Genomic DNA, 144,179 nt, shown 5'->3' with positions numbered 1-144,179 from the left:
GAATTTATATCAGTTGGTTTGCTGCTCACACAGCAGCAAATAGGTATCTCAAGTTTCTAGTTACTTGAAGACATTTACTCACAGGGGCTTCTAATTGACATAAGCCCTTCATCATTTTCTCAGAAAAATTGCCTACAGCATTAGCGGCAGCAATGATAAATATAATAATGATAATTCCACAAAACCTCAATGTGTGCTAAAGGATCCAATGACAATCTGAACAGCAGGAGAGAAAGTTTCTTCCTACCAATTAATGGGAAGCCAAGTCTAATTTGCCACCTGCACCACACTTTTGAACCTGTCAGGGAAAAAGGAAACCAGTGAACCTTCATCTTGTCACTAGTCTTCTTAGGGACTGCTCTCTAAAGCAAATGAAAATAGTGTTCATTAGAGTAAAAAATACAAAGCCTGTGTCAGCCCCCTATGTTCTCTTCTTGGCTAGAAGCGAAGTCCATCACTGTCAATGAGGAGGTGGCTCTGAAAGCCCACTGGACTTCTGGGCTCATCTGATGTTGGAGAATGAATATTCCCTTAAACACTTTAGAAAAGTTGAAAGTGTGAAGTCATTAGTTCTCCTGTGACTTAGGAGTCAAGGGACATTAGAATCATAAAAAGAGTTTCACTGTTTCAGAGTCCTAAATCTGAGAAAATGTTCCGAAGGCCAGGATAAATGCCAAGGAAAGAAGACAGAACTTCTGAGATGGGGTTTCTCTGGCTCTCTTGAATCACCCAGAGTAAAAATACAAACATTTAGACACTCTATGGTTAGCAGTTTCCTTGTTAAAACAAACAAACACAAAACAAACAAACCCACAAACCCCTTCTCAGTAGTATTTACTAATACTTCAAAGTTGTTAAATGTCTTTTCATTCGGCACTTTGCTTACAAATAAGGATGCAGCCATTAGATGGAAGTGTGTAATAGAAGACCATGAAGTTAAAAATATGGATTGTAGCTTATTCATTCAGGAACTCATTAATTCAACATATAACTGTAGACATACTATGTGCCAGGAACATAGTTGCAAGGCAAAACAACTTACATCCTGGCCATTTTTCCTTGGAAGAAAAGAAACATATATTTATTGCAACTTTTATATAGAAATTTTATACTACCAACTTGTAATTTATTGATGATGCACCTAATCAGAAAGAACAAGCTCTTATAGAATATTTCTTACAAATTATGGTAATCTAATTCTCATCTTATCCTCATACCTTGATTAAAATTACCTTCTTCCTTTGTTACGAACTCCACATCCCGTCGTGGTGCTGCTTTTCTACACTGCCACATTACTCTGGAGACTTTGCTACACCAGCCCCTCTGAAGGGCCCTCCTCAGCTGCCAGAGACCCGGGGACTTTTTTTTTTTTTCCTTTGCCCGCATTATTATTGATCTATTCACACTGTTTGGGGTTTAGAGCTAGGCACTAGGCTCAGGAACAACGCAGTCCTCTCTCTACCTCTTCTACCCTGACTCACTGCCATCTCCTAGTGAAGACAGGATGATATAAATGGACCACAGTCAAAGAGATTTACTGAGCCAATGTCAGAGACATTCTCTTTATCTCTTTGGAGATGATATTTCTTCTGAGGTCTTCCTTTTCATAGCACACCTCTTAGAATCTCGCGCCGCTCTTAGAAGGCCCAGAGCATGTGGTTATACCGGTTCTAGGTTAGACACTAGGGTACTTAGAATCTCACTCCTTGGGAGTTTCACAGAGCAGAGTGGGTGAAAAAGGGCAAACTGCTGAGTCCTGGTTGTGTCTCTTGCTATTTATTACCAGCTACCCAGCTTCTTTTGAATTAGAGGGACAGATTGCACTTGTCCTTTAAATTTCTGGGTCTTGGCTCTATTCTTTCTGACACCCCTGTGTTTTCTCTCTTACAGGCTAGGCTGACACAGAAAGAGTGAGAAAAGCCACGTAACAGAGCCTTAAGACCGCTTCCCCCATGATTACAATAATTCGCTCTCACACACGCACACACATTTTTTTTTTCTTGAGGATTCCTTCAAGTTTCTGTCTTTCTGATCAATACTTTATTCACAATCAGGGACTCAGGTTGCCTCTAGCAACAGCTTTGGCTTAAGCATATCATCAGACATACTTTCTCCTTTCAAGATTTGTTTTCCATACTCATGTATTTCTCACCATTGAACATTTTCCAACAACACTTATAGCCAGGAGACAATGAGTCCTAATGGGAACAAAGCATTTTTTTTTCAGGTCGAGCTGTCATGATAGGGATATTTTATTGGACCTAGACAATTATTATATGATTCTCTCTCTCTCTCTGTTTCTCTCTCTATATATACACACACACACACACACAAAGATATGTACATGTATATATGCTTATGTACACATATATAATAATATATAATACAATATAATATAAATATTGCTTTTGCCTATCTATAATATTGGACGTAATAGAAATATGCTCTGTTCACAAGATATTAGGATGAAGACATTAAAAATTAAGGTAAAAGGCGGAAAAAAGATAATTGATTGTATTTATCTTGCTATAGGTTTTTCCAAGTGTAGAGCATGAATGCAGCCAGAAATTCAGGACTTTCTTGTGCTGCCTAGGCATCAACAGATGTACCATATGGACCTCTTTGTGTATTAAATAGAATACTCTTTCTATACAAGCACCTACTTAAGCCTCTGGATTTCCCAGGTCCAAGGAGGATCAGGGTAAGAAGAATAAGAATTTCCTGAAATCCAGAAAAGTCTACTGTGAAAGCAGTCTGTCCCCAGACCACTCTTCTTAGGAAGGAAAGATCAAAGAAAACACCCAAATTAAGTATATTCTAATTTGGAACATTGCTTGCAATTGGATATATAATTTTCTATTTTCAAAGGCCATTTACAGCTCTGCCTTAAATAGGTTTCATATATATTATGATATATATATTTCATATATATATTCATGAGTATATTCATATATATATATATATATATATATATATATATATATGGCTCTGATTCATAGGCAGAAGGCTTTTAAGACAATGAGTCATAATGGATAAAACCTCTATAAACTTTGTATCTCACAATTCTGGAAAAGTCTAAGAATAACTTTGAAGTACCAAAGGACCTTACAGGTCCAGTGTAGTTGGGCCAAACTCAAATCTCATGAGCACCAAACCTCCTATGATTTGCTCTGTCCTGTGTCCTTGTCCTGGCAGGACCATCTAAGACAGATGGTCTCAGAGATTTCTGGCTCCAGAGGGAGTCCTTTGACCTCATTAGTACCTTCCAACTCCAGAGTTTCACTCAGTCCTTCAAGAGATAGCATAGAATCTTCCCGGAGCTGTGGTTAAAAATTCCAGAGAAGCCATCTAGACTGTGGATGAAGATTATTCCTGTTAAAATATGGGTATAATATTTTCATGATTTTTTAAAAACCATTGAAGATATACAGATATTCATTTTTAAATGCAAGGGCTATGAATTGATGAAGGAGAAAGTCCAAGGGAAAAAAGTTCTCCTCAGATTGAAGAAGGAGTTGAGAGGCAGCAGTACTGATTCCCTTTGGTCAAAGAGACAGAGTAGACAAAGGAAGAAAGGAGTGAAATGGGAAAAAAACAAACAAACATAGGTTTGAATGGAATGGCATGGCAAATAATCACTAAAACTGAGGCTGGATTGTGTAGAAGCGAAGTACAGTCTGCATGAGGACTCATGTCACAGGTAGCTAAGTCAGAGCATGTCCCTGGCAAGAACCAGGGACACATGCTAGGTTGGGAAGCCCCAGTGCTATCAGCTTACCATCAACCAGAGGCTGGCTGGTGAACTAATGAAACAGGAAATGGGGGCGCCTGGATGGCTCAGTTGGTTAAGCGACTGCCTTCGGCTCAGGTCATCATCCTGGAGTCCCAGGATCGAGTCCCACATCAGGCTCCCTGCTCAGTGGGCAGTCTGCTTCTCCCTCTGACCCTCTCCCCTCTCATGCTCTCTCTCACTCTCTCTCTCTCAAATAAATAAATAAAATCTTTAAAAAAAAAAAAAAGGAAACAGGAAATGGGATCCCCAAAGGAGTATTACTTGTTGAACTATTTACCAATGCTAGCGACAGAGCTATTCCATGTTTTAACACCTCAACAGAAGAAAACATTAACTTCTTTTCTAGAAAACACTAACTTCATTAATTGACCCAACAAATATTTATTAAGGACTTGTTATGTGCAAGGCATTATGGTAGCTGCTGGAGATACAATTTAGAACAAAATAAAGCCCTTGTTCCATGGAGGTTTTCATCATATAGGGAATATATAATACAATAAATCCACAAATATCTAAGAATAGATGTTGTGATTAGTGCCATAAGGACAACAAGCGGGGAGCCATGACTGAGAAAAATGAGCAGAGAGAAGCCTACTATAGTTAGAGTGATCTAGGAAGACCTCACTGAGAGAACTGAAAAGTAAGGCATCATTCAGAAAAAGAATTGCCAAAAGGGAGAAGCAAAGGAGACAGCAGGCCCAGAGGCCCTGAGGCCCAGAGGCTGGAACAGCTTGGTATGTTCTAGGAACCAAGAGCAGACAGCTTGGTGGGAGACGTGTGATGTTACTGAGGTAGGAGGGGGCAACAGGCAGTCAGAGATCAAAATGGCAGCTTGATTGCAGAGAAGAGCTAGATCAGAGAGTGTGTCTTAGGTCTGTGGATAGATGTCTTGTTAATGCACCTCAGAATTAAACCTGCCTGCCCAGGCCTAGAAGATACCAGCCTTCCTAGTTTACCCCATGGAGAAACAGAGAATGTGAGTCTTCCCAGTGAGCAGGCTGCCACCTAGAAAGAGAGAAAGGAGGGTCTCAATTCCTTCTCCCAAACCCATCAATAAGAAGTTGTCTTTCTTCCCAGAGGAGCAGATACCAGAAAGCTTTACTCAAATGGTAGCCCTCCTTTTGGAAGCTTGAAGCCAGAGAGAGTTTCCTCCACAACAGCCACTTAGGTCTGTGGTTAGACTAGAGAAGGCAGAAAGGAAGGAAGAAGATATCCACAGCGGACTGCAAAGGACTGTGTCTTTTGATGGGAAAGATACCCCACAATCCTCACCATTTTTTTTTTCCTTTGGTTGGTGCCAGCCAACAGCACCCATCAGAGATTGGGGCAGAGACAGGTAAAGGGGAGTTCTGTTTTGGTTTTGATTACAGTTATGGCTAAGCTGGATTTACATGAGGAAATTCCGTCCAACAGGATTGAAGTCAGGTTCATGTCTTAGCTGATCCTTCGTTCTTTTAACCGACGCTGTCATGGTTGTACGCAGGCAGGTATGTGCCCGGACCACGTGCATTTCCTGTCCCTTCCATTAGTATGTACACCTCTTATCTGTCCACATGCCTGGTTGTCATTACAGAAGTTCAAGTTTTGCCGTTTGGCTTACTGATGAGTGAGGTTAAGAACAGAGCTATTCAACATTTCTTCCGGCCAGTGAGAAAAGTTACCTCTTTCCTATTTCATCTAAAACCTCCATCCTCTTTCCCTAAACATTGCTCTCTCCCCAGACCTGCACAGAAGGGAAAAAAATCCTAGTTAGAGTGGAAAGAGCCCTTGATCCTTTGGGAAAGCAGAGTGGGCCCGGTCTGATTCACACTCAGCGAAATCCCGGTTATCCCAGTGTTTCCTGTTGTGTCCCCTAGGATCCATTAGCAGTGGATTTCTTGGCATTTGTGGCTGGCAGAAACAAGAGCATCCAGGCCCAACCAGCTCCAGCCCAGGGAGGGTTGTATTTCAGCACCGGCAGGCTGAGTGCCCTTCTCAGTACCTGGTGAGGAGCAGCTATCCCATGAAGGATCTGTGGGAATGCACACTGAAATGGCCCTCTCGTGTCCACTGGATATTGCCTTCAGTAAGGCAGTGATAGCTCTTTTCTTAAAAAAAATAGTTTTGACAAGATGTATATAGTTCAAAAGCTCAAATGGTTCTGAGAGGTTTACAAGAGAACCCTCTGTCCCCACCCCAGATGCTGACTCCCCAGAGGCAAGCACTTTCAATCATTTCATCCTTTGGTAGTTACCGCAATAATTTTAGATAACATGCTTATACTGCTAGTTTTTCAATTTTAGTCATAATCTATTGATTTTCCTACTATGAAAAAATAAAATTTGGCTCTCTGATGCATGCATATACATGTGCACATGTACACACACACACACACACACCCCACACACTTCTCTTCCCCTCCTTCTCCCACTATAGTTCTAGCATGATTTTTCATTGGATCAAAATGCATTGTTTACATTCCTGTGAAGTTATCACTAAGAGGTTTACACTGCTGAGTCACATGGAGCACTATGATTTTTTTTGTCTTGTACAATTTTGTCCCTGAAATGAATAATTTGCCTAAATTTTTCACTCAGTTATACATACAACTATCTTTAATTCATCCCCGAATCAGATCTCCTCTCAAGGGCTTCCAAACACATGGAGTAATCTATGGGTGTCACTCCTTTTCTTGGAAACATCCCTCCTGGAGCCTTCATCCCCTCCTGCCATGTGACGATTGCTATGGTCTACTTCCAGGTGCCCTCCTGTCTTCTTTAGCATCCAGGACACTCAGAAGTTGCACTCTCTTCCATGTTGGGGTCCCTGATTACCTAGATCCCATTCTGCCCTCTTTCTTGATTTACTCTTAGCTCTTCTAGTAGCTTTCCAAAAGGGTGCATGAATTGGAGATACATTTTAGATAACTTTGATATCTGAAAAAACCTTTATTCTTTCTGATAGATGGAGCATAGAAAGGCTTTCCCTCCAAATGTTGAGGGTATCTACCTGTTGTCTTCTCATTTTCCATATGCCAGCCAACAGCACCCATCAGAGATTGGGGCAGAGACAGGTAAAGGGGAGTTCTGTTTTGGTTTTGATTGCAGTTATGGCTAAGCTGGATTTACATGAGGAAATTTTAATGTTTAGTCTATTTTCTTCTCTATGAAACATTCAGGATTTTATAATTTTCCCAGCATCCTAAAATGTCATAATGCAGTGCCTCTGTATATCCTTTTTCATTTTGGCAGGTGCTTTCATTCTAGAAACTTGGGTCTTTCAGTTCTGGGAAATTTTCTTGAATTACTTCTCTAATAATTTCCTCCCCCTCACATTCTCTTTTCTTTTCTGGATTTTTTTTTTTTTTTTTTGTGGACCCACTGGATTGATCCATAGATTTTTGTGCAGGGAAGTATGAGGGGTGGGGATTGTTTGTTTTTACATATTCTTTCCTATTCTCTTTCTTTCTCTCTCTGTGTTTTGCTTTCTGAAATATTTCCTCAACTTTATTTTTCAGTAATCAATGTTATATTTCTGCAGTTGTGGCTTCAGTTCCAGGGAACTCTTTTTTGTTCCCTGAATGTGCCTTTTGGTGGCCTCTTGCTCGATTTAGAGCAGCATAGCATGTACGGCAGTGGAACTTACAAACAGAGGAGGTGGATCGGGTACAAACTGTAACTCAGCAGCTCAACCAGCTGTATGACGTTGGACAATAGACTTAAATCCTCCACAGCTCAGTTTCCTCAACTGTAAAGTGGGGATAATAACAACACAGGCTTTCTGTAGGGTTATTGTGAGGACTCAGTGAGTTACTAACAAAGCACTTGGAGCAGGTGCCTAGCACATAGTAAGTCAACTCTTACTCTTCTGTCTGTGATATTATTTCCTCATCTTTCTGGAGTGATTACCTACAGGGGTTTTTCTTGAAAATCTTTTTTTGCTTCCTCATTTGTCTCTGCATTTTTTTTCCATTTGCTTTGGTCTCTTTCTTTCATGAGGCTTTCCTTTCCTCAAACATTTCACGCTATACTAACAGTGAGGAATTTAAATGCTGATTGGGTGCTCTGTGTGTTTGCATCTGGCTTACACACTGGTGGGCTTCACTGTAGGGAATCTGCTGGACATTTCTTTGCAGAGCCTCCAAGGAGTATAGGTCTTGGGCTGCTTAATCTCTCTAAACCTGGCAGCCCCGGTTCTTGGCACTGAGCCGGGTAAGGGGCCCAGTCCTCCAGGGCACTATGCCAACTTCCCCATCAACCCGCTGTTTTCTGCACACGCAGCTGCCTCTGCTGGGTCTCATGTCCCTGAGCCTGAAACCCCTCTTCAGAAACTCCACCTCTGGCCCTCCACTGGGGTTGGGTCTGATAGCCACCTAGTTTTGCAGAATAATAGAGGGGATCCGGGAATCTATCTGCTTCTCACGTAGACATTTAACAAATACTTTGTTGTCAGCCCTGCCTGCACTCCCACTTCCAGAAATTTCATTGCTCACAGTTCCTGGGCTTTGCTGGGCTTCCAGGGTCCAGACCTGCTTGCTTTCCTCACCGCAGGCTTTGGGGTCCGCCTTCTCTAACATGCCAGGTCTACTCAGCTCGTCTCTAGGACTAACATTTTGTAGCCATTTTCCCCATTTCCTTTTTTCTTGACCCTGATGACTCCATGCAGCCTTGAAAACATCCTTTCATTGTCCCATTGGTGAAGTTTCAGGAGAAGGCAGATATACAGGCGTGTTTATCTGCCACTCTTTACAATTATACTTTTTCTCCGTGCATTTCTCGTGATCCTGGGTTCTGCACGATGAACCACAGATAATGAGGGCCACAATCCAGATAATTAATAAATAGATTTTTTTAGTCTGTGGAGATGCTGCTGCAAGTCATCAGTAAGGGATTTAAGCTTTGGGTCTTGAGGGGGGTTTCCGGGCTCTGCCAACAGGCTCTCTTTGTGATCAGCAAGTCTTACTCGTGGACCAGGCATCGAGGCTCAGGTGAGCAGTGTGTTTTTCCCATGCCTGCCGTTCACTGGCTATACAACCTTGGCCAATCAAACCTCTGATTTCAGTCCCTTCCCTTGTGAAGAAAACATATCTCTGCTTCTAAGTTTTGGGTCCGGCTTGGAAATTACAAACTGGAAAATTCTGTACAAATAATGGAAAACATAAAATTTTAGTTGCTCCCACTTCTGGGCTCCCGAACATATTGGTCTGTGCCCACTTGTTTTACAGGACAAACTACACTAGGGTTAAATTTATATATTCTGGGTTTCCTCCCATTTTATACTGAGTGGTTTCTAGGCAGGTATCTTAGCCATGATTTACTCAGCTTGCTACCATCAAGTCGTAACACCAGGCATGGTACATGATAGGTATTCACTAAAATGGTGGCTGAATAAAGAGGAAGCCAAGCTACCTGGCACCAGGATTAAGCCCATGATCTTGATCTCTTCAGTTATAACTTCTAACTGACTACATATACCATGAAGAGAACCCACTTCTGTGACTGAGGAAGACCCATTCTTTTTAGGCTGTGAGCAGCCATAGGCTGGTTGACACTGCTGGCCTTGAGTACCTGGGGGCAGACCTGAAAGATGATAGTCCTGCTATGCTTGACTCCATGTCCCATTAACCATCCCTTGAGCCATATGCTTAGCAACTTATACTTAATAAATACAACAGCAGAATCTGATTATAGCGAGCCCAGAGATAGTTAAACTTGATTGCCAGGGAAATAGAGTTAGAATCCTGAATTGTTTTTATGTTTTGCAATGGGCAATTGGAATGCCTGTTCCATATGGCGCTGACTCTGTCTGTGGATTGCACAGCCCATTCCCCGTCAGATGGTCCCATTTTGGGTCAGTGATGATGGCAGGAAACAATGTGTAGAGACAGGTGATCCCCAAGGGGGTCCATTAGATTTCAGTTGTTTCCCGTTGACCGCTGTCCCATGGCAGACCAATGGACTTTGGCACAGTTGGGCTTGCATCCTTACATTTTTAATTGGCGCATTGGTATTTATGATACTGGCTCTGTCCAGGGCTTCAGAAAGGCAGAGACAATGATGGAAGAGAGCAAATGCCTCATAAAAAGGTTAGCAGAGATTGTTTTCCTGCTTCCAGAGGTAGGGATGGGTTCTTTTATCTGTACCAATTCACCTGTTTCTAGCTGTCACAGTTCTGAGGAGTATCCACAAAGCTGCTGAGTGCTCAGCCAGAGGGGAGGGTGTTGCCTGCTGCTCAGCCTTCAGAATGGCATTTCCCTTCTCTGACCGCCCTGCCAACCCCCGAAATGCATTCTCCTTCCTTCTGGAGGCTGCCAGGGGAGGGTTTGCCATTCTTTGCCTTGGCAGAAGGAAGTGGCTTCCTCTTCCATCATTGAAGGAGAATTAAACATACTTCCTTAAAGATGTTCCCCTCTGGCTCACCTGTTTAGCTTATTAATAAAGCAATTCTGCAGCTTCCAGAACAGCAGGGGTTGGGGGGATAACCTGGTATGAACCTGAGGTCACTCTTTGAAAAAAGAATTCCATTCAGATCCCAAGAAGAGACAAACACCTCTTTCTATGCCTCTTGCTAGGGCTTTTGTGAATGTTTTTAGCCTATTACAGGAGGCTGGCTTTGGCACATTATGAATATCAATAGAGTTCACATCACCATTCTCCCTACATAAAGGAGCATTCATATACTATTCACCAGCATGGTAGAGACAATAAGTCTGCTTCCCTCCCCAGCCCCTTTCCCTTCCTTGTCAAGAGGAATCAGCTCAGTGAGAAGCATGCAGCCTAGCTTTAAGTAATTGCTCTGAAACCTGGCCTCTTGAGCCAGCAGCCACTTTTTTTTCTGTCTGTCACATGTCCTTTGTGGGTTCTGTCTTTTCTAAACGTTCTTTCCATCTTGCAGCTATCTTTCTTTCTTGCTCTCTTTCTGTGTTGTTTTTTTTTCCCCTAAGAATTTATAGCAAGGCTAACTCATACAGGAGCTCTTGAAATGTCATGGTGACCCCCTTGCTCAGCGACCAGTACACCAAGTCTTTTGCCTTCCACAAAAAGGTTGAATACCTTCCAGCTGGAGTTTATAAATGTCTTGAAGTCATAGAATCTTCTTATTTAAAAATAAAATTAAGCCTCCTTGCTTGAGCGGTAAAGTCTTAATGGCCTACATAAGGCAAATGGCAATAAAGCAAAACAAGTGCTGCTTTATAGCCAACCATTCATGTGAAAGAGGTATGTAAAATAATGATAATAGTCATAACAACAAGTAGATATTAGGGAAGGAAGGCTGGAAATGAGGGCTGTAATAAAATGTATCTTCCCCATTATTGTGATTCTTTATGTCACTCCTACAAAACCAGAGTCTCATGCATTTCCTTCCTGGGTCGGGGTACTTGCACTGACCCTGTGCTTCCTTTTCTGACTTGGTTCTTGAACATTCAGAGCCACATGGTGAGGGTTAGGCTATCATCTGGAACCAGGGGAGAGGATGAAGTGGGTCTCCTTGCCTTCTCCCATGTTTATGTGATGCCAACGCTCCCTACTGTAGTCAGACGCCATGACTCTTCTGAGGCCCATAGGCCATGGTCCAAGTCTTGCTCATTGCAGAAAAGCCATCTTAGACGACACCTTGCACAGGGGGCCTTGCTTTCTAGAGGGAAGTCTAGAGGCATTTCAGTATGCTCTAGGGTGTGGGGTTTATGGATATTTTTGGCCATATGGCAGCAGTTAGGAGCTAGGCAAGACCATATCCTTACAGTGGACCCCAATGGACCCACCCCAAACAGTCCTTTGGCAGCAGGATCATCCAGTTTTACATTCATATCCCATTGGCTTTCTTCTTTTGTTATCTCTAGCCTTTAGGATAGCCTCATTTAAGTATTCCCCTTGGTCTTAGCTATACTACAGAGTTGGCAGGACAGGATCCTGGCTCGTGTTTGGTCAGAACATTAACTGGGAGCAGCTCTGTCCCCAGATGAGCAGTGGTAGCCCTAGTAATTAACAGAAGATTTCCCTCGGGCAGCATTTTCCAAAGTGGGTTGCATATAGTATGAGTTCTGTTTGGATATTAATAAAACTTATGAGGGAAAAGATACCATGTTCAACCAAGTTTGGAGAATGTTGGGTTAAACATCTATAAAGGGGTTGATTCTTAGCAAGACTCCTCAAGGCGTTTTTACTAATTTCCTGTGGCTGCCATAACAAATTGCCACAAACTTGGTGGCTTGCCTCCTCTCACAGTTCTGAAGCCTGGAAATCTGAAGTCTGTATCACTGGGCAGAAAGCAAGGTGTTGGCAGGGCTGTGTTCTCTCCATAAGCTCTAGGGGAGAATTGGTTCCTTTCCTCTCCCAGCATCGGGTGGCTGTCCACATTTCTTCACTTGTGTCCGTCACCCCAAACTTCAAAGGCAGCATCTTCAAATCTCTCCCTGCTCCACCTTCATGTCATCTCCTCCCTCGCACGCGTGTGCACACGTACGTGTGTGTGTGTGTGTGTTGTGTATGTGTGTGTGTGTGTGTGTGAGAAACCTCCCTCTGCTTCTTTCTTATAAGGACACATGTGATTGCATTTAGAGCCCACCTAGTTAATCCAGGATAATCTCCTCTTGAGATCCTCAATTGAATCACATCTTTTGCCATATTAGGTAATATTCACAGGCTCCAAGGATTAGAAAGTGAATATATCTTTTTTTGGGGTCGCCATTTAACCACTCTAGCCTTTAATACATTATGAGCATTGTGCATCTCTAGGATGAGTAAGAATTGTGAAGTGTTTCTCAAACCTCAATGACAAAGCAACCCTCATTTCAGGAAACTTCTGTAGGATTGGTGTTCTGAGGAACACACCTTGGGAAATTTCACCAAGGGAAAATGAATCTTGGGGAAAGAAAACAAAGTCAAACCGTCCAGCTGCCCTTCTCCCTATAGATCTGGGTTTTATATTACTAAGGAAGGTGGCACTTTCCTTGCCTCAGGAGATAATATTATTACACAGATAGAATATGAAAAAATATCAGCAATCTCACAGGGACATTTAAGCCACATTCCACAGATGATGTATCTCTAGGGAATAGTTAAAATAGCATTGTATTCAGAGTTTCAAAACCTAGCTGGCTTCCTGGCCCTCCTCCATACAAGCTAAATGATGCTGGGGAAGTAATTAAACTTTTCTAAGCCTTGGTTTTCTCATTTGTGAAATGGGGATAACCATATTTACCGTGTTGTATCATGTGAATGCCAGGTGTAAGAGCACTTTACTGGATGTAAAACAACACAATCTAAGGAATTACTTTTATTCTGGGAAACCCAAAATTTGAAGAAAAAAAAAATCCTGTCTTATAGGATGATGGTAATGGTGGGGGTCGATTTCTACTGGTCTTCTCCAGGGGTCAAGTTCTCTTTGCTCAGTGAGAGACCATAGCCACATGACTCTCCTTTCTTATTGACTATTATATTGCCAATAGTTGGCATCCAGTCCGTGCTTAATACATGTGGGATGAATGAATTCTCCTTGTCTAGATCACTTCTCCCCAGTGTCCATTGCCCAGAATCATAGGATTCTTGGGCTGGAAGGGCCCTTGAGATACCATCTACAACAGTAGTTCCCAAATGCAGATCTGAGGACTAGCAAAGGCTGACTACCTGAGAATCAGCTAGGAGCTCATTAAATACAGTTGCCATGCAACACCCTGGAGACTCTGATTCAGTAGATCTGAGGTGGCACCTGGGAATCTGTATTTTTAACAAGTTCCAAGGAGATGTGATATAGCTGATGTAACTGTGATACACTGATCTAGCCTTTCCCACTATCTTTGTGCAGAACCACCCCTAAAGCATTGCACTAAATAATCTAGTTCTTTTTAAAGACTTCCATGGAATTTTTGCAACTTCCTTCACTAGAGATGCTCTTTGTACCAAGTGGTCACATGAGACAGCCACAACTCAGTGCATCTTAATTTACTAATTCTTTCATTCATCTGTCTAGTCAAACATTTATTGTGCACCTACTATGTACCTGACACTGTGTTAATTTATTCCACTGTACTCCTTCTCAGGAGATCCCTTGTCATTGCAAACCCCATGATGTAGAGCCTCTTATTTCTCCTTTTTGGCCTTGAATAAGTAGAGACATAGAAAGACTCGCCTTTCTGCTTTACTATTTGCTTTTCTCTTTTCTAGGGATTATCTCTAAAGTAAGAAGGAAGCTTTTCTTTCCTTAAATGATGAGTCCTTGAATGCTTCAGAATCATGGATCATATAGTTGGGAGGGGCCCCAAGAAACCCAGTCCTCAAAAATTTAAGGTTGCATCATCCCCATTTCCTCATTTACAAATAAACTACATAAAAGTCGGGAACATTGACTTTCCCAGCATCAGAATCAGGAAACGTAGGGCTTAGATCTCCTATCTCTCCCCTTTTCTTTCTTAAATAATGTTTATTCAGACTCTTATTCTAAAATAATGTATGTGAGACCAATATTCTCCCATTTAAAAAATACTACCTTTCAAAAATTCATCTGGCTGGTTTGAGGAATGGGCCCTTTCTTCTTCTGCCAGGCTCATAATTACTTATTGACATCTTCTGATATTCACTAGTGCATGCTTATAAATAAATATCACATGCCCCCAAACTGATCCAGCCAACATCTATTAAATGGTAGATGAGTGAAATGTTGTTAGCTGCACTTTATTCTCCTAGGCTGCAGTGGGGTCTTGGAGGTTTTTTTTCAGAGTTTCTCTAGCCCTGGAGAGTGAAAATGTCCCACCCAAGGATGCGCTATTCATTCATCACCATCACTCTCTAATGTCGATAGGGAGGCAGGTCTCCAGGCAGTTCCGAAAGCTGTCATGAGATCTGCTGGGCTAGGGGTGCAACAACTGAGAGCCCTTCCTTCCCTTTTCTTCCTGTACTTGCCTCAAACTTCACAGGGTCCAGGATGGTGTTGCCCTTCTGTGGCAAGTCACCTCCTATGGGGGGGCGGGGAGGATAAGGCCGGGTGGACCCCCGTTTCTGACCTATGTGGCAGGGGATCAGGCTAATCACAGAATTTATATTCTTCATTTTAAACAAAGTCCTACCATATCTTATCTAGTTCTTCTTTTTAAGGATTCTGAGATTGAGGTGCTGCCTTCGTTTACTCACATCTATCCAGAAGTCAATGGAAGGAATGGGTAGGCACCAGAGGAAAGCCTTAGGGCCAACAGCTGGGGACTCAAGTCCTGGGATCGATCATGGGAAGAGGATTGTGATGGTCTCCATAGGGCAATGGGAAGATTGAGATTTGCTGGATTTGCTGGGCCAAACAAAATTAGATGCCTGGTGGTTTCAAGGAAAGAGCAAGACACTCTTTTTTGTTTGTTTGTTTTGTTTGTTTGTTTGTTCTAGCGTGCAGAGGAGACTCTCGATTTGCTGAGGCTGGTGGTCTTTTCTTTCTTTTAAACACTTTTATATATAATTAATATCATGCATTTTCAGTCCACTTACTGGGAATGTGATCATTCAAAATAGCCCCTTACGCTGTTAGCAGTGAAATAGGAAGTTAAGAGGACCTAAAGAAATTAACGGTTTGAAAGTCAACAAACAGTACTAATTCTGAAATTTATGAAATTGCTACTTTTTTCTCTCCTCCCACTCTCTCGCTTTATGGAGTTGGTCCAAATCACTTGAAAATTAAGAAAATTCTTTTGTGTACAAATATGCAATGTCTTCCCCTTCTCCCTTACCCCAACCCACTGCCATCCCCAGCCACCTCCTTTATCCCCCAGAGAGACTCAGTTGGCTCTATTTGCAGAACTGTGCATTCGGGGACAGCCTGGTAGCAGAGTTGACCATTGATGTTTGTCCCCTGAGTGTTCAAAGGGATATTTGCATATTTCCTGGGGAGGTGAGTAGGAAGCCCCAGTGTCAGCAGCCAGTGTCACCCTTCTGGGATAACTGGAGTGGAAGGACATGCCTCATTGTGTCTCAGCTTCAGATTTATTTTGATGCTGGGAAATGGGGGGTGGAAGGGGAAAGTGTAGGGCAAAAGGAAGACAGATGAATGGTTAATGGAGGCTGAAGTGGCAGATTGAGAGAGAACACAAACACAATGGGCAGACCGGTGGATTGATAGATTGGACCCTGAGATGTAAATAGGAGAGTTCATCTAAGCTGCTTAGAGTCTCTCCTTCCTATCTATCGTCTGTTTATCTATCTGCCATAAGCAGGGACTGATAGGGAAACGGACAGAGTCCTGAGTAGGATGGATTAGCTGCAGACATCCCAGACTTGAGGAGAAGGCAGGGCTTTGGGACCTGGGGAAAGATTACAGGTGCTTCCCTGGAGGGCTTCCTGCCCCTTCTGTGCCCCAAATACAAACATGATCAATGCCCAGGCCGAGAGGGTGGCTCAAGCCTCTGAGTGCCCACTCGCCTGCCCACCTGCTTCCGACCCCTCCTCGGACCATTTGCAGGGGTCCCTGAGAGTGGACAGCTTCCAATCGGAGAAGGAAGCTGAGGGAGCAGGGCTTGGTGCTAGCATACATTTTTATCCCAGAGCCTTGCTTTAAATTCCAGTCAGGCTTCCAGTCTTGCAACAACAGGGGAAAGGAAGAGGAGGAAAAAAAAAAACCATGAAGGAAAGCTAACCGTGCTCCTGCTGTTCTGGAAAGCTCTCAGCTGTCAGGTCTGCTTAACTGACAGCCTGGTCTCCAGAGCCCTGGGAGCCCAGCCCCAGGAGAGGTGAGGGCTGGCCTGGGGTGGGGTGGTCGGGTTTGTTGCAGGCTGTCATGCCACCTAGCCCAACCTTGCCTAGGCCTGTCAGGAGCACAGCCCTGGGCTAGTCCGCAAGCCTGGGGGGAGGGGCGCAGGGAGCGGGGATGCGTGTTCTCAGTTCTACGGACCATCCCGGGGAAGAAGAGGAATGGGATAAAAGGGCAGCTGTCCTGTAGAGCGGTCAGGCTGTCTCAGGACCTCCCGTCTTTGTTGGGATAGGAGAGGTTCCCTGGGGCTAGGAAGGGGTGCAAGGGGGGGGAGGATTTACAAGAATACCAGAACTCACTTCAGGCCCACAGGTGTAGGGGAACCTACCTTTGCCCCTGTGACACAGGGATTGAGTCCTCCCCTCTTCTCTACATGAGCTGGCTTTCAGGATCCTCTTCCTTTCTCCTCCTCCCTTTCTTTCAGCTGGGTCCATATCCCCAGATATGAAATTCCTATGACTCTCAAGATCACCTTTGCAGGGCAAACTCTTGTGTCAAGTGGAAAGGCATTGCTGGGCTCCATTCCAATCCCCACTACTTACTCTGTGACCTCGATTCCTGTTCTCACTACCTACTTTAGCCATGTGACCTTGATTCCATTCCCCACTGCTTTCTCACTGTGACCTTGAGCCTAGTCCCCAGTACCTACTTATGTGTGATTTGGAGCAAATAAGCCTTATTTCTAAAAGGGAGATAATCTTTAATCCACTGATCAAACAAAATTGCACATATGGAGACATTTCATAAACTATAGGAGTCTATAACACATTATTCTTTCCTGATTTATCTTTGTTTCCTTGACAGCCCCTAACACAAAGACTTACACAGAGTAGACACTCAATAATAGTCAAATGAAAACTAAACAAATGGGTGAAGGGATGTAGTAGAAGACTGTTTCTCTAAATTTGAGTGCAGAACAGCTGGGCCCCATAGCAGATCTAGAGAATCAGAAACTCTGGGATGGGCCCCAGGAATCTACTTCAGCTGGCTGAGCAGGTAGTCACTATTTCGAAACTGGGAAGTTTCTGTTTGAAGTAGGAAAGCGGAGGGTGTATCACAAGGTTTTGTGATGATTTTTAAGGTCAGACTATGTCGTTGTTGAGTCCCCAACACATAACACAGTGCCTGACAAACAGCGATACCTCTAGGGACAACGTTTTATTTCTTGAGTGTCACAATCAACATTTTGGCAGAAAACAGGCTGCTAGGGTTTCGCCAGTGAATAAAAGCATAATCCCTACCCTCAAAAAAATCATATGCAAGATAATTATATAATAAGCCACAGGAACCATAGGGACATTACATGAAGGGGCACCTGAGACACCAAATTTAAGGAGGTGCTACTTTTGGGTCTGGGGAAGCACCTGCTTAAATTTTGTACCATAGGGACCCTGCTCGTCTTACCCTAGTCCTGGCCCTGGGATGGAATGGGTGGAGAAGGCTTCTGGAAGGAGCCATCAAGTCTGAAAAGACCAACAGGAGGGAGTTTTCCAGGGGACTCTTAGGGAGAAAGGCATTCCAGACAGAGGGAAGAGCAAAAGCAGAGGTGCTAGAAACATTGGGGTATGAGTGAGGAGATTAAATATGGGGACTCAGAAGACATGGGGAGGTGGGGGACATAACATGGAGGGACTTGTCAGCCATATTCATGACCTTGGGATTTATTCTGTTGGCTATGGGAAGCAGGAGGTGTCATGGTCAGTTTGTGCTTCTAACAGAACATTCTGGTCAGTCTCTAGACACTGCACTGAGTCACAGATATTGTGAACTATAAAGGCAAGCCCCGGGTGTAGCTTTAAATTTTCTAGTAGCCACATTAAGAAAAGAAAAGGAAAAGAAAAACTGATTTAGATAATATATTTTACTTGACTTATAGCCAAATATAAGCATCATGATCATTTCAACATGTAATCAACATTAAACAATATTAATAAGCTGTTTTATATTCTTTATTATTGTACTAAGTCTTCAAAATCTGGTGTAATTTGCACTTATAGTACATCTCGATTCAGTCTAGGTACATTTCAAGTGCCCAGTAGCACGTGTGGCTGATGACTGTAATATTGAACAGCACATGTCTAGAGAAAGGAATCTAGATGCTAAAAAACAGAGGCTAGTGTTTACAAGGTCAGGAGAAGATGATACATTTCTTTCTTTCTTTTTTTTTTTTTTTAAGATGATACATTTCTAATCCCGGGTGTTGGCAATGAGAACAGAGAAAAAGGTGGTGATAGACTGCCAGGTGACTTAGCTTCTTCTAACGTCTTTGTGAAATCGAGATACAGTATTTACCTTCCTGGGTGATGTAAAGATTCTCTGAGATCATACATGTAAAGCACCAGTTCAGGCTAGCAGGGAATGTAGGTTCAGCAGGCATTCTCCCCACTACCCAAGCGGTTTGCTATCTCCAGGACAAGAATTGACATCCCACTTGCATAAGGTGGTGTTCAAAGCACTGGAATGGTATAATACCAGGTGGAGACTGCAGACACCAGATGAAATCACCGCTCAGCTGTTTGTTACAGCAGTTGGCTTACTCTGACTAATACAGGGATAGCAAATTCTTGTGAGTCAGAGGGAACCCAAGGGAACCTGAGTTGTGCTTTTCAGCAGCTCCAGGCACTAATGACTTGGTTACTTTTTTTTTTTTTTTAGATTCTCAGCACCCATCTAGTGACTTCAGCTAAGCAAAATAATCATTTTTAAAATAAATAAACATTCATTTGAATGTCACCTTGGTGGAAATAAGGTGACATACTTGGTGGTACTCACCAGTGCACCTTCCCAGGTGTCTCTCTTGATATCACCCAGGTGAAGGGAAATGAGTAGCTGACTGCCATGGGATGGCTGGAAGGAAGGGTCTAGTAAAGCCAGTCCAGGAGAGGCAGAAAAGCAGAATTGCTGACATTCCGGGCAGCAACCACTCTATCAGCAGCCAGCAGTCGGCAGCAGCTCCGGATGATTGAGAACTGAACAGCTTAATTGGAGGAGTGTGAACATTGTGGAGTGCCAGGCTGGCATGGTTACGTGCAAAAATGTTTCCCCAGAGCCCACATTTCTTGCCTTAGGTTGATGTGCCCATGCTGTCTTGGGGAATGCCCCTAGCCAAACCCCTGTGCACAGATCAACAGCTTCTATGTTCCTTGGTAGAGAAAGAAACTGCATTTCTGAATAGATGCAGGATACAGCCCTCTAGACAGAGTAGCTCATGCTGCGGAGAGAAACTGGGGGTAGGGTGGAGAAAAGATAGGTCATTCTCTACCTAATGAGAACTCCATGCAGAGTGTCCAAAGAGTAACAGATGCCATGCAGCTTAGCTGCATTAAGACCCTTCTGATCATAGGGAATGTCTGACTCTTATTTCCACCAAGGTGACATTCAAATGAATGTTTATTTATTTTAAAAATGATTATTTTGCTTAGCTGAAGTCACTAGATGGGTGCTGAGAATCTAAAAAAAAAAAAAAGTAACCAAGTCATTAGTGCCTGGAGCTGCTGAAAAGCACAACTCAGGTTCCCTTGGGTTCCCTCTGACTCACAAGAATTTGCTATCCCTGTATTAGTCAGAGTAAGCCAACTGCTGTAACAAACAGCCCCCAAATCCCACGGGGATAACAAATGATTATTTGTATAACAATCTGATTTGGAAGAACAGCTTCGCTGGACAGCTTTCTTCCAAGCAGACATCCAAGAATGCTTGTACTTTACACTTTAAGCCTCCAAGAAAGCTCATACTTTACACTTTAAGCCTCCAATGTTCACTGCTCAAACCCTCTCCTGTCTTTTCCCAGGAGAGGAAAGAAGGGGGAGAATTGCATGTGGGAGTATCCACAGGCCAGGTCTGGGAGCAGGAACGTGATCTCTGTCTACTTCCTTTGTCCAGAGTTCAGGCACATGGCTGCACTTAACTTCAAGGGGCCAGCAAATACAGACTGTGTGTCAAGGAGAAATAGGGAAAAGTCTTGTTGAACATCTAGTCAGTTCTTGCTACACTCTCTCTCTCTTTCTCTCTCTCTCAACTAAGATAGACTGTTTGGGGCTCTGACCTGACCCTGGAGGCTTGAGAGTCAGGAGACTGCAGGAAAGGGGCAACATTAATTAGAGGGTGATGCCCTGGAGTTTCAAGGTGATTATTAATCAGGACAATGTCATGGTCAAGAAGTTGTAATGCCAAACTAAATTTTTCTCTCTTGTATTCCAGACCTATTTTGTCAGTCTGTGAGACAAAGAAAGGGAAGGTTCTGCAGTCAGAGTGCCAATAGAGCAGAGGGCTAGGCTAGGCTTCCCAGTGCTAACTGGCACCCGGGTGTCACCCATGGCCCCCATTTGCCAGCCAAGTTTAGTGGATCATGTGCGGTGGTACTCTAGCAATAGAGTATTTTCTTTTTGCTTTTAAAAGCAACCCTGAGTCCAGAATAAGCAACATTGTCTGCAAAGGTGTAGAAATTCCAGTCTGGTAAGACACTGGAAAAGACAGGCAGTGGTCCTAGGGGGTGATCATAGAGATGGTTAGTTATTATGACGGATGTTGTGGCTTGCAACAGCACCCCCTCTTCGGGACTGATACGCAAATGCTCTAGCTTCTTGGAATATCTACTGCTGACTGCTCAGAGTTCACAGTGATACCTGTCCATAGGAACTGCCTTGCCCAAAGTTAGAGCTTCCCCCTTGCATAACTCCCAGGTAGCTCATGGCCAGTGACTGCCTGCTTGGAGATTTAAAAGCCTAACCCTCTTGCCTCAATTTGGGACAACTCTAAAGAGCCATTCAGGCTCCAGAACTCCCCATAGAATCTGCTTAGGTTTCAGTTACAACCTCATTATAAGTCAGCTTCTCCTTCTGCCCAAATTTGCCTTCTTCACTGCCTTACATATGTCTACCTCAAAAACTCACCCCAGTAAACCTTCTGCATGCCAATTGTCACCTAAGAATTAGTTGATACAAAAACGGGATTTTAGGAAGTTGAGTTTCAAAATGGGATTTTGGAGATGGGTCAGTCATTGGCTCTCTGGCAGTGCAAACCCCATCACTGGTCATTGGTGGAGGAGAACTAGCCCCTGAGATATTGGAGTAGTGTAGTTATTGAAAGCAGGGAAATTTCTGTGCAACTGTTAAAACTTTCATGAGTGGTAGACTGATATGGGATATCCATAAAAGGGGATACATGGCCTAGTGCAGTGTTTTTTGTGATTGAGAGCGACAAGGGAGATGATAATTATAAGGACCATGGAATTGGGTGACTGTGGCTGAGCACAATTGATTTTTGAAAGATAAATAATGACAAGCTCAGATGATTAATCACCATTTCAGTGCAAAATATGAAAGCTAGAGGACCTTCTTAGCAGCATTTAGGGAAACCCTAATCTCCTGTGCAGCTGGAGTACCAGGAGAAGAGAAAACTAGGCTCAGGACTTAAACATTAAACTAGTAGAGCTTCAGATAGGATTGAATTCTCAGACTCAGTAAGTCTCCTATAACAAGTACAGGTCCCTAATGGGGAAGGAATAGGGTGCTGAGGCTTGGAATATGGCAGTTTAAGTAAATGCAGCTAAGTACCTTGACTTGCTGGGCCTTCAGAAGTCCCTTCCTCCCCTCTGCTTTGTTAGATCATCGCCCTCCCCTTCCTTGAAGATGATGCAGAGACCTCAAATAAGGCATTCACTTTACAAGACAATGCTTGCCTCTTCAGGATCTATCCCCTACCCCTGCCCCCAGGAGCAATCCAGTAAGGAAGATCAAATTCCTGTACAACAAGACTAGAGACAAGACTGAACCTTTTATGGAAAGAGAATATACACTAAAGTTGCTGCAAGGCATGGATAACATGTCTTTGTAGTAGCTGGTAGCATATGCATGGGGCTGAATCCTGGAGTACTTGATCAAGAGGAACAGAACGTGAGGTTGGTTAATCAAGAGTTTATCTGTATGGGAATATCTCCTTTTTATATGATTTAATGCCTTTACAAGGGCACTGGAGATAATTGTTGCTAGAAGGGCTGTTAGGATCTGGAAAAAGCAAAGGCCCACACTATGTGAAGTAGAAATGCCAGAACTGCCATGGTGGATGGTGAAGGAAGAGATCAAACAGCTCAAAGAAGTTGGAACACTAGAGTACATATACAATATCAGGCCAGAACCCCACCAGTTGAGTATGTTTCATGGGAAGGCCTAAAGGACACTCCAGGTGTCAAACCAATAAGGAATACCTGGTGAACGTGGGATCAGCTCAGTGATGGCTGTTCTCTATAGGCTAAGGCTGATGATAGGACAGGCTAATACAGAACTGGGTTTTCTAGTAGCCTGATTAGCTCCCCAAACAATAAAGTTTGATGTGGTGGAACTTTCCCTCAGAAAACAGGGTGATTGTAATTATTGGAAAAAATTTGCAAAATTCAAGTGGCATTTGGGTTTGGCTAGAGGGAGAATCTAACCTTCAAAGGGCTATGAGATATTAATAGAACTTATGTTTCCAGAAGCATGTTAGATGAGCAAAGAGGATATTTCTTAGTTTACACAAGCAAAAGATATCAAGGATGGATGATAAGAAGGCTGAGAGAAACCTCTGAAATTAAAATTCATGTGACTTTGTCAAGTTTCCAAACTTGAATCAGTCCTCAGACCCAGAACACTGGAGGCAGAAAGAGATGCTGGATCCCTATGAAAAGAATCCTGCAACTCCATAGCAATTGTATTCAGTTGAAAATTTTCTAGTCCTTTTCCCAATGGACTATAGCCATTTACTCAAGTGACAGTCCATTTGGGAAAAGGGAATACCCAAACTCTTCAATGATTGTTGGACACAGAGTCAGAATTGACATTGATATCCAATATGGGACTCAATATGCCATAATAGTCCTCCTGTTAAAGTTAATCTTGAAGACCAATTTGGGGAAATAATGCCAGTGGGGCTGTATGCGGCCAGGAAACTGATGGAATCCTGGAATCCTAGGTCTGGCTCACAGTGGGTTCACTGGTTTCACAGACCCACCTGATTATCATTCACTGGTATAATTGGAATAGACATATTTGGAGTTTGGCAGAAACCCTTACAGTTGGTATTGGTTCCTTAACATGTACCATAGGAAATTTAGTAGGGAAAGCCAAATGAAAGCCTCTGCAACTATGCCTCCACCCCAAGCCAACATAGTAAATAAAAAGGTAACATTGCAACCTGGTGAGAATGGTAGGCATTAGTGCTACCTTCAAAGATATAAAGAATACCAGGTGATGGTCTATAACAAATCCCCATTTAATTCACCAGAATAGTCCCTATAAAAATGGAATGAATCATGAATGATTCACTACTGTAAATTTAATCAAGCGGTGTCCCCAGTTGTAGCTGCAGAGCCAGATGTGATTTTACTAAAGCAGATAAATATAGCCTCAATGCATATTAAATGGCCACTGATCTGGTGAGTGCTTTCTTTTCCATCCCTATAAGAAAAGAGGATCCAAAACAGTTCATATTCATGTGAGATGGAAAAGACTATATAATTATGGTCTTGTCTTAGGTTATGTTAATGATTTGTCCCTCTGTCGTAATATGGCTAAAAAGGAGATGGAGTGTCTGACATTCCACAGAATATCACATTGGTCCATTATATTGACAATGCCATGCTAATAAAACCAGATGAATAAGTGGCTGGTATGTTGGAAGCCTTGGCAAAATACATATGCCTCAGAGGGTGGAGATTAAAGCTTCAGGACCCTCACACATTAGTAAACTTTTTAGGGATCTAGAATTCTGGAGAATACCAGAATATCCCTTCCAAATAAAACAACAAAGAATTGTATTTTACACCTCCTACTCCTAAGAAAGTAGCATAAATATTAATAGCTCTTCAAGTTCTGGAGGCAGCATATTCAGTGCCTGGGAATACTCTCAGCCATTTCTGGGTAACATTTAAAGCTGTGAACTTTGAGTAATATCCAGAGAAGGAAAGAGCTCAGCTGAAGGACCAGGTTGTGAGAAAATGGTCTGACACTTGAGCCATATGACCCAGGAGATCCTATGGTACTAAGTGCACCTATGGTGAGAGAAAAGAGTGTGCAGAGTTGATAGAAAGTCCCATAGACAAATCACAATGTAGACTTCTGGGGCTCTGGAGAAAGTCCCTGCCATCTAAAACGGGATAATCACCATCAAAAAAAGCAGTTACCAATGTGCTGCTTGCCCCTGGTAAACACAGAGCTTCTGCTCACGAGATAAAAGGGATCCCTCCATCATGAACTGGGTGGGGCCAGTTCTGTGGCAATGCATTCTAAAATGGATATGGTACATCCAAGGTTGGGAACAAGAGCTGGAGAGCACAAGTAAGCTAATCAAGCAGGTAGCCCAGAGCCCTGTGCCATCAATCAGTTTACACTAGGGTATCTCCCATAGCTCACATCTGTGGCTTAATGGAAGGGCCTTTGTGATGAGATAGCAGAGAAGTAGAAAGTCCAAACTTAATTTATAGGGTACCTGTGATGGATGGTGATGAGGGGAAATCGTCCCAGTGGGCAGAGCTTTGATGTTAAGTGCAATTAGTCATCAATTTTGTGTAGAGGGAGAACTGACCTGAGGTAAAAATATAGATGAACCCATGGGGGCAATGGTGAATGGTCAAGGGCCTGGAAGGAGAAAGATTGGAAGATCAGAGACAAGGAGGTCTATGAAAAAGATGAGTGGGTGGATCTATGGAAGTGGACAGGACACATGAAGTTAATAACCAGCATAGAACATCTACTATGGGGGAGGGATTAAACAACTAGACAGAATGACTTGATCACCTGCTAAAAACAAATTTCTGTCATTGGCAATCCTAGTGAAGGCATGATGGTTTCATGACCTGAATAGCTATGGGTGCAAGTATGGAGGCTATACACGGGTTGCCATTCATTAAAGCTGATTCAATTACTGCTACTGTTGAATGGAGGGAGCCCAGTAACTTTGGGAATGGCTAAGAACTTTGAACAAACACCATGGATTATTGATTATTCTTACCTTTTCATCATGTTAGCTTTTGAATGCCTTTGTGTGCCCACAGATAGTGCTGAGAATGATATATTTTTCTGTAGGCCAATCTGTCTCCACAATAAATTTCTCAGATGCTTCCAGTAAGAGCATAAAGAAGAAGTACTCCCATTCCCACAGGAGGCAGCAAGAACAAAAATGCATTGGTTGAAGAAGGGCCATTAAGAAAAAAAAAAAAGAATAAAGGGTATAGTAAAACTACATTGGAAGATGATATGCTCTTGTATATAGAAAATTCTAAGGAAGCCACACACACACAAAACTATTAGAACTAATAGGCAAGTTCAGCAATGTGGCAGGATATAAGATCAATATATGAAAATCAATTGTAGTTCTATACACAAACAATGAACAACCCAAAAATGAAATTGAGAAGACAATACCATTTATAATGGCATCAAAAGGAATAAAATACTTAGGAATAAATTAGCAAAAGAAGTGTGACACTGTTAAGACCAAAACCCACAAAATATCATCAAAAAAAGCTAAAGATTTAAATAGAAAGATGTTCCATGTTTATGGATCAGAACACTTAATATTGTTAAGATGATGATACTTCCCAAATTGATCCACATATTTAACACAATTCCTATCAAATCCCAGCTACCTTTTTTTTTTCCAGAAAATGACAAGCTGAACCTCAAAACTCATATGGAAATGAAAGAGACTGAGAATAGCCATAACATCTTGACAAAGAAAAACAAAGTTGAAGGATACACATTTCTTAATTTCAAAATTTACTACTAAACTACAATAATAAATACATTGTGGTACTCACATGAAGTTAAACATATAGATCAATTGAATAGCATTAAGAGTCCAGATCACACCATACATTTATGGTCAATCAATTTTTGACACATGTGTCAATACAATTCCATGGGGGAAGAAAAGTCTTTCAGTAAATGGTGCCAGGATGACTGGATATTCATATGCGGAAGAGTGAAGTTGGACCCCTGTGTCACATCATATACATAAATTAACTCAAAATGGATCAGAGGCCTAAACGTAAGAGCTAAAACTGTTAAGATTCTTAGAAGAAAACATAGGCATAAATGTATATGACCTTAGATTAGGAGTTTTAGATAGGACATCCAAAGCATAAGCACCAAAGAAACAACAGATAAATTGGACCTCATCAAAATTTTAAACCTTTGTACTTCAAAGGACACTATCAAGAAAATGAAAAGAAAATCCACATAATGGGAGAAAATATTGGTATTTGTAAACTATATGATGTTTATGTGTCATACATATTGTATGATTTCATTTGTACAAAATTTTGTGGAATAGGTAAATCCATAGAGATGGAAAATCGATGAGCAGTTGCCAAGGGCTGGGGTTAGGGAGGAGTGGAGAATGACTGCTAATAGGTACAGGATTCTTTCTTGGGTGATGTAAATATTCTGGAATTAGATAGTGGTGATCGGTGTACAACTTTTTAAATAAAAACTAGTGAATTGTGCCCTTTGAGGGGTGAATCTCATGGTATATGAATTATATCTCAATAGAGCTATTATTTTTAAAAGAAAAGAACGAAGGGCATCAGACCATGAGGCTGGATGTGGAACACAAACATTAGGCTGACTCATCATCATGTCTATGACCATGTGCCTAGACACATGCTGCCCCCACTTCTTAGAACATTTTCCCTACGTTTATTTCTGCCAATCTACGTCTTATACTTCTCACATAACTGGAATATAAACTCTGCCTTCCTCATGTCAGTATCTAAAAACCTTATGGCCGTACTACACCCTGGTTCCCCATCAAAGAATTCAACTAGGAATTAAATGCAATCCGTACCTGCTAAAAGTGCACTTATGATGTACTGTTTGAAAAAGACAGTCTAATGAGTGTGTTAACTAGCCATACTCTTAGATACTCCCAAGCTCTATCACTGTCATGAGTTATATCATTAGAAACAAGGTACCTGGGCCATGTGACCCAGCCAGGCACAGGCATACTAGTGATATGAGTGATGCTATAATATTATATGCTCTGCTTTTATAGAGGGTCTATATAAGAAATACCCATTTGAATGGCTTATCTATGTCTGCCACAAAACTGTAATTGAAGACTTTTCCATTATATTACCCAATGACCCTTATGTAAGGGCCCAGATAATAAATTTCTTCGTTTCCAGGAAAAAGTTTGCTTCCGCAGGTGAGTAACATGGATGTTTCTTTTTCCTCTCCTTTGCCTTCCTTTGCTTTTCTTCCCTTTCCTTAAACATAGAACTATCTAATGCAGTAAAAACAACCCTCACTTAATGAGCCTGCTCCTGCCCTTTATATGCTTTCCCTTCCTGGACCAGCACAACCTCCTAAGATATATACACTGTTATTGACTCTCTTTTACAGATGTGCAGACTGATGCTAAAAGAAATTAAATGACATATCCCACCCCTCACCACTGGGAAGGGGCAGAGATGGGATTTGAACCAAGGCAGCCTGACTCCAGGGAGCAGGCTAAGGCCAGCTTCTGCTTTCACTTAGGTGTATGGCCTCCCCACAAGGTTTATTTCCTAAGTCATCTGAAAAATGTTTGAATTAAGAGAGTGTACGTACTAAATACATGTTTGCTTTATTCCCCACATCCCCTAGCTGAAAATGCTCAATAAATAACATTGATTGATTTATTTCTCCAAGTGCTGAGATCCTTGGAGGAATGACCCCACATAAATTCTGGTGGCTGTGTTTATTAATGATGCAAGGGTAGTGATCGCACAGGCTGGAGGAGAGGAGGCCAGGACTGAAAACGGAAATAATTCATTTTCTTTCTTAGATGAAATGCCTGGAAGTTTCATGGCACCTTAGCAGTCTAAAGTCTGGGCCTCTGGGTGCTTGCACACTGCTGGTGGGGATTTAATCATCTTATCTGATGTATGTTTCCACGGAGTGACAGGTACTCTTTGTCCCACTTCTGAACAGATTTACTCTGTCTTATAGGTTTGGGGGAAAGACCTTTACTCGGCCAACATGATTCAGCTGGTCTGAGGGGCTGCTTATCTGTAAACAAATTCATAAGCAAGCTAGCTGTCAGCTTGCAGAATTTTGATTTAGTTAAGTTTCCTTTCTTCCCTCTCTCCTCCCTCTTCTTACCTTACTGGTATCTCTAGGCCTCACACCTGGCCCCTATGTGGTTGAGAAATTAGCACCAAGATTTTCATAAGTGAGGACCTCACCTCCTAACCAGACATTACTGACCTTCTTGGTTTCTTAACCCCCATAGTTTCTGGCAGATTCTCATTTTAGAGTCCTGAGTGCTGCAGGAAAATGACAGGAATACTCTCTAAGAACTTGCCCCTCAAAATGCGGTCTCTGGACCAGCTGCAGCAGCATCACCTGGGAGCTAGATAGATGTGCAGAATCTGGGGCCTCACTCAGGCCCGCTGAGTCCGAATCTGCAGGTGAGTCATATGCACAGTAAGGCTGGCGAAGCACTGCAAGGAGGGGAGACAGCTGCTCTACCGAACAGACCCGCGCCGGCCGTCCCTTGAGTGTGCCTTAGATGGAATAATAAGGTGCTGGCGTGGTGCTCAGGAGTCATAAAGAAGGGCACCGACCAGATATGTGCCTTCAGGGGAGCTCTGCTGCTGCCCTTGCTCCTTTCGGCTCTCCGAGAAGGGGCACACACATTGTACATGAGGTCTTTCCCTCCACTGACGTGTAAAACATCTAGAGACCCGGGGTATTGCTTCCATAGTTATTAGAAGTTTCACAACAAATGTCATTAGTGCCTCCCAGGGAGTAATTTTCTCCCTTTCTGTATACCACCAGTGCTTTGTACATCTCTACTGGAGAATGCACCCCTCTGACTTGTTTATGCATCCCCATCCCCCACAGTATATTGTACAGTTCTTCATGGCCCAGAAACACATCGAGTCTTGACTATTCTGCACCTACCCTAGGGCCTAGCACTTACCAAAAGAAGGGAGTGGGGGAAGGATGGAGTGACAGAAGGAGGGAGGGAAGGAAGGGAAGGAAGAAGGAGGGAGGGAGGAGGAAAAGAAAGAAATGGGATTGAGTTTTAAGGAATTGAAAGCATATATATATTCTGGAAGTTGGGAAGGATTGGGCAAAATTATACAGAGAGGCTGAGTGTTCAGAAAGAGAAAGGAAAGAAAATCTTAGGGAAATCTTAGGGGATGAAGCTTTTGGGTTACAGATAAGGGGATAAATCAAGAATTAAGATCACTTAAATGCAAGTGCAGAGCCAACATGCAAATTCAGGTCTGTCTGACTTAATGGCCTCTGCTGTCTCTGTGCCACACTGCTTTGAACGTCATAAAAGGAGAGCAGTGGAAAGACCCCTAATATCTGCGTAAGAAATCCAGTCCCCTTTTCCACAGGGGAGCACCCTGGGGCCCAGAGAAGTGGATTGACCTCCTCACAGTTACAGAGCTGGCTGGTGGCAGATGCAGAATAAGAAACCAATAAAAGGGGGTGTGCCTATAGCCAGTCACATAACCTGAATTTTTCAACCTATCCCTTCCAGACCAGGGACAAGTTGTGTGTCTCAGTGGTCCCTTTGGTCTGTATTCTCGCTCTACTGCTGGACGGAGCAAGCACTCTGAGTGCGCAGCAGAGTATTGCCTTGTTACTATTCTCTGCCAGGGCCCTAGCTCTAGGTCATACATTTGCCATAGGGACAGCACAGCCTATAGCCTTTGCATGTTGTTAGTACCCAGACATCTCTAGCCCTCACAACAAAGATGGTTTGCAGAAGTTACCAGATTTGTATCGGTATTCAAACTAATTGGTGGTAGAGAAAACAGCAAGCAATTGGAGGCAGGATATTGTAATTAAAAGCCATTGAGCTGATAGAGTTATCAGGAAATCAGCAAATTGATCCCTCTATCCACAGCCTAGATGGAAACATGTCTACTCCGTGCTTAAAGCTTCTCAGGGGAGAGACTTCAGCCTTTGCCTTTCAGTTGTTACAACAGCTGATTACTTTTGCTAGATCCACTCCCAGGAAAAGATGGGAGGATACGCCTACCTCTTGGAAGTCCTCTACTCCTTCCCAGAAACGTGTCTTCCCTTCCCCACCCTCATGCTCCTGAGCCCTGAAACTGGGTCTCTGTAATCTCCCAGGTCCCAGCTGTCATTCTCTGGCAGAGAGGCGTAGGGAAGGAAGACTGCTCTTCCTCCCCTGCTGATAGATACAACCTCAGGCAAGTTCTCTAACCTCTTCTCCCTTGTGTCAGAAACTGGTAGACTAGATGGCCTCTAAAAACCTTATAGCTCCAAAAATCTAATCCTCGATTTTGCCAGTGGGTTGACTTCTAAGACTTATTTCTTCCAAAGGGCATTTTAATTTTCACACAAAATATAAGGGGAAAAAAAAAAAGATCTTTCCTATATGCAAGAGAACAGACCCGCACAATGAAATCACAGGCTTTGGAGGTGATATTTTGGGGCAGGACATTATGGAGGCAATATATTCCATCTATTCATAAGGCAGCTCTGCCCATCACGATGACTATTTTCATATTTGTGAAAAGAAGCCAAGAATTGGATATGAACTTTTTGTGATTCCCTGTATCTGAAGAGCTCTTCATTTATTTTTTTGACTGTGGATGCATGAATATGCTTACAGAGCATAGCATTATATTATTAGCATGGGGTATTAAATGTGTTATTTAGTATTAGAGGTATTAGTCTCGAGCATTAGGGCAGATTAGCATTTGATGTATTAGTTCTTTGGGGTTACAATTAAGGCTTGGATTCCTGACTGTTATATCCAATAACTGAACTGTGATTTGGCTCTTAATTCTACATTGAGTTCACCAACATTGACAGCCCAGTACTAATTAATTAATGACAATTCTTTATTTTCAACTGTGTATAAGTATAGGTTGTTCACATCTTCTGATTTATTATAGACTTTCAAGGTGACAGTTTTGACTAGGGACAGCCTTTTCACATTGTGGCATTTCTTAGCCCAGCTTTCTGAGAAACTCTATGCTGAATCCATGGTTTCAAGCCTTTAAAAACCTCTTAAGGAATCTTGCCTGCCCATCCTTTACCCCGTCCACACCCCCTCTCTTCTCTCACCTGCTTTCCAGAAGCAAAATCTTTGGTCTGTTACTTTGACCCAAGCTCTGCTATACCAGACACCCCATCACTGTCTCAGAACAGAAGAGTCAGCATCCATCACAAATAACAGATGAGTAGGTCAAATATAAACATTTCTTCTACTGTGATTAATTAATAATGTCTTTTAGGCCTTCTATCAATATGGTACTTGCCTCTGGGCTCACAAGGGCACTCCTAAATATTTACTAATATGTAATAGTGCTTTTAAATGGACTTGATACACTCAGCTTTGTGGTTTAAGCCTTTGAACAGGCAAGAAGTGAAAATCTTTGTAACTGGGTGCATGTATTTCTAAAGCCTTAATACATCACACCATCATCTTCCCAGAGCCTTCCTAAGACAAGGAGTCTGTGATAAGAAGACACAACACCCTTCTTAAGATAAGAAGCACAACTCTATAATAGGCATGCTTTTCCCCCCAGTCTGGTCTGAGTCAGAGACTTTGACAACTGAGGTTTCCCACCCCTCCACTGTGGCACCGACCCAGGTAAGACGTGAGCCCTCACATACTGACTCAGTTCTCGCCAGGGCAATTATCTTTATGCCACTGAAGGTGTACTCTGCTGACTTTGTGCACAGCACCTTCTCAATTGCTTTCCTCCTCACTCTGAATGTTGTTGTGCATGGTGTGCCTTTAATTCATGGGTGAGAGTCTGTGCCCACCCAATCCTACAGCATGTAGACATGCAGAGTCAGTGCTAAATTCAGACTCCGATATCTATCTTACACCTCTCAAACCCCATCACTGGAAAGTAGCAACGCCTTCCTACCCCTTGCAACCCCCTTCCCCACAATAGCACACTCCTCTGGCACGTCAATATCCCACTGATGAAGATGATGTCTGCTGGTTCCATCTTCCACAGATGAGTGACTTGGTATAAATTCCCCAAAGCAAGCAGTGGCTGAGTAGAAATAGACAGCCACCACCTGCGTCCACCCCTAGATCCTCCCATCACTCTGGATTTCTACCCTAGAAGGCTTCAGGGGAATTGTGAAGAAAGAAATGCTGGAGGCTGCTTATCTACCAAGGATTTCAGGTCCTTGTGGGTTGAAATATGGTGCCATGATTAAATAGGATGCTGAATTCTTCTCTAGGCAACAATAAACATAGAAGGCTCTTGGGCATGTAGACATGACCATCCTTTCCGTCTCCCAGTTCATTTTGTACCGGCTGAGATATAGCCCAGGTTGGGAATGGAGTACTTAGTATGTATGTGGTGACTTCTGCCTGAAGAAAATGGGGGTCATCATGCCTCTGCATTGTACTTGGAGCCTGTGGAGAATAGACAGGGAAGTGGTTCTCCAAGAGATTTGCCGTGAAATGCTCCTCAGACCACCCGAGGGAGGCACTATGGTGAGAATGATGCCTTATTCTGTGTGGTGTATGTTCCACCTGCTTTTTAGGCTGCAAAAGTGGTAATCAGAGCGTATGGGAAACTCTCCTGATGTCTGCAGCAGTGTCGGCAAAAAGGAGCCCCCAGTTAGCAGGCATTTGCCCAGCACAAAGCCTGCAGTTCCCCTTGTGAGCAGGGACTTTGACGCCACTCTCCTGATAGTGGGAAACCCTGGTTGTAGGACCTGTGTTAGTTCTCATGCCTGGGGAAAGGGGCGGGGGTGGGGCGGGTAGCCAGGTAGCTCTGGGAGAGTTCTGCCTCACTCCATTCCTCATTGAACAACTCCCACATACACACAGGCACACACACACACACACACACACCCAGTCTAGCCAGACATCATTCACTTGTGAAAGCATACACTAATCAACCAGCCTCCCCCACAGCAATATCCACTATCCATGAATGCCCATGTATCACACACAGAGCAATTAAAAAAAAAAAAAAAATCCAGGCAGCCCAGGGAGCTATACTCTTTTTTTTTCCTCTTTTTCTCTCTCATTTTTCCCCTAAAAAAGGCCTTTTAAGAAAATATATTAAACCAGGTAAACTTTTACTCATATGTTCATGTGGCTGGAGCAGATTGACAAAGAAAACAATCACAAAATAAATATTTTTGTTTTGTTTTGTTTTTAAAAAAACATTTCCCTATACATCGTCTCTTTCTAACTTGACAGAGCTGCTTTCCTGGACAGTGTGGGCGCTGTTGCAAGAGGAGCCCCGGCTGGACCACGAGGGGAACATGGAGCAAAGTGGGGAGGCTGAGGAAGCAAGGGGGCCGGGGGGAGGGAGGGGTGGGGCGCAGAGCAAGCCTGCCTGCCTGCCCTTATGGTCCTCTGTCGGTGTCACCTTGAGTTTCTCGGGGGAGCCGGCTTGCGAAGCAGTCAGTGTCTGGGAGGGCGCAGCCGAGGCAGCATACAAAAAGTAAGAACCAACGTGGGGTATCACGAAACAACGCCATTTTAAGAAATCGGGTTAAAAAGAATACAAAAGTGACTCCATGGAGGGGGAGGAAGAGCTGCTTCTGTTCCTACAGAAGCCCCCTCTTGCTTTCTTGAATAAGAATCACTTTTCAGGATTTATTTTCTCATGGTTTGGCTGGTTCTTTTGCTTAATCTCTCCCTTAGCTCCTCTCCTTCGACTGCATTCATTTGAAAGCACCGACTTTACAGATTTGAGGCTGCTGAGTTGTAGCCTCCCTGTGTGAGTGACAGCGTGTGCGTGTGTGCGCATGTGCGTGCACGCGCACGCACACGGTGAGTGTGTGCACGTGGGCAGTGGCGGTTTCTTTCTGTCCTGCCTGCTTCAGTCCAACCCCTGAAGTCCCGTCTGCGGGGTGCTGCAAGTCTCAGGGGAGAACCCTGTTGGCACTAAGGTGAGGGCTCGGATGATCTCTGCACCCTGGATTCACGGGTCACCCTGGACCACCTCCCTGCCCAGCACTGGAGTGGGGCCCCCATTAGCTACAGAGTTTGCCTGTCTCATACTCCACGGGGTTTGGCAGCTTGGAATTGAAAGCCCTCAGGGAGGACTGGATCCTGCCCACCTCGTTGTTGGCCAACTTGAGCCGATGCCGGAGCAAGCAGGAGAAAAGGTCAAGCCGGACTTTGCCGGGTGGAGAAAGCTGGTTTACCCGGTCCCTAAGCTCTATGAGCTGCAAGAGGGCAGAGTCCTGGGAACCTTGAGTGTATGGGTAGTCTAACTGGAGAATTAAGTCCCGGATGGCATCCGGGTCAAAGGGGAGGCTGTAGCCAAAGACCTGCAAGGTGTTGATTTTCATGTATCCTAAGTTCTTGGAGGGATCGGTCATCTCTAGGGGCTCGTAGTAGATTGTCTCATTGGAGCTGTCATCCAGGGACTTGATTCGGCTCCGGAGGTAAACATGGACTGTCTCAAAGAAGGTCTTCCACCTGTTTCCCAAGGTGATAGTCCAGTTTTGGCACTGGGCGGCCGCGTCCACGTTAGTCCTCTCCCAGTCAGGGAAGCTGCCCTCACTCACGGGCATGAACCAGCTCTCAGAGTGGCTGCCCCCAAACGGGTTGACGTAGATGGCCATGACAGGCTCCAGGGTGCTGTTCTTGGTGAGGCAGATCTGCAGGGACAGGGCCAGCATCACATGCACCAGCCCCGGCTTGTACTTGTTGCTCTTGAGGGTGAGCAGCATGCGCTTCCTCCAGGAAGGGTCGAACCAGCTGCCCAGGCGCATGTCATTGCTGATGAAGATGGAGTGCACCTCGATGCGGCTGTCTCGCTTCTGCAGCAAGTACTTCAGCTCCAGGTCCTGCAGGTCTGTCTCCAGCCCCAGAAAGTTCTCCAGGGACTCGGCCACCTCTGGCCGGCACAACCCCTGGGCCAGCACATAGCCTGGGTTACAGCCCCCGCAGCGCGTGCTGTTGTCGGGGGCACAGTGGGCGCAGGCAGGCCCTTCCCCCAAGGCACACGGGATGGGGCCCTGGCAGGAGGACTGGTCATAGGGGCAGGTGCAGCCGTGGCTCTGTTCCAGGAAGGTGCCAGGGAAGGTGCTTTCTCCGCAGTAGAGGAGGGACTGGACTCGGTTCCACCAGTAGGACAAGGACCTTCGGGAAGGGAGGTAGAAATGAATAACGAGTCGAAGGAAACACATTGCCGTCCCCCCTGAGGGTAGGAGGAGATTGACTAATAGGCAGGGAAGGTAATGAGAAAGATAAAAGCCTCAAGTTCTCTGAATGACGGAAACCCCTACTGCACCACTTTGGAATGACTGAGTCAGGCCCGGAGCTCAGCGTCCGATGGATCAACACCAGAAACACTTGACATCAAACTTGCACTGGAAGCAGCCAGCCTCATCCCTCCCCAGTACCACCTCCTTTGCTTATTCCACAGCCTACAGAAGATTTCCCATAGCCTCTGTATCAAAACCCCTCCTGTAGTTTTCAGCCTTCTAGATAAGCTTGTCGGACAAGTGGAACTCCCCCCTTCCTAGCATCCCATCAGTTTCTTTCCCACTTCTCCGTCCCTGTCCTTTCTATTCCCTCTGCTTCTGTCACTCTGCCACCAAGAACAGGAATTTCCTATGGATGGCTCCCTCTTCAGATTTACATCTCAGCCCCTCGGATACCTCCTCAAAGAGGTCTTCCGTGACACCCTTCTCAAAAGAACCACCTGGTCACTCTCTGTCACATCGCTCTGTTTTTCTGTAATCCACGGCAAGGATCAGGATGGGACATTATTGGTTATGGGTTACGTGGCTTCTCGGCAAGTGCCACGAAAGCAGGGACGCTGTGTGATTTGCCAGCATATTCTCAGAAACCAGGTAAGCACTTCAGAGTGATTTGTCGAAAAAAACAAAAAGGAACCCCTCTCAAGAGCCCCTGCTGGTCTGAGCTCTCCACTCAGGCTTCCCTTCTTGCCGGTGCTCAGTGAGAGCCGCATCCCTGGGTTGCGAGGCCGCTCCCCTGCCCTGCGAGGCTCCGTGCCTCGGTGCACCACTTCCATCTCTCGCACACAGTCTGGCCAAGACTTCCTTCTCCAAGGTGGCTTTTCTCTCTGGCTCTTGCTTTTTACTAGACCATGCCTCTGATTTATGTTCCATGAACGTGAATTTAAGTGGCTGCCACATAGTTAAAATTTTACAGTTTTTATGTTTCTGGATATTTATTAGATCTTCTCAATGAACAAATTACCCCCCCCCCCCACACACACACACTGCTTAAAATTAGGATATGCAGTGTGCACTTGTTGAATCAGTGGGCACCGGAGGGGATGGATGAGGGAGTGTCTCCGACCGGACAGCCCCGCTCTGCTCTCGAGGCAGCGGGGCCTCGCCTTCCTTCCCTTCCGTGACCGAGAGCAGTCACTTGTCTGAGGCAACCCACTGCATGCATTCTCACCGTATGCAGTTGGAGTGTGAGCTTCAACTCCACCCCTTTCTTTCCTAAAAAAACGCCTTAAAATAGAAATGGGTGAGAATTGGAGTATTATTAGAACAACATTGGAATCCACCATAATTTATATAGAAGTAAAATTAGCCTCTCTCTGTTTCCTCTCTTTCACTTCAGACACAAGTCGTAATTGAGCAGGACACACAAGGGGGTGCAGACAGCAGGGGAATCTCAAAGGCCTCACATGGGTCCCCGCGACCGGATCCGCCTCGCTGGACAGAGGGCCCCCCCAGCCTCAGCAGCTGTGGTGGAAGGTGCCGAGCCCGGGTCCCCGGGGGCAGGGGAGCTCACCTCTCCTTGGGCAGGCGGAAGCGAGGCTGCCGGTGGCAACGCTTGCAGAGGTTGAAGAGCCGGCGGACAATCCGATGGGTCTTCTTGAACAGCAGTTTCAGGCTGGTTCCCAGCTGCTGGTAGCGGTGCTGAAGGCTGGTGTCCATGGCCCAGAACTGGGAGACGGCCGTGGAGTTGAGGAACCGGTCATCGGGCAGCCTTTTCAGCAGGGCCTGGAATTCCTCTGTGGGCAAGGACACAGAGCTGAGCTCAGGGGGCGTCATGCAGACCCTGGGGCAGGGGGCAGGAGGGCACCCCCCAGACCCAGCCGGCCCTGGCGAGTCCCTGCCCGAGGAAGGAGGCTTCCCATCCCCTCTCCCAGGCCCTTTTACATATTTCTTTTTCAACAGCTTTATTTGGAAAATAATTAACATACCATAAACTATAGCTTTAGGATTCTTTTCTCTCTTTCCTGTCCCTAATAGGCTTCTGAATTTCAAGCCCGATTTCTGTCACTGCCCAAGCAGGCCAGAGGGGCTGCTTTTGCCGAGGACCTTGGGATGCACCACTTCCTCCCTTTGTGACTCCTTCTACATCATTCGCAACTTTTCAGTCCTCTTCAGTCACACCACAGACACCCTGGGGAAGGTGTAGGGCAGCCACCAAGGAAACAGTGCCCAGCGGGTACTGTGGATACAGGGAGACTGAGCGCCCAGCTCAGAAAGCTTCTTAGAAAACTACCAGTCCCTGAGCCCAGCCTCTCCCGTCCACATCCTTCTCTCGGACTCTGGAACACCCTTCGTCTCTTTCAAGCTTCAACTCTTGGCAGATTCCCATTCTTTCCTATGGCTAATCCAGAAGCAAGATGCTCCCTGGTTCTTGGTGCCTACTGCACGTCTGAGTTCTCGGAGCTTCCTGGGCACAGCATGTTTGCTGAATTCATGCTCAGACCTGCTTTTACTTGGGACCTGTGGCCACCGTCTCCTGGCGGGGGGGCCAGGTAGCCCTCATTTACTCATTAGGAGTAAATAACTCATGGTGGTGAGAGCCCGACGTCATGTCCCACAGGAAGCAGCACTGAACATGTCCTACCATCACAACTCCAGCGCAGCTGGGGTTGTAGGGACTGCAATTTCTTCACAACTAACTGCTATGTCTAGGACTTGAAATGACAATGCCTAGGGCCTCAGCTCATTCTCATTTCTCAAGCACCTGGTATTCATTCCTCTCTTCCCCTTCCCCAGTGGTCAGAAAATCATACCTAGTGATGACATTAACAACTAGCATGTACATAGTCCTTTTTATTTTATTTTATTTTTTAAGAGACAGAGAGAGGCAGAGAGAGAATCCCAAGCAGGCTCCAGGCCCAATGCAGAGAGCCCGACATGGGGCTCGATCTCACCATCCTGAGATCATGACCTGAGCCGAAATCAAGAGTCAGACGCTTAACTGACTGAGCCACCCAGGTCGCCCCTCATACTTCTTTTCCTAAAACATTCAAGCTCACAAAAGAGCACAGGGAATAACAGGATAAACTTCCATGTGCCCACCACCTAGATTTGGCCATTTTGCCATATTGGCTTCAGTCTTTTGTTCTGTTTCGTTTTGTTTTTTGAGAAATAAGGCAAAGAAAATATATAATCGAAGGCCCTAAACTTCCCACCTCTCTCCATATCAATGTAACCACTCTCTTGGATGTTTTATCGTTATCATATATTTTTTCACATTTTCTGCAAACGTATTTATCTGTAAAAATATTAAGTATTGGCTAGTATGTTTTTAAGCATCAAAAAATAGTGCTACATACGTCTTATATTTAATACATATTATAGTATTATATTGATATAATGTGTATAATATATAAGCTTTTTCATTTTGCTTTGTTTTACCCAACACTCATTTAGTGTTGAAATGTATGAATGTACCAGAGTTATTTATACATTAATTTTATCTACACTATCCCACATGAGCCTTCCATCCACCCATTATGATCACTTTCCCTCTTTTACAGATGAGGAAATGGGGGTATTGTGAAGCTGCATGCTTAACACGAGGTCATAAAACCGGTCAGTAACAGTGTGTCTTAGTCTTTGGAGGTTGCTCTCAGAAAATGCCACACACTGGGTGGCTGATAAACAGCAATTTATTTCTCACAGTTCAAGAAGCTGGGAGTCCAAGATCAGGACGCCAGCACGATCAGGTTCTGGTGAAGGCCCTCTTCCCAGTCACGTAGGGCTAACTCTTGGCTATGTCTTCATGTGGCAGAAGCAGAGAGGGATCTTTCTGGGGCCTCTTTTGTAAGAGCACCAATCCCTTATCACCTCCCAGAGGCCCCACCTCCCTGGGCATTATATTTTCCATGTGAATTTTGGGGGACACAGACGTTCAAAGCATACCCAGAGCAAGGACTCAAAACCAAGTCCTGAATCTAGATCTCAAGGTAACATTGATATTCGTTATACCCACAACAAGCCATAATCAGCATGTACTAGGTGCCTCCTAGAACCATTCTATGTACTTCATTCATTCAACAAATATTCCTTGTGCACCTTATGTGCAGGCACTGTGCACAGGCAAGTCCTATGCCCTTAAATATATTCACCTGAACTTCCTAGTCCTTAAACGCATCTCTTTGGTAGCGGTTATGTCCATTTGCCTCGACAACAAAAGATAACCACTCAAGAGTTGAGGTGGTGATATAACATGCTAGGGGTCACGGAGACAGGAAGTGGATGAGCCACGGTCCACGCTGAGTTCCCACATTCTAGTCCTGCACCTCCCGGCTATTCCCCAATGCTAGGGAGGAAATGTAGGCCAGCCGACTGCTCACCTGATTCCTCAAACTGCCGGTTGTGGGTCACCCAAGAGTCCTGGATCTGCAGCAGGCTGTCCTCCATGGCCTGGATGTCAGCGTCGGGACAGTTGCATTCTGGGAAGGTGAGGCTGCACTTGCACCAGCAGTCATTCCCCCTGCAGACAAGCTCACCCTCGGAGCTGCATGTGATGTAGCTGAGCGCCGCAGCCACAAAGCGCTCACGCAGGTACTCAGGCAGCAGCACCTGCAGGCCTAGGGGAAGGACGTGTCAGGGAACTGTGGGGTAGGACCAGTGGGGACTCGGTTTCTCACACTCAAGGCTGTAGGATCCCCAGCTGGGGTTCTGCAAACTTGTGCATTCTGGGCCCAAGAATGGTTGGTCACCCCAGGGCCTGACCCTGTGGAGCTGGTTGGGTAAAAAGGGTTACACTGCCCCCGTGACAGGTGGGAGAGCATCTGAAAATGCAGATGAGGAGCATCAAAGCCCAAGGCTTAGTCGAACCCCTCACATCCGCCAAATTGAGAGCACGCGTATCAGACGCATGGCCTTATGGCTATGCATCAGCATTTCTAGGATAGAAACGGGAAGGTGTTTCAGATAAAAGAAGAGCTTACAGCCCTCATGGGGGAGGAATCAAGGCTCAGTGGGCTTTTCGCTCTGCTTCTGATTGCCATCCTGGTTGTGGCTTCACTGAGCTGAGCAGCAGACATCCGAAGATGTTATGCTGACCCCCCTCCCGGGCCTCCCACCCCAGCCCTGATGACCAAGGAGGCTGCTCTGGTTAGGAAGTGGGACAGGTGTTGCTGGTACGCAGCGGCCAGGCACCGCACCTAGTACTTTGCAAATATGATCACAGGTAACATCCTGGGCATACTGAGGCTCCTCTAGGTGAGGAAATCTGAGCCCAGTGGCCACAGTGACCTGCCCAAGTCACAGTGCTAGTGAGGTTGGCTTGGTGTCAGACCCTGTCCCTGGTACCATCAGGTCATACTGCGTCACTGGGACTAGCTGCCTGTCTCAATACGCTTTAACTCTTAAGGAGATTTGAAAGTTAGATGTTGGTAGGCATCCTAAGTTCAGTCAGACCTGGGCAGGTATGAATGGCTCTCAGCTCTCTTTTCTAATTAGCTGCCTCTGATCTTGGATATAATCCACTAAATTGCTCCAAGCTTCAGTTTTCCTACCCATCTGTGGTGGATATTAGTTTACCAGTAGCAGAATATACTCCCGATTCAGCTTCAAGCCACACAGGGTGGCTGTTGGAAGCATATCAAGAGATGAAGGACAGGCATGCCTTTGGAGGCAGCCTGGGCCAGGTTCGAGGTCAGACCTGCAAGAGGCTCCCCCAGTAGGGACATTGTGAGAGACTGTGCCAGGAGGGTGAGGGACAGGAGAACTTCTGGATATGATGAGCTCCCCTCTCCTCAAATATCTGCCAGCTCTTTATTGTCACACCCTTGACCTTGTCCTTGGCGGGAAATCAGAGAGCACAAAGTATGTATCCTAGTCTCAGCAGACCTCAGAACCTAACTCAGAACTACAGCAGCAGTGGATGTTCGTTGTTCTTGTTCGAGAGCCGCCTCCTATTCTGAACGGCTCTTAAATTCTCCTTTCTTGATGTTGTGCCCACAGTTGGCACTTGAGCAGCCCACCCCACACACCCTGTCCACACGCTTGCTTTCGACACATACCCTTCCAAGTCCTTTCTCTTCACCTCCCCCACTCCCTCCCTCCTCCTCACCGTAACATTTCCCATTGCTATAAAATAAGTGCCCCGAGCAATGTCTGCATGAGTGATGGGCTATAAAATTAAATGGCATAAACTATTCCAAATGAACCACCAGACATTCCGAACCACCAGACATCGCTAATTTCCAGACACAAACCCGGCCCATTGAGGGACACAGGAGAAGAGGGATGCTAACTGCATAAGGGGGCTCTAAAGAAAGGAGTCTTTTACTCCTTTTTATTATATATTCCTTAGATTCTGAAAGCGCTGATGGGTTGCATCTGGCTCAGGTTGCCTGGAATTTGTAATCGTAGATCCTGGGTGAGGGCTATTGATTTTATAATACCAAGACAATAATATGTTAAACAGAGTCCAATTCAGTTAGGTCTTAAGAAAAATGAACTTTTCCCATTGCCAAACAGCTCTGTCTGAATCAGTTCGCATAGCCCTGCCCCAGGATGCTTGGGGGACAGGCAGTAGGAGCTGAGCGCCTCCCCTGAACCTCCCATCCTCTGGGCCTCGTGCCACCCCCGTCTTTTTGCTTTCCTGTTTGCAAGCCTGTTCTGTTCAGTTCTGTCTCCAGTCGGGGCTCCCGTTCCTCTCAAACTGTTCTCCTGGCTTTGATCTCCCATGGGAGATGACAGACTAATCACAGAAAGTAGGGACCACTCTCAGGGTAACCAGTGACCCCACAGTTTGTAAAGCTCTCAGCTGAGCTAGAGGTGGTGGCCCCATAACCACTCTGCAAAGGCTAGCTGTTCCCCAATGTGTCCGTAGGACAAAGCAGAGGGTTCTTTGGGCAACAAAGGAGATCATCAAACTAGGCCAAGGTATGGATGTGGTATTGCTGTAGGATAGTGACAGAGGTCTTGGGGAGGACTACCATGTGGGAGGGTGTGGGTGTCGAGTGGTATAAACAATGGTCTTGGGGGCAGGATAAACCATGTCAGAAAATTTCCCAAAAGAATGAGGGAAAGCTGTTCCATACAGGTCCCAGAACTCCTGGTGGTTCTGGTCTTCCGAAGGGTTTGCCAAATGAGGCACCTAGGACTTTTTCCTTCTCCTCGGTGATCCAAGCTTCTCAGCAGGTGGGAAAGGTATTGCCAACCCATCCCATCACAGGACGGCTTACCGAGCAACTGCACTTTGTTCTCTGGACTCTGTACCAGGACGGAGCTGACCGAGTCCAGGTTGTCGTAGTTGCTGCAGCCCAGAGGGCCGGTCCTGGTCTCCGTGACCTGGAGAAGGAGGGCACGGTGTGGATTTAGCTACCAAGTGGAGACCATCCCTAGGCACTTCCCTCTCCAGCCCTCTGATCTCAGGCCCCGTGTCCTGTCCTTGACCAGCCCAAGAGTGCATGTGTCTCCCTTCCCCAGGGGCATGAAGCCCCCTTCCTTCCTTGTTCTAACACAGTGAATGGTCGGTGGTGGAGGGTGACTAATGGCAGGTTGTACACAGTGCGAGGCTGTCCGAGGGAGCCGGAGGGAATTCGCCTCTGGGAAGAGAAACTTCAACGTAGGCAGAGGAAGCTGGACCTCTAAGCCTGAGTGCCCCCCTTCTCCTCCCACAGAGGGAGACAGGAGGCCAGATGTGGGCGTTGTCAGCCGGCTGGCGAGCCCAGCTGCATCACTCGACGTGGTGCTCTCAGGCTTTAGGGATCCCGAAGATGAAAAGCACTAGAGAAATATGAGTTATGAGTATTATTATTAGTATTAAACATTTAAGTCCCATCTCGGCACTGAGACGTCCTTAGAGAAAATCAGCCATGGGCTTACTGCATATTTTAATATGTATATTAAATATACATAAACTCTTATAGCCATGTAATATTCCAAAACACCAGAGAATCATTTTAAAATATTATAAAGTTGGCCTATCCGTTTTTCCCTGATGTTTTTAAAGTATAAGATGAAAAATGGGGAGCTTTAAATGCACTAAAATAATTCCCCAATAAGAATGATGGGGACCCGCGGCCCTTTCTTCTCAGGATCTCCGAAAGCTTTGCCAACAATCAATCAACCAATCAACGAGTATTTATTGAGCAGCCACTGTTCAATTCCGTACAATTCATCACACATTCATAGAGCACCTTTCCTGGAGTTCTTCAAGGAGTTGGCCCTGATACCTCTGACCTTCTCTCCTGGTTCCAGGCACCTCTGCTCTGCAGCAGGCATAAAAGTTGCAGTTTTCCATTCTTTTCCATAAAGATGTGGTTCAATTCTAGGTCCTCCACACACTAAAGGCTCCACGGGGCTAGGCTCATATTTATTTTGTTCACCATGTTGTCAACAACAATGAATGCAGTGCCTGGCACATAGTAGATACTCAATAACTTAGAGCATGTGTAATATGTGCCTGGCGTTGTGGGGTGGAGAGGTGAGCGGAGAGATGCGCAAGTTACGTGCTGTGTCCTCCAGGAAATTGCACCCTGTGGGGAAGGCAGGTGCATATGCAACTGGTGGAGAGGTATCCAAGCCGAGCAGAAGCCAGGTGTCAAAGCGCACTGAGGCAAACAGAGCCCTAAACAAAGGGAACACAGGGGAAGCAGCAGCAGAGGAGGCTCAACTGAGCTGGTCCTTCAAGGTAAGTAGACGTCTTATTGAATCACTATATTGTACACCTGGAAGTAATATAACACTGCATGTTAAGTATACTGGAATTAAAATAAAATAAAATAAAAAGTAAAATGAAATAGATAAATAATAAAGAGAAGTAGAAGCGGCCAGGAAGAGAAGGGAAGGAAGGTACTCTGAGAACAAGGACAAGGGGCAGTGTGAGCTACAACACACAGGCTTGAGCATGTGGAGTGAGAAGGCCCAGCACCCTGCAGGTTACCAGCAGGAAGTCACCAGGTGAAGAGCAAAGTAGAAATGACATTTTTAAAGAGAATTTAGGATTTTTAGTCTTAAAAAATACTCATGGAACAGAGTAATTAAATGAAGTATGGTTTGACACTGACTAGAAATACAGCAGGGAGACGGGAGAGATCCTCGTGACTTAAGGTAGTCTGAGAAGGCTTCATGGAGTTGAGCCATGAAGGATGAATAGGAATGGAGGGGAAGGAGGAGAGAATTAGGAGAAAAAGAGGTGATTACAAAGACCAAGGGGCAGCTTTGGCAGATGACAAAAAGGGCCCGTAGAGGTAATGGAAGGTGCACACATTCAAAGAGCATCTCACATAAGCTTTCAGAAAGGGAAAATAATTGTGCGCTAATTGGTTTGTTGACAGTACACGAAGCAGCCAAACCCAGCCCGAATAAAGAATGGGACCAAGAGCATGACAGGGGCAGGAACGACCTCTCTACAGTTGCAAGTTCATCCTCCAATGTCATCCCATTTAACCTTCACAGAAGCTCTGAGACAAGTCTCACTACTATCACTCTCCGAAGAAGGAAACCAAGGTTCAGAGAGTTACGGTGCCCGAGGCCACAGAGCTGTGAGTAGCTAAAACAGGATTTTAGTGTTTGAATCCTCAGTCTCATCAGTGTTCCTCCTGTCTCCTGTGAGGGCACGTCAAAGGACTACAGAAAATAAAGTGACTCAAACCCCTCTGGATGACATCACTTCTAAAAACAAGTATAAACAGAGCAGTTCATCCAAAATAGTTCAGTGATCTGCCCTCTCTTCAGAATGTGAACACTGGGCAAAACAAACTGTATAGACCTGAGACCACAATATCCTAATATTACAGATGAGGAGACCTTGGCCAGACAGGTGAAATGATTTATTCAAGGTCACACATCTAGTTACTTGCAGGGCTAGGATTCATTCATCTCATGCACACCTTCTTTCACTCTCTCGTTTATTCATTTAACTATGCAAGGAGCAGCCAGAACTCACCATGAGTAAGGCACAGTCATTGCCATCAGAAGTTTAGAGACAAGTAGAAACATGTTTCTATAATCCCAGCGTTTGGGCTGTTACATGTGGGCCTGCCTCCCTGCACAGGTGGGCACTGGTTGCTGAACAATGACTCTGTATTGAGTGAGTGGGTGATGGGCTCGCAGTCACCCTGCAGTGGGAAGGCAGGGCCAGGCTTCCTTCAAGGGAAAATGTCTGTGAGAGGAGCCATGGCCGAGGACTGGCCCAGCTCTTCTGGAGTGGGCTGGACTGAAGGGCACGGTGGAATGGTGGGTGAGATAGTGGGTGGGGTGGTATTTAGGCCCCTGGCCTTTCCCCGCCTCCAGGTAAGCTGGCCACAACACAGTCACGGAGCTCTGCACTGGCTTTGCCATCCTCCCACCCAGGCCTGAGTTGGTTGCTCACCAGCAGCGGGTCCAGGCAGGGAGGGAGCTACATGCCGTATGGAGGAGTAGGATGACCCGCCAAGGAGGAGAACAGCGAACAGCCACTCTCCTCTCCTTTATCCCCCCACAATCCCTACCTGCATACCACCAATCCTGCTGCTTTCCCACCACCAGCACCATCTTATGCAGCATTCCGGGCTGGCCCTGATGCTGTTTTCTGACCTTGACTTTGCTGTTCCCAAAGGTCAGTTCCACCAGAGGACAATCAATTAGGTAAGTCATGGAGAGGCTGTGGGTAGCTTCCCTTTGTCAATTGTGGCACGAGGACAGGAATGAGGAAGAGACAAAGACTATGATCCCCATGCCCATTTCTGTAGAGGGAAGGAGCTGAGCCAGATCTCCGGGAATGACGAAGGCTCACTCAGATGACACTAGATCCCAAAGTCACGGCTCTCTCCACTGCCATTCTGCTTTGAGCCACCTCTGTCCTTCTTAGAGAGATGAGGAGATGGGAAGGAAAACAGGACCTGGAGAGGGTCCTCTTATAGATATTGCCTGGGCACTGGTTTGATAAGCCGGATGCCTGAAGAACCCTTCCCCCAAGCGATGAGAGTCCCAGAGTCTCTGGAGGGGGAGTCCAGAGAACTCTGTGCTTTCCCTGCTGCAGAAGCAGCAGCTTTAGCAAATGACAAAAAGGGCCCATAGAGGTAATGGAAGGCGCGGTTCACTCAGGCGCACATGTTCAAAGAGCATCTCGGATAAGCTTTCAGAAAGGGAAAATAATTGTGCGCTAATTGGTCTGTTGACAGAGACTGTCCGGCCTTCAGAAAGCCCTGATGGATCTCAGGTTCATTAGCACATCCAATTTTCCATAAATACCAGATCGTGCAAACCCTCCTTCCAGCGAGCCTGCTCTCCTCCCCCGGCCCTTCGCTCCCCCACTGCTCTTGTCCTACCTAGAGAGACACCTGCAAAGCTAAGAGCGACTAAAATGGCCTTCTCGCTGTGAGTGATAGGGCTGGGCAGGGGGAGCACAGCTGATGGTGTGTGTGTGCTTAAAAGAGCTGCAAATTGAATCCCAGGTTGCTGCGCTGAGGAATTCAGACAAGCCTTTTTAAGGATGCTTTTTGAGAACCGCTCCTTTTTGCTATCCTGGGACCCACCTCAAGTTTTGTGTGGGCTCTTTTCAGTAAGCTCTGGAACATATCAAACCAAGTCCTTCCCCCACCTTCGATTAAGTAGAGGATAAGCTGCCACTGAGGAACAGGCTCCTCTGCGAACGGCTCTGGTCCCTTCCCAAGGGTCGTGGACAGCAGGTATGGTAGATGTAACCAGCCCTTTACAGTTTGCAAAGTATTTTCATGTGAACTATGTCATTGGGTGTCACTCCAACCCTATGGCAGAGACACGGGTGGATTCACAGTATTTATCAGCAGGTAAGACCGGAGTGTGCGGACTAATCAGAACAGGTACCAGCGGTGGTACCAAAGCAGCATTCTGGAGGCCTCCTGAGGTCCATTCGCCCTTTGGTTACCATGAAGGGGAGCTCTGGGGGCTCCAGGGGAAGGATAAAGGCAGTTAAGGTGGCACCCAGGGGGTTGGGTGAGGACTGTTTACCAGCTGTCACGAGAGTGGTTTAATAGTCTAATAATTGGCATAGCCATAGCAGCTGAATGTAAGCCCTGGCCACAGGGGAGTCAAATCATTGGTAACTCCATGTCCTGGAGTTCACAGACTTCTCGAGGTCATAAAAATGATGAGCACCAAGGCCAAAACTCAATCCCAAGTCTTCTAACTTGAGGTTTGTTTCCCACTAAGCCGGGCAGCCTGCTTTCACCTTTCAAGCATTTTATTTTCTCAGCACGTGCCAGCCACCGCGGAGGGACCTGGAACTGCATGCAGGCTGCAGAGTACCTACTGCTCTAAGCCCTCCCGCCATACCTGTGGGCACGGGGAGGTGGCAGTGGGGATGTCAACAGCTGCAATGTAACGTGACAAATCCTGTAATGGAGCTGTGTACTGATCAGGGTCAACCTTGCAACCGAGTGGGATGTTCAGTGGGGTCTCAGAGGAATGTGTCAGATAAACAAAAGGGGCCAGCATGCCTCTCTCTCCATGTTGGTGAAAAAAGTGGCTAACAAGGGGTAGAAAGTAAGAGTGCTCCTGCTTTGAGAAATAAGAAACAGGCAGATGTGCCGGAGGATTTTTCCTTCACCAAGGCTGAGCAGGTGAGCAGAACCCCTCATGCCACCCACCTCGATCCAGAATCATGACAATGCTGGAAGCCAGCTCTACTATTGCAAAGGCTTGTTCAGTAGAAGCAAGTGGGTGGCAGGTGCCGCAGTGCCAACGAAGGAGTGTTAGCTGGCAGGGATGCATCCAGCCTACTGGCTCTTGCTCTATGGATCTGGAAAAGTACGTTAGAGCAAAGAAATGGCTTTGGTGGAACACTTTACAGCCAGGACAGAATGGACAGGTCAACCCTATCAAGTGAGCAGAGTGGTGGGATAGGGCGCTGAGACCTCCCTTGGCTCCTGGTTTAGCATGTGTTCTTGGACAGGTACATGGTTCTCTAGACCTCACTAAGCTACGTGAGAATAAGGACCTAGAGGAATGGAAGTAGGAGAAAACACTAAATGATCCTTATTTTCTCATGATTCTCTGAGTTGCATCCCACGGGGAGAGCACATTGCACTCCTCAACAGAGAAAACTCCAGGCTAATCAATCCCGTGGAACAACACTCCATGTGTGATTGGAGGAATTCTTTTTTTTTTTTTTTAAGATTTTTATTTATTTATTTGAGAGAGAGAGAATGAGAGAGAGTGAGTACATGAGAGGGGGGAGGGTCAGAGGGAGAAGCAGACTCCCTGCTGAGCAGGGAGCCCGATGCGGGACTCGATCCAGGGACTCCAGGATCATGACCTGAGCCAAAGGCAGTCGCTTAACCAACTGAGCCACCCAGGCGCCCGATTGGAGGAATTCTAAAGAGAGCCTTCCAAGGATGGTGGCCACTCCACTTTTGTGGAGATGGGCAGTGGCTCCGGTTCTGGAAAGTGCATCTGCAGGCCCTATAATAGATGTGGCTTTGGGTGCCTTCCCATCTCTCACTCTACCACCTGCAGGCTTTGCCAAAGAGATGAGTCCAGTAAGCCATATTTGAGACTATGTATTAGACTCTTTGTATTGGACTAAAGTGGACCTTGAACCAGATTTTTTCCTACAGGGAATTTAGAACTGATACTGAGAGAAAAAGTTTAAAGGGCGGTGGTGGACATCCTTAAAATTCAGAATAATAACTATCAAGCCATTATTATGTGCCAGGAATGGAGACTACAACAATGAACGTGAGTGGTTCCTGCCCTGATGGCACTGGCTGAGAGAGCAAACAGACAGACAGTGTTCAGTGTGGGCCTAAGTCAGCTGCAGAGCAAGGCAGAGCTAAATGTAACCTGGAGTCATTGGTGTACAGAAAAGTCTAGAACAAACAAAGGAAAGAACTTGGACAGGAGAAGCCGGAAGATGAAGCAGATGAAGAAAACAGATGGCATGTGTTCCAACAAGAAACAGAGACTGTAACCTGGGCATCTCACTGCCCTTTTACAAGACCCATGTGTCTGGAAGGTATTTAGTGTCTTGTCCTTGGAGATCTGTGATAGTCTTCACCACTGTCCTCTTGATAAACCACCTTTATGCTCAAGTGACCTTGAGTAGCTTTGTTTCTTTCAACTAAACATGCTTCTGGGCGCCTGGGTGGCTCAGTTGGTTAAGCGACTGCCTTCGGCTCAGGTCATGATCCTGGAGTCCCGGGATCGAGTCCCGCATCGGGCTCCCTCCTCGGCAGGGAGTCTGCTTCTCCCTCTGACCCTCCTCCCTCTCATGCTCTCTGTCTCTCATTCTCTCTCTCAAATAAATAAATAAAATCTTTAAAAAAATAAAAAATAAAAAAAAAAATAAATAAACATGCTTCTGTGCCCTTGTATACACACTAAACCTAACCTATGTGGAAAACAGAGTCAGTGACTCATTCAGTCAGTCAACAAACCTTTACTCATTACCCATACTGTGGCAAGCTCTGTACTCTCACTGGGAACCAAAGATGAATAAGACCCAGTCCCTCCCACAAGGACCTCATAGTCTCAGAGGTCACCATGTTAGCTAGCAATTATAGTTCAAATGATGAGCCCTATAAAAGAGGCACATGCTTGAGACACTGAAGAAAAGCATTTAACTACTCTGGGAGTCAGAAAAGGCTTTGCAAAGAAGTAATCTTTTTGACTTGAGCAAAGAAGGGTGAGGGAAAGACACTTAGGTAAACAGACAAGCAAAACCAACAGCAGGTGCCAGGGATGTGAGTATATTTGAATAAAAGACAACTCATTAAATAGGACTGGGTTACATGATAGAAATGGTAAGTGAAGGGCTGAGGCGGGAAATGGGTTAAAAAGAGACAAGAGAACAGTACAGATAGATCTTCAATGGCTTTATGGTTTTGTTATGAAGAGGAATTATTATTTTTCCAGCTTCAATTGTGCTGTGGCTCATGCATTCTATATATTTTCTTATTTGATCCTCACAGAAATCCATCGAGGTAAAAAATATTCTAATTATTCAACAGTTTTAAGGATGAGAAAACCAAGGCTCAGAGTAGTTTGGTAACTTGCTCCTAGCCCGCCATGAGCAAAGACTCTTGGGTGCGATCCGATGTTCTTTCCATTGCATCACACTGCCCCCGTGACTGGGGTGTGGTGGTTTAAGCAGGGAGATGGTACATGATGATTTGCATTTATGCAAGCAGCAGAGAGGGTGAATCAGGGAGAAGAGCTGAGAATGGAGACAGGAAGACTAGTTAGAAAGATAGGCAAGAAAATCAGGCAAGCATTGATCAGCTCCTGAATTAAGGGGATGGCAGGCGCATGAGGAGGCAGCAAAGGGTGTATTGTAAACACATCCAATGCAGTGATTAGAATGATGGACCATGGAGTCTAAGTTAGGCAAACAGGCAAATGAGGCCATGATAGAAAGTGAAAAGTTGGTCAAGTCAAAGGATAGGAAGAAACATTAATGGGACCTTTGAGTTGTTGATCCAGACCTACCTTTCATTTCTAGACAAGATCAATTCTTCTCCACCTTCCACACAGCCCACTCACGACAGGACTGAAGGGGAAAAGGGGCTTCCCCAGAGTTCTATCTTCTTGGTCAAACCCAGTCTATGCTACTAATAGTCTTCTTTCACCATTTTAAGCTGCCTAAGAGACCAGCCTCCCAAGTGTACCCTAAATCCTTGTTAACTTCAGCCATTGTCCGGTCTCAGACTCTCACTGCAGACACAGTACATCCCCTGATCCGACCTCTTCTCTTCCGGTAACATCCATCTTGCTCTCTCAGTCTCATGATCGGTCTTCAGCCAGATCCTCTAGAGCCTTGATCTCTTCTCAAGAGTCAGCTTCATCTTTTTGCATTAGCCACAGCCCAGCAGATGCTGAAGACAGGGGTTCCCTCGCAGTCTTCTCTAGTGGTGGCCACTGCTTTTGCAGACCTCACACTGCTGGGCAAGGCAGTGAGGGGGGTCAGCCACTGTGCTATCCTGGACACTGTTCCTCCTTCCTCTCGAGCCATCTCTGGCTCCTTTGAAGCCAGAACCATCAGGACTCTATCACCCACGATCCCTCCTTGTTGTTGTCTATTTTTCTTATTAGTCCCCTTGATGTGTTCGGGATTTCCGGTATTAAGCTTGCTTACCACTGTCTCAAATCCCCTGCTTCTTTTTTCTTTCATCTTACACACACACACACACACACACACACACACACACACACACACACACTTTGTTCAATCCAGTTCTCCACCTACTCCATGCCTGCCTGTACTTGAAGTGCCAAATGTAGCTGGTAAAACTCACAGCTATGCTGACTGGTCCCATGTTATAATTATGACCATGGATCTCAAATGGGCCCTCAGGGCTGCCCAATAATCCACAACATTTATCTAGTAGTTGAAACACCTAACCCCTACTGTTCTGAAACCATTTCCTACCTTCTTTTCTCAACAATTCCTTCTCCTTCCTTTTAGCCAAGGACTCCAAGTCTTGTGTCATCGAGGAATTGGATCCATCAGACAAGGACATCCATATCCTCCCACCACATCTACATCCTACTGTGTGGTGTCCTGTGCACCTGAATGCTTCCTGCCACAAAGGATGGAATGTTTATGCTCCTATGTAAGACCTACCCCTCCACGAAATATCAGCCTCTCCTGCCTACCCATTTGCTCTTGCAATTGCCTTCTGTCCTTCCTGCATCATCATTTTCTCCCTCTCTCCTGAATCATTTCAATCAACGTGACAAGATTCAAATATCTCCCATCTTAAAAACAAAATCTCCACCTCTCTTGACCTTCCACTACTCTCCACCTATCACCCATTTTTTTCTGTTTGCCTTTACAGCAAAACCCTTAAAGAACTGTCTCTACTCCTCTGATTCCTCACTTTGCTTTCTCTCTTGAACCTTCTATACTCAGCCTTTTGTACCTGTCATGTCACTGAAACCACTCTTACCTAGGCTGCTCGTTACCTCCATGTTGCCAGATTGACGGTCCATTCTCTCACTGCTTCACAGCATCTAACACAGTTGGCTGCTCCTTCTTTTGTGAAACACTTGCTTCACACAGTCTTGTGGCAGGACTTTGGTTATCTCCATACCTTTCTGCCTGGTCTCAGCCTCCTGTGTTGGATCCTCCTCCTCTTCCCCATTTCTGAATATTGCTATGCTGCACAACTCAGCCCTCGAGCTGCTTTACTGGCTACATTCACTCCTCAAGTGATCTCATCTCATCCTTTCCCATAGTATTAAATACCAACTACACATGTGTATATAGTTGTATGCCAAATCTATATCTCCAGTCATGATCTTTCTCTTGAAATCCTAGTGTTTCTATCCAACTGCCTGTTAGATATCTCTACTTGGATGTCTAATAGGAATGTCAAACTCAATGTGTCTAAAACCAAGCTCTTGATTTGCTTCTTTCAGATTGGCACCTCCCCCAGCATTGCCCTTCTCAGTAAATGGAATCACTGTTCATCTGGTTGCTCATGCCAAAAATCTTGTAGTTAATCTTGATTCCTTTCTTCTAATTTATTAGCTAATCCTGGAGGCTCTACCATCAAACTATATCCTGTATCTGCCAGCTTCTCACTACCTCTAGAGAGCAGCTTTGTCTGAGCAGGCCACCACTGTTTCTTCCCTTGACCACTGCATCAGTCTCCACGATCCCTCTTTCTCTTCTCTTCCCTAATCAATAATAGCCTCATGATCATAACATCCTTTATTGATCTCTGTCTCAGACAATCTACCACCAGGGCGGCGAGAGATAAAATTTTCTCTGTAGGCTCATCTTCCACTTCACCCCTCTTTTGACTGCACTCCAGCTACATGACACAGTGTTTCTGGACCATAACAAGCACACTCCCACTTTGGGGCAATTGCACCTGCTCTCACTCAAGATACCCATGTGCCCCCTCCCTCCCTTCATTCAGATCTCTGCTTAAATGGCATTTCTTCAAACAGGTCCATCACTCTCTTTCCTCTTCCCTGGCTCCATCTCTTCATTTCATTAATCCCACCTGACATTATATATTTAATTCATGATGTCTCCATCACTAGAATTTAAACGTCATGAGGGCAGGGACTTCATATGTTTTGTTCACTCAGGGATTCTCTGTAGCCAGAGCAGTGCATGACACATAACAAGTGTTCAATAAATACCTACTGAATGAATAAATAAACGAACAAAACTTCTTTCAAATTTTGGGTGTGATAAAAGCAGCATATAATACAAGACTGACCACCACTTGCCACCTTAACTTTATATTTTGAATAAAATAATCCAGCATTCTCAAGTATTGTCATTGGTCTTCCCTTCCTTAAAACAATATGAACTTACCTAGAAATCTCCTAGATATAGGTAGAGAAGATGGGATGGAGGTTATGATTATTAATGTTATAGTAACTATTGATCATTTTCCAACATGCATGGGATTATATCACTCCTCTGCTTAGAACTCCCTGGTTGTTTTTCACTGCACTTTGACATATTAAAATTCCATATCATGGCCATGTAATCTGGTTCCAGTCTACTTCTGAACCCCATCTAGTACCAGTATCTTCCTGTTCACCTTACTACAGTCACAGCAGTCTCTTCTGTGTTCTAAGGCACCAATCTGGTTCCTGCCCCAGGGCCTTAGCATTTACTGTTCTTGCTGTCTGAATACTCTTCCTTCAGATCATTCGGATGTCAGCCTGACATCTGTCTAAAGTCTAAACCCAAAGTGACCTCCCTGGACCAACCTGGCTAATATTAGCCGCTCCCTTCTCTCACCCCAGGAAATCTGTACCTTATGACTCTGTCTTTTCTTTGTATCTTTATCTAAAATTACTTTGCTTTTATACTTGTTTAATATCCTCATCCCTCACCGGAATGTAACCTCTGCAGAATAAGGACCTTGTCTACCCTTCACAACAGTCCATTGGCTAGAGACTGCCTCAGAGTAGAAGCCTACATGTCTATTTGCTGTACAGTGAAGACCTGGGCCACATTTTAGGGCTGGTTGTGCCTGTGTCAGAAAGCTTCTTTTCCATGTCCATCAGTCAGGCCTGGCTGACTTGGAGCTGGCTAAGATGCTAGCTTCCCCTTTGGTTTCTCTCTGCCTGTCTGCCCTCCCTCTCCGAGTCTTTGCAGGCTGTTACCTTGATGGCCCCTGTGGCTATCTGGATATGGTGCAGCCGCCTCAGTGTGCTCTCTCTGTCGATGAAGTAGGAGGCTGCCAGCTGGTGCAGGGTCTCCAGGGACACGGCAGAGCTGTTTCCACTGGCCCCAACTACAGGAGCACTTCCTGCTGTCTCTGTCTTGCGGCTCAGTTTTCGCTTGTCCACAAAAATGGTCAGGGACTCTTCTCCTATCACAAACAACATGGGTTCATTGGTGAGGCCTTCTGCTCCCTAATCCCCTACCAATTCAAACATGAAACCCTTGGCCAGAATAGTCGGAGCTCACAAGGAGTCTGTTGCCCCTGCCGATGACCTCTTCCCCATCACGGTCTCTAGAACAGTCTCATCAGACAGTGCACAAGGTAACGGGCGTCACTGCCCGAGAGGTCCTCCTCCCTTTCCTTCATTCTTTAACTATCCCATAGCTCATCCCCTCCCCTCCAGCTTATGCATTTAACATCCTTTATTGATCTCAGTCTCAGGCAATCTACCTCCATGAGGGAGATAAAATTTTCTCTCTCAAGTTGTTTATGAGAAGTCACCATGGATATTTCTGCTCCCTCAGAAAGGGCAAAAGCCTTGAAGTTCAACCTCCCTCCTCCCCATCAAACACTCAACACCTACCACATGCCGGCAGCTGGCCTGAACCCTTGGAGAGATTCTTTTTGTCCATCAGACAGTGAGCTAAATGTTATAATAAATCCTGCTTTCTTCTTCCCAGGGCAGAGAGAACTCTGCCTCCTCAGAGGTTTTGATTTGGCCAGAGGCTGTACCATCCCCACTCCCAACCTCATCCCCAACCAGCCCAGAACCACTGGAATTTGTTTGGCCAGTTACCAATTTTTAGAGAGGTCAGCAGGGGTCAGGGACTCAATGGACATTTACTTCTTTGCCTATGGGTCTGACAACTATAGCCACAGCAAATATTAGGACGTGGAAAAGCCTCTGGGTTAGAAGGTTCTGTCAAAAGAAAACTGGGAGCGCCCCCTGCTGGCAAGTGCCTAGTAGGAGTCTGTCAGTCCCCCCACCTCCTTACCCAGCACCCCCTCCTCAAGGAGGATGCTTATAAGCAAATAGCAATGTTCTGGATGTCGTGAGTTGGATGTCAAGAGATTATATTGTTCTCAAAGGCACCAGAAAGGAAATATTTCTCAGGCAATAACAGGCCAGGAAGAACAAAGACCCAGGAAGACTCAAGCTATACTCAAAGGGTCTTTAAGCTATATTCAATGATCTGACAGCCAGTTAGTGTAGGATCACGATGTTGCTTACCTCCAAGCGTGGCAGAAAGTAAGAAATGAGTGCCGTACTTTTTAATCAGGTTTTCGGTAACCTGTTGTAGGTTGGGTCTCCTTCCGAGGAGGCGAATGTTCCGGATAAACTCTGGGGCAAGAGGCAATGGCAAACTGAAGAAGTCCTTCCTTTCCAGAGCCAAGTTGTTTACTTTCCAACGGGCAAACTCCCTGGAGGAAAAGTCAAGGGATAAAGAAAAGCTCAATGTATTTAAGAAGAAGAAGCATAAAAGCTGAAGTAGGAAATGTTCTTTCTCCACTTGCACCAGCCTCCCCTCCCCTTAGCACACATCTCTCCACCCAGAGGCACCTGGTGCCTGAAAGAGGCTGCTGGCCTCCACCCAGCCTCCCGTTCCCAGGCTGTGAGAAAGACCTACCTTGGCTGACCTCCATCGGAACCTACTCCCATCTGGCTTTCTTACCGGAGAGTAGCTAATCGATTTATTCGTATGAAGGTAGTCATGTAGTATAGTGTAGTATGGGGAAAAATATGCCAACAATGAAAACACGAGAACAGTGGTCTGCAGAGATATGATCTAGTTACAGTTGTCCCTCAGTGGATGAATCACATCAGCTATCATGGCCTCAGGTACCCATTTGTAAAGTCAGGAGTTTGGTCTACAACAACAGTTCTCAAACTTTTTGGTCTCAGGACCCCTTCACACTCAAAAAATGACTGTACCCCCATATTTATGTGGCTTATAGCTATTGATGATTACCACTTTAAAAAATAAAACTGAGAAAATTTAAATATATTATTTTATTTAAAGATCACAGCAGTAAATCTATTACATATAATATAAATAGCATATTTTTATTACAAAAACCATATGTCCTGAAACAAAACCAATTTAGCAAGAAGAGTGGTATTACTTTGCATTTTTGCAAGTCTCTTTAATATTTGGCTTAGCAGAAGAGAGCTGCATTCTCATATTTGCTTCTGCATTCAATCTGTTGTGAAAATTGTGGATATTCTTCTTTGTGGATATTTGTTGTTCACTCAACAAATGTCATTCCTTAAAGGTTTGTTACAGCCTGGAATCTGAAACCATATCAATGCACTTTTTATAACTCTGTCACATCAAAATCCAGCTTTCTATACTGTACTTTGAATGTATCCTTTTACCCTTCATGATTTTGGAACATCATGCATTGGTCATCTAAAAAATATGGGATCACTGAATTATTCAGATCTTCCACATTGTGACACTTTTCATCATATAATATAAAAAGGCCATATTTGTTAATATCACCACAAATCTCATGAGTAAAGTTGTTAAATATTGGAACTGCTACCAATCTCATAATGACAAATATGAGTTTTCCAAAGCTCTAATTTTCATTTGAAAGCTTAAATTTTATCATTGGCAACAAATACTGTTAGTTGTTTTCCTTGAAGAGGTAGGTTTACTTTATTCCCTATTTTTTTTTTTTTGAGAAAATGTTTACCAGACATTAAAGTCTAAATAACAATAGTTTGTCTGTTGGTTCTTCTTTCAAGAAAAATTCAGTTCCAATGAAAAAGCAGCTAGTTCAGTTCACAATTCAATCACAAAAGCATTTTTCCTTGAGACAATCATCATTCTTCAGTACCCTCAGATGTGCTTTAGGTGTATTTTCCATTTCATCATACAAAATATTAAAAAGACATGTATTCAAGGGTCAAGATCCAATAAAATTAGTAAACTTGACTGCTTCAAGGATATTCTTATATGAATCTAGCATGCATGCATACGTGTGTGTGTGTGTGTGTGTGTGTGTTTAGGTGCAAGTATATAATGATAAAGAGTACGTGACTACTGGTGTCATTCAGTGAGACTGCCTTTATTCAAATTAAGATAATTTGTTTTCACACCATTAATGCAGATGTCAACATGGACATCCTGAAAAGACCTAAGAGGACCCACCTTTTGAGAAGCCCTATAATACAAGATGGCAAAATTCCTTTCCACTCTCATCTACACTTTGAATCTTCGTGCTTTGCTCCTCACTGAAATGTCTGTATTTTAAAGGGGACACTAAGGGGATTCTAAGAGGAATCTGTCCTGGGATGAAATTTAAAGGATCACATCCATTAGTAAGAAAGGACTCTTCCATGGCCTTTCATATTATACTCGTAAGGACCAGCTCCACTGCCTTAGGGAACAACAAAATTCAAAGTCTTATCAACCTTCTCACCCATCCCAACTCTGCTCTTCATGACAGTGCTAAAGCTTGGTCTTTCTCCCCAAATCCATGGACTACAAATTATAGGGCTGTAGAAAAATAAAAGAATTCCAAAATAAGTGAATAAAAGTCCATGCCCAATTTAAAGCTATAAAATTCTCCCATCTAACTCTAGGGACTGACAGAGAGGAGGGGCATGTGCCAAATATTACCAGGGAAACAAAAGAAAAGAGACGACTGATAATTCAAGGTTCCAACAAAGTCTTTTAAGATTCCCGTTGTGTGGCTTTATTTATCTAAGCAGGCAAGTTCATAATAACATATTATCATTTATTTCCTTTGTACAGGAAATGTTAAACTTTAATTAAAGTATAGGGTATTTGTCAAACTGTTTTCTACCCCAAATCCCACTGCAGCATGAAAAACAATTGCTTGATCTCACGTCTAATTGGCCAAATGGCCAATCAAAAGACACAGGGTGGTTTAATAGATTTTTTTTTAAAGACCCAACTATATGCTGCCTACAAGAGACTCACTTCAGCATTAAGGACACCTATACTGAAAATGAAGGGATGGAAAAAGATATTCCATGCAAATGGAAACCCAAAGAAATCTGGGGTAGCTATATTTATATCAGTTAAAGTAGACTTTAAGCCAGACTGTAACAAGAGACAGAGAAGGGCATTATAAATGACAAAGGGATCAATTCATCAAGAAGATACAACATTTGTAAATATGCACCCAACGTAAGAGCACCTAAACATATCAAGCACATATTAACAGATCTGAAAGGAGAAATAGACAGCAGTTCAACAATAGGAGGAGACTTCAATACCTCACTTAAAACAAGGGCGAGACCATCCAGACAGAAAATCAACAAGGGAACACTGGCCTTAAACTACATATTAGACCAGATGGACATAACAGATATTTGCAGAACATTCCATTCAACAGCAGCAGAAAACACATTCTTCTCCAGCACACATGGAACATTCTTCAGGGTAGATCACATGTTAGGTCACAAAACAAATTTTAGTAAATTTAAGAAGACTGAAATCATATCATGCATCCTTTTCAGCCACAATTGTATGAAACTAGAAATTACGAGAAGTGGAAAATTCACAAATACATGAAGATTAAACAACATGCTCCTGAACAACCAATAGGTCAAAGGAGAAATCAAAAAGTATCTTGAGACAAATGGAAATGGAAATACAAATACCAAAACTTATGGGACGCAGCAAAAGTAGTCCTAAGTGGGATGTTTGTAGCGATAAATGCCTACACGAAGAAAAAATAAAGATCTTAAATAACAACCTAATTCATACCTCAAGGAACTAAGGAATTAAGCCCAAAGTTAGTAGAAAGAAGAAAACAGCAAAGATCAGAGTGGAAATGAATAGCATAGAGACTAAAATGACAATAGAAGAGATCAATGAAAATAAAAGCTGGTTTTTGGAAAAGATTTTTAAAATAGACAAATCATTAGCTAGACTAACCAACATAAAAGGAAAGAAGACTCAAATAAATAAAACTGGCAATGAAAGAGGAGACATTACAACTGATATCACCCAAATACAAAGGATCACAAGAGACTACAATGAACAATTATACCCAATAAATTGGACAAACTATGAGAAATGGATAAATTCCTAGAAACAAAACCTACCAAGACTGAATCATGAATAAATAGAAAATCTGAACAGACCAATTACTAGAAAGAAGATTGAATCAGTAATAAAAAACCTCCTAACAAACAAAAGTCCAGGATCAGATGGCTTTCACTGGTGAATTCTACCAGACATTTAAAGAATTCTTACCAATGTTTTCCAAACTCTTCCAAAAAAACAGAAGAGGAGGAAAAACTTCCAAGGCCAACATTACCCTGATACCAAAACCAGACCAAAACCATGCTGCAGTGGGGTTTAGGATAGAATTTGCATAAAGACATATGCAAAAATCCCCAACAAAATATTAGCGAACTGAATTTAACAGTACAGAAAAAGAATTATACACCATAATCAAGTTGGATTTATTCCAGGAATGAAAGGATGGTTCAACATTTGCAAATCAATCAATATGATACACCACACTAATAAAACTAAGAATAAAAATCATATGATCATCTCAATAGATGCAGGAAAAGCATTTGACAAAATTCAACATCCATTTGTGATAAAACCTCTCAATAAAAAATATAGAGAGGGTACATACCTCAACATAATACATATCCTATATGACAAGCCCACAGCTAACATTATACTCAATGGTGAAAAGCTGAAAGCTTTTTCTCTAAGACTGGATCAAGACAAGGTTGCCCACTCCTGCCAATTTTATTCAACATAGTACTGGCAGTCCTAGCCAGAGTGATTAGTCAAGAAAAAGAATTAATAAGCATCCAACTCAGAAAGAAAGAAGTAAAACTGTCAATTTGCAGATGACATGGTATTATATATAGAAAACCCTAAAGACTCCACCAAAAAAAACCTGTTAGAATAAACAAATCCAGCAAAGTTGCAAGACACAAAATCAATATACAAAAATCAATTGCATTTCTATAAACTAATTAAAAAACCAGAAAGAGAAATTAAGGAAATGGTGACTAACATAACATAATTTAAAAAAGGAAATAATCCCATTTAAAATAGCAACAAAAGGAATTAAATACCAAGAAATAAATTTAACCAAGAGTGTGAAAGGTCTGTACACTGAAAACTATATGATACATTGATGAAAGAAATTGAAGAAAACACAAAACAAGTGGAAAGATAGTCTATGATCATTGATTGGAAGAATCAATATTGTTAAAATGTCCATGCTATTCAAAGCAATCCACAGATTCATTGCAATCCCTATTAAATTTCCAATGGCATTTTCCATAAAATAGAAAAAACAATCCAAAAATGTGTATGGAACCAAAAAGACCCCAAATAGCCAAAGCAATCTTGAGAAAAAAGAACAAGGCTGGAGTCATCACACTTCCTAATTTCAAACTGCATTACAAAGCTATAGTAGCCAAAACAGTATGGTGTTGGAATTAAAAACACATTGACATCTATGCTAAGCGAAATAAGTCAGAGCAAATACCATATGATTTCACTCATGTGTGGAATTTAAGAAACAAAAACAGATGAACATAGGGGAAGGGAAGGAAAAATAAAATAAGATGAAAACAGAGAGGGAGACAAATCATAAGAGACTCTTTATAGGAAACAAACTGAGGGTTGCTGGAGGGGAGGTGGGTAGGGGTGATAGGCAATAAGGAGGGTACTGGATGTAATGAGCACTGGGTATTATATGCAACTGATAAATCACTAAATTCTACCTCTGAAACTAAAAACAAAAACAAAACAAAAGCAAAAACAAAATCAGACACATTGATAGTGGAACAGAACAGAGAACCCAGAAACAAACTCACACATATATGGTCAATTCATTTGTGACAAATGGGCCAAAAATATACAATGGGGAAAGGACAGTCTCTTCAATAAATGGTAATGGGAAAACTGAAGAACCACATGCAAAAGAATTAAACTGGACCCCTACCTTCCACCATACACAAAGATCAACTCAAAACAAATTAAGACTTAAACTTAAGACCTGAAACCATAAGACTTCGAAGAAAGCATAGGCAGTAAGCTCCTTGACATGGGTCTTGGTGATGGTGTTTTGAATCTGACACCAAACCCAGCCTCCCTGCTTTGCGGTAGGCCACACACAGACTTCATCAACTAATAAAGAATTTCTTTCCTATCATTTAGATTGGTAGGAGAAATAAAAGCAGGCATTCTTCCATTTTTCATAATTTCTGACAATGGTCAAAACCCCTCATCGAAAGGAAAGATCACTTTACCATAGAGGTGACTCCCAACATAATTAAATTTAATAAATGAAAAATTATGTACTCAGTCCCTTCATTCAGGACTGCCAAACAGTACCTCCTACAAGCTTTCCTTGACCATTCCATCCAAAAGGGCACCCTCTCTCTCACTCTCTGTCCCCATGCTCTGCTTTAGCTATCTTTTTTAGCACTTACCACTACTCAACATAATACTTTTTTAAATTATCTTTCTCTCCTAGTAAAATATAAACTCTTTGAGGGCAAGATTGATTCTTTTGGTCTTATTCAACAGCAACAGAACAATGCTAGAAGTTCTAACTTGTCATACTGTTAGAATATACCTTTGTTGAATGATTGGGAGATTCTCTCATTTATTTTATTTATTTAAAATAAATAGTCACTCGTTTTATGTCATAGCTCTCCTAATCCTTTAATTGTTTGGAAATTATTGATGATTGGATAAAAAAATGTTACAGGATGAGAATACATAGAAGCAACTACCAATTAGTGATTGATCTGAAATGAAAGTAAAGTATCCTAAATGTGTATGCATATCAATGGGAAAATTAGATTTGACTTATAAAAATGTAATTTATAGGCATGAGTTTGTACATTGTTTATATATAAATCAAGGCACAGATGGCATTTTCTTATGCTTTGGTAAACTGAGTCTGGGCCCTCTTCCATTGTCTTCAGCAGACATGGACAACTTCCAAACCCTGAGGCACATTCTTTTTTTTATTTTTTATTTTTTTATGTTATGTTAATCACCATACATTACATCGTTAGTTTTTGATGTAGTGTTCCATGATTCATTGTTTGTGTATAACACCCAGTGCTCCATTCAGTACGTGCCCTCTTTAATACCCATCACCAGGCTAACCCATCCCCCCCTCCCCTCTAGAACCCTCAGTTTTTTTTCTCAGAGTCCATAGTCTCTCATGGTTCATCTCCCCATTGAGGCACATTCTGAACCCATGGTCCACACTCTGAAGTCCAGTGAGTACAGAGCCCCCATTCAGACTCTGCTGTGCTTTACACCCTACATTAATGATCAGCAGCCCCAACACCCTACAACAGGTCTAACGACAATTTCTGCCACACTCATAATGTTCAAGATCACCAAAAGAAGCAATAATTTTGGAGTCATGCACTTTTCCTTAGTCTTCATCACTATTTGTCCAACATCAGACTTGGAAAATCATGTATTTTATCCAAACCAAAAAGAGTTTTGAGCATCTATTATTTAAATGAATGAGGCTATGGAAGCTCAGAAAGCTAAGTAATTTACCTGATGTCACAGAACTACCAAGAGGGAAATTTGGGCTGTTCTAATTAGAATAAACATTTTAGTACTATTTGCCAATATTTTTCACATTATTGTGTACATTGAAAATTCTCTATGTGATGCACTGTGATCAGAACTGAGGAGACCAAGCACAGGAAGTCCTGCTACCCCAGACTTTTCCCAAATGCCCCAAGGGCTAAATGGGTCAATATATGGACGTGCCTGTCCAAACCCGTACCTGTCCATATCCATTTGCAGTACTGGCAGGGGCCAGCATGCATACCAGTTGAGAAGGTCTATTCCATTCCTCTTATGTTATGAGAAAACCATGAAACAGAGAGGTAAGTGGTTTGCTTAAAGCAGTATAACCAACTGGTACCAGAACAAAAAGCTAGTGTCCTGTCCCTCCCCCAGTGCTATTAATAACTATGATGGCGGTGACAATAGCAACAGTGAGACCCAGAGAGGTTAAGAAAGTCATTTGCATGAAGTTACACAGTAAGTAGCAGAGCTGAGATTAAAACCCAAGTCAATACCATACTGCTGTTTCTAGAACACAATTTCCCCCTGTGGAGATTAAGTGTATTTTACGGTATTCTAATTATTTTTAAATGTTTACTATCTTCTAGTAAAATTATTTCATTACCTAGAACATTTCATTCCTTTAGTTATCTATATAAACATGAGTTTACCATGTATCCAAAACACAGTGCAACATATACACTGAGGCAAAACCTTTTTGGATTAAGGTGGTTTCAATACACCCATTGGCAGAAGGAGAAATTGAGACCTGGTTAAAAATCAAGTCCATACACAGGGTACCATGGGAGAAATCAAAGATAAAGGCCTGATTCCAGCTCCTATGGCTGCTCAGGAAATCATGACACAGAATAACAAATGACTCAGAAAAATGAATGATACTGTCTTAGGAAGCATTTTATGAGCAAATAATAAAAATTAATGGTTAACATTTAATGAATTCTTAGTATATGCCAGGCATCCCAAGCATCTTACAAGTATTAACCAATGCAATATCCAAAATACCACTAGAAGGGGGGGAATATCCCCTTATCTTCATTTTACGGATGAGGAAATTAAGGCACAAATAAGTTGATTTGCCCAGTGGGTAACACCCAGTGGGTGGCAGAGTCAGGATTTAAATACAGGATGTGTGGTTTCAGAGTCCACAGTGCTTACCACCATGCTACTCCACCTACCCTGTGAAACTCAAAAGAGTAATCACAATTTTGTGAGTGTAAGAGTGTGTGTGTGTGTGTGTGAGGGAGAGAGAGAGAGAGAGAGGAAGAGAGAATTTCATTGGAGAAAGAATACATACATAAGGATGGGAAATATATTTGAACACCCCCCAACACACACAAAAAAACAAAAGCCACTTCTGTGAACTGTATTGGGGTGTCCACCCAGAATCAGGCCTAGGCCTCAGCTGCCAGCAGGATGGCTCAGGCTCTGGAGGTGCCCAGTGGTTTTCTCTTCTACTTCACTAAGTTTCTTCCCTGCCCTTTGGGGCCCTTCATTGAATCAAAATAATGGGGGAAACATCTGTGAAAGGAGGTTAAGCCAGAAAGTGGTAAAAATGTACTTACAGAACTTATTAACCTGGTTCTTTCCAGCATCTGAAAACTTCAGAAGGCAATACTGGAAGGCATCCTGAGCTATTCAGAGAATAAATGCTCATTTCCGATTTCTTGTTTAGCAGTTTTTTTTCCAGTAATAAAATAATCAAGGCTCTTTTTTTCCCCTAGGAAAAGGATGTTTTCTATATATCAATTATATTAACACACACTACTTCAATTAAGCCATCATCTTTGTTTCAATTAAGACATCAAATAAATCTCCATTTCAATTTCTCTTAAAACCTTCTCCCACAGTGTTTGTTACACAGTAAGCAGTCTGAGAGAGCAAACATCTCACACAGTAGGGAAGCCCCTGTGGAAAGTGCCTTTAGAACGGCAGAGACCACTACAGGGCTCACAGGTTAAGCCAAAGGGTGACCAGAACTCTCCAACGTGGACTCCACCTACGAAGGCGTTCAAGCAGCACATCAGGAAGCTGCTATAATCAACGGAAGTTTACTCCATTTCCTGTCATACTTTAGATTCGCCTAGAGTGAACAGGACACACTTCTGTCAAAGGGTTAACATACCCATACAATCATTGATAACAACCAAAACAGAATTTAGGAAAGGTGTGATCCAGATTGGAGGGTAAAACCAATATGTTATGGCCGCTGTCCAAACCAACACAGAGAACATGGTGGGCATGATCCAAAATCTCTCTCTACATTCTGACATTTTGAAATGATCGGAGTTATCTTTGTCCCAAACTGCTTAACACTCATGGTCCAGATTGCCAACAAATGATGCTTCTGGTTGTACATGAATTTAGGGATTTTCCCAGAACCCAAAGGGCCTACAGTAGGAGAGCAGAACCCCAGCCATGCCAAGCTCTGGCATCAGGAGCTCCGGAAGGACTTTGGGATGGGACCAGCTCTGGGTTTGAAGCAAGAGGGTCTTTGAGGATGTTCCTCACTTGAAAGATGTAAATAAAGAATGCCTCCAAGTCGTGGCTACTATCTCTAATGTCACCAACCACACTGCAGCACTGTGTTCCTCCAAGTGATAAGAGGTCAGCAAGAACTCTGCCAGCAAGTGGGCCCCCTGCAGGGCCCCATGCTCCTGGAGATGAAAGGCTCAGAAGGATCACAGCTGGGGTCCTCCATCCCAGGGGCTGTTTCCAGCAGCTCAGCACTGAAGCACCACTTTTCTGGCTTGTAAACTGAGAACATTGATCCAGCCCCCATGAAGAGACATTACCTATGAAACCTCCCTCCCTGGGAAGGCTGAAGGGAGAGAGCATTTTAGAAAGAAACCCACGGCTTAAGAACAAAACCAAAACTATACTTCAAGGAGGCTGAGATCTGGTAACAATGAATACTGCAGCCTACAATACACATGCTTATGCTGAGACCTTGGGCTAATACCCGGATTAATTGTTACCCGTTTTCCAATAGACCTATCTTTCCATTTCTGTGTGGGATGCATGTTCAGGCACCTTTCCAAGGCCACTGATAATGGCTGTCATTGGGAAAGTCACATTTCCTGTATCATGAGCATGCAGCCCTACCTACCCAACCCCTCTGCCGTGACATCCCTGCAGGCTTGGCATCACCCCATCCCAGTGTCAGTGTGTCCCTGAGTGCCAGGAGCCCGTTTGTTCCTCTTGAGTTAGACCCTAGGCTGGGTTTATGGGGAGACAATGCCGTTTCCAGCAGAGCCAACCAATCCTCACCTGCTCACTCAGGTGGCAGTTCTCAGAATAGGCTCTGGGATTCCCAGAGAGGTTGGGGAGAAGTCTTATGGCAGCCATGGAGCCCAGGACGCCCACCTCCAAGCACTGCTTTGCAAACAATGGCAGAAAGAGTAGACTGTCATGATAGGAAATAATGCCCTTCTCCCCACTTTGGCCCTCCTGATCTACTTCCAATAACCTTTTCTGGGGAGCACCCTCCTCCAACCTTTAGTTTTTAAAGGGACTGTCATGCTGAAAGGGACTGAGTTATCATTCTCCAAAAGGTTGTTTGGGTACAAACTATACTTGTAAGAAAAAAAAAAATGTATGACTGGTTTTCCCTGAAGAATGAAGGAAGACACAGGACAGATCATTCAATAAAATATTTAAGACCTTTGGAGCAAAAAAAAGATGAATTAGCTTTAGCCAAAGACACAAATAGTTTTCTCATCATTTTTCCTGTTACTTTACATTGTCTATGTAAACTGTCAACCAATGACCATGGGAAAATTTCTCACATACGAAGCAGTTCTGGACAAATGCAAACGTCTTTGTTCTCAGAGCTCACCTTTCTCTCACAGAGCTGCCTTTCCCCAGCTAGCTTGAGATTTGCCAGTTTGACACAGGAATCTCAATAAACACCACTGATTTTCCTAAAGAGCCCCAGACACAAAGAAGCCTTCTTTTTCTTCATCCTTCTGCCAATATACCTCTTATCAAGGGCTAGTGCTCCCACCATAGAACTCAATCCACCATTGAGTTATTTACCTCAATGAGTCAACTAAGATCGTTTGACATTCTTTTTTTTAAAAGATTTTATTTATTTATTTGACAGTGAGATAGACAGAAAGCACAAGCTGGGTGAGTGGCAGGCACAGGGAGAGGGAGAAGCAGGCTCCCCACCAATCAGGGACCCTGTGGGGCTCGATCCCAAGACCCAGGGATCATGACCTGAGCCGAAGGCAGACGCTTAACCTACTGAGCCACCCCAGGCGCCCCAAGATGGTTTGACATTCTTTAGCTGGACATTTTAGGGGCTGAGGGATATATCATGCTTTGGCTCTGGTACAGAAGGCATTATTTCTAGACATATCACATCATCAGGAGATTTCTATCTCAACAACAGATTACTGTAATGTACTTAGCTATTAGAGCCTTTACTGCTATAATGAATAAGACATGATTAATCTGAGCTATAAAAAGAAATTATAATAAAAACCATAATCTCTTACATGGGTGTAGAGCTTTCCTTTCGTTTTTTTTTTTTTTTTTAATTCATACATAATTTTCACACCAGCTCAACTATTTTACCTATACAAGAAAGAACCTTGGGAAAGAGGAAGTGGAATTCCCATTACTCAACTCTTCCCCTTTTATAGGTTAAAAAGGAAGAGACAGAGAAACTGAAAAAAGGGACCCAAATCTCATTTGATGACTGGTAGAGTTTGACAAGAACCTGAACCACGCTATGAATGATTTTCTGCCTTTGTCTACGACCCGTGCTCAAGTTCAGGGACCACTGTACACCTCTGTCATACTTCCCAGGAAATTCTTTGGCCTTGTTGACCAAGGAGAAATTCCAAGACAGGAAGGCTTCAATCTGGGAACCCTTTGGTTAAATAAGATCTCGGTCCCGGCAACTCTAGGAGGAGCAAGAGCAGAGGTGAGGCCAGCCCTTCCCGCAAAGCCCCTGTGTCCCTGTTCTTCCCACTCTCTGGTAGAATTCAAGAAGCCTAGCATGTAGGTAATTTAGCAGCCTGCTGTGTTCTCAAACAACGGCCCGTAAACAATGATTGGCCAATTTCATTCTAATCTTCCCAATTTTGCTCTAATTAAAATCAAGCTGTAGCTTTCAAACAGTTTAATTAAGGCTGATTGGGAGAAATGGGGAGGGGAGAGTCAAGCTTAAAGGAGGAGGATGAGGTCACCGCTTGGCGAGTCTCACACTGTCCGGTTGGGGCTCCAGGGCTCAGAGAGGGCACTGAAGGTGGTGTGTTTGTAGAACCACCATGAAATACAACACATTCCTTGGAATGAAGGGCCAGTGAATCTCTGAGACCTGAATGAACTGAAGGGGGAGCTAAGATCTGTGTTTTCCCAGGCACAGAAACCTCTGCTCTGCCTTGACCTCCCAACCTGCTCCCCACAGCTCATCTGTTCAACTGTGGAGAAAATGGCTCTGCTCAACACTCTGGGCCTCCCCGTTGTGTTTGTCCTTTCTCAGCAAGCTAACAGCCTGTGCCATGCTTCTCCACGGCAAATGCCCGTGGGCTTCCCATTAGCTACTTCACTCTAAGAGAATTCCCCCAGACTGGCAGCTCCTTCCATTATTCGACAAGTTTATTCCTTTGCAATGAGATAGCCTTTCTGGAATTTGGGTGCATTTGCTTTTTATATGAGCCACTCTTCTTTGGACTAAATATTTTTTTTGTTCCTTCAATCGTTTCTAGATTCCTAGGCCCTTCCGCTAAACCTTTTCTGCTTGCAATCTAGCTTGTTAATGTGTTTCTTTTTAAAGATGGCAACCAAAATTAAACACAATTCAGTAGCTGGGTTCTGAGCCACGGAGAGTACAGGATACAATTTCTGAACACATCATTATCATCAACATTATAACTATCCTCATTGTGTCTCTCTACTGAGCCCCTGTGTTACCAGTCACGGTCCTGGTGCTTTACATATTTTTTCATCATCACCACAATCTTAGAAATGTCAATGTGGTAGATGGAATCCTCATTCTCGCCTGGATCAGAAAGAATGCCTTCTGATATGGGACTTCACAGTATCAGTCACTCATACAGATGGACCTCAATCCCTCCCCCAGTGATATTGGGCTTGGCTACCTGACTTCACTCTGGACAAATGAAGATGGACACAAGGGACAGGGTGCCAATTATGGGCCTAAAGAGGCATTGCATATTTTCACTCTTCTTCCTGCCTGCCTGCCCTGGCCGTGAGAATTGCTTCCCCCACCTACCGGCAGGTGCTTCTCTTTCAGCCTGAGACCTATAATAAACGTCATTGGAGAATATAGCAAATGGCCCCCTTTGCAGACCTGTAGCCTGAAGCACACGAACTCAGCCAATCTACAGATGCATGAATGAGAAAAATTATTATTGTTTTAAGATGAGTTTGGGAGTTATTTTTATGTCCATAATTATGGCATTAATTAACTGATACACACCATGGGTTTAGTCCTATTTTATAGATGAGCTAGCTGAGGCTCAGATAAGTTAAGTATCTTAGTCAAGGACACATAGCTAACCAAAAGTGAAGATAGTTTATGATCTTTCATACATGTATATGAAATATATTTCCTTTATTAACACACCTGAATATTGCATCTCTTTTGTTTTAATATTTATATAGTGAATTTATTTAAACTCTTTCACTTGTTTTATTAAAGTATAGTTGACACATTAGCATTCCTTCTTTTTGAAGACAAAAATATTCTTGGCTAACATTAATCTCATAGTCAACCGGAACCCCCCATTTTTTCCAACCCTAGATTTTTGTTTTTATTTTAATTGCTGAGCCAGGCCATCTATGTCCTATATTGGTGAAGTTGTCATTTTGAACTTAAATCTGGGGCTTTGCACTTCTTGCATTCCATCCCTCTTGGCAGAGACTTGGAAAGTGTTTTTTAAGCCATTTCTACCTCCTCCTTGGGCTCACAGATACACAAATTTCCCCAGCTTCCTCTGCATTTAAATGCAGTCATGTGACTGGGTTCTGGCCAGTGGAATGTGAACTCAAGCCCAGCCCAGGACACTTCCCATGTTATCCTTCATGCTCACTCTCTCTTTCCTTGTTTACCAGGACCCAGAGGAGCATGCTGAGGCCCTGGATGATCACAGAGTGTGACCAGATGGACAGAGTCTTGGTCTTGAATAATTTCATGAAGCAATCTCCTTTTAACTATCTCATAAATAGCACCAGACATGAGCAATAAGTAAATAATTAAATAAACCTGTACGAAGTCACTGAGATTTGGGGACTGTTTATTCTAGCAGTTAGCCCACTCTAATACCTCGATCGCGTCAATCTCCTACTGCAGCCTGGCAAAATAATCTTCACTCTTGATTTTATTGCCTATCTTGATAAGGGTCTCTTTCAATTACCTGATTTTATTGTCTATGTAGTCAAGCATCCATGCTCCCATTTCTCCTCAGCTCAGTAACATTCGCATATGGGGTCTCTTTTTCTTGCCTTCTGAGTCTAGATGGAAATGGTGTTAGTTTTGAGTCCTTGATTTTTATGCTATAGGATAGTAGTGTGTGAGTCCTGCGCTAAGGGAAAAGCTCCTGTTACTGTGAAGGATTTACTTTGAACTATCTATAACTATAAAATCAATGAATAGATTAACTCAGGCTATAGTGAGGGAGAACAGAATGTGGATTTTAAGTGATAAATTTGATTAATTTACGGAGATTGCAGTAGAAAGAATTTCATAGAGTAGGACTTCTGCTTTCTTTCCTCTTTCTCAATTAAACTCTCTGCATTTTCTCTTCTTCCCTCTTCTCAAGATTTCCCACTCTATTGTGTTCCATATTTATTCTCAGGAGACCCCCTCATAAAAAGAATAATGCACTTATCTTGAAATAAGCCAAATTAGGATTTTAGTTATTGCCAAATAATACTCATAAAGAAAGTCCTATTATTCTACCCATCTTACTGATGAGAAAACTGAAGCTCAGATGCAAAACAACTTATACAAGTTCCCACAGCTAGAAGTAGCGGAACTGCAATTTAAACCTTCACAGTATGATTCTAGAGCCTGGAGCCTCAACCACTTGTTTTCTCCTTCCATCTAATTCAGTCCCAGAACATCTTACTCATATGGAGGGGTTTCATTCTCTTATTACATCCTTAACGTGTGGCAGACATGGTACTGGGAACTGGAGATAAAAAAATGAAATAAAACATGTTCTTTGCCTGAAGGAGGTCAGAGCCAAGAGGAGAACAAATAAAGACAGGTACATAAATAAATAAACAAAATAAATTCTACAGCAGAAATATGAACATAGTGATGGGGAACCATAAGTAGAAATAACCAACTCTCTTGCAGGAGCCAAAGACTTCAGAGGGAGTTGATATCTAAGTGGGTTTGAAAGGTGAGTAGGAGCTCAGCTGGCAGAGAAAATGGAAGGAGCTATGCAGGAAGTGGGAATGGGACATGTGAAGACACATGGGACCTAACGGAGCCTTCTGGTATCTGGGTGAACCTGGAGATGTTTAGTGAGACTGGAACAAAGGGTAGCAGGAATAAATGGTGGGGCATAGTCAGCAGCACAGGGTCCGTGTTCATTGGATATTTGTTGAAATAGTGAATGGATGGATTTGGAAGGGACATTCATGCCAAGAAGATGCATTCAGGTTTTATCCTTTGGGCACAGAGGGACCCGCAGAGGACCTCAGGCAGGTTGGACTGGAGAAGAGAGAAAAGTACAAGTGGTAAACAGTGAAGCCAGGAGACGAGAGAAGAGGCTGTCTTTGAAAGACAGCTCTGAGATGGAAGCCACACAACTCAAATGGGGGAAGGGGGATGGGGAAGAGGCAGGAGTTAGTGGTCCGGTGGCTGTTCCATTCCCATGCCAGGAAGCACAGCAAAGAATACAAGACCTAGGTGTAGTAGGAAACATAATGAGTGCAGTTCTGGCTATGATTTTACCACAGAAACTAAATCTAGGTGCCCAAAGTCAAATCAAATGAGAGGTGGATCCATTGCCTTGAAAAGCTGAGGAAAAAGTTAGGATTCTTTTCCCCCTACATTTAACTTGCATGAAAAACCTGTATTCTCCCACCATAAGCCTAGCACATATTTCCAGCTTTTCTTGAAGCAATGGTGCTTCCATTCCAGAGCAAAGTCACAACATCTTCTGAGGCATGCCTGTGACCTAGAACCACCATCACTAACCTTCGAGAACTGCCTAAAACGTGAGAAGTGAAAGAAGTCTGCAGGGAGGAAAATGTTGGATCTGAGAAAAGTCCAGAATGTTGAACTAATCCTAATCCGTGACAAAAGCCTTGAGTGCTTTGAAAGATGAGCAAGCAAGCAAGCTCCCTGGGACTCAGAATTGGAAGAAAATCTTATGACAAAGTAAATTTCTGGTATTTTCCTTACGCAGAAAGATGGAAAAGGGAGAGTCAGGCAAAAGAAACAAGGACAGTTTGAGAGAGAGAACGTGGAGAAGGGGAAGGAGAGAGAGAAGAACTTCTGGAGGGAAGCCACACAGTGCCATCAAGTCTAAGAATCAGGCAGGATAATGCTCTCCAAGTATCTAGAGAGCTGTCATGAAGAAGAGGCACTTAGACTTACCGTCGAGAAATAAGAGAAAGCAGTCAGGACCAGCAAACGGAATTATGGGAAGAAAGACTGATTCAGTTTCAGAAAGGTCTTTGTAGTGTTTGGGGCTGGAAATTGGTTTCAGTGAACACGCAGGACTGGAAGCCCTCAAGCCAAGGCTGGTTGACCACCTTCGTGGGGATTTGTAGAGTGGCTGTCTGCACTGGGTAGGAAACAGGTGATTTTAAAGTTTCCTTCTAATCCACAGATCTGAGCATCGCTGGGTACCGTTCTGCCACCCCATGCTGTCAAGCCTCCTCCAGTCACTGCCCTGGCAGCTTTGGCCTCGTGTCCCAGGCCGACCACAAAATCTGTGGCTCCCAGATTTAGCCTCCTGACCTACAGGCACCAACATGGACACTGCCCTTAGTGGAAACAGAAAGCAAAACATGTATTATCAGTTTTACAGCCATGTTTCCTCTTCCTTCCAAAAAAACTTATTTATTTATTTATTTATTTATTTATTTATTTATTTATTTATTTATTTTAGAGACCGAGAGAGAGTGCAGGGAGAGAGGGGCAGAGGAAGAGGGAGAGAGTCTCAAGCAGACTCCATGCTCAGCGTGGAGCCCAATGTGGGGCTCGATCTCACAACCCTGAGATCATGACCTGAGCCAAAACCAAGAGTCAGACGCTCAACCGACTGAGCCACCCAGGTACCCCAACAGCCATGTTTCTTCTATCAAGTTCCATTTGAGCATGAGTTCCCAGAAGATGGAGGCTGACATTCAGGGATGAGCACAGCCTCCTTTCCTCTCCATCTTTACCAGACTCACAGCTTAGAACGTATGCAGAACCAGCCAAGTGAAGGCTGGCTTACTGTGCTACATACAGCTGATGCTGGTACTAGGAAACCAACCATGTTGAGGGATCATCACACGAGGGTGTTTACAGTTTCCTGTGGATCCAGGAGAACTCAGTCTTCAAAGAGTCTTCCTTCCTGTCCCTCCTCCATCACTAGCCTGTCCCCATGTAAGGCACAGGCTCTCCTGCACACGAGGACAATGAGAATTCTCCCAGGCACTGGGGCTGATAATGAAGGGCTTGGTGTGGTCTGGTTCTGGCTACCTCGTTTTTCTCCCACCAGGGCCTCCTGTCTGGCCAGTGAGACTTTTTGCTCACCCTGACTCATCGTGACTTCAGAGCTTGTTTGTTCTTTGCAGTGGGAGGGAGAAAGAGGCATATTTCTGGGCTCAGGGAGGAGCCTGGTACAGAGGCAGATCCAGGGAGCATTAAACAGGTGCAGAGGGGAAAGACTCCTCTATCTTCCCCAAACCATGTCCCACGTGTAACAGCCCTGATCTGCCCATACGTACACCTGCAAATCCCATGACTGGCTGGGGAGCCCCAGCCTCCAGGTCTCTTTCACTCTTCCATCTCATCCCACGGTGTGCTGTGGACGCAAAGGGAAGGCAGAGTGATCCAAAGCATATGCCACTCATGTCACTGTATGGAACTGCAAATTTACAAAGCATCCTCTAATAAGCAGAGGTTATTTGCATCACCAAAGGGTTTTTCTGGCTTTATGAAAATATCCCTTGAAACGGAAGACATTTCCAAGTGGATATGTGTGCTTATATATCAGTAGCTACCTGATCCTAAAGTCAGGAGCTACAGATTTACTTAACACTGAATTTTTATAAGCCATTGCCAGGCAAAATATAAGATACTGCATTTTGGAATGGCATTAAGTGTCCTTCTAGTAGGGGATTCGATTTACAGAAATTTAATTTACACTGCACCCTTATAGAAATATACCAGCAGTGTAAAGCCGACACATACAGAATTTGCTGCGGGTGAACTGTTTCAGGAAGATTCATCTGTAGCTTCCTCCCACTAAGGGTTCCCCAGAGCCCAAGCGCAGATGGAGAATGGTGGAAACAGAGGACTACAGGATCTCTGAGTGAGATGAGCCCTGCTGAGCCCCCTGAGGCCCCTCTGAGTCCCAAAGACCTGCTGGAATGCCACAAGGACGAGCAGGAGGGGCAGAGAGCACAGGTGGCTACAACTGGAGGCTGGTTAAGAATCCCAGGCTGGGGGTGCCTGGGTGGCTCAGTCGTTAACATCTGCCTTCAGCTCAGGTCCTGATCCCAGCGTCCTGGGATAGAGCCCCGCATTGGGCTCCCGGCTTGGCAGGAAGCCTGCTTCTCCCTCTCCTACTCCCCCTGCTTGTGTTCCCTCTCTCATTCTGTCTCTGTCAAATAAATAAATAAAATCTTAAAAAAAAAAAAAAAAAGAATCCCAGGCTCAAATTATGTATTTGATTCAATAAGCATTTAATAGATCATCTATTGTATGGGTTGAATGCTGGCTCTTCCTCTTACCAGATGTATACATCCTCTAAAACTCAGTGTCTTCATCCGTCATATATATATACAGAGAGCATCTCCCTGGTGGGTTTCTCATTACGGTAACTGTAGTGTGTGTGTGTGTGTGTGTGTGTGTGTGTGTGTGTATACAATATATATATCAATCATTTATATATGATACATATTAGTAAAATGTGGGGCATGTAATGAACACTCGATATAGAGTTATTAATGTTACTAATATTTCATAGTAGAGGGAATATTTTGCTTTCTTTCCCAAGTTAAAGAGAAATTTTGGCAATGTATCTGCCCTCTCAGAACAACCTCTTTTCTTTGCCCCCTACTCCCTTGGTCCCATGGGGGAAATTGGGGAGGTTGGTATGAGCCGGCTCTCTTGTGGTCCCTGCTCAATACTGTGTGGTCAAGGCACTGAGATCCCTGCTCACTAAAAGTTTTTCTCTCTCAGACACCCGTGCCCTCTAGGGGACCGTCCCTCTGAGAGTCTCCCCCTCCTCAAAGTTAGCCCTTGCAGAGCTCCACCTGAGGCCACCTGCCTGGCCCAACCCCAGCATCGAGCGGTGTCTTCTCTAGAGGCTTCACTTAGGATTGTGCCAATCAGTCAGGCGCACCCGTGGGATCCTGTTGTCTCTAAATTGAGTCAGATGGATTGTGGGGACTTTCTTTCTGTGATTCAGGTCCAAACCTTCATCTTTCGCCCAGCCTGATGGCAATAAATGTGTTCTCCTTGCCCCCAGAGCCTTGTGAGTACGCTCACCTGCTTCTGTCTTGGAGAAGGAGATGGATGATCGGTATGGGAACCGAACTCCCCAGGCGGCCCCCGTACCGCTTCACAGACCTCCCCACCTCCAACCACCTGCTCCTGGGAGTCAACCTGGAGGGCAGAGCCCCATGAGGCGTGGACCACGTCTCTTTCCCCACTGTGCCCCCAGCACTTGTGGCCAGGCCAGCACACTCACGTGCTCCATAAATATATGCTGAATGAAGAGATGTCCCGCCACGTGCCACTCACTGTTCTAAGCAACATGGACTGAAATAATTTTCTTGTGGGAGATGTGGGAAGCCCCAAGGTGGGATAAATGTGGCAGAAGAGGAATAAAGAAAAAAAATGAGAATCCCTGACCCAGAAGAAGCTCTTCTCTTGAGGAGAAAAAAGGAAAAGGAAAAGACCACATGACTAGCCAGTGTCCCCGTCTGCCTGCATCCGTGTCATGATAGTTTCTAGATGAAGCCTACCTCCCTCGTCTCTACATGGACACGGCTCTAAGTAACAATTCATTCATGAATAAAATTAATTATTTCTGGAAGCAAAAATTAATCCTCTTTTTCTCTGCCTGACTGACTCAAGATCTTGCTACTAAATCTCATCTGAAAACAAAACTGATCTTGTTTTCCTCCCCTTGGCCATCCTGGATTTTCCCTCCATTTCTTGCACGTTTGTATTTTTACATTTTCTTTTCACAGACCATCTTTGTAATCCTGTTTCAAGCCAGGGTGGACAACCTGGATATTGCCCCCAAGGACATAAGAAAATTTGAGGCAAGAGTCATTTTGTCCTGGGGGAACCTGGGACTGGCATCCTGAGAATTCATTCTGACGTGGCATCCATGGGCCAAATCTGTCCATCAGTCATGGAGAAGGTACCAGATGTCTTCTCTCCAGTGTTTGAGATGCTATAGTCCGAGGTGTTTTCCGGTGTGTGGACTGTCACTCAAACAGGACTTCCATCAGCAGAACCCTGTTTTTTCTCTTTTGTAGCTTGCCATAGTGCCTAGAATCATGGCACAGAGGAGACTCTCCATAAATACTTGTAAGAGGACCAAGTGAGCAGATACACAGTATGGTAAGTCTACCCTGTATCTGATTTTTAAGCATAAATGATGCTGGATTTTCAGATGAACCAGTGGCTTTATTGGGCCTACCAGCACAGCTCACCATTTTCTCACTAGGTGAACACTCACATCCCATTTTTCCCAGGTAGAAACAGAAGGAACTGCCTTTGGCTCTACCTTCTCCAGACACAATTACTTTTACTTCCTTTTACTCATCTCTAACATAGGAAAATGACATGGCCCTCCAGGTGAGAGTGTTTTGAAATTGTACCCTGGCAGAAATCAGTGTCTAAGGGGCCCTTCTGGCATTTTGGAGGGACAAGGTCTGGCAGAAATGACACAGTGGGACAGAGCAGGTGAAGGAGGGACTCAGTCACATGTTTCCTGACATTTATATTAAATGCAAGGGGCGTGGCTGCTCAGTTTCTAAACCACACCATGTAGTCCCATGTTTTTGATTCTACTGCTCCTGTGGTTACCATCCCATTCCCCAGATCTCCACCTGGACACTTTCCACTCATCCATCCGAGTTTGGTCTATGCTTTCCCTTTGCTTCCAGCTTTCTTTGACCTTTCTGTGCAGACGTCTCCAAATGTACTTATCTGTAAGTTCCATCAGATCAAGAACTGTGTCTTCCTTCTTCATGCGTTATTATCAGAATCTTGTCGAAGCGTAAGCACAGAGTTGGCCCTCAGAAATGCTGACTGAATGAATATTGCTCTGCTTATGCTCTTATGTAGCAATTGTTGTTTATGTGCTATTTCTTCTTGCTCCAAGAGAACAGAACACTTTCTCATTCAGTTATTTTTACACGATGAGAAGCTTCATATGGGTCTGTAGCATTGTGTGATGTGTTTCCATGTCAGAGATGGAGATAGATTTGGCATAAGGATGAGGCTAGGCAGGGCCCCATTCAAGGGCCTTCCAGACATTTCTGGAATGAAATTCCTTGGGTGAAGATCTTATGCTGGGTCCCTAGCCTAGATTAGATACTCTGTGTCAGAGGTGCTAAATGTATTTAGCCAGCACCAAACTCATGATCAAAGTAAATTCTCAATGTGTTGTTCCATCCCTCTCCTACCTCCTCACCTGTGGATGGAGAAATAGTGCCTGTGACCAGAATTGCAGGCTCACCATTGCCACCTTGCCTCTGATTTTGCTCTAATTTTTTTTTTCTAGTTTGTACACCTTCACTTCCCTCCTTCCATCCCGACAAACTTCCTTGTTGTCAAAATATAGATCCAGTGAGAAGTTCAGGGATCAACCGGTTCACTTGGGTGAGGCCATTTCTCCAGAAGAGCTCACCTTCCTCCTGCCTGTGCCACCCCCCTGAGAACCAGGGCCTCCCGTGTGGCGCCCTGCAGCTGCGTGATAACACAGCTTTTCGCTACCTCGGCCACTGTACTGCCCGCCTAGGAAATCACTGCGATTTACCCAGGCAGACTCAGGTTGCCTTTGGTTGCCGTTTATTTATGTGGATTGTGATCTCTTAATTGGAGATGGTGCCTCTCCCAGGGTTCGCTGTTTATCCAAATCAGTATCTGTTAGTCCGCGAGACGTGGTCTGGATGCTAAATCAGCTCTGGAGCTCTTCCTGTGTGATTGCTTCCACAGCTGCTCTCCATTCCTCACCTCTCCATCTCCCGGGAGGCACCCACAAGCTGGTTCTAGGCCCTCCAGGCTTTTCTGCTTTTAAACTTTTCTCCCAGCTGCTGGATCTATTTTTATGCGTTCATGTGCCTTGGCGCTATTAATTCCTGAATTTCACTTCCCTTGACTACTATTCTATGTCATTGGTAACATCCCCTGTAAATATTCCCACTCCCTCCAATGCATCATGGGGGATGCTGCCTTCTGTCCTTCTCCACCCTGGTCAATCCTGTTCTCCTCTCTACCTCCCAAGCACTTAGTGTCATCATGTATGGTACTTCTCGAGCTTTCTTGTCATACTGTTCATCTGGGGCTCTTGTTAAAATGCAGATTGTGATTCTGGGGGTCTTGGGTGAGACCCTGGGGTCCTGTAATGTGTACAAGCTCTCAAGGCATGCCGATGCTGCTGGTGCACCAGCCACTCGGAGAGGTATGGATCAACTATTTGGTTGTTCCTGTTTCTCCCTTCCCTCATATGTAAGCTGTTTCCAAATCTTATTTTTCATCCTGATGAATTGCACAAAGATTGTCTTTTCTTAGGGTTATTGCTGCGATGCCTGCTGAAGGGCCCTTTTGCCCTAACTGCCCTCATTCACCACATCATCTGATTCGATCCCTGCTCGCCCTATTGGATGTTTCCAGATGCACCTGCTAAAACACATTTCCTGCCTCAGTGTTACCCACCTTTGGGTATCACTCCACTCTCTTGTTTTTCAGTTTTGTCCTCCTTTGGTTCTCAAAATCTGCCCAGAATACAATCAAAACATAATATCCTTTTTTGTCAAGGAAGACACGTATTTAATTTCATTTTTGTTTGTTTTCCTCCCAAAAGGCTTCTAATGTATCACCAGACCCTTCCTTTCTAAAAGAGAAGCAGACAGAAATGGGGGTAAAAATGACAAAGATCAATAATTTGGAATTATACCTAGCTTTGCTTCTCTCCCAATCACCGTATTATGCTCATTGTTCTGTATGATTTTTAACTTTTCTTTCTTAATTTTAATTTATTCTTTCCGAGTTTCAAGCGTTTCATCATAGTGGCTTGGATTTTTTCCAATCCCATGATTATCTCTCTATTAAAGCTTTAATACAAAAAGAAATAAAAAAAAACCAGACTGCTCATTACTTTGATTTGTAGCAAGGAGAGAATGGAACATTACCGCTAGAGTGTTTCGAGAAACCATATTTACATTTGCATCAGCTCAATTTAGGTGCCTGATTAGGTTGCGTGGTATGATGAAGATGCACTTACCAGTCAGAGGGAAGTGGCATGGTCTAGAGTAATGAGCAGGAGACTTGAAGTCAGGAGCCCCGAGTGCTATTTCTGGCTGTGAGTGGCTACCTCTCCGACCTTGAACAAGTCCGTCTCACTGCCTTGGGCCCCAGTAGCCCCCATCTGCCTCATAGCACTGCTGTGACAGGTTGAGCACTTAAGTGTCTGTCCTAGTGGGGGCTATGGAGTCAAGCAAGGGAGGGGGCAGTGAGGTCACAAATGGAAGTGGAGACAAGATCTCTGCGCTTAAAGCTCTTACGACTAGCCTGTTAAGAGACAGAGTCTGAGAAGTGGGCTGATTGCTCAAATCTTGGTCTAAAAGGACTTGAGGACATGGTGAGAGGTTGGCTAATGGAATTTAAAAGCTTGCCCAAAGTTGGGTGAGATAGCCAAGCCCATCCTGTTATTTAGGAAGGCTTAACAAAAGTGCATATTGTCTTTCTTCTCATAACAGTGCCATCCTGAGATTATTCATTTCATCCCCCAGGAGAGGGAGCCAGCAGTGACTGGCCTCTGGAGGGTGTCCTAAGGAAGGCCTGCTCAGCAATCCCTGACTTTAGGAGAAAGATTTTTACCCGTGATGACCAGTAAATGTGTGTCCCAGAGAGATTTCATTCATCCTTTGGTTGGTTTCCTCTCCCAAAGAGAAATAGATTGAGGGGTAAAGGTTAATATGCTTTGAAAAGGAAAGCAAGAGAATGACTTTTTTTTCTCCTTGCCATATAGTTTATTGGTGTGAAGCCCTCAGCAGACATTATTACAACAATAGCTCCATGGTTCTCATCTCAATACCATTCTTTCATCGGCTATTATTTGTTGAGGACAATCCAGTAATAGGTAATATTTATTAAACACTGTTCTAGGTGCTTAACATCAATTAACTAATTTAATTTTCACATCAATCCACTAGGCAACTATTATTGTCCTGATTTTATAAATAAGGACATTGGGGGACAAAGCAATTAAGTAATTTGCCCAACAATATACAGCTAGTAAGCTGCAGGTCCAGGATTCGAACCCAGGTCATCTGGCTCCCGAACTTTGACTCTGAAGCACCTGTGCCTACAGGAATACAAACTTGAAGTGGACGGGGCAACAATCTCCAGGGGCCCACAGTTAGAGGCCAAAGCTATTCTACAACAACCAGTCCTCTTCCCAAAGTTAAGCGCACACTCTGATATCCAAGTAAGAATAGGTGGGATTCAGAGCTTAACATTAGAACCTTGCCGTATGCTGGTTATGATCTATTCACACACAAGAAGAGGAGAGCCTCCCTCCTGCTGTGTGAGAGAGCAAATGTGCTTCTGCCCCACGGGAAAGTCTTATTCTTCCCCCACCACTCTTCATCTCCTTTCTTCTATGGAAGGCACAGGTAGACACCATCTGAATTTTACGTACAGAAAGCTTTCTTAAAGAAACGAGTGAAAGACTAATGCTGTTCGAAACCCAGGACTGATGTTCTCTGTACACCTTTTCTCCCTGTGCCCTTCTAGACAAAATGCCCTTCTGGTCACTGGGGATGACTCTCAGTGTATATTCTACCAGTTTTCTGTGACCACTTTCGTCAGAGTCAGCAAGGTCTTGCATTTGCCAGAGAGAACTGCCACTAGAGTCAAAAGCGGAAGGGATAAAAATGAATTCCCACAGAGATAACATAGAGCCCTACAACAGTATCCATGGGTCCACCATTTTGCTTAATAACTAAAGGCAAAACTCCCAGAATGCTCCTGGAGCAGCCGTGAGTGACCATTCTCTCTTCACCCCACCAAAGGGTCACACATCAGAATGCTGCATTCCTGTCAGAATGACTGGTTACTGTTTCCCCAAGTACAGGTTCATGTGCAATAACTGACCCCAGAGAAACAGAATGGCACAGTGTAAGCGCTTGTCACAGTAAATGATCAGGAAACCATTACCAACTGATGGAACGGTTGATGGTACAGAAGTGATTACAGACACTCCCCATGGACTGGCTCTGAGCTGCCACCCAGGCATCCAGTGGCTGCCAGGCTTGGGGCTGGGGCTCCATGAGAAGAAAAATCTATTGAGGTAGAAGAAACGTGATGGTTTATTCCCTCTAGTTTCTATAGCCCTTTGAAGTGAATGGTGGTGTTGGGATCCTCGGCCTAACATTTCAGTTCCAATATACTTAAAATATATACATATCTATTTGGTGATAACAGGGCTTCCAAAAGATTGGGATGAACTGAAAAGTCTAAGGTAAATTAAATCTTGTTTTCCTGGACTGGAGGGATTTGCTGCTTAAATAATTCTAGGGTAGATTTTCTCTCTTTCTCTCTCTCTGTATCTCTCTGGATGAAAAAAGAAGTTCTTGCGGCGCCTGGGTGGCTCAGTCATTAAGCATCTGCCTTCAGCTCAGATCATGATCCCAGGGTTCTGGGATCAAGCCCCACATCGGGCTCCCTGCTCCGTGGGAAGCCTGCTTCTCTCCCACTCCCCCTGCTTGTGTTCCCTCCCTCGCTATGTCTCTCTCTGTTGAAAAAATAAAATAAAAATCTTAAAAAAAAAAAGATGGAAAAAAAGAAAAAAAAAGTTCTTTAATAAAAGAGAAGCATCATTCTGAATGACCTTATAGGAAATTTGTGGGGGGCATATGTACAGTTTCTTATATATTTACTGAAAGTCGAGTTAACCTCTTCTGCTCATTTAGCTTCACTTGAGCAGGTGTTAACTCTGCCTCTCCCAGCCTGATTTGGCTGCATCCTGCCTCAGTGGCCCTAGCAAATTTCTCTTGTATTCTTTGGAGTATGGCAAGGATCGGAGCCCCTGAAGCAGAGCGTGAACTGCAATCTCTTCCAAGACCAGACCGGATCCAAGCACAGTAGAAGAGAAATGGTCTGAAAGGAGAGCAGGACTTTATCCCTATATACCTCTGCACCCATGAAGTACCAGCCCCTCAGACACATGATCTTGTTGCTCTATCCGCATCCGTGTGTGCGAATCACATACCAGGAGAACTGCCTCTGTAAATGGCTGCCCCAATGGTAAATTGGGGAGTCTTCCAGTGATGAATACCCTAAAACCTTATTTCTCAGACCCTATACTAGCCCAAACAGACTGCATGGTTATTGCAGAAGTTTAAAAAAAAAACTCTCAGAAACAACAAAAAAAAATGTTTCTAGAACCCAGACTCTGGAGTCTGACGACTTGGAAGCTAATCCTGGCTCCACTCTTTATTAGCTGTATGCTCTTCGGCAAGTTCCTTAACTTCTCTGGACCTCATTGAACTCATTTGTAAAAAGTGGATAATAATTGTTCTTCCAACATAGGGTTCTTATAAGGATTAAATGAGCTGATGTGCATAAGACATGTGAAGTGCTAGATTGAGCAAGAGGGCCCCAAATTTCAGTATGTTCATAGGATTAAAAGTCCATGCGCCAAAAGGTTAATAATAGCAACCTCTAGTTGCTAAAGGAACAAGTGATTTTTCTGGTTTTATTTCTTTTTGTGCTTTTTCATATTTTCTCTCTTTTTGTTGCTTTTAGAAACTCATTTGTAATTGGAAAATGAATGTCTTTGATAAAAGGAAAAAACTTCAGCAAAGCTCCCAGGGTTGTCTGAAGACCATGGGCAAGGTGAAGAGGACAAAAGAGCCATGACAACAGGGTGAGTGGGCAGAGGGATGAAGGAGAAGTTTTTATTCAGAGATGCACTCCCAGGAGCCCTGAGGCTCTCTGGGTCACGGAGGTGAGGATTTCGAGAAACTTTCTCCTTTTGAAGTGCTAGTCCAGCAGCTGGGAATATATTCCTGGTTTATCCCTCATCAGATGGACCTGGCCAGTCTCATGTCTGACTTTCAGCTCTGATGCTCCCAAGGATAGGTCTAAAGGGCCAAGAAGATCCAGCCCTTTTCCACAGGCAAAGCCAGCTGAGGCTGTGGTGGGGCCGAGGGTCAAGGCAGGCTTGGCCCCTGACCCTGCAGGTCTCTCCAGACCTCCCAGAGAGGAGCTGGAGCTGCCCCTCCTTCATTTGCCTGGCTAGGTAATTAAAACTCATAAAAGTATCTAACCCATTAGTTAAAGCCCGGCCCCAGCCTTTGACTCTGACCTCCTGCGGCAGCACGGGCCACACGCTGACTCCATGCCGCCTGATTTGTCCTCAATTTATAAGCAGCACAACCTATAAATAGAAACCCTTTGCTATGTTCCCCCAGGAGGCATCAGCAGGTTTTCCAGCTTGTATGTGTTTTCTTCTTTCTTTTTTTATCTTTTTTTAAAAACCAACATGGTAGGCTTGTTTTCCCGGCCGGCCGCTCCCCCACCCGCCCCTCTAGTTCAGTCTGGGGGGCGCGGGAGTGGGCTCAGCCGGCGGAGCCCCGCGCAGCGGCCCGGGCTGGCCGGGGTTCTGAGGGGCGCCCCTGCCGCAAGCCAGGGGGATCCCCCCGCCCCCCCACTCACCTGTAGATCCTGTACCTGGTGGTGAAACCCTGCCGGTAGCGCTCCATGAAGTCAGCGTACTCCTGAGCGCGGTGGAACGGGCCGCGGTCGCTGAGGAGCCAGTCCAGGGGCGGCTGGCCGGCGGAGGAGGCATGCTGCTCGGGGAGCGCCGCGGTGGCCGTGGCCGAGACCGCCAGCACCCAGCCCGGGAGGCCCAGCGCCAGCAGGGTTGCCCATGGGGCCGCCGCCGGCCCGAGCCCTCTAAACCGAGTGCCGCACTGCCGCCTCATGCTTCTCCCGGCCGGTTGGTTTCTTCATTCTCTCGCCACGCTCTCCGCCTCTGTGCCGCTCCTCCAGGGCTCCCGGAACTAGAAAAGTCCAACATCGAGATGTCAGCGGAGCACCCTGGTCTCGCTTGGCCCAGCGGCCCGTGCGCGTCGGACCGCGTCGGGCAGGGCCCGTTCTAGAAAGCCCTTATGCTAACAACACCTCTGCAGTCTAGGCACTGAGCAGAGCGCTTGATGGACACCTGCTTTAAGTCTTAAAACACTCCTCGAGGGAACGCCACCGTCACCATTTTGCAGGCGTGAAGATGGGGTTGAGGAAGAGGACGAATGTGGCTGAAGTTCATGCAGCTTTTAAGTGAAGAAACCAGAATTTTGAACTCTGGTCATCTGACCAACCTTTACAGTAAACTGCTTCTGTGTTTCCTATGTTGACTCAACACCATCTGCTGCTTCTGTCTTCCTCTCTCAAAATGTTCACTATGTGTCAGTAATAGCCCCACAGAGCGCCTGCTTCTAGAAGCTGAGGGAAGGTGAACAGCCGCCCCACTTCTCAGGTGGCAAATTGTGGGGCAGAGAAAGTAGTGAGGTCCCAGGGCTGCCATGATGCTGGGTGAACTCGAGCACATACATTCCTTCCCTCCTCTGGGCTTAGTTTTGTCTTACAAAGAACAAAGAAGCTTGACTACATAAAATCTAAGAATCCTTCCAGCTTCCAATATCTGATCCTTTCTCTTTCAGAAGGCCATGCAGGAATGGAGTTAGAACGGGAAATCAGATTGCCCATCACCATCAGCAGAGAGCAGATCCGTGTATACGCGACACCTGTTGTTCTGTCTCTCCGCACAGCATGAAAGCTCCCTGAAGGCAGGGCTGGGTACCCTTCTTCTATCCTAGCTCCTGAGAGCAGACAGCAAGGCTTTAGAGACCCTTCTTGAAGGAGTGAATGAGTATGTACCCTGTCTTCTCTGAGTAGAAGGGGAGGTGCCAAGAAAGAAGATTCTGGCCTTCAGAACTCTTGGCTGCCTTGGGACTCCTCACAAGCCTTTGATTTCCAATGCCTGCACTTTGCCTAAGAATAACTAGACCATCTTTATAAACCACTGGGCAGATGCAGACTGTGGGGGTCCTTACAATTGCATTCATTCCTTTGATCTTTAACAGCATGTGCTGTCAGAGTCTCGCCTCTCCCCCCTCGCCGACACCACTTCAGTGCTAGAATGTGCTGGAATGATTTCCAACCCCAGTGCCTGTAATTTGTGGCTTTGAGAACTTTCTCTGGCTGCCAAAACCAAAGATAGGCTCCCTGAGGATGAAGCAGGGGGTGTTAATTCTCTGGCACTTTCCAGGGTCCTGTAAGGGCAGGCCAAGTGGGCTTCAGTATTTCATTCATGCCCCCTCTCAGAGTCCACCGTGTTCTCTGTAACGGCTCCAGTTCAACAAACTTCCCTCGGACCAGTATGAGTCCTGAAGAAGCTACTCAGAGGCAGGGCCAAGAATTAATGCTGGATACTCCCAGCCTAGAGGCTGGCCGGAGTCTGAGAGACCCAAGCCTCAGCATTTGTGCTTTCAAAAGAGTTGTGGTCCCTGCTCATAAAGATGAAGGGACAGAAGCATGAGCATCTGCACATCCCTCCAGCTAGGAGGGACTGCCCACCTACTATGTGGTGGGTGATTCTTAGAAGCTGCCCCAGTTAATTCTCACAGTAACTCTGTGATATAGCATTACTGTTATCGGTTTATTTCTCACTGGGATTCAGCGGAGTTGAGCTAGGAAGATGCAGAGGTAGAATGTGAACCTAGATCTATCTGGCTCCATATCTAGATCTTACCAAAGAAGGCTAAGCTACCTAGGGAGCTGGAGAAGCAGCAAGACAGACCCTTGTTTCATGAGCTGGTCGAGAGAGAAGCCCAAAAGAAGAATAATCAGGTCACACCTGCCCTACTGGGTCTTAGAACGTATTATAAAATTCTAATCATTAAAATAGGTGCTACTGGCACACAAATTGGATGGGCAGATCAATGATGTAGAACAGATAGAGTTCTGTTAACAAAATAGAGTTAACAAAATAAACAAAAATAGAGTTTATTATAAACAAGAACTTAGAATATACACACATATATAAAAACATTTCAGACTAATTGGGTAGGGGATAGAATATTTTAAACATCATATTGGGAAATTAGTTCCAGATGGATTAAGAAGTTAAATATAAAAAATAAAATCATAGAAGGAAGAAAAACCCCAAGTGTTTTATAACAAGCAATGTATTACTTTTAAATCAGGGAAAAGTGATATAAACTAAAAGGAGTAGCCTTGCACATGGGGGCAGGAATTTTTTTTACAGAATGTAATCTGATGAGGATGCCCAAAATATTTCTCATTTAATCATTCACACATTCATCTCTTGAGAAACATAAATTGGGAACTCCAAAATGCCAGACACTATGCTAAGCGTTGATAATACAAATGCAAGGGTTCATTGCATTATCTGAAACTCTGTTGGTGATTCATTCCTCTTATAGAATATTGTTCAGTTTTTAAAAGCATACTGATGGTGGGGGAGGGAGAAGTTTCATCTTGGAGACTGGGGCTACTTGACGCCACAGGCCAAGGCAGCAAACACAGCAAAGTGGAAATGCACTGACGAGGGGAGAACACTGTGGAAGGCAGGATTTGAAAACAGCCCCCAAGATTCCCATGTCCTTCTGTGCACACCCTGCATAATCTCCTCCCTTTGAGTGTGGGCAGAACCTGTGAATATGGTGGGATACTACTCCCATGATCAGGTTACTAATCAGTTAACTTTGAGTTGTTTAAAAAGGAAAGTATCCTTGGTGGGCCTGACCAAATCAGGAGAATGAGACCCCCCCCCCCCCCCTTTAAAAGAAAGTGAAGTGTCAGAGGGACAAGTTCCTGCTGACCTGGAAGAAGGCAAACAGTCATGCTGTGAACAGCCTTCCAGGGTCATGCAGCAAAGGATTGAGGGTAGCCTCTAGGAACTGAGAGCAATTCTGTCAATGGCTAGTAAGAAAATGGGAACTACTCAGACCAGCACAAGAAAACAAATTCTGCCAACAGCCCCATGAGCCTGGAAGAGAACCTTGAACCCTAGGTAAGAACCGCCTCCCTGGCTGACACCTTGATTTCAGTCTGGTGAGACCGTGAGCAGGGGACCCAGCTAACCCCTACCTGATACCGCGAGATCGTAAATTTGTATTGTTCGATGCCACAAAGTTTGTGGTAATTCATTCCACAGCAATAGGAAAATAATACAGACAACATGAAAGATGGCGATACCCCTCTCCCATTCTGCGCACAGCCTGGTCTGGTGAGGGGTTTCCGCGCTCCCTGAGGAAGACCAGCTGTTATTCCCGGCAGGTGAAAAAGCTAGCGTGGCAGTTTCCCAAGCAGAGTGAGGCTGCTCACCTCCCCCTCCCACCTCCCACCCCGTGTAGATTACAGACCCCTCAAGGTCAGAGGTCAGATATTTGTTTTTGTAACTCCAGCCCTCACACATAGTCAGTCCTCAAATGTCTGTGATAAACCAATCCCGTGCATTTTACAGAGGGATCACGGTGAGCCAGGGACAACATGTGGCCTTGGCCCAGCCCCTGAACCTCTTGTCCCTGTGCTATCGCTTGGGGGTGGTGGCTACCACCTCCCATGCCGAGCAAGAGTTTTCTAAGGACAGGTGTGAAAAGCTGTGCGCTCTTAGAAAGAAATGAGATCTATTAAGTCAGTGTGTGCTTCTTGTCATTCTGTGTTTGTAATTATGCTTTTTCAGAGCTCACAACGTACTGGAACCTGCCTGGTTATAGGAGTATCAGCTTTACAATCAAATGGTTTTGATTGCCGGGCCAAGTCTGCTGAGTGCAGCAAGAACGCCTGAATTCAGTGCTGACTGCATCTCTGATACACTTGGCCTTGGAATCATATGGTTTCTGCTTCATTGCTTTTCCTCGGGCTCTGAAGACGTTTTGACTAAAAAATCTCTCTTTAAGAAAGAGAAGTTTTGGGGCGCCTGGGTGGCTCAGTCATTAAGTGTCTGCCTTCAGCTCAGGTCATGATCCCAGGGTCCTGGGATCGAGCCCCGCATCAGGCTCCCTGCTCAGCGAGAAGCCTGCTTCTCCCTCTCCCTCTCCCAGTGCTGTGTTCCCTCTCTCACCATGTGTCTCTCTGTCAAATAAATAAAATCTTTAAAAAAAAAAAAAAAAAGAAAGAGAAGTTTTAAACTGGTTTCAAAACTTTCTTTAAAAAAAAAAAAACCTCTAGAAAGTGTTAAAAAAAAAAAAGAAGATACAATAATTGCTGCATTTGACAGTTGTGTGAAAATTAGGCTCTTTGAGGGAACAGCTTTGGGCCACTTCCTGTTTATGCTCCACAAATAATATCACTAGAAATTTGGTAACAGCAAATGTCCAGCAAATTTTAACTATCGAAATTCTCGTGGCTTCTGGGGGTGTGGCTAATATTCAGTGGTTAAAACAATTAGCACCTTCCCCACAATGCTTCCAAGGATCGTTTTATCCTAAAGCTGGCTACATAAGTAAACCTTCATTTACATGTGAATGTCTTAACGTCATGGCCGAGCTAGCTCCTTGAGGAAAAAAATTATAAATTTCCTTGTGAAAGCCAAATAATTCCATTTCACTTACACTATACACTTAAGACAGAGTTTTACACCGACACCAATAATAAATTAGCTTTGGACCAAAGGCACAAGTAAAGTAAGTTTGCTGAGCCGTGAATGAAATGGATTACGGTTTTGCCACTAAAGGAAATCAAGTACCGACAAAGCTGCATGAGAAGTAGGCAGGGCAGCCTGCAAAATGGGAGAGCTTGTGAGACCCAGAGCTCCACCACTCTGACACCGTCACCCAGATGAGCACCTGTGGGGACGGTGCTGCATCCTCCTGGTGGTCTCAGTCTCCATTCACGCTGGGTGTGTCGATATGTAAAGCAGTTAGGATTTGAGGCAGCCGCTGCTCGTGCACTAAATCTTGGTGAGGGAGACAGAAGGAGAGTCTCCTCTTTGAGAATCATTCTAGAGGAGAGGTCACCTACCGGAAGAGTGGAGGGTACAGCCAAGCTAAGCTATTGTTAGAAGCCAGAAGAGAAGGAGAAATAGACGGGAAATTAATATTATAAGTAACAAAATTGCTCATGTCACTAATAAATGCCAGCATAAATCACTTAGTGTGTGCATGGTGGTTACTGCTCTTAAAGCACAAGATGACAAAATTACACTTGAACTTCATCTTCCAGATTTTATGTTCCCCTTTTAGCAGATGAAAATACTGAGGCCAGGAATGGATGGGTGAAAGGCAGAGGTCAATCATATGGTTCAGCAGCAGATCCAGGTCCACCTACTCTAGATCCTGTACTGTTTACACCTCACTGCATCACGTGATGTGCAGCTATAAAACTCTGGGCTTTGCCACTTACAGGTTGATTGCCCTTGGGAGCAAGGCACTTCCCTCTGGAAGCCTCCTTTCGGTCATCAGTGAAACGATTTAAGAAGTAAGATGATCCCTAGGGTCCTGCCCAATGCTGACATTCCATAATTCTATGCAAATATAAGGGGCACACATATAAGGGGAGAGGCATTAAGACTTTAAGACTTCTTTGGGAAAAAACTCGGCTTCAGAAAGGGAGTGAAGCTTATGAGAAGTGAGGTAGAAAGCCAAAATTCTTGCCCGTTGGAGCAGTGACATTAATAAAATGATTAGGCAGTGACATTAAATAAGTTTTCAAGCCGTTTGAGTGGTTAATTGGCCAACTCTATTCGAGGAGATGTTTTCTTGAGTAAATCAGAGGGTGTCCGTGGTAAAAACTCACAGAAAGTGTTATTTGTTCTCGTCTACAACATCTTAGTGTGAAACCTCCCCTTTGACTAGAAAGGGAGGACAGACAAGAGGAACGACAGGATGTTCTGGGGTGGGATTCCTGAAGGGTAAGGTGGATACGCGGGCTGTCACTACCCATCAGTGACTTGCATTCTCCTCTCATGTTGGGATGATCTGCCAGCCTCCACGGAGACCAACCACAGCGTTTTCACCCTGATCATTTGCTCCTGGTTGCACTTCTGAGAGCAGTCTTGGCCATCATGCCCCACGTGAACCCAGGCAGATGTCACCCCCACCCCCGACCACCATGTCCTCGCCAGGCTCCGCGACAGAAGTTTCAGGTTCACCCCCAGAACTGTCACGGCCCCGGGCAAGCTATGCTTGCTGCATTTTCTGCCTGCTGGTCGGGAAACAACTTAAAATAGGTGAGGCATATGGAGAGCCTCCCTGCATAAAATCAGGTGAGCAAGATTAATGCTTATTTATGCAAAGGTAAGAGCTAATTATAATGGCTGTTTTCTAAATGTTCTTACATTCCTCTGAGCCCTCGAAGAGGAGAGGTTAGAAGAGGGCAGGGGCCTTGCCAGAGGTCACTCCACAGGGAAGCGGAAGGTAAACTCAGACATTCCGACTCCAAGACCTCTAACTTGGCTGGCCTCCTTCTCACCCACTTCTGTCCGTCGGTCAGTGATTAAGCAATTCCTACGCAGAAAGAATGTACTAGGTGATGGCACTAATTCTGATAAACAGGCCCAGCACTTGCCCTCACGGAGGAGGAACAAAATGTAAGACTTGGGGGTCCTGTAATGAGTTTAAAAGAACGATATACATACATACACACACGCACACATACACATACATACACACGCTTTAGTGACATTAGACCTTGTGGGCTCCATCCCCTCAGGGCTCCAAATTTATGGGTTTCTGCTGTGTGATAACCAGCTCTTCACTTATCAAGGACAGACTCATCTGTCAGGTGCAGAGCCTTCATACTTGCCTGGCAGATGTCCTTGGCACTTTCCTTGGAGGGACAAGCTAACTGACAGGCTTGCTCACGGTCTCACGTGATAAAGTCCGGGTCACCGTGTGCAGACCAGCGAGGCCCCTCTGCCCCAGAGCTTCCCTTGGGGGTCACGGGGGTCTCCAGAAGAGGGAAAGAAGGCACTGCTGATCCAACAGAACCTCTAAGTAAAAAGTGGCACACTTCAAAACCTTTAAAACCTGATCTCCATGCAGATTAACCTTCCTCGAAACCACTTCCATTATACTCCTTCTTTGTGAAAGAACAGCAGCTCCGGTGGCCCTGAGCACAAATCTGCCCTCCCCTGCCATGTGCAGAGACCCCCGACTGCCGCTCCATAGTGGAGGGGTAACAGCATAGACTATGGGGTCAGATGCCTGGCTTCTCGTGCTGGCTCCAACTCTCCTGCCTCAGCTTCCCCATCTGTTTTAGATAGATAGATAGATAGATAGATAGATAGATAGATAGATAGATAGATAGATATAGATAGATAGATACCCTTTATATATCTCTCTATATAGATATATAGATGTCTCCTTTATATATACATATATATGTATATATAAAGGGTAATAATAATAGTGCCTCCTCATAGGGTTGTAGGGATTAAATGAGTTAATATTTGTAAAACCTCTAAAAAATACCTGGCCCATGGTGAGTGCTGTGTGTGTGTTCACTGTTATTTCTTCCAGTGCTTCACCATAGGTTATAAGAGCCAAAAAGAGTCCACAGGCACCCCCTCATCCAATGTGAGTTTTTGTTTGTTTGTTGTTGTTTATAGGTAAGAACCCTGAAGCCTGAGAAGGTAAAGTCTCTGCTAAAAAAATGTGTCTTCCGAACCATGAGAGACTATGAACTCTGAAAAACAAACTGAGGGTTCTAGAGAGGAGGGGAGTGGAGGGATGGGTTAGCCTGGTGGTGGGTATTAAAGAGGGCACGTACTGCATGGAGCACTGGGTGTTATACGCAAACAATGAATCATGGAACACTACATCAAAAACTAATGATGTAATGTATGGTGATTAACATAACATAATAATAATAAAAAAAAAACCATAAAAAAAATGTGTCCTCGTTATCTTTTGGGGCTCTCTACAGCTCACTCTGAGTGACCTCACTGGTCCTCCTCCCCAGGCCCTTGGTAGTTAATAACCGCAGGGGTGGCCAGTCCTTTTGCCTGTATCTGGCCCTTTGTTATCTGGCTATGGGCCCCACCACTCTATTCATCTCTGCCTTCCTTTCGTCTCCCTGAATCTGTGTCCATCTGTCACATCTTCTAGACTCATTTTCTCCAAGAAACTTCCCAAAGCTAGGCTCTTCATTGTTAACTTTGCCTTCCTATGGTCTTTTGGTCCCTGATTAATTTCCACCTCATCATGTCATGAAACTGGGGGGACAGGGTGAGATCCCGGAAATTATCCAGTGGTTCTCCACAGCCTGGAGTGTGTACGGAATATGTGTGTTGGCGGAAGTCGGGGGGAGAGGTATAGAGACAGAAAGGGAGAGGAAGAGGGAAATAACTGATGTCGTTAGGTTGGAGTATATGTCTATATTTTGAAATATTTTGCAGATCCCTCAAGAAAATTTTGATACAATTCTCCAGTGCGAGCCAGTGACGGAATCCCCTTCACAATGGACAACAGATGAGAAAATGTAGGGCCACAGAGGTGCGGTGAGTTATTCAAAGTCACATTGCTGATTTGGGGCAAATCAGGACATGAGGCTGGTCTCCCAATGCTAAGCCTAGAGCTTATTCTATTTCACATATATCAGTGATAAATTGAAATTTGCAGGAGTTGGAACCGATGAGTTCCAGAGCTACCTTCATCATCGCCATCGCCAATTATTGTGTAGGTATCAGGTACTATGTGCCAAACACTGGTCTAAAAACTTGCCCTTCATTGACTCATTTAATTCTCATAAAACCTTATGAAGTTGATGTTGTTATTATGCCCATTTTACACAGAGGAAAACTCAAGAACAGAGAAGTCAATGATGTTCTTCCAAGAAAGTCCTTAGTATGGTCAAAATGACCTAAAATCCAGACTTTACTCTGATAAGGGAGCTGTAGTTATCCTAGATGTCTCTAGGTCACTCTCATTTCAGAAATTGCTAGAGATGGATAAAAAGTCTAAAATTTTAGAGTTTACAAGTAGGATTCATCAGAAATCATCTTCCTGGCTTGGATAAAGACATTTAAGCCTTCTGCTTTTGGGGAAGCTCTGTGGCTCCTGTTTAGATGACCTGTCAGCATGGCCTTATGAGAAGGCTGTTCGATTTTGTCTGTAGGGTCTTAAAAATCATAAGGTCAGACGTGTTTCCCCAACCTGGGCCCAGGTGAACAACCCACAGTTGCTGGTTTCCCGCATACCCCTGAGTTACCATGCTCTTCCCTCAGACCCCCAAACTAACTGGGCCTGTGCCCAAGTTCCCCATCCCCTCCTTTCTACCCAATCTTAGCCTATGCATCTCAGGTAAGGGGCTCGTGCCCTTCCCAACTCCTGCACCCCCAGCCCTCGGCTCCCCTACTTGCTGTTGTAGGAGACAGACCTCCAAGAATTGCCTATACTTTTGCCTAATTCTGAACTGCCCCCCAAACTCTTTTTGTGTTCCTCTTTATGTGTGCTGGCCAAAGGCTGGTCCTTCTGCTACCAAGATCATACCCATGGGTGCCTGCCTCTAGGTATGCCCAGCCACCTTTCCTGGGTCCAGCTACTGAGTCATTCACTCCAACCCCTAGCAGACAGCTGGTTCCATCCCCCAGGGAGGAAAACTTCTCTGTCTCTGCTTCCTTCCCACCAGCCTCGCTTCCATTGCTGAAGCCCCAGCTCACTTCCCAGCAGCGCCAGCCTCTGTATACACATAGGACAGTCTAAGTATTTCTTTCAGGCCTGGGAAGCCAAAATAAACCCAAGCCAATGACACAGAAATTGCTCACCACTGTGCAGGCGTTCCAACTGAGGTGGGGCTGATGAGCAACTCTCCATTCTGACCCTCAGCCCTCAATGTTACTCTTGCTCTTGGCTTTCCACCAGGCTTGTCACTGAATCTGAACTTTTAGCCCAATCTCTGCCCTCTTTGGGCCTTGGCACAGAGCAGAATGTAAAATGATAATGCCCTGAGCTGTGCCAAATAGCACGGAGCTCCTGAGATGTTACAGATGCAGCTGTAACCAGCAAACACATTGTTTCCGGGATGGTGTTTGTAAATACATGAGTTGCCCGACAGCTTGTGGAATTAAATATAGATGCTACATCACAAACTCCAGCTAAAATAAACTATATGCTGCTCAATGAATGTCAATAAGTACATTGAGAAAGAATCATTATCCCTTTTTGTAGCACAGTCCAAGAAACCCATCCCTAAGTGAGTTTTTTGGTTTGCTCTTTGATGAAGGCGACATTTTCCCCACACAGGCTTTTGACTGCTACTGGTGGCCAAGCTGGGGGAGGGTGGCATGAGGTGACAAAGGGGGCATGATAATAAGGTAGCTGTGTTGGGACTGGTGTGTATGGAGTGGTGGTGTTCCCAGATCCACTAGGCAATCACAATCAACCTTTTGGGATCGCTGGCTTCGAGAAACCATTTCTAAAACTATGGTCTGAGGTGGTTTAGAAAGACCTGATGGAAAGCAAGCTTATCCATCATTGCCAGTCCTCTCTTCAGTTCTTGAGCCAAATGACTTCCCTTCCCTTACACTAATTTCTACTGGTTGCTTGTGTACTAGCATCCTCTTAAATGACTAATGGCGGAAGGTGGTGTTCACACACTAAAATCAGCACCCTGAAACAGGTTTCTGAGCTCTCAGATAGTCTTCAGCTGAGAAGGCTTGTTGCCATGCACCCCTGGGCGTGACACGGAGCCCACACTGCCCAGATTGCCAAGACCCGACTCTAGGAGGTAGTGCACAATGAAAGGTGCTTTGAATTCAGGGCAACTTCAGCATTGTCCAGAGGAGTTAAGGTTTTCCCCGCGTTGATCCTTTGGAATTTATGCAATTGCCACGTTGTTGCCAATTCAATTTATTTATTTGTGTTTCTCTCCAATTCTTTAATGCCAAATTCTTTCTCCTCTACAAAGCGGAGCTGTAGACTTAAGTAGCCTGCAGCAGTTTGGGCACTGTCTGGGTCCTTGTGCAAAAAGATTTCAGAGCTTCCAAGGGCAGAGCTAGAGTCATTCTCTAAAAATCTTAATTCAGACTTCATTCTGGCTCACACTGCCACTGACTACCTAAACTATTTTTGACAAATTAAACCCTTCGTAAGATGTGGTAATACATTTCCCCACTTCCTTCCTTTTAGGAAAGCTAATAAATAGCTACTCATTCATCCAACTAATGTTTATTGGACAAAGAACATTTAGCTAGAATGTAAAATGCATGAAGGGGATGGTGGAAGGAAAGGCTAGAAGGTAATCCTCGGATTTCTTTGAAAGAAAGGTGAATGCAAATCCTTGTAATAATTCTCTTACAGCAAGCCTTATTAGCCAAAGTCACATTAGGCAGACTCTATGCTGACCAGGATTTGCAGATGTCCACATCTCAGTGATACCTGAGGCTTGACTCTGCAGCTTCTGATACAAAGCTAAGATTATTTTCAGCCTATTTTGGAACTGTATCATTGATTTTCAGTCCAAATCTTTGGGAAAATAGTATAGAGGAACTCTTAAAATTTTTTCAAATTAAATCAAATTTTCCATTCCCCAAACATGGTAACAGAGAATACAGTTAAAACAGAGCCAACCATTTATTCTGGTGGGTCTCCGGTATGTGTGTGTGTGTGTGTGTGTGTGTGTGTGTGTGTGTGCACGCACGTGATTTTGCCCCCATGGGACCTTCTCAATTTCTAGAGGAATATTTGGTTATAACAACTTGGAGAGGGGTGCCTTCTCTAGTGCGTCAGGTCAGGTAGCTTTTAAGCATCCTATAATGCACAGGACAGCTCCCCACAACAAATAATTATTCCCTGACCCCAAATGTCAGTAGTGCTGAGGTTGAGAAGCTCCGACTCACACCAACAAATTCTAATGATCCCAGACTCATGAAGTACCTCTGAATAATGAAGACCAACTTTTTAGGAAAGTTTTTCATGCATCTATTTTGCCAACATATGTTATGGTGGCGAAGACCAAAATTACTCATCCTCACAATCCCTCCTTCTAGGCCTCCTGTTTCATGCTTAATTGGTCCTTGACAACAACAACAACAACAATAAAAACAGTTACAAGTCCTATTTATTGACTGCTTATTTCCTACTGGGCAGTGTGCTAAGCACTTTACTATCAACGAAGTAGGTATTACTAATCCAGGAGCGATTAATATAGGGAAAATGAGATTCTAAGAGATTTAGAAACTTGTACAACTAACTTCCTTCCTTCCTTCCTTCCTTCCTTCCTTCCTTCCTTCCTTCCTTCCTTCCTTCCTTCCTTCCTTCTTTCCTTCATTCCAATTCAGTCAAAAAACCAACAGGCAGGCCTGTGCAGGGGAGTGAACTAGGAAGGATCTGAATCCATGTAAGGTAGGTGGTTGAGTACGACGGCAGTCCAGGGGAGTCAGGAAATTGGTTACATACAGGGGGATTTAGCCAATAAGTAAATATATTAAGGATAACAGGAGCTAAATTTCCCATGGTCAAAGAGGGGAATTATAAACATGGAAAGAACAAAAGCTAGTGTGGCCTTAAGATTAGAAGTATGAACTCATGTTTCTAAATAGAGATAGAGAAATAGAAGGACAGACAGACAGAAAGATGGACAGGTTGACAGATGAACAGATAGGGAGATAGATGTTTGATAGATATAAAAGTGTGTGTCTGCTAAATATAATATGATATTCTGGATTGGATTCTGGAATAGAAAAAAGATATTAGTAGAAAACTGATGTAATCTAAATAAACTTTGTAGTTTAATTACTAGTGTTGCACCCATGTTAATTTCTTATTTTTGACAAATGTACCATGGTTACAAGATATTAAAATTAGGGGAAGCTTGGTGAAGGATACACAGGAAGCCTGTGCTCTAACTCTTCTATAAATCTAAAATTATTCCAAAATAAAATATTTTTTTAAAGATTTATTTATTTATTTGACAGAGAGATAGAGAGAGAGCACAAGTAGGCAGAGCGGTAGGCAGAGGGAGAGGGAGAAGCAGGCCCCCCACTGAGCAGGGAGCCTGATGACCTGAGCCGAAGGCAGACACTTAACCGACTGAGCTGACTGAGCCACCCAGGTGCCCTAAAATGTTTATTTAAAATTAAAGTGTATATATGCATACACTCACACACTAATACATTCCCTTGTTTATGACACATACACACACACACAAGCCAACTCTCCCTGTTCTGTCCACCCCACATACGTCTAGTAGGGCTCACCTCACTTTAAGGTCTTGGTTTCTAAGTCCTGTTCTCCACCAAAAGCAATCAGGGATCCTCGGAGAAATGAATGATTACAGCCTATGGCAGTTAAAGTGTAACATGAACTTGTAACCTCCTTTTATGACAGAAACATTGGTGTCCTGGCAAATTTTTAACAGCCAGCTCTCTGGAGGAATAAGTTCTGGTTGTAACATTTGCCAGCTTCCATGGTGTAAATATTCACAACATGCCTGGTTTCAGGCTACCAACTTGATGTTAATGACACACATTTCCTGAAAATTTGCAGTGGGCTCCTCTAAGCCAATGTAAGCCAGCTCCAGCTTGAAAAGGTTCCCTTTATCAATTCTGGGACAATCTGAACATCAGAATAAATATTGGTAGTAATGGATTATATACCTTTGAGTAAATAAGAATCTATGAGGCCACATTATTTACACATACATACACCCACACTACAGGGTGGGGGGGGGAGCTTTTTCTTGAATAGAATGCCAACTAATAAATGTAGAGAAAAATGATGGAATTAGAAAAGCAGCATTTAGGAATTATCACAGTGATAATCCATTCAGGCAAGAAACATAAATCAGTGCTAAACTGTGAAATACCCCATTCTTCATCAAAGGAGAATATTTCACTGTCTCAGAATATCTTCCTTTAAATACTTACTAATTATACAAAGAAAAAAAAAACTTTACAGTGGACAGCCTGACAACCACCATCTTACCCTAGTGATCCAAATTCACACCACCAGAATTTAGACAAAGAGAAATCACGTGAGATCACATCACTTCTCTCATACTCCAGGCAAAAAATCCTAACTTGAGTTCAACATGAGGAAACATCACACAATCTAAATTGAGAGATATCCTACAAAATAACGAGCCAGTAATCTTCAAAAATGTTAAGGTCACCAGGGTCAGAGAATGACTGAGGACCTAATTGTTCCAGACTGAAGGGCACTGAAGAAAGACATGGCAAGTATGAGCAGTGTACAATCCTGGGTTGGATCTTTTGTTATAAAAGACATTATTGGGTCAGTTATGAAACTTCAATGGAGTCTCTGGATAAAGGGCGTATGGGAGTTCTTTGTACTCCTGTATGACTTTTTTATGAGATTGAAATTATTTCCTTGTACAAAGGAAAAAAGAAAAAAGAAAGTCATACATGATTACACAGCTCATGCAGCCAACATTGAAATCATTGTTGTTTTAGCTCTGACACCGGTGTTATTTACCAATCCATGATTTGAAAATATGTTTGTCTATTGAGTTACAGAGGGATACGTAAGATAGAGACAGATCCTTGTTTAAGACAGCAGAACCTGATCCTTTACATCTTAGAAGATACAACTAGAGATTTGCTACGTGTGGCTATATCCAGCAATGACCAATAAAAATATAATGCAAGCTACACAGATATTGTAAATTTATTATCAGCTAAATTAAAAAGATAAAACGAAGTAGATGCAGTTAATTTTAGTAATATATTTTATTTAACGTAGTGAATCCAAGGTAATGTCATTTGAAGTAACTTTGTATGGTCACAGTAACTATACTTTTCATGGTGAACATTTCATAATGTGTGTAATTGTCAAATCACTATGCCATACACCTGAAACTAATTTATATTAGTATGGCAACTGTACCTCAACTAAAAAATAAAATAAAAACACAAAATTTTGTCATTTGAACAGGTACTTAATTTAAGAAAATTATTACCCAGATATTTTCTGTTTTTTCACACTGATTTCTGAAATCTAGGGTATATTTACACTTAGAGCCCACCTCAATGTTTAATTTTTCATCAGAAATACTTGATTCTTTGTTTATATTTGAAATAATTTACAGTTGAAAAAAGAAATCACATATCCAGCTTATTCCAAGCATACTTAAATTTTTTTCTGATAATCGAATTGAGTATAAGTTTTGAAAATTAATTGAAACTAAAATTTCAAAACGTAGTTTCTTCCTTGTACGAGTCACATATTAAGTGCCCAGTAGCCACATGCGGCTCACAGCTACCATATTGGACAGCACAGGGCTGGAGAGATCCACAGTTTACCTGCTCCTCTCTATCCCCAAACATGCCCTTTGCTCACACCATTCCCATGTACAGAGATGCACTGTGACTTTATATGGAGTGGGATACTCTTTTCATTTTGTTGCCGTGAGCATAAAGACTTTGAGTGAAGCATGGTTCCACACAAGTGAAGGGACCAGAGGTCCTGGTTCCTGGTTTTCTACCTCTAACTCCTAAGTTAGTCTCCCTTAAGTCATGGCCGCCTCTGAACTAGCACTTAGGTGAATAAACAGGGGAAATACATAGCAGAATGGTGCCGCAAAGGAAAGTTCTTTACAACTGAGAAACATTAGACAGACATTCATCGTTCAGTTTATTTTTATTATTAGAAGCCAAAAGCAGTAGACATTGCCATCACAAAGATTTTGAACAAGTGCATATATTTGTTACTTTGATTTCTCCATAGTAATCATAAAAAGATGCACTACTCTTTTCCAAGCAACCCTCTCACACACCTGCCCTGCAGAATGAATGAGAAAGTATCTGCAAAGCTGTGCTCTCCTGAGAGAGAAGTGTTGCAAGTACATTTAGGTCGGTAATTGTTGCCAAGTGCTGCAATCATGGATGCATTTTCTTTGCTTTACGATTTTATGTATTTCTAAGTTTTCTACAAAACAATGCATTATTTTTGTAATCAGAAAAAAACCCTTTTTCTAATTAAAAAATAATTTAAGGTATGAGGAGTACTGTTCTATCTCTATTTTCCCCATCATCCATACACGGAGCAAGACTTGAGTCAGTCATTCTGGCTACAGAGCTTCAGCCACCAACTGAACAGCTGGTCAGATAATCCTTCCATTTCCAACCATCTCAGCTGCTCACACTTGGTTGCTCCACTTGTGTGAGGCGGAGCTGGGGTTTAGTGGAAACAAACAGAAACAATTCATCACACTCATTCACAAATGTCGCTCCTTCAGGCTCCTTCAGCTCCCTCCCTGCCCCGCCATCCTTGACACTTGGCCAAGTCTAGAGCCTTGTGCTTATTCAGTCCTTGGCCAGGCTGCCCAGGGGGGTGGCCCAGGCAGATCCTGGAACTGACACTGGTGATTCAGCAGGATGGGGCTTTCTGTCTCACTCCGTCCATCCTCGCTCTCTCCCCTAATGAGCGGCCCAAAGGCTGAAACTGCCCTCCTGACATCGCAGCTGGCTGGGAGGACCTGGGGAGCAATTACTCAGATGCTTTCTGGGCTTCTTGTCCCCTGAAGTTTCAATTAAAGATGCTCTCTGTTCTTGTGTTTTGGTTTTTTTCATCCCCACTGAGAACGCTCCCCTCCCCCATAGGGGCCACTGTCTGCCATGGGGCAGATTGTCCCTGCAAACACCAGACACACCATGTACCCCGTAGTCGAAGTGCATGGCTTCCTGTGTTGTTGAGCAGAACACAACCTGTGCAATCATATCTGAGGCCCCACCACGGCCTCCATTTTCTCTGAACCTCCGTGATGACAGTGTGGTCACCCTCTTGGTGATGCAGCACAGTTGTAAAGTGGTAGACAGCATATGCAAGAAAAGACCCAACAGGCAAAGAGGAACAGAGGTAAGCTTGTCTGACCACGTAGGACATCTCTGAGTACCATCAACACTCCCCCAGAGTAGAGTCCCCTGAGGTGGCCTGACAGGCTTAAAACATGTGAGGTCATGACACAAAAAGGGAGTGTTGGGGAGGAGGGGCCGGGAAGGAGTGCACACAGTTTATAGATTTGGTACCCGGGAGCTCTCTCTGGAGGGTAGTGAGCACCAGTTAGCAGGTTGTAACCACCACCACAACCAGTACGGAGGGAATGGTTAAGTGTACTCCTTAAAATACTTACCTTCCCATTTTCATTTTTGGTTCACTCACAGACACAAAGTGATTCCCCTCCCACCCCCCAAAAAATGCCTTTCAACATTGTTCTTGAACCTACCCACACATAGCCCCACCCCTGTTCCAGGAATCACTGAGCTTGACTTCTGCAAGACCCACAGCTACTGTCCACTCTCCAAACCAGAGGGACCTTCCAGTACCTGTAGCTAATACCCACTGACTAGTAACTGGGTTACAGACAATGTTCTCACTGCTTTACGTACAGTCTCACTAGATCCGCAGGACAATAAATGGCATCACGTTCTATTGTCATTTTACCTTTATGGATGAGGAAATGAGGAGCTAAAGAGATGAAATAATTTGTCAAGGTCCCAGGGTTTTATGGCCAGGGTTGTCTGGATCCAGAGCCAGGTTGTAGCCACTCGGTTCTACCCTCCTCAGTCTAGTTCTCCCTCATCACCCTGGCGTCTTCACGCTTTCGGGCACGGCCGGACTCTCCCGCCCCACTTCTCTCTCCCTTTGCCTCTGTCTGGTCTGCCTTCTCTAGCTTTTGCTGCCTCCCCTCCAAAAGCAGCTTCCAGACCCACCCCTCACTCATACCACCCTCCATCCATTCATCACGGGCCTGTTCCCTCAGCCATGCCCATCGGGGAAAGGAACCAACCAGGAAAAAACTGTAATGATCCTGATAGAGAAAAATCCCAGGAAGACGGCTACCACATCGGCAACTAACATCTGGAATTCTAGACATGTGGAAAGGCCTCTTGTTTCATAGAGGCAGAGCCGGAGTCCAGAGTGTAGTTACAAGGTTGAGGCTTATGTGGCCAGGTAAGGGTGACCTGGGATTAGAATCTAGGCAGGTTTCTGCCACCCAGCCCAGAGACCCTTCATTGAGCCCCACTCTTCCAACAAGACTATGGTTCTAACAAAAATATGAGGGACCCATTATCCCCACAGGACTTCCACATGCTCACCCATACATATCCAGATCCCAGGGTGACATTTATTTTCAGCAGCCCACTCTTCCCCTTCAATCCTCAGAAGCAGGCTCTGCTTCTGTATCCTTCATTTCTACCCTCCGTTTGTCTTAGGCTCTGAGTTTCCTCCGAGCCTGTCTTCTGTCTACCTGCCCACCTGCGATCTTGGTTTTTCCAAGCTGTTAGCCCTCTGGCTCTAGGTAACATCTTTATTCTTCTATAGGGTTGTTTTCAGCAGAACACAAAGGCCATTAGTAAATCAATAACCCTTTATTTAGAAAAGGGGGGGGGGAGAGGAAGAGACCTGAAGTTTTTAATTCAGATCTAGCAACTCCTGGGGCATTATCAGGAGCATTCTAAAATTAGGCCTTTGAAAAAGCATGATGCTGCAGCTGTTGGAACTTGATAGCTTCCTGCCCATAAACGGGAGCAGCTTGCTATGGGTGGGATCATTAGCCGAATTCTCCGTCCCCTGCGGTCGATATGGCTTCCTCTGACTCTAATGCTGTATGCATCGTCTATTGCTTTGGAGCTCTTTGTGTTATTCTTGCCTCCTTGCCTCCTCTCCATTCATCACTTTCCTGGGCTCCACATGTGGCCTTTTTCTTCTTTCTAGGAATCTTTGCATTTCCATATATCAATGTGTTTCCATCCAATGCAGCAAATACTTCCGCCAGTGCATAGTCTCATTTATCAATGGAACCACGTTGAGCATCCATAAGCACGTACCTTTCTGATAGGTTTACAAAGATGATCCTCCAAAAGTCAGCACATGCCCTAGGACCCATTATGCTTCCTCCAACCTTTGAGGACTCCTGTCATTGTTCTGTCCTTACTCCTGAAAACAGACATAGATCTCCAGACAAATGTGTGAATGGGGCAAGAGAGGTGATGGCGTGACCACACACTTTAAGGCCAATGCCATGATGTCTAAAATAATACACTTAAGATTTGACCATATAACATTGGAATTCTACATTTCCTTTGATCTAGCAAGTCTACATCTGGACAATTATTTTGAAGATATACACAGTGATTCAGCTACAAGGATGTTTATTGGTTGACCCCAGGGAAGAGAAAAACTGAGAGCTATTTACGTTTCCAAAGTATATTAATTACCTATTACTGTGTAGTAAAACTTAGTGGCCGAAAATAATAATAATAATAAAAAAAAACATTTACTATCTCACACAATTTCTGTGGGTTGGGAATTTGGGTGGTTCTGGCTCTGGGTCTCTTAGGAGGTGGCAGTCATGATGTTGGCTAGGGCTCCAGGCATCTGAAGATTTGGGGATAGAAGATCCATGTCTAAGTTGGTTCACTCTCAAGGCTGGCAGGTGGGTGCTGGCTCTCAGAAGGAGGTCTCCATTCCTCTTCACATGGACCTCTCCAAAGGACAGCTTGAGTATCCTCACAACATGGAAGCTGGCTTCCCTCGGAGTGGGTGCTCCAAAAGAGAGCAAAGCAGAAGCTGTAAAGACTTTTATGACCTAGCCATAGGAGTCATACACCACAATTTCTGTCGTATTTATTGCTCACGTAGACCAAACCTGATACTCTGGGGGAGGGGACTACACAAGGGTGTAGATACCAGGAACTGAGAATCACTGAAGGCCATCTTTCTTGAAGGCTGGCTACCACATATGGGGAAAAGACTTCACCAAGAGAAGGAGCCCAGAATTCTTTGTACTGTGAGTTTGAGAGAAGAACAAAGCTGGCCCTGTTAGTTCTAGACATCTTTGTTTTTGCCAGGTGTCTGCATGCAGCGGATGTGCATTCTGCCTGCTCTCTGTCATCCAATAAACTCAGCACAGCAGGCTCTGCTTCTGTGGTATGGCAGTCAGCTTGGAGGGGGAGCGATGGGAGGGCTTGTGTATCGAAGCCTGATTTAGTTCCAGATCTAGGTCATATTCTCTACTTATCTCTTTCAAAAATGAAGCTCATCTTTACCTGTGTCTTATTCCTCAATTGATTCCCAAGTTCTGAGTGCTTTTTATTGACCCATCACATTCCCAAGTGTGTTTTTTATTTTAAAATGTGATCCTTATAATAGTGGAAAATTCAAAACACCTAAATGATGTAGAATAGACAGTTTGGGCAAATTATGGCATAGGCATATAATTCAATACAATGCAATCATTTAAAAGTATGCTGTATACAAATATTTAATGATACAGAAAATTCTTTAGGATTTATTAAGAATACAGGATATAAAACAGTATGCAAGTTATTATTCTGTTAAAAACAATGTATATCTGCTTAAAAAAGAATTCTAGGGTGCATACACATACACACACACAAATACCAATTGTAGTTATCATCAGCTGGTAGGTTTATGGGGTAGTTAAAATTTCCTTTCTTTTGGCTAATCTGTTCTTCCTAAATTTCCTGCCTTTTATACTCATTACCTCCATAGTGAGGAAAAAAGGAGAAAAAGTTTGCAGATGCTAGTTCGGGGGTTCAATTAAAAGTAATTAGAGTTTTCTAGCATCCTTTATTGGAGAGAGTCAGGCATTCCCAGGCTGACTCCCAGCCCACTTCCACAAGTTCATTTGACACCACTAACTGATGCCTCTTTCATAAACATGCTCTTTTCTTGGCTTCCTTGACCCCACACTTTCTGTTTTTGTTTTTTTTCTGCTTTCTCTGTGGCCACTACTTGCAGACTCATACTCCTATACCAAGTGATTAAATGCTGGAGTTTCTCAAATCTCAGTTCCAGGCCTTTATCCCTTTTCCCTATATGCTCTACCCTGAGTGGCCTCACCCACATTCATGGCTACACAAGGCAGTTCCCCATAGATCATAAGAAATTCATGCCTCAAGCCCAGGCTTCCCACATGAGCTCATATGATTGTGTATACAACCTGAGTACTTTAACTGATGTCTCCAAACTTTCTCAAGTCAGTAAGTCCAAAATCAGCCTCATGATCTTAAGTGGTTTCTTATCAAAGTGAAAGGCAAAACAATCCATCTGTTCTTGTGGTTCTCAATCCTGGTTACACATTGGAATCATCCAGAAAGTCTTTTAAAAAATACCAACACCTGAACTCCTAAAGGTTCTGATTTAAAAAACGTGGGGTCAGGCCCTGGAGTGAGTATTTTTTAAAAGCTCCGTCAAAGGATTTTAATGAGTAGACAGTGTTAAGTGCCACTGATCTACTCATTCAATAGAAACCTCATAGTAATTTTGGTATCTTCCTTTTTCTTGTCCCTGAAGCATAACCCATCACTAAATCCTATCAATTTGACTTCTAAAATATTGCTCAAAGTTAACCAGAAGTCTTTGTTCTCATTGCCACCACCTTAATCTAAACTATTATTTCTCATCTGGACTTCCAATGCATTCTGCATAATGCATCGGATCTGAACATGTCATCTCTTTTCCTTCCCTAAGGTTGGCCCCCAGTGAGTCAGAGCGTTGGATAATTCCCTCCTCTTGAGTACAGGAAGAACCTGTAGCTTGCTTCTAACCAATAGAATGCAGCAACAATGATGGGATGTCACTCTTACGGTTATACTATATTATGGAAGACTCCATTTTAGCAGACTGCAAAGAGAGATTCTCTTGCTGGCCTTGAGGAAGCAACAACCGAACTGCCTATGAAGAGGGGCCATGTGGCAGTGGCTTGTGGACAGCCTCCAGGACAGTTGACAGCCAGTACAAAGCTGTGCCCTCAGACCTATAACTGTGAGGAAATGAATTCTGCCAACAAGCTTCAAGGTCTTAAAGGTGGATTCTTCCTTAGTTGAGCTCCCAGTGACAATGAAGCCTGGCCAACCCCTTGACTGCAGCCACGTGGGGCCCTGAGCAAAGGATCTAGCTAAGCCGTGCACAGACTTCTGACTCATGGGAAGTGTGAGATAATTAATGTGAGTTGGTTTAAGTCACTAGATTTGTGCTAATTTGTTATGCAGCTATAGAAAACTAATAGACCTCCTGATTCTCAACCCCCACACACATCAATCATTCACTGGCTTGCCATCACTCTATCCATGAATGATCTGGTTCCTCCCGCCTCTCCAAACTCATACATTCTACCTTGCTCTGTGCACCAGCCATGTAGACCTTCTTTAAGGGCCTTGGAGGAGTCTAATACCCTTCAACCACAGGGCATTTGCTCCTCAGGTTGCCTCTGTGGGAGCAAATGTCCTTGAGGGCTCTGTTCACCTACTTTTACTCAACCCACTTCTTCAAGGAAGCCTTCCTTAAATCTCCCTATCAGGGTCAAATTCCCGATTACAGCCACCTATAACACTGTCTCTCTTTTACCCATAAAACTTGCCAACGATAATTTTATATATTTGTCTGGATCATTATTTGATCACAGCAAGTCTCCTTTACTAGTCTGTAAGTTCCATGAAGGTTGCATTATTACTTGTTCTGTCTTCTCATTTTAACCCTGGTATTTAACATATTACCTAATATTTAAAATGTTCCTTGAATGAATGAATGAATGAATGAATGAATGAAAAGTGAATGGGATATGGCTTTTGTGTCCTACTTCACCCCAGCACATTCAGATTTGAGCACTTGCTCTCACTTCATCTCAATGGATCCAGGTTAGATGAAAGTTTATAACACTAGGCTTCAGGAGAAACAAACTACAACCAGCCAAATATTCAACAACTTTTACTCTTCAAGCAAAGTATTTTTAACAGCAACCAACTATATGTAAGGCTATGTGATAATTATATGTGGGCTGCCAAGACGTACAATGCAAAATCTCTGACTTTCCTTAACAAGCAAGGACACATGTTAGGGTCTCAAGAGAAAACTAAAGAAACCGTCTCTTTTATTCAAGAAACAGTCCTTTATGATACAGCTGAGGAAGTTGAAATTGCCAGAAGAATATTGTTAAAGCCCATCCTAATAAAAGGAGGGACAAGTTAGGAGAAGATTAACGAAGGGCACATTGCAAGTTTAAGCTTCTAGAACTCTTGAATGTACAAGTTCTATTCAGCACCCATTTTATAAACTATGAGTCACAATAAATCCTATTTTTATATCTTACATTTATTCCGCAAAATATTGACTAATTCCTACATGCTAAGCACTAGTCAACTACTTCTTTAATTTACATTCTAGTGGGATAGGGTCCAGACTGTAAACCTGTCAATAATTAAATATATAATGGATCAAGTGGTAGTCATTCCATGAAGAAGCATACAGCAAGGCAAGGGGATAGACAGCAACAGTGGGGGTGGGAGGTGGGGGGTGCTGTTTTATATCAGGTATTCAAGTAAGAGGTATATTTGAGCACAGACTCAATGCAAGTGACATGGGAACATTAGGAGGGCATTTAGAGGATAAAAGCACACCAGGCTGAGGGAGGAGTGTGTGTAGGCAGGAGCTTGCTTTGCCAGCTCGAGGAACAGCAAAGAGGCTGGCATGGCATGAGGGAGTGAGGAGGTAGGAGAAAATGGGGTCAGGTAGGTAGCAAGCAACCAGATTCTAAAAGATCTATTTTATAAGGTGTGAGCTTTACCTGAGCGCAACGTGATGCTGTAGTAGGTTGGCTCAGGCTGCTCTTTGGAGACAAGAATCTATCTAGAATGCCAAGGGTGGAGGAGAAACTAGGTGAGGTCAGAGGTCAGACAACGGACCAGGTAGAAGATGCGGTGCCTTGGTCTCAAGAGGTGGCTGGGGGGAGATGGTGAAGAATGGTCAAATTCTCTCTACATCCCAGGTGGAGCATCTGCTGAGGTATTGGCTGGGAGCATAAGGGAAAGACTAGTCGGCCATACCCTAGAATTCAGCGCATTTTGTTTTTAAAGAAGACATCCTTCAATCTCTTTCCTGCCCTGCTTTCATATATCATCATCAACAAAACAATCCTGGGATAGGCCTGAATCCCAGATTGCTCAGCCTAAATATGATTTTAAGAATTAGAATGCCAAGAAGCACTTTTTACCCAGAATATGCTGTCCTTTTTTTGTATCTCCACTGAAGGAAGATGAGAGAAAGCATTTTGGCTGGAACATGATGGGGTCCACTTGGAGACAAAGGAAATCCAGATCAGATGCTATGAGTAAGTAAAAATGAGTCCTTAAAATAACCTTCAATTCGAATCTGCCTGGGACATTTGGGGAGGGCTGGTGGCCCTCCAGTCTCCTCTTGTCTCTACGATTTGGGCCTCAGAAGGAGCTGATTATCAAAATTATCAGATAATCCTCCTCCTTCTCCAGAGCAAGCTGGGCTCATGCTCTGCAAAGTTGCCCTTAAAAAGTCAAACAAAAACTGTTCCAATACATGTGGCCAAAGTTGGAAATCCAAACCATCACCCTGCTGCAAATAGATCATTGATTTTCCTCAAGTTTGGCCTACAGCTGCTGTTAGAGAACTATCATACTGCCCAGTTTAAAAGTTTACGACTTCAACTATTTGGGAGCAATAAGGTATAAGGGTGGAAGATCTTTACATATGCTTACCCCACCTCTACCCCCATGTTGCAATAAGGAAAATATCCAAGGGTGTTTTCTTTCCTAAAACATTACCTCAGGGATGAAAATAGAATATAACATCTATGTCTATGTGAGCTTATGTGTATGGTGTGTGATTGTGTATCTACAAGAATGTATGTTTTCAGGATTAGGAGGGGAGAGGGCAGATACGAAAAATGACAGAGAGAAAAAAATAAAATTCGTCTTTCTCTTGACTCTCAGAATCTCCTAATTGCCAAACTTAAAGGGCATTTTGCAGGGCTAACCTGACTTTTCTAAGAGCATGTGACACTGAGGTCACTCCCCTTGCTAAAATGTATCCTGTCGTTCCACAGCTGTTGGATGGCTGAGCACCTATTATGTGTCAGGAAGGACTGGCAGTATGATGAGGGATGAAGAATCTGCTTCTTCATGATCAGGGACTCTCTTCCAGTGTCCTTTGGGGGCCAGTCCCTCTATGCCCCTACCCCTTCCTTGCCCATCCTTTAAACACAGTAGGCCCCAGCCTGCCATTCCTGAAGGACTTTTCTCCTCATTCCCAAGGTTCCTGAACTCCCACACTTTTCCCAGTTACCCATACAGCAATGCCACCCAAATTTACAAACGTGAGCTCCAGATGTGCACATGCGTGTGTGTGCACGCAACACGTGCGTCTGTGATCATCACTGGGTTTGTTAAAAGGCTAAATAGGCATTGCATGCTGTCTGCAACAAGAAAAATAATACAGAGGTTTGAGGAAAACATTTATTCTGCCTTCCCTCTCTAGTTGCTCTGAATAAGAAATGTCAACAGCTTAGTGCGTGTCTTCCACAATTTTCTCCCATCCATGCTCATATAAATCTATATGTGAGTCTGTTCATATGTGACATATATATACATTTGTATATCTCTATATACATTTTCTTATATGAATTTTCCACAGACATCTTAATCTCAGTGCATCTTATATTTAGAATTTAGACCCAAATTTCCATGACCTGAGTTCATGTTTGCTTTGCTTTGAACTGGAAACAAGCAACAGTTTCCTAACTCATCAATCTAGCCCCCAAATCACCATACTCGTATCCATCCTTTTCTCCTCTAATAGTGACCGTTCTAAAATGCAAATCTGATCTGCTTAATATCCTTCAGTGGCTTCTCACTGCTCACACGAGAACGTTTGAACACCTTTCCCTTGAATAAAGGGCGTTTAGGATCCGACTTCAATCTCTCTAACTTTAGTTTTTGTCACAATGCACACTCCATCACATGCCCCTCATCCAACACCTTATTCCCCCATCCTACTCACCTATGCTTCCAGCATATTCCATGCTTTCTCCTGTCTCTGCTCCTCTGCATGTGCTCTGCCCTCTTCCCGGGTGAGCATATGCATTAGTTAGCTAGGTCCACTATAACAAAATATCACAGAGTGGATGGCTTAAACAACAGAAATTTGTTTTCTCCCACTTCTGGAGGCTGGAAGTCTGAGATCAGGGTGCCAGCACAATTGGGTTCTGTTGAGAACGCCCTTCCTGACTTACAGATGGCCACCTTTTGCCACATGGCTGGGTGGTGGGGGGGGTAAGATCTTTCTCTCTTCTTCTTATAAGGACATAGCTCTTGGTATAGGGGCTCCACCCTTATGACTTCATTTCATCTTAATTAGCTCCTAAGGATCCTGTCTCCAGATATAGTCACATTGGGGTGAGGGCTTCAACCTGTGAATTGGGGGAAGATTTTCCCTTCTTCTCAGCACAGAAGTTAAGAGTGGGGACTTTGAGCCAGACTGCCTGGGTCTGAATCCCTCCTTCTGCCATTTGGTCTCGGAGCGACTTTGAGCAGGTTATTAACACATCTGTGTTTTGGATAGAGGAGAATCAGAATCAACTGAAGGGCTTATTAAAACACGCTACCAGAGCCCGCCCAGCTGTTTCCGAATCAGTAGGTCTGGGGTGGGTGGTGGGAGGAGGTGGGAATTGAGAACTTGCAGTTCTGACCAGGTCCCTAGTGATGATGCCACTGTCCTTGGAGAGATCACATTTGGAGACCCACTACCCTACAATAAAATGGGGCTAATATTAGTACCTGCCTCCTAGGTTTGTCATTGCAATGATTAGATGAGTTACAGGGTAAAGTGTTCAGAGCAGTGCCTGTTTATGCTAATTGTCCAATGAATATTAGCTGTCACTATTATCCTCTGCCTGGCAAAACTGTACATTTGTCATCACTCATATTAAATTTCCCATTTGCTGAACAGCTTTCCTAATATTTCCTGGTAGAATCTGTAGTCTTACACCTACATCTCCCTACCCCATTATAGAACTTACTGCACGAAATTGTAACTGTTTACACCCTACACGAAAGCCTATGTCTTCCATGGACCGAACTGCTTAAGGATGGGAACTTTGTATTATTGACCCTTGATTTCCTAGGATATGTGGGACAGACAGCAGCTACCCAATGACTATATTTTGATGGAAGAAATTAGTGCCGAGTCTCCTGCATCGATGAGTGTACATATGGCGTGGACCGGACTCAGGAAGGGCAGTTGTCCTGTTGTCATTTTGATGCTCACGTAAATTCTAACATATGAGGTTTCCTCTTTTGGCGGTGGTTCTCAGTTCTGACCACACGTTAGAATCACCTTTTACACCAAGCTGACAGCTGGGCCCCTCCCCAGACTAATCAGTATAGCATCTCTGGGTCTAGGGCCCCTGGGGCACTAAGTTTTCCAAGTTCATCAGGTGATTCTAATGTATAACTAGGGCTGAAAACAACTGGACCAGCAGAAGGCAATCTATTAAAATGTGCATTTCCTTCAACATTAGCAGTCTTCTACTCCGGACAATACATTTGTTTCTCTTATCCCAATATAAATTGCCAGCTTTGAACAGTTGTGAAAAGGGGTAAATAGAGAAATTAGCATCTGTAGAGCACTTTATAGTGTTCAAAGCACTTTCATACACAGTGTGTCATCAAAATCTTAAAATAACCCAGTGAGGAAGGTATCATTATTCTTTACAAATGCTTTCAGGCAACAGCCCGGCGGGGGCGGGGGGTACACACCAAGCCCTCTTAAAAGAAGCAGCAAATCAGCAAAATGCCATCTGCCGGGTTTTTTGCTCTTGGCCTATCCGTTACCGGCAATGCTACCTACAGGCCATCTTTGCTACTCATCCGGGATTTGGATTCCAAAGACTTTCTTCCCACTTGGCTTTTGGCATACTGTGTTCCACGGCTGGTCAAGACTTCTGCTTCGCCCCTTGTCATCCCTAGGTTGGCTTGGCTCTTTGCCAGCCACTTTTGAAGACCTGACTCCCTCTTGCTCACAGGCACTGGTGTCGGCTTGACTTCACTCTGCCCACTGGGAGCACCCCACAATTTTCCCAATCTTATGGCTAAGGAAACTGGGGCCAGAGGAGTTACATGACTTGCCTAGATGGCACGGTGAGTGGCAGGACTGGGATTCAAACCCAGATGAAGTAAGAAAGAACTCAGGAGGACTAGGTGCTTTGAGGTGGGAGTGGGCAGGGAACAGGGAGAAGGACACGGGGAGGAAAGAGAGGGCCCTGCGTACATGTTCTGCCCCCGGCACAAGTCTGTCCAGGGCCACTTCCGAGCTGGTGGGCATAAGACAAGACCGCAAAATAGGAACAACACTGTTTTAAAATGGGTGAAAGGAGTCAAAGGATAAAAAAGGTAAAAAAAGAAGTCAATTAGTTTGATGTCCAGCATAATAAAAGAATCACAATCACATAATAAAGCTAACTTTATTGAATGCTTATTTAGATATGGCTCTTGAGTCCTCAAATGAGAAAATACCATCAGCCTAGAAATAAACATAGTAGAGGGACAGGTGAAAAGTAGAAAGAAAAAACGTCATCAAGGTGCATTGACACTTTTTCCACTTCGAAATCAAGGACAGGGTAAAAACAGAGAAAGTAGCAAAAACATAAAAATAAAAACAAATAAAAACACATGGAATAAAGCTGTTGCTAAAAGTGGTACCTGCCGGGGGAGGGGGGCCGCCTGGGTGGGTTGGTTAAGCTTCCGACTCTTGATCTCAGCTCAGATCTTAATCTCAGGGTCTTGAGTTCAAGCCCTGTGTTGGGCTCCACACTGGGTGTGGAGCCTACTTAAAAAAAAAATTTTTTTTTTTTAAAGTGGTACCTGCAGGATTGTTCAGAAGATTGTTACTTTGGGGGATGGATGCAACAGTTCTACTATGTTGTATTTAGGGGAGTGTTTAAATACATGCGATTAAAAAAATAATAAAATGACAGTGTCTGGTAGAGGGCCTTAATGGGCCATGAACTGAGTTATCGAGTTATGGTTGCATTTTTTAAAAAAAGGAAAGTATTAGGGACCAGCCCTCTTTGTAAGGGTGAGTGTTGTTTTGTGACCTGTTGGAGTCGGTCATGCACGTGTGTGAGGACACTATCAGCAAGCGAAGTTCATTCCATACAATAGGAACACAAAAAAGCATGAAAACCAATGAAGTCGATGGATAAGTTTAAAGACATGAAATAGGGTTTAAATAAATAAGATAGTAACAATAGTTTGCTAAATACGCTGGAATTTAAATCTCCAAAAAAGTATTTTGCTAATTAAAGAAGTCCTTTGGGTACACTGTTTTCTTCCAGGGAAGTGACAATGACCCAAAGATAATTTTCGGAAGTGCCTCCAAAACCTGAAGCACATTCTTGTAAATATAATTAATGGTGGCAAATATTTGTCCTGTGAGGGAATAATTTATGTTTAGATTAAAAGTCAGAACCAAATATGATGAATAAGAAAGAAGACCATACAGATGAGTGGGACTTGTTTGGGCAAACCTTGTGCTGTAAGCTCCTCGGGAATGGAGAGCGTTTCTTTATTTTATACTTGCAGACTCTGCCATACTGCCTGGCATAGGATAAGTGACCTATTCACTTAGTGTTTGATTTGAAACAATGAGCAAGTGAACCAATGAGTGGAAAATATTTTGCTATAGAGGTCCAAAAGGTGATATTTTTAAAAGAATACCCCCAAATACTCTAATTAGTAGGGAATCACTGGAGAGAGTTTTAAGCCTCTCAGGGAGACTAGAGGCTAATTCTGGGTCAGCCCCTATTGGGTAATGCAGGTGCTGGTGTATATGCTTCACACCCTCACACGTGTGTGCGTGAGCACACGCACACACGTGCACACACACGCTCATCACTTTATAGTCCTACCTTTTCTATCCTTATGCAATTATGTACAAGGCATCCCTATATGTATGGAAAGAAAGTTAAATCTTCTGAGTCATGGGTAGCTGTTCAGGAGAGAGGGGAAAATGAAGGCTTATTAAAATCAAAAGGGGATAGAAAGAGATTTGATACACTAAGTGGTTAGACACAAAGTTTTGCCTACAAATTAAGAATGTATCTCATCCCTAGTTCCTGATACCAGGCAAATGAGCGTTTCTCGTCTTTGTGATCCTGCCCATTCAAACAGTGGGTAGCCTGGGGAGGTGGAGTCTAGGACCCAGCCCAAGTTCCTCCCTCCAGATCTGGGTTCTCAGAAGCATATTATTGGAGGGATAGAACCCCAATATCTATCCTCTTTGAGTTGTGGGTGACCAAACAATGGCAAAGTAAAATATCCTGTTTATGAAAAGAAGTAAGCCTGAGATCATATTATAGAGACAGATTTTTAGGTTATTGAGAAGAATAGAAAATTTGCTTTCCTACCAGTTAGCTTAAAAATGTTATTGGGGAAAACAAAACAAAAAAATCCTCCCCTGCCTCTCCTATTGAGTACTGTTGGGACATGAAGAATGTCAGTGTTACTCCTTTCCACATGACATAAACAATTAGGTACACAACCAAACATCTCATAAATGTCATGAGCATCCTCTTCACGTGCCAACCTCCGTCTAGTCCTAACACCAGTATTTCTGTTGCAACAAGAGAGTGTGAAAGGCCAGGGTCACGGACTGGGAAGAATGGGATCCCAGCTACAGCTGCAGCCTTTGCCAATGACTAGCTCTGTGACCTTGAGCAAGTGACCCCTGAGATTTGGTTGCCTCCCGAATAAAACAAGGTGATTAGAATGACCAGCGTGAGATGAGTGGTTCTCCTTCAATCATGCAGGCCGATACTTTGAAAATACAATTTCACCATGTGATGGGAAAGATAAGCCTAGAACAATACAAATCTGTAAATGCTCCCAACAATGTCTGCTGAAAAGACCTTGCCTTTGTTGAGGGCACATCCTGGACGTGGCAAGGTTCTCGCAGTTAAATTCTACCCGAGGCATGCTTTACTGGCATGGTTCAAGTTCAAGAAGGACATACTTTTAACTCCTTCCCCATGAAAAGAGAGACAGATAAAGATTTTGTTAAATTGCCCAACAAGGGGAAAACTAAGAATTTCATGCAATTATATGGTTCCTGAAGGTTCTACTAATTGAATTACCATAGGCGTCTGTTGGGCATTCCTGGCCATGTCCCCTATAATTCCATTAGTATTACCTCTGTGGATCCTATAAATGCCATTAACATAAGGCAGATATTTGCTTTCAATAAGATAACACAGATGATTTTGTCTAATTGTCTCCCTAATCCCTCCCCCTCACAGCCTGGGAAATCACTTGCAATTGCTCAAATCCAGGCATTTTTTATTGCTGATCAAAACTGCTTTGGAAACATGACAGTGTTGTTGAGGAGGTTTGGCTCCTTCCCTTCACCCATCACATGCTCTTGTCTTCTGACCGTGCTCTCGTCTTCCAGCAGGATGAAATGAACCATTCGTACTGAGATCCCGACATTGGATAGGAAGGAGAAGAGTGGACAGAGCCTGTCCCAGTCCTCACTATACCACCTGGGAACACAGGACTGATCTCTTGAGCGGTTTATGCCTCACAGCTCACATGGCTTTCCTCTTCCAAGTTTCTTCTACCCGACCCAGCAGTGGTGTGCTATTGGTTGAGTAGTTACATCCCCTGGAACAGGCTCGCTCTGCTGCCCCTGTACGGCTGGCTCTTACCATTCAGTTAAACCTGTTATTCTTGGGCTATTCAGTCTTGGATATTCCTAAATCTGGTGTGTTTTTAAGTTATTCAGGGCCTTTGCTTTTTTACCTTATGTTTTCCACTACCTGATTACTTATTCATTTCTGCATATTGGCTGAGCAGGGTAAAACCTGATTTCTTTTGCCCTTGCTCATTGCTCCAAAGAGATATTTATAGGAAGGCTTGGGTGAAATAAGTTTTATGTGTTCTGTGAATTGCATTTATTCATGTTCCAACCCACCACTATAAATAATCCAAAGTTGAACCTCAGGTCAGCCCGTGGTCAGTGGTAGTATAAAACTTGAAAATCAGTTGTACCAGGGAGATGACTGATGTTCTTAATAAGAATAGAACTTGGATGGGCTCATCTCCTCTCCACAAATCAACATATATATATAGACCCAGGCAGTGTAGCAAGGGGAAAAAAATTAAGTTAGACTGAGTTTGGGACCAGACGGCTTTCACAGTGGGCCTCTGTCATCTCACTTATATTTCTGCAAATCACTTCCCTCTTAGACTAATCCTTTGATAATTACCAGGCCCATGCCCCCACAGTCAAAGGGGGCCTGCACGGGCACAGAGAGGCATGAAGCCATGAACCGCTGGCCATCAATGAACGATTCCCAGTCTCTTGTCTTAGCTGCAAAAGGTTTACCCTTTCCATGTTAAGGGAGGTGCAAATCAAAACATTCTTAACTTTATGAGATTGGTGAGGAATCTCCATCAAAGGTGGGGAGTAATGAGAGGAAATGAGACCCCCTATTATCTCTGTTCATAACAGAGCAATTATTAGAATAATTACTCCACTAGTGATCACAAATCCTACACTTAAACTTCTTTCTCCATTATTTTCATTATTCCAATTGATCGATGCCACTTTTAAACCTATTTGAAAGAAATACGGTCTCTCATTATAATCTTTTATTTGTTAATGGAAGATTAAACCAAGATATGTACCAAAGAAAATCTAAGAAGAAATACATATTTCATGTGACACAGAAAATAGATCTGATCTTTGTAAGGGCTAGCTGCTATAAATTTTTAGTTACAAAATATGCAGCTAGACAACTGCAAATTTTTGTGTTTCCAATCTGGGTTTCCTCTGTGTACATTCTAGGTGAAAGACACATGAATCAAATGAACCGGCTTTGGAAAAGGACTGCCAGGCCATTAAGTCCTACGTCCCCACGGGCTACTGTAGTTTGTCCCCATCCTCGTACTCTCCAGAGTTTCATCCAGTTTCGTTTGAAATGTCTTAAGCAATGCATTTCCCAGAGGAAAAGGTCTGGGGAACAAAGCTTGCTGTTAGAAAGCCTTCCTGACATAAGCCCTCCTCGCTGCTCTTTGAAATTCAGCCCCAGAAATGCTCTATGCGCAAATTACTACTTGTTCCAATTAGGACACAAGTTTTGATAGGACTTTTTAGTGATAAGACCCTGGGTTAGTAAACTAGTGTTCTGTGGCTAAGAAGCCAATGGAGACATTATACTTTCATGGAAGGATAATGCTCTCTGGACGCGTAATGACACAGCCAGGCCCCTCTGCAATATGAAGGTGTTGGGTCTTCTCTTGACTCTTGAGGGAAACATTGGGCTTTTGCTCATTGGCTTGGGATGATACCCTAACAAGAGATAACATTTCTGGGCCAAGAAACTGTGCTAAACTCTGAATTACCTCACTTAGTCTTCACCATAGCCCCATGAGGGAGATGCCGTGGTCATCAACATTGCCTGTATGAAGAAGTTTCAATCTGGTAAATGACTCACTCATGATCACATAACTAGTAGAGCCCAGAACTGAAACCAGGTCATCTGACTCTAGAGTTCTAAACACACCTTGGGTCCAAGCAGACAGACTGGAACCCCAAAGCTCACTCCCCATCCCATAAAACTACAGTTCATTAGTGAAGGAGGAAACCTCAGATGGTCTGGTCTGCCTATAGCTGCTTCAGAGGGGATCCACATGCTTTTCCTGACTGACTCCCACCAGGGGAAGAAAGAAAGGAGAGAACAGGAGCCTGCCAACCTTGACAGATGGCGTGTAGGCTGTTCTGGAGATGGGAAGAGAGAGATTTTTGCTGGCTGACAAAGAACAAGGGGAAAAGATTGGAGAGAAGTGTGACATAAGCAGAAAGAGCTAAACTTGAAATACATGTGGTGGAGAAGATTGAGGGATAGAGACTGATCTAGGACAGATGGGTAAACAGACTTAAAAGGACATTATTTTAAATGCCACATAACTCCAGTCTAGTGAGGAAAAGGGAGAGAGGAGACACAATCAGAAATGAGGTAATTAAGTTCCTCTCCAGGGTGTTTCTGTGGTCTCTCAATGGAAAGGTTCAAAAGACCTGTGATTGGGTCCCTCCACCCCCACCTGCAAGCAGTTAAAGATCCGTGTTCATGTCCAAAGGAAACGTGTCCTAGTCGTTCCAGTTTGGAGTCAGCCTTGCAGGAGAGTGAAAGATGGGAACCTTCTGAGGAAGTTTAAAATTGTATCATCAGTCCTATTCATCATCAACTAAGGTCCAGAAAGGGGACATTAAAATGGAACGGAATTTCTGTTCAGTTGAAACTTACGGGTGAGCCACCTGTTACCAAGCTCCAAGGAGCCCTCCCGAATCTTGGCTGAGGGACCACTGATGGTATGATCAGTGTCCCAAATACTCTCCTTGTGTTTTCCCTCACAAGCCTAGCTTAAGTTATTTCTGCACACGACTTCACGTCAAGATGGTTTATTCATGAGATTGCTGTAGGAGACAGGAGATAGACAACCTGCTTCTGTGAGGGTCTCTCTGGAGATTGGCAGTTACACAATATGTTACTTCATCAGGTTCTATGAGGACAAAACATCTCAATGTAGAGGCCTCCGTTTAAACTAACGATCGGTGCTGTGTAGGTCCCTATTTGAGAAGCATTTATAATGATAAAGTTGCTTGAAGAAAAAAAAAAAAAAAACAAACCAAAGATTCTTCAGCACCAGACAGGACAGGTGTGCCTTAAGGAGAACAGATCAGTATCTTTGTCTGTTGGATCTGCAACAAGCCTGAAGTAATTTACCATCCTAAAGGTAATTGACCATCATTGGCTGTGGTTCTTCTCAGGAAGACATCGGGGCAACCAAATTAATCATTCTGCCATCTCTCTATACCATTCACTGTGGACAGGTGCTTGACCAGAGACAGAACTGACTTGGATCCCATTCTGGAAGGTTTGGTTACTAGAGAACCTGATTACCAAATGGACCTTGGGAGATAACTCGATGGCAGAAAATCTTGCTGACTGTATCATAATAAAATTACTTTTTTCAGGTATTTTTATTCAGCTTCCTTAATAGAAGTTTTTGGTCATTTGTTTGGATTTGTGGAATCAAGTTTAATTGGGAACTATTACTTTCAATTAAAGTCACATAATGTGTAACTGTAATTCTTAATTTGCATTAAGACTTTTAAAATGTTTTGTCACTGTTAGGACTGTGCTGAGCCTCAGTCATGTCTGTCCCTTGTCCTCCTACACCATAGCCTTTTTCACCTTCCCAGAAATTCTTCTGAGCTACAGATTTCCCTACAATTAATTTGTGCTTTGTCCTGAGTTAGCTTAATTGCAAACATTAAACTAGTAAAACTTAGAAAAGAGTGTCTTACAAAGGTAAACGTAGGGGCGCCTGGGTGGCTCAGTCAGTTAAACTTCTGACTCTTGATTTCGGCTCAGGTCATGATCTCAGGGCCCTGGGATCAAGAGCCCCACATCAGGCTCCCTGCTCAGTGCAGAGTCTGCTTGTCCCTTTCTCTCTGCCCCTCCCCTGGCTAGGGTGTGTGTGCACATGGGCGAGCATGCTCTCTCTCCTAAATAAATAAATAAATAAATCTTTTTTTAAAAAAAGGTACAGGTAAAGGGGGTGAGTTTTACTGTAAACCTATATGCTGCAGTTTCTGCTTTTATAAAAAGGAACTCTCAGGAATAGGTATGGCTTTATTTTCTATAAACAGTTACAGAGCTCTTAATCTATGCATGACACTGAGTAGGGAGCTCTGGGATTTGGCACAAATATAAAGATGGTACATTCTCTAACCTCTCAAGGAGCCTACCGTGGGATAAAACAAGGATACCTTGGAAGTTAAGAAGTGATGTCAGAGTTAAATAGGTCTCAAAGAGCTATTAAACAAAATATAATGATTTCCCACTGCGGGGAAAATTCTCCCGATTACCACGTGACTCACTTTCCCACCTTCTTGTGGTCTTCACTCAAATGTTACCTTGTCACTGAGTCCTTCCCTAACTGTCCCATGTAATTGTGCAACCCTCCTCTGTTCCAGTCTGCCCTGCTATATTTTTTTCTCATAGCACTTACTACCATCCAACAAAAAATACAACTCACTTATTCATAATGACTCTTGCTTATTTTCTGTCTCCTCCCACAAAAATATAAGCTCCATAAGGGCTGGGATATTATTTTTTGTCTATTTTGTTCACTGCTATATCTCTGGCTCCTAGAAAATGCCTGGCAACTTGGAGAAGCTCAATAAATATTTGTTACTCTCGTTATATGAACTTGGAATTGAGCTAGATAGAATGAATAGGAAGCTCAATAAGGTACACTACCTGCTATAAGGAACTCAACTCACAAAATGATACTAACAACAAAGATAAATAATAAATAGCAACAAAGATAGTTATTCATTGAGCAATTTTTATGGGCCTGTCACTGTACTAAGTTCATTATTTCACTATTTTATTTATTTTCTATAATAATCCTTTTAGACAGATATTATCTCCATTATATGGGTAAGAAAACAAAGGCTCAGAAAATTTAAATCATTGGTCCCAGATAATACAGCAAGAAAGAGGTTATGCTGGAATTTCTGCTCAAGATTCTCTCTCTCCAAATCCATGATTTATTTTATCCTTTTAATGATGGAACTTCCCCAAACATATACAAGAGTGGAAAGAATCATATTATGAACCCCTCTGTACACCCCACTCAGCTTCAACCAACACTGATAAATCCATGGCCAACCTTCCCAGAGTTTATGATCTTCACCACTTGCTATATGATCAAATAAGTGGAATAGAAATTTTGCTCCTATGAGCAGAAGAGCAGGGCTCTCCACACGGGAGTGCTTTGGGAAACCTTCATGATGTCTGCTTTGGTTAAACTCCTCTCCTCTCCTTTTCCTCCTCCTCACAGCTGATTATCCAGGCTTCATGGGAAGCCCCCAGGAAAGGAATGCTCAGTCCCTGCTCTAGTCCTGATCCTGGGCTCGGCAGAGACCTGATCCAAAGGAAAATTACATGAGAAGAACTCATTCTGGTGAGTGTACGTGCTCAGTTTGGGAAGGAGGACTTTTCCACTGAGCTCATTACTGCCAAGGGGTTTCGGGGTCCACAGGAACAAGTTCAGAAAGAGAGAGACCTTGGAAGTAGCCAACGACAGACCAGCTCACTCTACGAGCTTCTGGGGCTGGCGCCTGATGGCAGGTCATCATCCCAGATGCACAAAAGCATTTTCTGCTAAGGGATGCACACGAAATACTGTAGCAGGAAATGGTTGACTTATGAGAGCCACAGAATTTGGGGTGTGAGAGGAGGTGCTGGGAAGGCTTATTTCCAAGGATCCTGATGTGATTGTAGGCAGCTCCTTCCAAGCTTCCATTATTGAGGAGCCAGTCCTCCATTGTCCCTCCTGCCTTCCTTCCTCTCACACCCCTCCCACATGGTTAAGAGGAGGAATCGGGGATGTAGGCAAGACAGATCTGACCAGGGTTCAGACTCTACTTCTCCCACTTATGTGACCTCAGGCTAACAACAGATCTGCCTCAGTTTCAGCTTCCTGATCTTAAAGGGGGCAATTGTATAGTTTACCTCTGTAGAGCGTCTAAAGGGATGCTTGGCATATGTTAGTTCTTTGGAAATCAGGGATGGGAAATCCTCCACCATTGGCACGTGACACTCTCCAGCTTTCATTAATGAAGAAGACACAAAGTTCCCCGGTGGGACATGTCCATAACTAGCATTCTTCATATTTTTACAAAGAAGGAAATTAAAGTCACCAAAACTCCTGGCTGGATTGTAAGTCCCAGTGACCCACATCCCACATGCATTTTGGAAGAGATCCAGGATCTGGGAGCCCCGATGTATCTTTCTCAATTCCCTCTCACTCCCCAGGACCATACTTTGACCTCTGGTTATCTCCTCATTAACACCTTTGAAGGAGCTGACCAGAAAGGTCTATTCCTGCCACTGTGTCATCTTCAGGCCCTGATGGTACAAGAGGTTGAAGATACCTACCCTGTGTCAAGCATTGGGATAAGCACTATGTATATAAATACATACACACACACACACACACACACACACCAATTCATTCCTTACAACAATGCAGGTGTTGTTAGTCTGCCTTCTCTTTTCAAATTAAGATTAGGAAACAGAGAGCCAAAGATGTGAAGTAACTGGCCAAAAGCCGAAATTGGAATTGTGTAACCCAGCCCGGCTGGCCCCTGCAGGGACTCCTCCGATGCTCAGGAACATGAAGGGGTTGCGACTAGGCTAGAGTGACAAGGGCCAGGCTATTGCATTACATATCAAGGTGTCAGCAGGATGGCCAGATCTTCAGCCCCCTCCATTTCTTTGGTAGGCAAAGGATTCTGCACTTAATTGCTCTCCATGAATCATCCTTGTCAGGTTGTTTTGCTAAGCATATTTTGTGTTTAAGTATAGCAAAATCTTTCAGAGGTTCAGGCGGTCATTATAATAAATTCTCTGATGAATAAGGGGCAATGATTCCAGGCCCTCTTGCAGGAAGAGAATCCTGAGGCACTGAGGTAGCTGGAGCTGTCATTCCTCCCTGGCAGAAATTTCTAGAACCTCGCTACTGCAGGAGAGGCTGTCTGATAGAGCAGATACCAGGACAGGCTCTTGAAGCAGACTGCCTGGGTTCAGATCACACTCTGCTACTTCCCAACTCTGTGATCTTGAGCAAATATTAGCCTCTCAGTTTCATCCTCAGTGAAATGGGGATACAGTGTCTAACTCATAGGGTTATTCTGAGAAGTAAATGAGCTAATACATATTAAAAATGTAGAACAGTCCCTGGTAAATACTGAATGCTTAACAAATGATGGCTATTATAACAAACACTTCTCCAGACCACAACCACTTCCCCTGGCCAGCAGTGCGTCCAATACCACACTCATTTTGTTCATTCTCTCCTCTGGAAATGTGGTTAATAGTACAGCTGGGTTGCAGGATCACGCTTGTCCAGTAGATGCTGCCCACTCCTTCATGACAATGCTTTCCATACAGAATTTATCCAAATTGAATAGGTGTTTAGCCATAAAATTAAAGAATTAAAAGTTTTAAGGTCAAGACGTATTGGAAATATTTGGCTAAATAAAGTGAAAGTGTGTTTCTTTATTGCAGAACTTTTTAGAACCTCTAACCTGCTAAGTGCATTGTCAGCCTCCCACTGTGTATGAGCGGGTGGGTGGGGAAAAGTACCGTGTCCCCAACTCTTCCAAACATAGACCTTATTTTCTTCATGACACCCATTGACTACTTCAGGGACACTAATGTTCTACCAAACTGAATTGGGTAACATTTAATTCAGCTTGCCTTCAAATGGTGTTTCTCAAAGTGTGGTCTTTATATCATCTACTTACTAAAATGCAGTTTTCTGAATTTTATACAGGACCTATAGAATCAGACTCTCTGAAGGAGAAGCTGAAAATTCTGCATTTTAACAAGCTCCCCAGGTGCACATTAAATTTTGAAAAGCACTGCATTAAAGAAAACCCTTCCCTGATTTTGGATTTCTATACATTTGAAATCCTGAATACTAAATTTTCCGTAATAGGAAGGATACTTGTTAACTTCCCAGAAAAACCATATTTTATTTAATGAAAAGTGGAGGCTGTGGGGGTAGATGATGAGGTTTGTTTAATTGCATAAACATTAAAAGTTTTTCCTGTGCTAGACAGAAGACTCGGATCCTGGCTACAAGTGTTTATTGTCTGTAACTGAGAAGAGAACCAGGGACCCAGCTCAGTTGCTCCAGGGGTAGTCACCTTAGTAGTCAAGTTCACATGGGAAATAGGGGGCTCCTTCTGGGAATCAGAGTAGGGAGTAGGAGAATTAATTTCTCTTCTAAATGGCTCAGCCACAAATGAACCACCAAGATATTGTTTTGTTTTTGATATCCAGAAAGAAATGTAGTAGAGAACAGGACAAAGAAGTCAGATAAAGCAATGGATGAGAGTAGGAAGTAGGGAGGGGAAACCTAATAGCTAGATGAATAATGGGAAGAGAAAAAAAGCCCAACCCTGCTGACTCTGTTCAGTTTAAGGTGAGAAATAACAGGATTAGAATGTCAAATTGCTGAGGTGGCAGACCTGAACCATAAACCTTCTCTAAGCTATTCAGCTTTTTCCCTCCTCAGTCACTAATTAAATATTGCCTTGAAAGAAATAAAATAAAATAAAATAATTTAAAAATGCCAAAAAGCCAAAGGCTTTTTTTGAGTCAAATAGAAAGCACGTCATTAGTTTGTCATGGGGCTGGGTACCTGGCTGACCTATGCTAGGGAGCTGAAAGTGGAGGGCTTTCTGGGAGGGACATCAAGATAATAGAGAGCTTGCCTCCACCTTAAACTTTTCATAATCACTTTTTATTTCATGTACAACCTCTGTAGTATCTTATTTTCACATGTAATCTCTTTGCCCTCACTAGTAGTCAGGAAAATAGGTGGGATTCCCCCTTCCGTGGGTAAACCAGAGGATGCTGAAGGGTGCTATAAATAGTAACCAAAGTCCAGAAAGCATCTGTGTGTCCAACAGGAGAAACGACCAAGCAAAGCTCACCAAGTCAGGGTGGCCGAGCAATTCAGTGTCCTTTGCACTAGCCTCACCTTTTGTCCAGATAATATCTCTAAAACTGCTTTCTTGCACATAAAGCTTGCTATACAGGTAGGTTCCTAAGTCTGTTCTTGCTCATTTCACGAAAACACAGAGTGTGTTCCAAGCTTGGTGGTTGGTATCTTTATGATAAAATATCTGACTCTAGCACCTGAGGCCACAAGGAGTCCATTTGTCATTTCAGTCTCCTATGTGGAATGGGGCTGCCACCAAATACGGATTTAACCAACTAAAGCCCTAACAGAGATATCACTGGCCCTGTGTTCTGTTGTTTGCCTGAGCAAAATCCATCATTGCTCTGTATGCATATGGCATGTGTCAACTGTTTTAAAATTAGCCAATTTTCCTAAGCATAAAAATGGATTTTTGTCACATCACATGAACCATATATCACAGAAACAAACCAGTTTTTGTTGTGGCCTTTTTTTTTTCTTTTCAAAATGCATTAAGTCTTTTTAAGTCACTGCCAAATCCATTTTGCTCACTGCATTTGTGACATACATTTAAAGAAACCAAGCAGAGTAAAAACAAAACAAAACAAAACAAAACAAACAAACAAAAATCCAAAAAGCTCATGCAGTGCTGTCACCTGGAAAGAAATCTAGTTCATTACAAAACCAACCACACCTAGGAGGCTGGATCGCTTCACCTGCTTCTAAATAATAAATACAGCATTTGTATGCTGCCCTGCACTGAACGTTTGGGATAGGGCAAAAATGAAAAAAATAAAAATAAGATGATTAAGAAAAAGATCTGTCGTTTACTGAGCACTCTGTACACACCAGACATTATGGGAAGTGCTAATTTTCCATTATTTCATTTCAGACTCAAAACAATCCCCCGACATGAGTTTTACAGTATCCATTTTACAGATGTGGAAACTGAGGTTTGTGTGGTTAAGTAATTTGGCACAGTTGCACAGCTAGTACATAGCAGAGCCCGTCAAACACTGAACCCAGTGAATCGTCCTCAAGTCTGTTCTCTTGATGACTCGATCATCTCATGTGTGAGTGAAAGGCCCTTAGACATAATACTGAGACATCAGGGGGCATCTATGTCAACTCCTGCATTCCGGGCTTCTCCCCTTAATGAAGGTTATCGGGGCGTTATTGTGGACTCTGCTATACAGTCCCCACCTAGCTGCGGAGGAGGAGGCGTGAGAGACCGTGTCCCCTGTGTGTGCCCACCACCAGCACAAAGCGCTGCTTTTAAGGATTGTGGATGCGAGCAGGTCTTCTTGGGGAAATTCTGCCTGAGCGCCTGCATAATACCCGTCCCCCCCCCCAACATTTCTAAGATCGGGGCAAAACAGCATAGGTACTGAATAGGCAGCCGTCTGCATGGTTCCTTTTGAGGGGCCTACAGTTCCCGTCCTCAAAAGGGAAAAACACACGTCTCCTACTTGGGTTAAAAATACGTGAATTTGTCTTTCCAAGTGCTCAAGTGTTAATTGAGAGGGCAGCACATTAAATCATTATTAGTCATTAATACTTGAGTACAAACTAGTTGATCAGGTTACTGAGAGGTGTGAAAGGCCCTGAGGGACAGATTCTGTTTTGATGGAGGCGGCGGGGCGTCGCGGGGAGGGCTGACCGGTTGCTGCACGGGCTGAGGAGGCTGTGGCATTCAAAAGGAGAATGGGTGGGGCAGGGAAGGAGGGCGGCCACAGAACTGCTGCCGCCACCACCACCACCACCGACACACACACGACCCCCCATCCGCCCGCCCTTGCCCCTTTGGAGTTTGCGGGACAGTAATTCCAGGCAAGGGTCTTGGGAGAAAGGAACTCTCCGAAAGCTCCAGGCAAGAGCCCTGCTTGCGCCTCCGTGGCCAGCGGGCCTGTAATGCAGCCTTTTGCCTCTAGGGGTCTTCAGTGCCCCGAGGCTTCGGGAGGACGTTGACCTTGCTCGGTTATCCCGCAGGGCTCAAATCCCAAAGGACAAGAATTGCGAACGGGGAAAGACGCGCGTGCCGGGAGCCCCCAGGACCCCATCCCCCACCGGAACACTGCTCACCCACCTCCCCTGCTTCTGCCTGATGCCTTATTTATAGCACACGCTCAATGGCTGAACACCAGTGAGGGGGAGGCAGAAATTAACTGCCCCCGCATTCCTTACTGAGTGCCTAAGCATTCCGGTACCTCAAGGGTATTCCAAGGACTTCCTTCCACAGCCCCACCTCACACTCTTCCAGTAAGCCCCAGCTCCAGGCTAGCAGACCACAACTGAGCAGGAATCCCCCACACCCCCCTCAGCCCAGCAGCCTCGTGCTCCGCGCTCTGCAGGAGGCCCGGCAGGGAAGTACAGAGCAGGGTCCTCCTCATCACCAAGGTCCTCCCTGACCCTGGGGCTGGACCCCAATGGCCAGACCCTCCCTGAGGTTGGAGATGAGGAAGGAAAAGGATTGTGAGGGAGGACCACAGCCTGGGCGCCGGGTGACCTCAGTGCACTATGAAAGCAGAGTCAGTGAAGGCCAGAGGGTCCAGAGAGTTTTTCTGTAAAATCGCACAACTGAGGAGTATTGGAAAAAGTAAAAACAAAACAAAACAAAGAAAAACCTTAGAGAGAGAGAGAGAGGCGATATTACTCCTGGATCCATGCTTGAAGAGGCCGCAGCGGTTGGTTGGTGGCAATACTCTGGCTTTCTAATCTATCCTATGACTTGGGCTTGAAGCCCAACTCCGCTACCCACTGTGAGATCGTGGACAATTGACTGAACCCCTCTGTACTTCATTTTTCTCATCTTCAAAATGGGAATAATAATATCTACTTTGTAGGGATTTTTAAAAATTAACCCAGAGCTGCTAGCCAGTAATAGAGTCTCCAGTGCTGTGCCTGAGACATGGCAGACATTTAACTCATACACACTGAATTTCACGCATCTGCAATCGAGAACAAGAACGAACAACAGTCATTTGTCCCAGGCTCACTGGAATTCACAAGTGTGTTGGGGCTGGTGAGAGTCTCATATTTTAAAATCAATTTCAATATGGCACCCACTATTTTAAATGAATCGCAAGTCTTGCTTTTTAAAGGAATTCTGTAGTGTGGTGGTTTTCAGTGTGCTTTGAACAGACTTTAGATTCCAAGGAGGTGCCTCAGGGACCACTTGCGGATGAGAAAAGAGAAGTGACAGGCGGGGGAGCTCCAGGTTCCAAGGCCTGCTCCAATCAGGAAGGTCTGCTTTTATCTGTTTCATATATTGGGGTTCGAGGTAAGGGTTTATTTGATTAGAGTCTTCTACTTATTTATTTATTTAAAGATTTTATTTATTTGAGAGAGAGAGAGAGTGAGAGCATGAGCCGGAGGAGGGGCAGAGGGAGAGGGAGAAGCAGACGCCCCGCTGAGCAGGGAGCCCATTGCGGGGGCTCAATCTTGGGACTCCAGGATCATGACCTGAGCTGAAGGTAGCTGCTTAACCAACTGAGCCACCCAGGCGCCCCTCCTACTCCTTTTTTTTTAAAGGTTAAAAAACACTGCTAATATATCCTTGTGTAAATCAGGGAAAACTTTTCCTCCAAGCCTAAGGACATTCAACTCATTTTATTTGTTTTAAAAGCCTGCTCTTTTGAAAATGGAGCATACCTACATCCAGAAACAGAGGTACTTGAAATATTCAGCCCACACATACGAAGTGCCCACTATACGTAAGGCATTGCATTTGAAACTTGGCAGCATTTCTGACCGCGCAGGCCCCTCCCTGATCAAATTCCCTTTTCTCCCTCCAGTCCAAGTCACTTTTCGTCTTGTTAAAAAATGCACTAACTCTCTCGGCCTGCCCCACAAATCCCCTGAGGGCTTAACAGTGCTTCCATCCCACTCCTGACTGATTGAGCCCAGACCTTGGAGCAGTTACCCTTACCTTGACCACAAAGGTACCCTTGCCCCTGGACATGACCTAAGACAGTGACAACTTTGCAAAGCCCAATGTCAAAGAGCAGAGCTCTGGGATCTGACAGACCTGGATTCAAGTCTGAGCTCCATCACTTCCAGGTTGTGTGACCTTGGATTAGCTGTTTCATCTCTCTGAACTTTAATGTCCTCATCTACAAACAGAAGAGAACAGCCCTTCTCAGAGGGTTGTTAGATGATTAAATGAGACAGTGCCTGGAAAGCACTTAGCATGGTGCCTGGCATATGGTACGATTGCCAGGAAGTTCCTGACTCATTGTCATCTAACGGCATGTGCTGAAGCTACTAGCTGACTCTCACTGACCACAGCTAAATGCCATCATTGCTCTCCACGAAAGTCAATGTCTGATGAGCTTGACTACTGTGGGACACAAACACGGTAGCTGCCATTTTTTGAATGCCCAATGTGTGGCAGGCACTTCGTTGATATTTTTCAGTCATTACCTTGAATCATCATAATAATTGTGCAAGATAAGGGGTTATTGTCGCCATTCTACTGGATGGGGATACTGAAGCTCAGAAAGGTTATGTAATGTGCCTGAGCTCACACAGCTAGTGAGTGACCCAGATTGGATTGAAGCCCAAGTTTGTCTGACCCAGAAATCAGGGGCCTTTTCTCCCCACCTTGCTGACTCTTAGAGCTTTCCTGCATAGAAGGCAGACGGCATGGTGTGGGGGGCAAGAGCCCTGGGTCTCAAAGGCAACCCCTCTGTGCTTTGTCTTCTTAATTTCAGTCTGTAAACAGGAATGATACTTACTCATAAAGGTTGTAATAAAAATTAAATGAGACAATATAAATGAAAATAAGCCTAGTACAATGTTTATCATAAAGTAGGCTTTGGATGTATATTAAATAGGTATGAACTTGTCCCACCCATTTTTTTAGCTTTATTATAAGAAATATTCATAGAGAAGAGATATATACACACGTGTGTGTGTATGTATGTGTACATATGTGGTATGTTGTGTGTGAATATATAGGTATGTATGTGTTTATGTATATATGTGTGTTTACATATATATCGATATACATACACATGAAAAATTGTAGCCGAAACTACCACCCAGGTCAGGAAAGAGAGTAACCCCCCCCAACGCGCAGGCCCCTCCCTGATCAAATTCCCTTTTCTCCCTCCAGTCCAAGTCACTTTTCGTCTTGTTAAAAAATAATTTTCTTTTCCCCTTTTGCTCATGTCTCTGGGTTGTCTCCAGCCTTTTTGCTCTGCCTGCACCTGTCACTTCACTAAGGTTCTGAGTGACACGTCATTCACAGGAGAGAAGTGAAATAAAGTGGTTCAGCAGAGCAGGGATGCGCGTGCGTGCATGCGTGTGTGCGTGTCCCTGCACCTTCTACCTTTCTGGAGAGCAGCAAACCAGACGCCTTGTGAGAAATGTCTTCAACCGAGAGTACAGAAGGGACAAGTGGACTGATAGTAGAGGGTGTGGGGAACATTTGGACAATCTGTTGCTCCCTGAGACGGCTCAGGACTGAGTGTCTCCCACCAGCAGGGGACATCACAGCAGCTACAGCCTTGGTTATCGCACAGCATACGATTTCTCTTCTCCCAGATTCTTCCCTACCCTGGGATTTCTACCTTCCTCAGTTGACAATCAGGTCTCAATTTAAATGTTTCCTCCTCGAAGAGACCTTCCCTGACCACCACCTCACTCACTCACTCACTCTCTTGTATTTTAATAATCTTCATTACCAGCACCCGAAACGATCTCATTTATTTGTTTACATGTCACTTCTTTTTCTGGATACCATAGTGATAAGCAATATTGGTTCAGGATCTAAACTGGGTTAGAATACCAGCTACCTGATTTATTAACTGTGTGACCTTGGACAAATTGTTTAACCACGCTGGGCCTCCAAGTCACCAGCTATAAAATGGGAATGTAGGATTTATTAAAATGGGAATTATAGGATCATTAGGTGAAGTCAATGAGTTAATGTATGTCAAGCCTTCAGCAAAACCTGACACATAAGTACTATTAAACTGTTAACTATTATCAGCAATCTTAATAATAATCATTATTATGATTATCATCCTATCTTCCCTCTAGAATGTAAGCAACTTGATGGCAGAGTTTTTAATCTGTTGTTCCCTGCTGAATCCCCAGTGCCTAAGGAGGGTACCTGGCAGATATACCTAATAATATACTGAATAAATATTTTCTGAGAAATATGTCTTTGAAACCCAATCCCAACCTTACCTTTGAATGCAGGAGATAGCCATATAAACAAATCATTACAGTGTGGTGGATACAGTGCAAAAACAGTCTGAGTGAGATGTGTAGGAGTACAGAGGAGGAGGCAATTAATTCTTTCTCAGAGTCTCAGGGAAGTGTTCACAGAGGAGATCACCTTTACAGAGTCTTGCAGGTCCGTAACCCTGGAGAAGCAGGACAGGGCAGGGGAAACAACAAGGCATACCAACAGCCCTGGAGCACAGAGGGAGCGGTCCATTGTTTCAGGCAGCTCGAGTGCGAGTGGGGACTTGAAGAAAGGCTTGAGGAGGCTGCTAGACTGGCTTAGGAAGGGTCTCCTGTTTGTCGCGCTGAGACATTTGGCTTTTATTTTGACAGTAGTGGGGAGTCATCGGAGAATTACAATGAGGGAGAAATATAATCAAGCTGACCATTTTGAAGGATCGCCCTAGCTTCAGGGAGGAGAAGGAGACTGGACTGTCTAGGCTTTAAGAGAGGAAACAGGGAGCGTTTGGAGACTCCAGGTGAAAAGGCTGAGTGCCTACTAAAAGAGTGGCGGGGGGTTGGGGTGGGGGGGAAGGATGGCTTTGAGAAACCATGAGGAGGTAGACCTTGTCAGGCCTCAGGGATTGACTGGATGCGGGGGCTGTGTGAGAGAAAGTGGAACCCAGGACAACCTGGATTTCTTAATTATGCCTCTGGGGGTTTGGGTGAGGCTTTAATCAAAGAAGGGAATTTGGAGAGGGGAATCGTTTTATGTGTAAAATTGGTAAACAATGAGTTCACCTTTGGACATTTTAATCTTGGCACTATCAAAGCCAAGACCTGTGCTAGGATGTTGACATGTGTTGAGCATCTACCATGTGCCTGGAACTGTGTTTGGAACCTTATATAGTTTGTCTTGTCTAACATTCAGAACAACACTTTGAGAGATGGGATATTATTACTTCTTATTTTCTAGATGAAGAAGCTGAGGCTCCGAGATGTAATATGCCCTCTTTTACATAGTTAACAATGGAGAACAGTAAGTAGACCAGTTTGAGTAAGCAAGACTGAATGAAGTGCCTACAAGAGGATTAGAAAATAAAGTAATAAAGATAATTTGGGGGCAGATCATGAAAAACTTGGAATGGAAATAATAGCCACCCTACATTTTGCTCTGGCGAAAATCAGGTGAGAGAAAGCTTGTAAAACATTTTGTAAACTCTAAGATGCTGAGCAATCATGAGGAGTTCAAGTTGTGGCCAAACCGCATTGCAATGGATAATAATAAGATAATAATAACGAGTGAATTACAATGTTCAAATCTGTAATTATTAAACAAAATTCAATCATGATGCCTTCCTCCCATTCTTTTTACCTATAGGTCCACAAAAGAATCTTTAACACAGAGCAGTAACTTTTCTTTCTCCCCAGCACACTAGCAACACGTCTGATTTGAAGGAAAACTCTCACAAAGAAAGATGATAATGTGATAGTGATGAGAAGAAAGAAGGAGATTTGAAAATCAAACACACCTAGCTGGTCCCAACTGCTGTGTCCTCACACTTTGGAGTGAAACCCTACAGATAATTTCCTTGCTTATTACTGCTGTCATGCAGAAACTCGAAAATATTAGGATAAAATGACCAGGCCTCTCATCTGCAGATTGTTTGCATGTGAACCGAGAGCTGCAATGTTCTGCAAATGCTTTGGGTGGGTTGAGTCACTGTTGATGAGGTACCCGTCAAACGTAAATCCAAGTAAGCTACTTGTGCCCTCCTTGACTTTAGATTTCAGAAATACACACCCCGAGGCTCTCTGGGCTGCTGGGCATCACTCCCTCCATGTTCTTTCTTGTCATGTTTCTGGCTCCTCTTATCTCATGCTTCTGCCCTTTGTCTACATTACCTGTCACTACTCTCCTGCCCCTGGACCCACAGTGTCCAGAAGAAACATAATATGAGCCAAAAACATAATTTCAACTGTTGCAATAGCCACATGAAAAAGTAAAAAGTGAAGAGTGGAACTGATCTTAATAGATTTTACTTAACCCAAAATATCCAGAATATTATCATTTTAGCAGGTAATCAATATTAAAAATTATTGGTGAAATGTTTTGCCTTCTTTCTTTTCAGCCAAGTTTTCAGAATTCAGCGTGCACTTTATACTTAGAACCCCCATTTCAAGCGCTCAAGAGCCACATGTGGCCAGTGGTTACTGTGCTGGGAGCGCAGATTAGAGCGCAGTCTCGTGAGGTATCGAATTGCCCACTGCCTAGTTCAGCCCTGTATTCCGGACATCTATGCATTCCATGTGGGTTCCAGGAAAAGGAATGATAGAACTGGGTGTTGAAGATTCTATGCTGTAACAAAGTCAGCCAACTTTACCTCCGTCTGCATGGCAGAGTAAAAGATTTGAAAAGAGATCAACCTGCATCCTAATTGGCCAGATGACGCCCATCCACCACAGCCCCCAGCTGGAAGCATAACTGAGTAGCCTCTCTCCACTCCCAAAGAGAAAAGGCTTTAACCCACAACCACTCACCGCACGCCCACGGGCCTGCACGTGGCAGTGGATACTTCTGAACAGAAGAGAAAAGGGCATCAGCCCCACTGTCCAGCTGCATGATCCTTTAACACAGAAAACAAAAAAGGCCTAAGGGAGGATTTTTAACAGAAAGGAAATATCCCTGAGGACCGTCCCCAGAGTGAACTCTTGGGGCTAAGGAATCAAACAAACTGGATTCTGGGGATTTTCCTCTTGACCTGAGAGCAATTATGGTGTGACCTTAGGCAAGTCATTTTGCTCTCAGTGCCTGATAGGAACTGCCTCCGTGGTGAAATGGGGCCACCCAAGCAACCAGTGACCTGCAGGGTGAACACATGTCTCCGGCCAAGTGAAGACCAATGAAGAGTGTGGTTGTTCTCCCAGAGAACCTACGATTTGCCTTGACCTTTTGTCTAGGAGACGGGGCTCCCTGCTGGAGGAAATGGTGTGGCTGGCGGGTCACAGCCACCTCCTGGTGGCCTGCAGCTCATGGCCCTTCCTTGAAGCTGGCTGGGCCAGGCGCCCGCCTCTCCCCTCTCCTGCTCAACTGAGTAGCCACAGTGCCCCATGGTACAGCTATGGGCAGCCCTGCACCCCACCCTCCTGCTTTTTGTGGCCTCCTCCTTTGTGACTGCTACAGCATATGTTTTATTAAAAGGGAAAGAGGAGGGGAGGCAAGAGGTTATGTACATGGGTATGCTCAAGAGTCTTAAGAATAAACATTTCCTGCTCAATGCTAAATGCCTCAGGGCTTTGGCATTCTGCGGTTCCTACTAAACCCCAATGGGGACATTTGGGTGGGGAAACTGGAAATGGAGGAAAATCAAGCCTCGTAGCAGATTCTGATTCTCAAATATGAGAAGATTTTCTCATGTTCTCTTGAAACTCGCCTGGTTTTCCCCCAATATCTTCATCCAAAATTTTTGATATAATGTTGATAAGCTGCCTGACCTTGAGCACTATTTTTCTCAGAACGTATGGATTAGGCTTGAGGGTGGGTGGGAGGCTAGGTAAATTTCAATGCCTAATGAGATGTCCACGGCCCACGAGTAGCTTCCTCCAGGCGGATACAGGCTTCAAGTAATCAACCCAGGTGTATGGTATTTCCAGGATGCAAATGGAGAAGTGACCCAGGGTAAACCCGAAACCTTAAAATTTCCAGCACTCTCAACTATGCTGCAGTTGGCATCTCTGTCAGCTGGAATCCCTTCTCCATTCCTTCCTCTCCAAGCAAATCCTACCCCATTCCCCATGGTGCAACTCCAATTCTCCCCCCTTGGCATACTGATAGCTTTTGTTATCTGAACAAATCAATCGTGGATTAATTAGGTCAGCCTCGTGAATCTTTTGTATTGAACTGCTGTTGAGACTCTCTGTTGTCATTCCTCTTTTCCCCAGAAGTCAACCTCTTTTCCTAACTAGACTGTAAGATCATTGAGGGCAAAGGCAAGATCTGCTAAGACTTTTATCCCTCCCAGCCCTTAGGTCAGGGCCAGAGGAAAAGCCCAACGTCACCGCAACCTCCCATTCCTGTAAAGCACAAAACAATTCAATGAAATCTTAGTTACTAAGATGAAACCATTTCTTAGGAGAAGTTGGTGGAGTCTGGGGTTGGTCCAAGAGTACTGAGCCCCAGACCCCAATCCATGGGACCCCAAGTACAGCAGTTCATCTTTCCAAGGTTCTCTGTCCTCTCTTTTCCAAGAAGGAGGCTAAAACAATTCCGGCTCCACTTCGTAGGGTAATCAATGACAAATGAGACAATAAACTGTGTGAGGATTAATTAGATAAGCTCCCTGAAATGCTCTCAGCCCATTGGAAAAGGATGCCATTATAAAATGTATACAAGGTCTTCTTATTTAAGGGAAAGAGTTGAATCGCCAAAAATGCACTGCACAGTGGGCAAAACAAAACATTAACCAGGAAACCTGGACACTAAGCATCCCAGTCAGCAGAAAGTGCCCACGCAGCTGTCTCAAGTCCCTCCAGATTACCTCTTGTTTGTGAGCTGGGCAGGGATTCTGGAGCGCCTTTCTTAGGTGACGCTCCCCGGTGGCCAGCCTGCGCCTTGGGAAAGGCGATCAGAAGGAGTGGGTGACGCACGGATGTTCTCTGCCCTCTGGCCTTGCTCAGTAAACAACCTGTTAGTGGGCCAGAAGGGAACACCCAGAGGATGATCTTCCCCATCCTTGAGCCTGGCCCAGGGCTGCCTCAAGGATCCCTCCTCCCTCCCCAGTCCTGCCTCCCTCTCCCTCTTCCTGGTGCCCCCTCTCCAGCCCCCCCCACTGCAGTGCATATTACTCCATCCTGGGAGACAAAGCCAGCCCCAGTTTTTGGAGAGGAAGGAGAAGAAAGAGCCAAGGATGCTTCTGTCTTCTCCAGAGCTGCTGCCCAGCTGTCAAACCCTTTGGATCCAGCAACCCCCCAGCAGGGAAGACCATGGTCTGACATTGGCTTCCTTTCCCTCAAACATTGCACGATCTCTGCTCTGCACCGACTCAGATCCCATCCCTCCTCACGAGAAGCAAAGCATGCATCCTTCCCCAGAGTAAGCAGCAGCTATGATATTGATAAGATTTCAGGATCGTTGTGGCAGCCTTGCTTGGTCATGTCCCCAGGGCTGCAAAGCAACTTACTGTGAGTGAGAGGGAACTCCGAAGGGTCCTGCTTTAAACAAATAACACACACACAACGGTGTGAAATCAAGAGGGAAAACACAAAAACTCCAGCATCACTTTGCTGTTGCCTGATGTCATCAGACTGCCCCCCAGGGGATTCTGCAAAATACTTTAGCGGCTTGGTGAATACTGGCATTATATGTGTTCTAGAGAACACGGTCAGAAAGAGGGTCCCTTCCGCAAGCACATGTCTGGAGAAGGACAGAGGCAGAAATATTTGACTTATAATAAGCCCTTTATCCTCCTGATTGGTCGACGCTGACATATAATTATTCCTGCTGAATAAGGCCCAGATTATCCAGCCATAAGCATCGCTTGTTATAATTGCCATCCTTTTAAGAAAACATTTGTTCCTGCTCAGGGCACCCGGCTCCCAGGGCTAGGAAGAGCACACACACAGCCCATGTTACAGCGCATTAGCTTGATTATTAGTTAATATTTGGCTTACGTCTATATACCCTGGATAAATATGTACCATGCAGAGGGACTGCTGGGTGAGAAGAAAACTCCTCTGGGCTGGAAAAACAGCTCCCAAGTTCAAGCTCCTGCTAGGAAGGAACACTCCAGGGGCCTAGGCAGAGAGCTGCACATGCGTGGTCCTTTGGTCAGCAGCCTGCTTCCTGCATACAGCTGTGAGCACAGGCACACACATAAACACACACACACACACACACACACACACCACAGGCAGCATCGGACTGTGGACCCAGATGATCACAGAACCAGGGAGAGGGATCGCTGTAGAATCTCAGCCTGCCCCTCCTTCTCCCCAGTGTCTCCAGCGTGCTGCCAGGCTCAACTCAATCAATGGGGCTCTGCCACCACCCTGGGGAGCCTATTTGCAACCTACAGGGTTCACTCTTCAGAAATTTTTTTTCTTGGCTGCATGTGCCTGGGAGAAAGAAGACAGGCCTCTCCAGACACGCCACAGAGCTCTATAAGCATGTGAATATGGCTCTATGGACATGTGAATATGAATGTACCAGGTATCACCCCCTCAACTCTTGGGGGCCCTTCCCAAACACCGCAAACAGCCTCCAGTTCAGTCCAGCAGCCCCGGAGCGGGCAGAAGTCCTCCTCCTCTTCTGCAATTACCCAGCCCGATTGAATTTTCTGAGGCTAATGGGAGTTGCTCTAACTTTGAGGACTTAAACCAGGCAAAAGCAATATAGGTCAGGCAGAGTGCCCAAGCCGGGCGACACCAGGAGGCAATAACGGGGCGATCTCCCGCTAAACCCCGAAGTCCACTGCTCAGCTCCACGAGACAGAAACTAAGAGGTGGGATCATCCCCTCTGCCTGCCACTGCCAGGTAGGTACCCGGGCAAGAGGGTTGCAGGAGCGCGAAACGATCCCCTTCCCAAGGGACACGCCAGAGGACAACGAAAAGGAGAGAGGGAAATCTCACCCAAACCCTGCACTGTTACCTTGAATCCTTGCAAGAGCCCTCCTTGCAGTATCAGCTGCTCCCCAAACCTCCGCCGACTGGGAGGAGACTCCTAAAACATTCCAGGGTTTTGTGCAACATCTCCAGGGGCAGCCTTCCAAAGTTTTTACTTCATGACTGCTTGTGGCTCCTTCTCATCTGGGGAAACGCGAATGCCTCCCCCTGGGCGTGTGAGAGGGAGCGGAGGTCTCTTTTCAAATTCTCTTGCTCCCCGCTTTGCTGCTGCCGCCGCCGCCGCCGTTAGACCACTTGCCTGCTGCCTTCCTGCTGGGAGGCGAGGGTCCCCGGCACCCAAAGCATGCTTGAAGTGGGGCTTCGGCGCCAGGCCGGGGCGCACGCGGGTGGGAGAGGGAAGGAAAGTGCAAAACCCAGATGGGGGAGTCCCCTGTCCCTCCACGGAAAAGACACCCAAGATCTTGCTTTCCTTCCAACTCTAAAAAGACTCACCCGCCCTCTCTCTCTCTCTCTCCCGAAATCAGTGCCTTGCACTTGGGCGAAGACAGTTCCTCCGGCTTCCCGGCTCTCCCAACTGCCTGCAGACCTGCCGGCGAGCTCGCACCTCTCCCGGCTGCCTGCAGACCTGCCCCCGAGCTCGCACCGTACTGCAGGTGCACGTCCCCGGGCAAGTGTTAACCGAGCTCAGCGGAGGCGCTGCCGGAGCAGCCGCGAGCAGCTTCCGAGGCAGGCAGGTTCCATCCCAGGGCTGCAGCCCGGCGCGTCCCTGCTCCGACTCCGCGCTCCGTACCTAAGCAGTGTCACCTGCAGACTCAGACACCAGATGAGTGTCTTAAGATAACAACGCTGCCCGGCCAGCCTCTCTCTTTCTTTCTTATGCACGTAGGTTGGAGCCAATGGGACACAGCGCCACACTCCCCACAGGTGCCCATTGGCTGGGCGGCTTGGCAGGGGGCGGGCTCGGAGTCTCACCGGCTGTCTCCTTTGGTTAGCTGGCAGGCTGAGGTACCCGCTCTGTTAACCCTCCCGGCTTTGCAGCAGGGACTTTTTGGTGTGGATTACGAAGCCTTGGATAAATTCACGGCTGGGGAGTTGGAGGGTGTAAGAAGACTGACGAACAGGAAGAAGCTGGGAGCTAATTACATTTTCTCCTAATCTTCCCGAGTTACAATAATCATTTGTCCCAGACCATTTTGTTTGCTTGCTTAACTAGAACTCCCAGAGATAGGGACCCATTTGAGCCATTTTCCTTCTAATTTGAGGTTTTATTCGGTTGTTTTGTGCATTTTAGCCTCTTGGTCTTGAATTGCTTAATTAGAAATGAGCCCCCAAGTGAGAAATACTTATATCACAGTGCACGCACGCGCGCGCGCGCGCGCACACACACACATACACACACCCCAGAGATACAAGAGAGAGAGGAAAAAGATAGCAGGAACTCCGTAAGAAGAGGAGAGAGAGACTCTGAACAGCTAAATCAAGAAACGTTCTGTCCCCAAAACCAGGATTGTGAAGACAAAGGCATAGAGGAGAACTTCGGGGAGAGATTAAAGGGAAAAAATGTCCTGCTTCCGAAAAAGGGAATTGTTTTGCCTGTGGTGCTGTCCTTCTGTGTGTCTCTTTTTGCTTCAGTGTGTCTCTTTTTGCTTCAGTGTGTGTCAGGAAGAGGGACTGTTGATCTCCATTTGGTTTTTAAAGGAAGACTAGAGAAATCAGAACAGGACCAGCCTTGTTTCTGTGAAGCAGGTGCTGTTGCTGAGCCTGTGAATTGAGGGGTGGGGGGGGGGGAGGAAAGATTAAGGAAAAACATTCTTAACTTTGGATCAAAGGGTGTGAAATATATTCTTAATGTCCTAATGAGGATGCACAGCTGAATTACGTCCAGCTAACTAACACACTACACTAAATTTGGGCAAGAGTACAGGAGAGTAATAGTTGAAGAAAAATCCAATCAACAGAAGAACTAGGGGCTGGAGCTGGCAAAGGAATTTGGGGAGTTCACACCAAGTTGTATGGTGGAGAAAACATGGAGAGAAGAAATGCACAGAAAGGGAGAGAAGTGTTTTGATTTAGCTTTCTTGAATGGAGAGCAAAATCAAAGATTATTTTGTAAAAACTAGAAAAAAAAAATAAAAGAAAGCAGAGGTTTAATGAATACCCAAGTAGTATACATCAGGATTAGCTAAAAAGCATTAAGGAGACAGATGTTCTGAATGAATGGGGAAAAATTAGAACTACTTCTCACATACACACCCTTAGCCCCACCCATCCATCACTTTCACCTCCTCTGTATCTTATTATACAGGTTTGACCTTCCTTCTTCATTCTGTAGGTGTGGAGTTCTAAGCCATGTTAAAAAAAATTAATGAGGTATCCTATACATTAAAAATTCCACAAGTGTACAGTTTGTTGAATTTTTGCCTATCTATGCATCCATGTAACCACTACCCACATCATTTCCAGCACCCCGGAAGCTCATCTGCCCTTCTCAGTCAAAATCCCCCACTCTTCAGAGACAGCCGCTATTTTGATTTCTATCATCAAAGATTAATGTTACCTGTTCTTGAAGTTCATAAATAGAATCTGAGCACATACACACTTCTGTGTCTGCTTTCTTTTGCTTATCATTAGGTCTGTGAGATTCATCCATGTCACTGCATGTTTTTATTGCAGTGCAGTATTCCAGTGCATGACTATAAACCATTTTTCTATTTTCCTATTGATGCACTTTTGGATTTTTTTTTTTTTGGTCTATTCAAAGTAAACCTGCTATGAATGTTCTTGTATATTTCTCTGAGTGAACACATGCAATCATTTATCCTTGGTATATACCAAGGAGTGTAAATCATTTAATTTCCTTCTGGCTACCACAAGGAGGACAATCTCATGAAGGAGATTCTGAAGCCTACTTTCTATCTGAAATAATTGCATAAAGGGATAATGGCAAAGGCTACCACTACTGAACACCAACTCAATGCCTGAAATGTGTCTGATCTTTTCCATATATAGGCTCATTTTCTTCTCACAACTACTCTATAAAGTATGTATAATTGTTTCTATTTTGCAAATTAAGAATCTCAAATACAAGACATGGTGGTAGGAAGTGGCCCTTGGCCTTGTAAGGTGGAGCATGCGTGTGTGTATAAGTGCTCCATGAGGGGGCAATGAGACAAGGATGTGATAGAAGGACCCACCCTGTAGATGAGGCTGGAGATGGGTCTGTGGAGATGAGACGACCTGGAGAACACAGAGCAGTGCTTCCCAGGTGGACAGAGTGGCATGGGAGGACTGGAAATGGGAAATGGGCTTTAATTTGATTGCAGTGTGTATGTGTGTTGTCAGGGGAGAGGGGATAGATTAGAGATAACAGAGCCTGCTATCTGACAGCATCTTAGTGAATATAAGTACTTGCACCTACCTGTGGCCTGTGGGGTGGGCAGAGATCGTGGACTCCATTTCACTGATGGGGATACTGAAGATAAGAATGGTCCAATCTCCAGGCGCCTGGGTAGCTCAGTTGGTTAAGAGTCTGACTCTTGACTTCGGCCCAGGTCATGATCTCAGGGTCTTGAGATCAAGCCCTGCGTGGGGCTCTGAGCTGGGTGTGGAGTCTACTTAAGATTCTCTCTCTCTCTCCCCCTCTCCTCCCCCCCTTCCCAAACATGTGTTCTCCCTCCCTCCCTCCAAAAAAAAAAAAAAAAAAAAAAGTCCAATCTCAATTTCAAATAAGCAAATTAAGGAGTTGAGACTTGCATCCAAACCTGTTATCATGTTGCCTATACACAAAGGTAATGATTGAGATGCATACAAATTTCTCCCAGTTCCATTTAAATGTAAAACATCACACATGGTACAGATGCTCTAGGTTCTGTGAACTTCAACCTTTCCCCCATCTCTAGGTATTTAATTCCCTAAGAGGAGGCCCTGTGACATTGTATCTGTGTTTACAGGAATCCTGTGCCCTGGCAATATAGGACCTCTTTTTATCTGTATGGTTCTTTTGTCTGATCTTCTTATAGAGAAAGAGGTCTATAAAGGCTTGAGACAACAACTTCCAACTATTTCCAAATCAATATACATTTTTCAATGACCATTTAATCTATGCACTTTTCCTTTTAAATGTGAATAAGAAAGCATGTAAAAATGACTATAGATAGGCAAGGAATACTAGATATTGACTTATTAGAAAATCAACCTCAAATGGTTTACTCGGGTTTTCTAGAATGACTCAACAACTTCAGAAAATTAAAGATTTCAAAGTAATTGCAGATTATATGCTACTCAAAAACAGAAGAAACATATGGTCGGTACCCAAATGTTTACCGAATGAATGACTGTGATCCATAAATTCTGATGATAATCCATGGGTGCACCTAAATGTACCATAACTGTGCAGTGGAAAGAGCATTAGGCAAAGAAGTTTTGTTTAGGTCTTAGCTCCACCCCTTCTTAGCATATTGATCTTGGGTAAATCACCTCACTCTTTCACTGGCCTTCATTTCGTCATCTGTAAAATGAGAGATTGGACTCATAGATGATCTGGTAGTCACGTGACATTTCTTGCATTCTACGATTAAGTGTGTTTTCCTGTCATCTTCTCTAATCTTTCAAAGATAAACTTTGCATAACTAAGTTTAATACTGCTTTTTACGCTAGGGAGAGTAGGAAAAGAAGTTTCCTGTGGTCTTTCTCTCCTTCAGTACCTCCTAGGGGAATAATGAAAATAAGAATGAGTTTTAGGAAGGTCATCAGCTTATAAAACTTTTTTGCAGTAGTTTACAATGCTCCATGGTAATCTGCCTCTGGGTTAGTTCTCAGGTACACCAGATTCAAAAGACAACTTGTAATAAAGCATTTTTTGTTCTCTTCTTCATATTAAACAGGTCTTTCATTCCTTAAATATGGCTCATTTTCTCTGTTTCCATCCATCAACTAGAGTAACCTTGTGAAATATATGGAAAAGTGTTTTTTTTTCTTTTAAAGGACATATATTCACATATGCTAATAAATTTAACACCAGGTACCACAAGAATGAAATTGTTTCTAAAATGGGGGGAGCGGTCCTCTGGACACCTGGGTGGCTCAGTTGGTGAAGTGTCTGCCTTCGGCTCAGGTCATGACGCCAGACCTGAGGATCCTGGGTCCTGGGATGGAGTCCTTGCTCATCAGGGAGTCTGCTTCTCCCTCTTTCTGCTCTGCCTGCCGTTCCCCCTGCTTGTGCTCTCTCTCTCTGACAAATAAATAAAATCTTTAAAAAATAATAAATAAAATAAAATAAAATGGGGGGTCCTCTTTGGAAAGTGTAGTGCATTAAGTTCTTAGAGAGTAGGAACTACCTGTATGAGACTTACAGCACCTACCATTTAAATCAGCATTGAATAAACCACGTTGGAAGGGCAAACTTTTAAATAAGTTACTGGTTATCACGGGAGAGAAAGTTCAGTAAAACATCAGATTCCAGCACACACAAACCACTTTTCTACCATGGTTTATTGCATATTGTCATCCTTTTGTTAAGGCAACACTGCCCAGCACTAGTGGAAACAAAACTTATATGGGTTATTGTTGCTATCTACTCTGATCTACTTCTCATGGGGCTGGAACGGACTTGGCCCATACCCAAGGATACTCTTATTCCTTTCCAATTTGTTAGGGGTGCTTAGATACTTCAGGGTTTTTCCCCCCACATTTTCTTCCAGCTCTGTTATATTTACTGGATTCTCTAAAATTAAAGGCTCAACATTTCTTCCAGCTAGTTTTACTTTTTCTGTTAATTATAGCTTTCCCCACGTCATCTTTATATTGGTTACCTTTGATAACATTTGTAACAGAAATGAAACAAAGAGCAGAAACAAGTTGCCAATAAAACTTCTGATCTCCTGCTTCACTGTACACCGTGCACTGGCTTTGTTTTGCTGTTCACATCTACCTCTTGAGCCACCTATATCTACAAGCCAAATACTTCCTCTAAATATTTCTGCAAAGTTAGTGCTGAGTAAAAATATATACATCCATTTTTCTCAGCACCCGTTTCTCCAACACACGTATGCAAAACTAGTGGGTAAAAAAGACAAGAATGGGACCACCTAAGCCACAAAAGAATGGGGGGCTCATTTGCAAATAGAGAGACCCCCCACACCTGCTCTCAGGAAGCGCCTTTTAAAGTGTGTGCGCCTGTGTGCCCTTCCCAAGCCATCTGGATGATGATGCGAGAGGAAAGATT

At 44.2% G+C, this 144,179-nt stretch overlaps 1 protein-coding gene across 2 annotated transcripts; it reads right to left on the bottom strand.

The window, feature by feature from the left end:
• Positions 1-33,544: 33,544 nt before the first annotated feature.
• On the bottom strand, positions 33,545-138,833 carry BRINP2 (BMP/retinoic acid inducible neural specific 2). 2 transcript variants are annotated; one of them, XM_032393472.1, is made up of 8 exons: positions 137,982-138,833; positions 84,495-84,841; positions 56,026-56,216; positions 54,733-54,941; positions 42,876-42,981; positions 40,029-40,265; positions 37,220-37,442; positions 33,545-35,584 (listed from the first exon to the last, which is right to left on the bottom strand). In XM_032393472.1, exons 2-8 carry the CDS (start codon positions 84,761-84,763, stop codon positions 34,468-34,470), a joined length of 2,352 nt encoding a protein of 783 aa, XP_032249363.1. In that variant the 5' UTR covers positions 84,764-84,841; positions 137,982-138,833; the 3' UTR covers positions 33,545-34,467. The 2 variants fall into 2 exon arrangements, with proteins under 2 accessions (XP_032249363.1, XP_032249364.1); XM_032393473.1 differs by having other exon boundaries at positions 138,449-138,832.
• Positions 138,834-144,179: the final 5,346 nt, after the last annotated feature.

The sequence above is a fragment of the Phoca vitulina genome, unplaced genomic scaffold, assembly GCF_004348235.1.
Source record: "Phoca vitulina isolate PV1807 unplaced genomic scaffold, GSC_HSeal_1.0 scaffold73, whole genome shotgun sequence".
NCBI lineage: Eukaryota > Metazoa > Chordata > Mammalia > Carnivora > Phocidae > Phoca > Phoca vitulina.
The sequence above is the reverse complement of the archived record's forward strand: the minus strand, read 5'-3'. Positions and strand labels throughout refer to the sequence as shown.

What these genes read in the sequence shown, in the direction of transcription:
- BRINP2 (XM_032393472.1), bottom strand. Translation starts at nt 84,763, where the DNA reads ATGAGGCGGCAGTGCGGCACTCGGTTTAGAGGGCTCGGGCCGGCGGCG. An exon ending in TAGCCACAGGGGCCATCAAG is followed by an intron (nt 42,982 to 54,732) that starts GTAACAGCCTGC and finishes CTCCTTCTCCAG; the next exon opens with GTCACGGAGACCAGGACCGG. An exon ending in TTCCGCCTGCCCAAGGAGAG is followed by an intron (nt 35,585 to 37,219) that starts GTGAGCTCCCCT and finishes CCCTTCCCGAAG; the next exon opens with GTCCTTGTCCTACTGGTGGA.